This window comes from Poecilia reticulata, chromosome 14, assembly GCF_904066995.2.
Source record: "Poecilia reticulata chromosome 14, P_reticulata-male-v2, whole genome shotgun sequence".
In the NCBI taxonomy this organism is placed as follows: Eukaryota; Metazoa; Chordata; class Actinopteri; order Cyprinodontiformes; family Poeciliidae; genus Poecilia; species Poecilia reticulata.
Window position 1 is genome coordinate 28,531,468 of NC_088843.1, and position 117,879 is coordinate 28,649,346.

The 117,879-nt window shown below is 39.0% G+C and overlaps 2 protein-coding genes across 5 annotated transcripts; one reads left to right on the forward strand and one right to left on the reverse strand.

The window, feature by feature from the left end:
- The first annotated feature begins 1,144 nt into the window (after window positions 1-1,144).
- pou2f3 (POU class 2 homeobox 3) lies at window positions 1,145-44,301 on the forward strand. 2 transcript variants are annotated; one of them, XM_008428664.3, is made up of 13 exons: window positions 1,145-2,978; window positions 3,147-3,203; window positions 21,571-21,599; window positions 25,655-25,756; window positions 28,418-28,523; window positions 28,818-28,906; window positions 30,573-30,749; window positions 34,911-35,052; window positions 35,338-35,471; window positions 38,910-39,074; window positions 39,516-39,558; window positions 39,702-39,816; window positions 41,491-44,301. In XM_008428664.3, exons 2-13 carry the CDS (start codon window positions 3,155-3,157, stop codon window positions 41,531-41,533), a joined length of 1,194 nt encoding a protein of 397 aa, XP_008426886.1. In that variant the 5' UTR covers window positions 1,145-2,978; window positions 3,147-3,154; the 3' UTR covers window positions 41,534-44,301. The 2 variants fall into 2 exon arrangements, with proteins under 2 accessions (XP_008426886.1, XP_008426887.1); XM_008428665.3 differs by lacking the exons at window positions 1,145-2,978; window positions 3,147-3,203 and adding an exon at window positions 19,962-20,700.
- A 4,396-nt stretch (window positions 44,302-48,697) lies between these two features.
- On the reverse strand, window positions 48,698-114,756 carry slc37a2 (solute carrier family 37 member 2). 3 transcript variants are annotated; one of them, XM_008428668.3, is made up of 18 exons: window positions 114,281-114,755; window positions 107,767-107,848; window positions 107,116-107,206; window positions 93,255-93,333; window positions 93,035-93,170; window positions 91,191-91,267; window positions 88,303-88,469; window positions 88,176-88,213; window positions 87,348-87,488; window positions 85,065-85,155; window positions 78,339-78,401; window positions 78,151-78,236; window positions 65,136-65,184; window positions 64,620-64,693; window positions 64,437-64,515; window positions 49,638-49,735; window positions 49,423-49,487; window positions 48,698-48,985 (listed from the first exon to the last, which is right to left on the reverse strand). In XM_008428668.3, exons 1-17 carry the CDS (start codon window positions 114,337-114,339, stop codon window positions 49,431-49,433), a joined length of 1,467 nt encoding a protein of 488 aa, XP_008426890.1. In that variant the 5' UTR covers window positions 114,340-114,755; the 3' UTR covers window positions 48,698-48,985; window positions 49,423-49,430. The 3 variants fall into 3 exon arrangements, with proteins under 3 accessions (XP_008426890.1, XP_008426889.1, XP_008426891.1); XM_008428667.3 differs by having other exon boundaries at window positions 48,698-49,487; XM_008428669.3 differs by lacking the exons at window positions 48,698-48,985; window positions 49,423-49,487; window positions 49,638-49,735; ... (1 more) ...; window positions 64,620-64,693; window positions 65,136-65,184 and adding an exon at window positions 68,463-69,958 and having other exon boundaries at window positions 114,281-114,756.
- Between the last annotated feature and the right edge of the window lie 3,123 nt (window positions 114,757-117,879).

The following is a 117,879-nucleotide window of genomic DNA, read 5'->3' on the forward strand; positions in this document are numbered from 1 at the left end:
AGCTGATACAAAGTGCTGTACATTAAAACACAACATAAAAAAAATAAAAAAATAAAAACTCTTACAGTTTAAAAACAAAAACATACACTCTAAAACTAGATCCCGCAGGAGTTAAAAGCCAAGTAAAATAAATGGGTTTTAAGACGAACTTTAAAAGTGGACAGTGAAGGGGCCTCTCTGACCTGCAAAGGCAAGTCATTCCATAACTTAGGACCAATGACAGAGAAGCCCTGTCCCCTCTGAGCTTCCTCCTGGATCTTGGTACCTCCAAGAGCAGCTGATCTGCTGACCTGAGAGACCGATAAGGTACGTAGGGGTGAAGAAGCTCAGAGAGGTAAGCCGGGGCAAGATTATGCAGTGATTTAAAAACAAACAAAAGAATTTTAAAATGAATCCTAAAATATACAGGCAGCCAGTGAAGTGAGGCCAGGACAGGGGTCACATGCTCCCTCTTCCGAGTTCCTGTCAAAAGTCTAGCAGCTGCATTCTGAACCAGCTGCAGACGTGAGAGCAGCGACTGACTGACTCCCAGATAAAGTGCGTTACAGTAATCCAGTCGAGTCGAGATAAAAGCGTGGATCACCGTTTCAAAATGTTGCCTGGAAAGAAAAGATTTCACTGATGCCAATCGCCTTAAATGATAAAAGCTGGACTTAACCACGGCTCTGATTTGGCTGTCCAATTTAAAATCACTGTCCACCTTAAAACCAAGGTCCGTAATAACATGTTTAAAATATACCTCCAAAGGTCCAAGGTCAACAGAGGAGGACTCAGAGGAGCCACTGGGTCCAAACACAATCACCTCTGTTTTGTTTTCATTACAATTTAAAAAGTTCAAGGCCAACCAAGATTTAATATCACCAACACATGCCAGGAGATGTTTGATAGAGTGGACATCCTTCTGCTTCATGGGCAAATAAATCTGACAATCATCAGCATAACAATGAAAAGAAATCCCATGTTTCCTAAGGATAGAACCCAGAGGCAATAAATAAAGAGAGAAAAGCAGTGGCCCCAGAATTGAGCCCTGTGGGACACCATAAGTCATTGAAACAGCAGGTGATTCAGAGTCAAAATACCAAAAGACTATGGAAAATAATAAAATGCTACTGTACATCATTTAAATCAAAGTTGTTTTCTAACTTTAGTCAATATGTTCTTTAATCTATAGACGTCTCTGTCTGCAAAACCTGATACCTCTTTGTTCCTGATGTGATACCTTGCTGAGAAATAAAATAATTTCAAATCAGGAAAATAGCTTTCAATTTTCATTCCTCTGAATCCTTTAGTTTCTTTTTTAAAAGTTCTAAAAGACTCTACAGGGTATCTATGTGCTTTGCAACTCATTTGTGTGACAGATATTTCACTGCTGTCAGAGAACCAGCTTTCATTGTCGCTGCTGTCCGACACCTCCTTCCTCTCTGCTGCCAGCTTGCAGGCCTGCTTGCTGGCCTGTACAGCAGTCACCACATTCCTCCTTTTACTTCGCCTCTTTAACGGGCCTGAAGCCTCCAGCTCCATCGCCTCCTCTGCTTCACCCGTCTCTCCTGCCACTCCAGCTCCAAAAAACAACTCCGCACTGTTCTGTCCCTCCACCTGCACCTCTCCTTTCTCTCCCTGATCTCCACACACTATATGCTCCTCATCACCCCTCACCTCCACCTGCTGCTCTCCCTGCACACTATCCCTCTCTACCACTTCACTTTCACCCTCACCACCACCATTCACCCCATCACCACACAACACTGTGCTCTCATCCTTTCCCACACCTACATTCATTTTCACACTTTTCTCACTTTCCACTACCGACACCTCAACAGTACCTTCCGCCTGCTCCTCTACAGCGGGCTCCCCCGCCACCACCGCAGCCGCCGCGGGGTCCTCCACTGCTCCAGCCTCACCAGGTGGGCCCTCCACCTGCTCAGCAGCATCCACCTGAATAATGTGTAGTTGCGCCACTGCTGACGGCCACACCCGAACCCAAACAAAAACCCCTAAAAACGTGACAAAATTAACATGAAATCACAACTAAACAATTAACATAAACACCAAGTGAAAAAACAGTGAGAAAAAAGTCAAAGATATAGAAATACAATCGCTCTCTCTTTTCGCTCTTCTTCCGCTCTCCACTCACGCTCCTTTCACACGAAGAAGAATTTATAACAGGTGTCCCTGGCATGTTTTATACTTTCTGTTGCCCTTTAAAAATGAAGATGCTCTGTCTTCACTTTCCAATCTCCTCAGTATAAAAACAAATATTGTTCTGTCTTCCACATGCGTCATTTTTTTATTTTTTTTACTAAAGATGTGCTGTGACTGCTGTGAGAAACCTTTATTCTCTTAAAGCATGAATTTTCACTCTTTAGTATATGCTTCCTGATTCTTTTATGTTTTTTGTTGTAAGATTTTGTCATATTTATAACTTTCTATTAAACTCTATATAAATTGTGACTTTTTTTTTTTACTTTCTATTACATTCTGTATATAAAACATTGCATTCTGTTGCCATTTTTACATGTTCAATGTCTGAAGTGTCCAACCTTTTTATTTGGAAAAAGAACTGCATGGAAATCAGCGCTGACAAATTCACAGGGATGAGCTGCTCCACACCATTGCTGATCTATCTCAGTTGGCAGGAATAATACAAACATCACCTTGTTATCCAAAGCACCCTGAGGATGACTCCACTCAGCCCTTTTTTGTATGGATGCACACACATGTGCGCTGTATATTCGCAGTAACCCTATTGTTGTTTTATGCAAACGGTCTGAAGCTGGATAGGACGCACAGAGACACATGCAAATCAGCTTATCAGGCGGCGCAGGCTGCACAGCAGAGATGAACGCTTCTCCACTTAGGAAAATGCTGATGAGCAGCTGTGGATTTCCAAAACTCTTTATCCCAACACCCTTGTCCTCTTGAATAAACCAAGAAAGACAGAAAAACGTGAGAGCAGCTCTAAAACTTTACACCCTAAGGTAAGACACTCTCCGTTTATGAATGTTACAAGTGGGGTTTGTGCAGCGGTTTGGAGGGGAGGGCGAATTAGAATAAGCTCAAGATCATTTTCCTGGGTGGCCTGAGTGCTTCATTGTCCTGGTAAAGTTACAATCCTGTAGGAAAATCAGCTATATTTATCATTACAGATATTAAGATGAGCTCAGACCCAGTGGAGCAGTCGGAGGCTCCGGCTGACCAGAAAGGTAAGGAAATTTCACCCTGAACAGAGCAGAATCTAAATAACAACACACAGATGTGAGTCAGAAAAGCTGCTATGTTTGGTTTGAAACTGCTGGACTTTCTCCACAAATCACTGTTTACAAAACATTAGGAGTGGATTCAATTTCCTGAAATGTAAGGTCATGTTGTTATTTTGAGGCATCAAGACATTTTCTTCATAGACGATCTGTGAGTACATGGCTTTTTCTTTTTTACCTTTTGCTCTTTTAGGGTCTCCTCTGGTGAAATATTTGCACATTCGTTGCTGTATTTAACATGCAAAACCTTGGTTTGTCATAAAAAGCAGAAACCTTAGGTGTTTTGTGTGCAGTCACTTTGGCGGTTGGTTTTTGTTCGAATATGTGCCTCAAGCTATTTTTCTGAGAGACACAGAAAGCCCAGAGGCTGAGGATGCCAGCCAGCCCGCCACACAGAAAAATCAGGAACAAGCTGAATAAAATGTGGAACTTTTATTCAAAACAATGGCCGCATGAGAGAAGTGAATGCCTTTGCTTCATGGAAGTGATAAATGACTCGGTTCTTTGTCCTTTTAGACCTTTTAAAATCTCCAGCGGAGTGTCATCCAAGCAAAAAAAAACTTTGGAGACAATCCAAAACAAACAAAACCACTAACTACAGATGGAGGGGTTTTCTTTATAGTTTGGGTGAGGGTTCACTAAACAGAAAAAGAAACGTTTATCTCAGGTGACTCTCCACCAGCACCTGCTCCCTCTGCCTGCCTCCTAGAAGTTTTGTTTGTACACTGAGCTAATGAAGGGATCTCAAGTGATAATGTGCAAGTAGTTCCCTCTTGGCAAAATGTGTGTAAATCTATATGTAAAGTGCTGTGAAAAAGTATCTGTTCTTAAATGTCTCAGATCTTCAAAACTACTTCAATCTCAAATTTAAAAAAAAGGATAAAAACAGTGTCTTCAGTTGGAGGTTTCTTCAAATAAGCTGTAATACAGACCACTACAGGAGAATCTTCAAGAAGTTTGATTTGATGAGTTACAGCAACATTTATTTTCTCTTTGCGAACAATAAAGTGTTTTTTCATGGTCATATAGTAATATTTCAATCAGAGTCCAGCCTGATCTTTAACTAGGCCATTCCAAAATCAGCATATTTTTTAGCCATTCAGGTGTGGACTTGTTGGTTTGCTTTGGATCATTGCCCTCCTTCCTAACATAAGTGTCATGAAATATGCTTTTTGGTGATGAGGATAGATGCGGAAGACCCAGGTTGAAGTGAGAAAATGATTATTTTAATGATGAAGTGTACAGAAGTCCAGGCAGCACAGGTGAGCAATGAGGCAAGGTACTCAGACACTGGCAACAATTGTAAAATGGCACAAAAAACAGGAACAAGGCAGAAACAGGGACAAGCAACAATAGAAAAGAATCTGGCAGGGAACAAGAGAGACAGATGGATTTAAATACACAGAGGGTAATCGGGGATAACGAAGGACAGCTGGAAACAATCAAGGGGTACACCCACAACACAGGTACTCAATTACCTGGAAAAAACACACACACAATCCAAATCCTTACAAGTTTACTTAAGTTTAAGGTCACGAACTAGCTGTGTTTCCATCTTTTTTTTAAAACGTTTTTTTGGCTTTACTTGAAGGTGCTTTGACAGGAAGGTATGGTAATGAGAAAGAGGAAAGACATGCAGCAAAGGTCACCAGGCCAGAAATCAAACCTGCAACAGCCGTGTCAAGGATTAAGGCTGTGCTTGACCCCTGTGCCACCACAGCACACCTGTGTTTCCATTGACCATAAAATTACACAAATTTAAATAACAGTCAATTTGTTTAATGGAAACATGATCATTTTGAAAAAATATGTTCTCTGATAAACAGTTTTTGCTCTAAAATGAGGTGGCTTTTCAAAATTTCTGTATTTCGCAAAACGGCAACAAAGACACTTTTTTCATATTACGCCAGTTTGTAAACAGCAGTAAAGTGCAGCTGACTCTACCAGAGCTCTCACAGCATTGCAAAGTTCATAAAAAGTTGCGTGTTATTCGAAAGTGTTGAATCCATTAAAGTGAAGGTTGTGTTTGGCTGGAACAAGTCTCTGTGGAGAAATGCACAGTTAGATCTGCAAGACAACTTTGCTGTAGGATAAATGCTGTAAAACTCAACTTCACCTTTATTATGAAATCTACAAAGGAAGACTGTGTAACTATCACTAAACATTAAAACATGTTTATGATTTTTGTGAAGATCATAAACAAAAACATTAACAATGCTCAAGCTTTATTTGCAACAGCTAACAGGCTCACAAACCCTCCTGTCACTCTACCACCTGAACTGTGATCTAACGCAGCCTACAATGAATTTGCCAACTTTTTTGCCAAGAAACTTCAAAAAATTTGAGGATTAATCTAGACATCCACACTAAATCCAGTACCAATGCTATACCCAAACATAAAAAATGCAGAAAACATGACTCAATTTCAACTACTTAGCTATAAAAGCCTAGAAAAAAATCATAAATCAATTAAGCTCAAGTTCCTGCTTTCTTGGCAGAACATTTCTTTAAAAAAGTTCTGCCTGTTGTTGCTAATGATCTGATCCAAATAGTAAACTCATCACTCTCTTCAAGTGTTTTCCACCAGGCTTTGAAAACTGCATTTAGCACACCACTGATAAAAAAGAACAATCTGGACAAATCACTACTGCAGAATTACAGGCTGATCTCCAACCTCCCATTCATCAGCAAAATTATTGAAAAAGCTGTTTAAACAGTTAAATAGCTTCCTAATGATAACCGACCGCTTTGGCATCTTTCAGTCTGGTTTCCATGCTCAGCACAATACTGAGACAACTTTCATCAGTGTTCAGTAACATCCATATAAACACAGATTGTAGAACCACCACAGTGCTGGTTCTGTTGGACCCCAAAAGGACATATTACTGAAACGAGAGGAGTTTTGGATTGGGCTCTCCGATCAAGTACTCAGCTAGTTCAAATCTTACATAAAGACAGGATTTCTTTGTTTCAATTGGTAACTTCTCATCAAAGCAGACATAAGTCACATATGGGGTACCCCAATTCCCAATCCTAGGACCCCTTTTATTCAATATCTATATGCTCCCAGGGGCGGTAAAGGGGTGAAAAGTGATGACAATTATAGGGGCCCTGACCAGCAGGGGGCCATCCACAATTTAATTATTTGTATTTTGTTCATAGAAATAAAATAAAAAATCGGGATCCTGTCAAATACAAAATTAATCATATTGTATTTTCAAAGATTGTTTTTAGCTGTAAAAATTTAATGTTTACCCTCCCAGACCAAAAAACACACATCTGTTTTTGCCCTGAACCCCCTGGATCTGCATTAAATGGTTTGTTCCTGCTTGGAGCGCTTGAAAGTGACGCTGTATGCAGCTGCAGTCAGTAGTAACGAACTTACTATGCTGCTAAGAAAAGTTATAAAATCAGGTTTTCAAAAACAAAATAGAAAGAGGGAGAGAGAGAAGTGTTAATTTATAACCCAGTTTTTCTCCAAGAGAGGTGAGTAGACTGTGTGAGATTATCAACCATTTAGCATAATTATCTTAGCTACAAACTACTGTTTGCCTCCATTTCACTAGCATTTAATGAATTAAGGAAAAAAATTACCAACATATTCATATATTTAACTTGCTCCATGTGCCTTTTACCACTTAACAACAGGTGAGTCAGTCAGCAGCAGCTCTGACCCACGTCCCTCCTGACCCATCCTCTCCTGAGTGAAATTATAGCTGCTGTATGAAACCTTTATATAAATATTTTTTCACATATTTTTTTAAAACTGTCATTATGTTGTGACAGTACGGTATGAGAGATAATGTGAAAAAAAAATATTCCTCTGCTTTTTCCCAGTGCTAAAAACAACCAGTCAGTGGCAGGAAAGTTTTAGTGCTGTCAATCACAATCTCATGTGGTGCTGCTCATCCTTCCTCCCCCTTGATTTGTGCCGTGCTGCAGCTAGCATAGCACAGAACTGTGCAGATTCAAACTGTGAATGCTCAGTTTAGTTAGCATAACTACCAATGATGGCAGATAAACAGTTTCTTGTAAATGATGAGTTGATAGGGTTAGGGTCATTTAGCAGTGAGTGAATGAACAGTGCTAAGAGGGTCCTACTAGTTCTGATTGGTTGTTCTGGTCAGAACGGTGCATTACTTTAACCAGTAATAGTAATTCAGGAAGGAGATGGAGGAGATTGATTGTTTTCACAGATTATCTGTCTCATAACAAACTGCTACGACATCGTGACAGCTTTAACAAATATGGAGAAAACATATTTTTTTTATTAAAGTTATGTACTGCAGCTTGAATAAAATGCAACTACATAGCATTTTTGACAAGTCTGGATTGCTTTATGTGTATGTTGCTTTTGACTGTTGCTCATGAGGAGAGACATTTCACTATCTAAAACTAATAGAAACAATTTAAGCAACATAGTTGCATACTGGATGTGGACTGTTGGATGTAAAATTCATGAGCAGTAAATATTGTGCTACTATCAGTATTGGACCACAGAAAGCAAGGCAGTTGCAAGCCTTTAAAATTGTGATGCTTTTTATGGGTCAAATGCTCAAAAAATTGTAACAGCAGCTGCACAGGTGGGCCCAATCTAATTTTTTGTCAGGGGGCCCAAGATTTCTGGCGGCACCCCTTCTCCCACTAGCTCAGGTAATAATAGAGAAATAAGATTAGCTACCTTAACTGCTTGGATGAAAGACAGCTCTACATTACAATGTCACCAGGTAACTCTGAACCCATCCAATCTCTGAACAGATGCTGAGAACAGATCAATGTGTGGATGTGCCACAACTTTCTCCAGCTGAACAATAACAAAACTGAAGTTATTATCTTTGGACCCAAAGGAACGATCTAGAGTCGTACAGCTTGAATTATTACAGTTGGAAACTAGCGAACAAGGCCAAAATTTAGGTGCGCTGATGGACTCTAACCTGAACCATCAGAGCCACATAAAGACAGTTACAAAACTGACCTGAAGAATATTTCCAGAATTAGAGGTCTAACATCTCCATGCATTTATCTTTAGTTGCTTTGATTACTGCAACAGCGTCTTCACAGGTCTCCCTAAAAAAACATCAGACAGCCGCAACTGATCCAGAATGCTGCTGCTCGTGTTCTCACTAAACCAGGAAGATAGAGCACCACCCTAGTTCTAAAGTCCCTACACTGGCTCCCTATAGCTCAGAGAATGGTCTCAAAGATACTGTTATTAGGTTACATATCACTGAACAGCTTAGCACAACATACATTAAAGATCTGCTGGTGTTGTATCAACCTTACAGACTTCTCAGGTATTCTAGTTCTGCAAATGCTCTGCATCCGCTGTATTTTTTTCTGTGTTTTTATATTACTGAAATGTGCTAAACAAAGACACTTGATTGATCAATACCTCTTCTGTCAAATCACAGAATTTCCCCCCAAATTCCACATATACAGATGCTTCCACACAGCAAATTTGGAAGTGTTCAGTCAACTCATAGAGTTGAATTAACACTTTGAAAGTGTCTATATTGGTCCACTCTGGAAGTTGTAGAAATTACACGTTTGAAAGTGTCATTTGCAATAGTTGAATCAAACACTCACAGTAGTTGAAATTAAACACACATCAGTGTTGACTTAACTTTTGACTAAATACACTAGGTAACACTATGAACGTACTAATCTAACACAAAACAGTAAAGTAAATATTAACATAGAAATCTGAGTTTTAAAATACTACTGGCAGGGTGTGCTGAGGTGGTGCAGGGGTTAAAGCACAACCCACATATGAAGGCTTTAGTTTTTAATGTGGCTGTTGTGAGTTTGCTTCCCAGGCTTCTTTTCTTATTACCCACTTTTTTTTGTTAATTTACTACCAAATAAAAGCCAATAGAGCAATTAAAACCTTTTTCCAGAAACTACTGGCCATCAGTAATCCCCAAATTTATTTTAAAAGACATTAGATGCCACTTGAAAACACCAGCACCATTTGCAGTATATAATTACTTTTATTTCAAAACATCAAGCAGCACTGACAACAATATACAACAAAGGTCATACATTCATGGTACTTTGCACTGAAGGTGAAGTGTGCTTTGAAAGTTCATTGGAAGCAGCCATGGATGGTCTTGTGATCACTGATGGTGAAGTGTCTTTGGTGCTGCTCTTGTTTTCATCAACATGCAGGAGGAAGGGCCGTCCAGGTTCCAAACCAATGAGGAAGGTTTTAACACTGGCTCCCATCTTTGGCAAAATGCTAAAACAAATAATAAAATGTATTAACTATATAGAGCACATCTACATTCAAATAGCAAACGAAGCCAATAAGAAAGTGCTTCTACAAAGACCTAGGATCATTAAAGTATCACATAACTGCACATATCTGACAACATGGTCCACAGTTTGACATGAGCAGTTTTGGCATTTTTCTTGTGGCCTTTCAACGTAGGAAGAAGAACATGAACCAACAGAAGGAGGCCCGTTTTTTCCAGCCTGGAAGGAAAAACAGGAAATATAGCAGAAACATTAGGATTATAAATAAATATATTTTTTAAAAAGTGTGAACAAAACTAATCAGACCCACCTCTGTGTGTGTCACCATCATATTCATTCAAATTACTCTGCCCACCCGGTTTACAAGATAAAGCATATAAAAGAAATAATTACTAAAGAAATTAGTCAGCTTATAGAAACATTTTTGGACAGCATTAAAAAGTCATGCAACTTGTCTGAAGAAATGTGTTGAAGTCATCATAACGGGCTTCAGTCACCAACATGACATACTAATAAAGAAAAAACATTTTGGCAGTTTTTAGATATGCCACAGGTACAAAATACCAGAGTCAAATGGCTTAATTGCCTCCTCATTGTGTAGATACGTTCTCCAGAGTCCTGCTAATCACCTAATTATTCTATTCAGGTGGTGCAGCAGCGGCACATCTAACTGTTGCAGGTCAGTGGTCCTCCAGGACTGGAGTTTGACACCTGAGGCATAGATCAAGCCAACGGTCCAGCACAGCCACTCCCCCGTTTTGCAGTCTACAGCCAAAAACTTAAAGAAAACAACCTCCACAGCTAAATAATGTTAACTCAAATGGCCTCCAGATTTTCCTGGCAGTTTCAATGTTCGGTTAAGATAATAAGCAGTCGAATATACCGTGATATCAAAGCAAATAAATGTACATTAAGCGAACTATGTATATGAAACTCTTGCGTAAACAACGGAAAAATAATGCCTCCATAAAAAATAGTCAAAAACATGATCATTTTAACATGGAACTTACCTTGTTATAATAAGCTCCACACAAGACGTCATACTGCTGCCTCAGCTCCTCAGGCAAACATGTGACGCAGTAGCGGAACAAGACGGCCGGCCAGGGGGCGGGGCTAATGACCGGACCCAAATAATAAAGCTCATGATAATTTTACTTTACAACATAGACAACAGCGGAGCTAACAGGTTTCATCACCAGAGAGAGCGACTAAGTCATTCTGAAATCCATCTGACATGAAGTACAACAAACCAAGAGAAGAACAGAAACATCAGGCTACTGGTCACTAATGATGAAACAACACAAATTCAAAACATGTTAACGTAGTCCGTAGAAATGCTCTAGCTAGTTTGTCACCCCAACGGCTGAATAAGATGCTGATGGTTCCTTTGAGGCTGAATTATAAATATATCTCATGTAACTATTTACATCCGTTGCTGCCATGATTTTTAATAACTGATTGCATGAACAAGCTTATTTAATTGTGATTTTAAATTAGTTTCTTATGGAAACACTGCAATTGTGAAATTTTGATTTTTGCAGAATATAGACAAAAATGTGCATTGGAAATGCAGCTTCTTTTGGCTGATGATGACCACTATGACCATGGTTGAAATATGAATATATGCACTGAAATGATTTTAAACCAAGTCTTTTAGACTATCAGGTGTGAAAACACCCTAATAATGTGTTTTTCCAAGTTTTTCACTTGGAGCTATCTCATTTAAAACCATTTTTTCTGGAATTTCCTCACGTGATCTTTGGTATTAAAAAATAGTTTGATAATTTTAAAAACCTAATGATGATAAAGCTAAAACAGTGAAAATCTTAATGTTGGCTATTTTTTTTTTCATTGTAATTGAGGTCAAGCAGGATTTTTTTTCCACTAAAATTCTTATTTATTTTTTCCTTACAAGTTTGATCTTGCTCTGAGATTGACATGCCTGCTGGAGCTTAAACTGGTAACCTGTCCATCAAAAGGCTGTTTGACTGACGATCCCTCAGGCCAAGCTTGAATCACCAGTAAAGTAAGCGTGTTTCTGAAATGTGGGAGGAAGTAAAACAAACGGAGAAAACCCACATGGCATGAAAACAGCATGCAAGAAAGAAAGGGAAAAAAAGAAAAAGGTGTCCTGTCACGCGAAGCAACAATATGTGTCATTCATACTCTAAAACTAGGCAGCAGTGGCTCGTATCCAGAACCACATGCGAGGCTGGTTTATTCAAATAAAATGACCTGCTCGAGTCTAGACAATTATTCTGGAGAATTTTAACAGCGTGTTTTTCCTGAAATACAAGAATGAATTGAACCACAGCTGTGCAGTTGTGCTTTGGCGTCACATTCAGAGGAAAAATTCAGAGCTCTTTGGAATAAACCTGCAGTTAAAACTTCATTACTTCCCCCTCAATGCACATCATTTTATGAATATTTCATGTTGCACAGTCTTTGTAACATGAAATGAAGTGTCTAATATTTCGCTCAGAAATATTAGAAACTTTTGTGCCATTAGTCCAGATTAAGCCTGATATTGAGAGTTATGCTTGCTTGGCCAACCGGATCAACATGAACAATTTTCCAACCACATTTTAATATTTATAGGCTCGGGCTGAAACAATTAATCAGATTAATCATGATTAATCAATTATTGAAATAGTCATAAACTAATTTAGTAATGGATTAATCATGGACTGGAGTATACCGATTCTAAAAAAGGTACCGTATTTTCTGGACAATAAGGCGCACCTAAAAGCCTTAAATTTTCTCAAAAATCAGCAGTGCGCCTTATAATCCGGTGCGCCGAATTCCAAAATCTGTCCCTGACACAGAGACGTAAAGTGTACAGTATGTACGCCAGCAGCAATAAACCAATCAGAGACTTGTTGTCCGAGTTCTACAGCATACGCCTCGGTAAAAACCAGATAGGTTTTTCCACGCATCACCGTCCCAGTTCATCTGCGACTCCATGCGCGCCCATCTCACTGCACTGTGAAAAAGGAAGTGAAGCAAACTAATTTGGAGTTTGCCGTCATTCCGGGAGGATTAACAAAAGAACTCCAACCGCTGAACATTGGTGTAAACAGGGCGTTCAAAAAGAGGTTGCAGTGGCATGTGAGCGATGGATGACAGACCTAACACACGTTAACTAAGACGGGGCGGCGCCGGGCGAGTTACGCCACCGTGTGTGAATGGACTGTGGATGCCTGGGCTGATGTATCTGCCTTAACTGTTGTCCGAACTTTTGCGAAAGCTGAACAATGATGCCGGCAACGAGACCGACTCCGACAATGATGAGAAGGAACTTGACATGTTTGATGGCGAAATTGCCCAGTTGTTCAATTCAGATGCAGAAGAGGAGGACTTTGATGGATTTGTGAAGAAGAATAAAAAATAACGTGAGTGTATTGTTACATAGTCAAGTAAAGTTAAACTAAACTTACTGTTTTGTTTCCGTTACCTTTTTTTTTGTTGACCGTATGTTTTAGCATGCGTCTTATAATCCGGTGCGCCTTATAGTCGGAAAAATAGGTAATTTGCTCAAAGAACAACATAGTCCGAGCCGTAATTAAGCCAAAATGGTACAAGGATTAAATACATTTTGGACTTAAGATATATTTAAAAAAATCTTTTGTCTGTAAAGATGTGCTATCAAAAACTCCACAAGAGGCCTTTTAGCTTAATCTGGTTAAAATTTTGTAAAAAATAAATAAATAGTAATAATAAAAGGATCTGATTTAGGACCTTTTACTGTCCTATTTTTTTGGATTTCAGTTCATCCAAAGCACACTCAAAGACTCAAACACACACTAAGTTCAATGCTGCGTTTGTATCCTACGTCTGATGTCATAACACAAGTTCCACCAGGTTTGATTCCAGCCAGATGACCTTTCCTGCATGTCTTCCCCCTCTTAATTATTAAGTTAAACCATCCATCCATTTTCTATACAGGTCCTTCTAAAAAAATTAGCATATTGTGATAAAGTTCATTATTTTCCACAATGTAATGATAAAAATTATATTTTAGGTTCATTGCACACCAACTGAAATATTTCAGGTCTTTTATTGTTTTAATACTGATGATTTTGGCATACAGCTCATGAAAATCCAAAATCCCTGTCTCAAAAAATTAGCATATTTTATCCGACCAATAAAAGAAAACTGTTTTAATACCAAAAAAGTTAACCTTCAAATAATTATGTTCAATTATACACTCGATACTTGGTCAGGAATCCTTTTGCAGCCTTCAATGCAGCATGGAGGCAATCAGCCTGTGGCTCTGCTGAGGTGTCATGGAGGCCAGGATGCATCGATAGCCTGAAGCTCATCCAGAGTGTTGGGTCTTGGTCTCTCAACTTTCTCTTCACAATATCCCACAGATTCTCTATGGGGTTCAGTTCAGGAGAGTTGGCAGGCCAATTGATCTGAAATATTTCAGTTGGTGTGCAATGAATCTAAAATATAAAAATTTAATTTTTATCATTACATTATGGAAAATAATTAACTTTATCACAATATGCTAATTTTTTGAGAAGGACCTGTACACCCTGGTCCCTCAGTGGGGTCAGGAGGGTTGCTGGTGTCTATCTCCAGCTAACGTTCCGGGCGAGAGGCGGGGTACAACCTGGACAGGTCACCAGTCTGTCGCAGGGCAACTAAGTTAAACCAACTTAATAAATTAAGTTGGATTTACTTTCTTTTCCTGAAGTTGCTGCCCCCGCTACCCGACCCTGGATAAGCGGACGAAAATGGATGGATGGATGGATAACTTTCTTTTTTTCAGGGTACAGGGTATTTCAAAAACTAAAATAGCATGTTAAAGTTAAACTAAAATAACATCTAAAATAATTTAAATTGTAGCTGTATTTTAACACTCTGAAACACATCTACACATCTACTGCCACAATGTGCTCCGCCATACAGCGCAGCAGCCTGCAGCCTGTACCTGTATAAGTACACTGGCTGACTCTTCCCCGCCGTTCGCTCTGAACCAGCCAGTAGGCAGCAGGAGAAAGACTGCCATGGGCATCGCCCCAGTCTTTTTAAGGATTCTTATTGGTGCCCCAAAAACGATAAAAACTGGGACATTATCATCAATCAATAAAATCCTCCCATACCAAAGTTGAAAATTGAACGTTATGCTGTTAGCAGCATTTATTTATTTGTTGTTTTTAAGAATTTGTCAATAACTCATAGGTGGAAGTCAGAGCGTGGTGCAATTATTTATCGATAGCGTAACATCAAACCGATGTTTGGATATGAATCCTAACATTGATATGATCAATACAATTGGACGTTGCTCATGTAAAAAGATCGATACTCAAGCTATTTTTCTTTCCTGCACGCAGACTGCTGTGCATATGGGTTCATCAAAGTCTACTGTCTGTCTGTAAGAGTACCGCTGCGATGTGTCACACAGCACAGAGCAGCGCACTCTCACCCCTCTCTCGTCTTTAGTTGTGGCACCACCACATGGCTCAGCGGTGCCAGTCAAACAGCCATGCAGGAGGCTCAAGGCTGGCCTGCCCACTCAAGCGCTCTGCTTGGGTCGACACGTCACATTATGAAGAGAGACACCGGAGTATCCAAATGTCTGAGAGAGAAGGTCATTTGGCTTTATTTTAAAATGTAACTACAGCATGGTGAAGCTGTATAGTTTGCAGCAGGGCTGTTAAATACAGTGGAAACACAACAAACCTCTACAAGCACACGAAAAACCATGCAACAGAAAACACAGAGCTGCAGAAACAGGGAAGAGGAGAGACATACCCTGGCTCCGACAGGGAATGGGGGATGTCTGTTTTTCCTAAGAACAATTCCATAAAAAAAATTAAAAAGAAATAGAAAAGATAGTGAAGGGAAAATTTTTCATTTTATTTTTGTATTGTGGTTTCTCCTTTTCTCAGCTAAAGTTAGCTGGAGAGACACCAGCAACCCTCCCGACCCCACTAAGGAACAAGGGTGTAATGAAAAAAACAAAAAGCATTTTCCTAATGTTAAGGGAAACTTTGTTTTGTTACTGTTCAATTGTTTCTAAACATAAATAGTGATTATGATAATAAAGTATTTTGTTGTCACGTACAACGTTTGGTGAAATTCTATCCTAGGTCTTTTGGATCCTTTGGATTTATGAAGCTTAAATCTGAAAAGGTATTGGTATTAGTATTGGTATCGATATCAGCGATTCTGGCCCTGCATTTACTTAGTTTCGGATCAATACCAAAATTCCCAGTATCACCCACTTCTACAAATAATCACCCAGCCGGAACACGGTGCACTAAATAATAAAACATAATTTAACAAAGCTTCAAGGCAGATAATTTTCCTTGAGAAATGTTAATAATCGAGATACTTGAATCATTGAATGAATTGTTCCGAAGCATTAAGTGCATTGTGTGCATTTACATGGCAACATGCTGACTCTGTCGGCGCTGATAAAGTTCACTGGTTAGATGGTGTGTTAGTGGACTGGTGGTTCAGCCCGTGAAGCAGTTTTCGTGCTCACCTCCTTGTCACGCGACACGCGAATCAAACTGTGTCTTCCAAAATGCTTTCAGAGTTGCTGTGCGGGCATTTATCAGTAAAGCTTGTCCCATAAAGCTCAGCCAAAACACGAAATGGAAGAGCTACTAAAGCAACATGAATGAACTCCCCCTTTTGTCCCTTTGTATCCAGCAGAGATGTGCATCGCAGCAGATTGAGCTCATCATACAGGGCCGTTCCAAGATTGTATGAATGGATTCTATGCTGAAACCATTAAATCAAATTTAGCAGCATTGATATTGTCAATAAACAACTGTTAAATTTATATATCTATGGTCTGTGTTAAAATGTTAGCATTTATGGAGCCCCTGAGGAGCCATAGGCAGCTACTTAGCTAATTTAAACCAAACCAAACCAACTTTATTTATAAAGCACTTTAAAACAACCACAGCTGATACAAAGTGCTGTACATTAAAACACAACATAATAAAAAAATAAAATCTTACAGTTTAAAAACAAAAACATACAATTTAAAACTAGATCCCGCTGGTGTTGAAAGCCAAGTAAAATAGATGGTTTTAAGACGAACTTTAAAAGTGGACAGTGAAGGGGCCTCTCTGACCTGCAACGGGAAATCGTTCCATAACTTTGGGCCCATGACAGAGAAGCTCTGTCCCCTCTGAGCTTCCTTCTGGATCTTGATACCTCCAAGAGCAGCTGATCTGCTGACCTGAGTGACCGATAGGGTACGTAGGGGTGAAGAAGCTCAGAGAGGTAAGCCGGGGGAAGATTATGTCGTGATTTAAAAACAAACATAAGAATTTTAAAATGAATCCTAAAATAACAAAGCTTAATTTAAGCCTTGGACCGGTTCTAATTGGGATCAGCATTACATCATGGTTAAATCCACTAACTGCTGACTTAACTTGGATTTAAAAGAAGTGCAAATAATTGATATTTATTTTAATTGCATTTTTTATTTGTTGTTTTTAAGATTCTATAGTTTTAATTTAGGAATTGTTGGCAATGTTTTCCAGTAACATACTTAACATCACTTAATACAAAAATATGGTGAGCCGCCAGAGGACATTTAACCTTTTTGTCATTTTGTACTTTTGGAGTTTTTTTCTTAAAGTTTTATTGACTCTAGACTAGAGTGGTTAGACAAGAAAGTGGGTAAAGAGAGAGGAGGAAGACATACTGCAAAAGTCATCAGGTCAGGACTTGAATCTGTGTCAGCTGCGTCAAGGACGAAGGTCACCATATGTGGGTTGTGCTTTGCCTCTGCAGAATGAACATTCAAGGATTTTTTTAACAAATTGATGACAAAAGTTTACAAATCGTCTCCAGTAAAAAAAAAAAAGTGTGGCTATGTGACTCCATTAAGCAAATATTTATCATCACAAGGTGTCTTGTAGTTATTTTAATTTCACCAAGGATCATAATCCATCATAATGAGTTATTTGCCCAAACCTGGATCAAGCAAAAGAATGGCAAGTGGCTGTAAATTAAAACCTGAACAGAATAATATCAATTCAAATTAAATGTACTGGAATTTTTTTTATTATTAATTTTTATTAAAAATACTTTACTGCAAAGATCGATAAAATGATAAACAATATAAAGTGGTTTATTCACCACTTTATTATTTGCGTAGGATTAGCAATGTGTGGGTACAAAATAGCAAAGGGAGGCATTTACAGTTTTTATTTTGACTTTTGCTACTTTTTCTCATTATTTGTTCATTCCCTTTACTTGAAAATGGCAAATTTAAGAGATATGAATTCAGGGACAAAAGAAGAAGGGTTATGCACAAAAACTACCTGGAAGTTGTCTCATTTAGAAAATTGTCTACCAATAAGTCTTCCATGACTGGTGTGTTGGTGCAAAAATATTTTATGTGTGTTACTAATATTTTTTCAAAGATTCAGAAATCAGAACAATCTATATTCCTGTATATTTGTTAATAAGAAAAGGCCTAAGGTTTAAATTTAAAATGATTTCTTGACAGTTTTACTGTTAAACATGACATGTCACTGGTTCATCGTGTCTGAGTAATCCAAAATGCAGAGGTAAAAATAAAGCTAATGAGAAGAAAAGTGACCAATGTCTATAGCAAAATGAAAAAAATGTCCAAGACATTTTCAAAAGAATACAGAAAATGTTTTTGACACAAAATCTACAGAAAGGCAAGACTCTTTGGGCAATAATTCATATTATTAATGTGTGAAAGTAAAAAATGTGACACTTTCTGTTCCTTTTTTTAACCAGTTTGGGTTTTTTAATGGTTCGCCTAAACCAACAGATTTTTCCTGACAAAACTAAATATTTATTACATTTTCTTAGTGACTTTTTGTGTCTATGCACTGATGTGTAACTATCACGTCGCGTGTGTGTGTGCATGTGTGTACAGAACGAGGCTTCCTGCACTCTGAGCTGATTTGCATGTTCTGGTCATTTCCATACTGGAACCTTGGCTGTGAAACTGGCTGTGCCGCAGGGGGAAAGAAGGGTTGGCTGAGGGTGGTAGGGGGGTTATAAGTGTATTTGCATTTTGTGTTTAAACCTGCCCTCTGCCTCTTTCGTTTGCTCTCTCTGTCTCTCACACACAGCCCAATAGGCCCAATTTGACATTCAAATGATGAAAGCTTATCCAGCGAACCTTTGTACCACTGTACTCTGTCATTTGTCTCTTCACACACATGTAGTTGGGAATCTTCATAAAAGAACTTTTTTATTTATTAATAAAAGTATTTGTTTTCCTTGAACTTTTCCACATTTTGCAATATTAACTTTTCCACATTTTGCACACATCAAAACACATTTTTAACGTGTTTTATTGGAATTTTATGTATATAGCTAACAAAAAATAGTGGAAATTGAAAGGAAATCCAGACATTTTTTTCAGAAATAAAAATATCAAAAGTATGGCAAGCATTTGTTTTAAGGTCCCTTGAGTCAACATGTCCTTTCACTACAGTTACAACTGCGAGTTTTTGAGGTGTATCTCAACAACTCAAGCTCAGTCAGATTCTATGGAGAACATCTGTGATGATCAGTTTTTTTTCTCTTGCCACAGATTTTCAATTAGATTTAGGTCTGGACTTTGAGTAGGCCATTCTAGCACATGAAAATGTTTTAATCTAAATCAGTGCTGTTCAAATGTTTTACCCTGGGGGCGAAAACTGACAAATTTACACCACACGTGGACCACTAAAAACATTAAATTAAAATGCAAAACTTGATTTATTTTTTAATTTTTGCATCTGCTCAACAATAATCAATTTATTAATGAAATCTGTATATCTGTGGGTTTTGGTGATGAGGTAGACGCTGTGGACCCAGGTATTGATGAATGATGGAAGTTTTAATGGTGAACAACAAACAGCACAGAGACGTCCAGGCAGCACAGGTGAGCATGAAGACAAGGAACTCAGACGCTGGTAGCACTGGTAGAAAACAATAACAGACAGTAAAGGCAGCTAGACAAGGATCTGACAACAGGTGGGAATAAATACACTAGGGGTAATCAAGGAACACAAGACACAGCTGGAAGCAATCAAGGGCAGACAAGACATCACAGGAACTAAACTGGCACAGAAAAACCAATCCTCACTTTGCTTTACATAGACCACCACCATTAACCAATATATTACATGTTTTTGTTATATTTATTAACATGTTTAGTAACACATCACATTCTGTGTTATAGTTTAGAAAACAAGAAAAACTTTTTTAATTAGAGTAAAATAATTAACCAGAAAAGAGCTAAAATGATACAATTGATTCACGTTAAAAGTTCTTACTGTGCTTAAGGATTTCTCCATTAACTGTACATACAAGCCTTGCAAAACTATTGATACTTTAAAATATGACATTTTTTCCTACTGCAGCTGCAAACTTAAATAAATTTTGATTAGATTTATGAGTAACATGTTTTTGTATTCATCCTCTTTTAACCTGGTGCCCTTAGTGCATGTAAAACCTTTCAAAGGTGAGCTAAGTAGTTGGTAGAGTTAATATAATGCAATAATATACAATGTACTGAATTCTGTGAAAGCCTCAGGAGTTAAAGAACATTATAGAGCAAACATCTTGATACCCGTCAGGGAGGAAGTTATAAAACAATTTTTACAAGCTTTGAACAGATCTCTGGTAAATCCATCCCGTGAAAATAAAAAGAATATAAGACATCTGGTTGGTTTAGATCAGGAGTGTCCAAACTGTGGCCTGGAGTAATTTGTAGCCCTTGAAATGATCATCTCTGGCCCCTGACCATAAGTCAAGCATGTTAAAAATTTGTCCCAAAAATTTTGAAATTGCCTCTTTTTCTTTTAATAAGGCAACAGTCCAAAGCCTTTTATGTTTATGATTTTTAATGATATTATGAGGATTTGGTTTTTCTGTGTGTCAGTTTAGTTCCTGTGTTGTCTTGTCTGCTCTTGATTGTTCCCAGCTGTGTCTTGTGTTCCCTGCTCCTTGTCTATACTGTCTAGCTGTCTTACGTTGTATTGTTTTCTACCAGTACTACCAGCGTTTGAGTTCCTTGCCTTTATGCTCACCTGTGCTGCCTGGACTTCTCTGTGCTTTTCGTTGTTCAGCATTAAAACTACCATTATTCATCATAACCTGGGTCCACAGAGTCTACCACATCACCAAAACCCACAGAACATCACACAAACAGGATTTGACACCACAAAGCAACTCTGAGGTTTGGATTCAGCTCTATTAAGATCTCTGTTTTATTTTTGTTCTTAATGTTTAATTTGTTAATTTGCTTGTTTAATTTCAGCACCTCAGATTCATTTAACATTTTCCCTAATTTTACCTTGTATTAATCCGATTAAATCTACAAATTGTTAGAATTGGTAGAATAAATAGAAATATGAATTTCTTTCCTTTTCCTATTGGGCAATAAAACTAGTAACTTCCACCATTTTTGTTCTATTAATGGATTAACGTCGATACAATTAGAAATAAAGTTTAGGAATGCATGTTTAATGGATACAGGGGGGATTATCTTTTTCTTTCTTTTCAGCAAGTCGCATATCTCCTTTTTTATGTATCAGTGCAATTAGCAAGTCAAATGGTATCCTTCAAAACAGGCCTAAATCCAGTTTTATACCATATATTCTATGATTTCCTTTTAATTAATGTCTTATCCTAATCTTGTAGTGTTTAAATCTGTATTTTATAATCCTTGTTTGTAGCTGTTTTATATTAATTGTTTTATTGATAGTGGCACTTTGAGATATCTGTAAATGCAAAATGTTATAAATAAAATGTGTTATCAATATAAGACCATAAGAAAACAAGGAATCTATATCAGCCACAAAAATACTGCATCTCTAATTAACATAACACCTCATAACTGGAACTGCACGATTTAAACTTGGTGTCAAAATGAAACCAAAATCAAAGAAGATATATTTCAGAAATACTTAGTTTAAATGTGATTAATGTGTATCTAATCCAACACATCCCATTTAACATTTGTTGTGTCGATTTGTTTTGAATTTTACTTTACGGGAGACAACATTTTAAAATATGTGTTTTGTTCTTCTCCTCTTTCCACATCCAGAGCGAAATGGAATAGACTTTAATCGACAGGTGAGTATGACATCACTTCCAGAGTTTGAATTCTCCTGTATCAGGACTGTGTAAATGACGTCTGTTTTCCTCTGGATGAGTCGGGATGATCTTTTATTGAACATGCCATCCCTTCCTGTTTGCTTGCAGGCAATCTAATGTTTGTTTCCTGAACTGTGGGTGAAACAAATGTGTCTTCGAATTAAATGAACTGCATGCAAACCCATCTACAAGTTTGTCATTCAGCGACTGCATGTTTAGCTTTCAGTCAGAAAAAGTTTATTTGACTCCAGAAAGAGCATTTAGCAAAAGAGACACAATTTGATTTATTTTGCTTCAAGATAATTAGACAAACTTTAATATAAGCCAAAGATGACATAAATCAACACAAGAAGCAAATTTCACATGATAGCTTCATTTATTATTGAAACAAATTGTGCAGATTTGAAACTGGAGAGTTTTCAATTTCAAACAGCCTGTTTGAGGTCATAACACTCAACCAGATTTAAGTCTGAAATTTGATTAGACTACTCAAAACGTTAATCTCAAAGATTTTTTTTAAGAATAACTAAAATATTCGAAAGAATATGTAACATGGGAGTCAAAGATGTGAAAATTCGGCAGCTAAATTGAGACATACCCATTAGGAAGACTAGATCTTATAATAATGCGTATTGGAATACAATTAGAAATGATTAAAAGCAGCCTTTATTGTCCAGAAAAGGGGAAATTCAAATATAACAGCAGTATTGAGTATACAGTAGTTTCACACAAAAAGTTCTTAATGTATTAAACGATATGTTAAAAACAATAAGAATGACATTAATAATAATATGCTGTACAAGCCTATGACAGAAAATACTGTGAAATTATTAGAAATAAAAATATCGGACATATGCTAAGGTATATTTGGTGTTTGTACTACCACCAGATGCAGTGTCTATTTTATATATATTTTCTCTCAGAAGTACAGATGTTAAATGGATGATGCATTTCTTTCAAAATGCATGTTTTTGTTGCTGTGGGAGTTTAGTAAACCAGTTTCCCGTGTAGGTACATGCCCAGATCCACAGGAAAACTATTTGCCCATGCCAGGTATGAAACCACAAACAGCCAAGAACATGATTTTCAGTCAGACATTTAAAAACTGCTAATTAAAATACTCTATTATAGTGCACAAAACATATATGTACCTGTCAAAGATTCAACACTGAATTAGGAACAGCAATGTGTCACTCATTGCCAGAAAAACTTAATGTGCTAGCTTAAATGCTAATTATAAACTATAACTAAGAAAACAACCGTACTGAGAATAAAACAAAACTCTTTCAACATTTTTACACAATGTGATCACAAATCTAATCAAAATCAAAAAACTTTGTTCCATGTTTTAAAAAGGGGCTCAAGAGATGTTTAAACGGTTTTCTTTTTACTTGTAGCTTTTAGTGAGGCTAAAATGCTAATGCTAACTTGAACATAAGCAGGAACAAAAGTGTGAATCAATTTCAGCTTATTTTTTACATGTTCTGTCCTCCTGCAATTTACTCTGTGTATCAAATTGCACAATCAATGCTTGCATGTATCAAATGCCCCAATAACTTCCTGTTCAGCGACTACGGGAAGACCAAAGTATTTTCCTAAAACATTTGATGATAATTTTATTTAATTTTCATCTAGCATTAGTTACTGTTTTTTTTTCTCAGTCACCATCAGTGGGGGCTGTATGTATGGCATAAATTAATGTGGTATTCAGTTTGACTTGATTTTTAAGATGAGAGAAATTTCCTAAAATGTAGGAAAACCGTAGTGATATTTGTGTTGAGTCACAAGTCTAAATGCTGTTGGCAAGACTAAAATTGTAGCCTTTTTGTTGCACAGACTACAAAAAATTACATGTTCACAAATAGTGATTGTTCATCAATATGCTTCCCAAAGACACAGTAAAAACAACAAAAATAGGTCGACAGGAATTTTGCAGTTTCTTGTAATCATGAATTTGAACTTTAAATGACTTGAATGCTGATTTTAGCAGCGTTTTGCTTATGATTAGAAATTAGAAGCTCCATTATGCTGCTAATGATTAGCTAATTTTGTAAGACATAACTGGCTTAAACACAAGGTTGAGTCCTAAATGTCTTTAAAAGGTTGTGGTTGGAGAGTTTTTGTAAAAATGTATATGCGAATTTTGTTGAGAGATACTTGTTTCAAATATAAAAATATTGTCAAATATAATACACAATGCATACAAGTAATTCAGTTCAGTTTAACTTTGCCATACTTTATTATTTGCAGAAGGAAACTAAAATCTATTCAACAACAAAACCAAAACCATATTAGATTTTCCGGAGTTGTATTCTATTGTCGTCATATTTATGAGGAGATGATCGTGAATGAGTGATGGACATTTAAACGTGACCTGCTGCGAGGGACAAATGGAACAATACAAGTTTTAGTAATAAATGCTTTAGCTCACCAAGCTAACAACATTTAGAAACATGAATCAACATAAAGCTAATTAGCAGCCTTTTACACTTTCAGAGACTATACAGTACTATGATTTCTGATGCACAAAATGTCAAAAGTTCAAACAAGCATAACCAGATGTCACTATGTTTTTGCCCCAATAACTTCCTGTTCACCGACTACAGGAAGAAGATTTATATAACTGCATATCAAAGTACAAAAATGGCGTTAACGGATATCAATGCGGCTACTTTAAATTTTTTTGTAAAGATCTTCAGGAGTATTTCTCATATGAATAAATATTGCATCCTCCCTCCTCTGGCCAGCAGAGTTTCACCCAAAGACCTTGTTTTAAGTTACAAAAAGCTGAACCAACACATTGTTATTGTTACTGAGGAGGACAAAGAGGTTGTGTTCTGACCAAGCTAAATCGTGATCTATATGAGGTTCCTAGTGATTGTTTTAACCTTCTAAAAATCCATCTGAAAGTATAGTTAAAAGCTAAAAAAAATATATAAAAACAGGACATAACAGTAGTTCATTACAATTCGTAATGTGAACGGTGGTGGAAAAAATACCTCGACTGCTGTTGATCACTGTATTTAATGTATAACATAGTGAACCACATGTTTTTAGTTTGCAGGGTTGGATCGATGTCATCACAGCATGTGGTTTGAACAAGTGTTCAGTATAAACGTCTATGGGATATAGTCACATGTATTTCTATTAATAAAGATTGATTTTTCCCTTTTTGTACAGCTGGATAAAAAAATATTTGGCTTGATTAATTTGTTTGAACCAAAATGTATGTTAAAAAGTTAACTTCAGTTTCTTTAGTTCCTTAAAAATTAAATTTTTTTGTAGAAATGTGGTTTAAAAGTGACAAGACAACTGACAAAACTAACAAAAAATGTAGCATAAAAATTCTTTTTCAAAAGAATAACTTGAAAAATTGTTTAATTTTCAAATGTTCCAGCTATTATTCATCAATGTAACATGTTTTCCATTTAAGGTGACTTAAACATGTTTTTTCCTGGTAGCAAAACGTCAATTTAACATGATTATTTTGTGGTTTAGGACAACGGTGGTGCTCTTTATGTGAGACAGCCCTTGTTTTAGGGCTGTTGTCACTGTTGGCTTTCAAAAAGAGTAGTTGATGGCGAGAATAAATGTGTGAGAATGAAAGGTTGACAAACTTTTGTCAGTGTGATTTATTGGAAAACTAATTACACGTTGGAAATTTCTTGGGGGTTTTTCTGCCCAAGTTGAACGTTTTTTGTGTCGTTTTTCATTGGGTGCTTATGCTTTGAGGAAGTGTCACAGTTCTCTGGGTAGTAAGTTAGAGATGGGGGGAAGGGATATTTGCATACCAGTTTGCCCAAAGGGGAGGGTGAGCATCTAGCATGCTTTGTAATTTGTTGAGCAACCAAACTGGGAAGGAAGCCTGTGAGGGATTTTGGTCTACCTCTATAAGTAGTGAACATTCATTTATCAATAGGGGTTGCCCTCCACTCTGCTTTGAAAAGTCTAATAAATGATTTTATTAGACTTCATTGTCCAAACAATGAACTTCCAAACAAGGTCATCGTTTGGCATTTGTTTTATGCTTTTAGATTAAAACAGAGGACCTCAACGACTCCCCTCATTCAGCATCCGCAGTGAAGACATGCCACCTCACACAGAGCTCTCCAGTGCATGGGAGTCAGTTGGCTGGGGTAAGACGGAGTCCATTAAATAATGCACTTGAATTTGTTAATATCCTGGAAAAGTCTAAAATCTCTTTTGTTAGCAATGCAAACAAAAGGACGCTTTGAACCACATAAATGTATTAAAGTAACATATCCAGGTTATATGGAAAAGGATTAGGGCAACTGAAGAAAAAAATAATTCTGACTTTTGTTTCTCCAGAATTCTGACTTCTTTAATTTCAGAATTTTTTTTTCCCCCTCAGAATTTTGACTTTAATCTGAGAAATCTGACATTTTCTTTTTTAGAATCCCCCCCCCCCCTTTTCCCCCTCAAAATTTGGACTTTGTAACAATCCTGATTTGAATCTTCTGTGAAAAAGTCAGAATTCTATTTTTATATTTTTTATTGATTCTAATACTCTTCTTTAAGGTTGTTATAACAAACAGCCCATTTTATTATGCTTTTCTCTGAATCATGTCATAGTTTTACTAAATGGACACCACTTGATAATGAGCAAGACTTGAAAAATGACACTGGACAAATGAACTCAGGAAAATGAAGGCAGTAAGGCTGGGGAGGTTTCTTCAAGTTTTTTTAATCTGATCTTCTTTTACAATCAGAGGTGGTGCAAAAGATCACATAACATTTTAGGAAGACAGCAGTTTAAAGCAGCTTCATTTAATCACTCAGAGAATAAATACCGCTGTTAAAAGGAGTCCAAGCTTTATTTTTCAGTAGCTATTTGTTACCACCGCTGATGAGAACTGAGTAAAAAGTCTTAAAAAATTATTCTGTCATTTCAGATGTCTAAAATCACCATTTTCACAACTTTCAGTTCCCCTGACATACATACTTTGTGCAACACTCAGGGGAAAAAGAAGGCTGATTTGTGTACGGTGAACTATTTCTGCAACAGAGTATTAGTGCCAGACAAAGAGATTTTTTTCCAAAATAAATTCATATTAGCAGAATAAAGACACAATATGCTAGAAAAAATATGATATGTAAAATTACTAGAAAAAAATGTCTTAAGGAGATCAAAGTTTTGACATAGTTATCACGATCTGATGTGGCCGGCCAGTCAAATCCATGTGGTTCTTTAACTCAGTAGTTTGTGAAACTCCTTCAAAGTTCTGCTACAGTTTCATACTGATGTTAAAAGACTAAGAATATCTTATTTGTAAAACCAATACCAAATTATAATTTTACAAGATGCTCAACATTCATCATATAATTTTTTGTGTAGGAGTTATAAAAGGGTGCAGTTGGTAGAGCTGTTGCCTTGCAGCAAGAAGGTTCTGGGTTCGATTCCCGGTCTTTCTGCATGGAGTCTCCATGTTCTCCCTGTGCATGGTGGGTTTTCTCCAGGTACTCCGGTTTCCTCCCACAGTCCAAAAACATGACTGTCAGGTTAATTGGCCTCTCCAAATTGTCCCTGTGTGAGTGTGTGTGTGCATGGTTGTTTGTCCTGTGTGTCTCTGTGTTGCCCTGCGACAGACTGGCGACCTGTCCAGGTGACCTGTCCAGGTGACCTGTCCAGGTGACCCCGCCTCTCACCCGGAACGTTAGCTGGAGAGGCACCAGCACCTCCTGACCCCACTGAGGGACAAGGTGTAAAGAAAATGGATGGATTTAGTAATAAAATTTATATTTCATTCTCCTAATATTGTGTTTTTATTCTCGTATTACGACTTTATTCTTGTCATATTATAATTGTATTCTCATAACACCGACTTGTCATTATATTGTTTCTGTTTTAAGCTTTTTAAGGATTGATCTGACTGTACATATAAATGAGTTTAGATGGATACCTATTTTCTTGTATTCACTTTTTGAATGACAATGATCAAATCATATCTGATTGACTTTAAAGACTTCAAATGTATTCTCTTTTATTGTTCCCATTTTGAAGCATAGGGAGTGAAAGTTATGGATTATTAACTCAATGTTAATAATCCATAATAACGTCATAAAGTTTGATCTTAGAAACTTAAAAAGTTCTTAATTTACTTAAATTTTAAAGTTATTTTTGGATGTACCAGTAATTATGCCAGTAAGCTTATTAAAATAAATTATTTCTTAATGAGATTTATTACTCACACTGAATATATATAATATTAAAGTAGGGGTGGAAAATTATGTTTAAAATCCCCAAGCTATCCATATTGGTGGGATGATTGGTTTTTACTATTTTCTCCACTGTTTGTTGAAAGAAAGCATCAATAAATTTGAAAATATGATTAAATATGATTTGTGGTTTAATGACACAAATAACATTACTTTGTATGACTGGTGATCTAAAAAAGTCCATTCTGAATAGGAATGTTTGTGGGGCTTTAATTGCTGTGACACCCAGTCGCAGCCAAACAGTTAACTAAAAAAGAAGTATAAATAGTTCTTGTCACTTTTATCATTATCACTCACAACAGTACCATAAAATACTGTGATAAATGGTGTGTGTGTATATATATATATATATAGATAGATTATTTTGCCATCCCTTACTTGAAGGTTCTATTTTCTCTCATATTTGTATATAAATATTTATAATATAAATATATTCTAGATTTTTAACACTAGTTTTTTTATCTTTTGTTATCATTACTAGAGTGCAGTAACTTATTTTTCAAATTTTTAATCTCTGTTGATTTTCTAAACATTCTCGGTTCTGTTTGTTGGAATTTCAGGAGCTCACCTCCCTCCATCCAATGCAGCAGCTTGTTCTGATGCCGCCCTCTCACTTGTCGACTCCATCCCCCTTCCTCCTCTCCCAGAGTCCCTCCAACCATCAAGGTGGAGTCTCATTTAGTTTTTTCTCTTTCCAGATGTTAACTAAAGCCTGTAAGGCGTAAAAATGGAAAAAATGACATCTGCAATGATATAGTAACAGTTTTGAGAAACAACTTATTATGGGGGACGTACAATGAACAATCAATATTCACCAATCCATTAGTTTTGTATTGTGAAATTAATCTGAACAAAATAAGTAAATAACTGCAGAAATAAATGTAATTTTGCACAGAAATGTATTGTTTCATGTCAATCCAAAGCAATTATTGATTAGCATCTTGCTGTTTTGCTTTGCAGCCCTCCTGCAGCCAAACCTGCTGTCCCTTCCTGGACAGAGTCCACCGGGTCTTCTTCAGCATCAGTCTGGGTTAGCTCTGACTCCCCAGGTGAGTCATGCAACTTGCTTGTTCTCAATTTTAGTGCAGCTAAATACAAAACTGGAAATTGAAAGTAATTTTTTTAGTTTGCTTTCTTTAAAGGAAACTGTGTAATGCAAAATTCACATTTGGCATGTTTTTGTACTTCAATGGGGGTTTCTAGTGCTTCTAAAACGAGCCAAACCATCCATCAATTTTCTTCCACTTCCTCCGGGGTCGGGTCGCGGGGGCAGCAGCTTCAGAAGGGAGGCTCAGACTTCCCTCTCCCCAGCCACTTCTTCAAGCTCCTCCGGGGGAATCCCAAGGCATAAATTGTGCCCTCCAATGTGTCCTGGGTCTTCCCCGAGGCCGCCTCCTGGTGGGACGTGATCAGAACACCTCACCAGGGAGGCGTCCAGGAGGCATCCTGACCTGATGCCCGAGCCTCAACTGGCTCCTCTCGACATGGAGGAGCAGCAGCTCTACTCTGAGTCCCTCCCGGATGACCGAGCTTCTCACCCTATCTCTAAGGGAGAGTCCAGCCACCCTGCGGTGGAAACCCATTTCGGCCGCTTGTATCCGTGATCTCGTTCTTTTGGTCATGACCCAAAGCTCCTGACCATAGATGAGGGTGGGAACGTAGATCGACCGGTAAATCGAGAGCTTTGCTTTTTGACTCAGCTCTCTCTTCACCATGACGGACCGGTACAGCGCCCGCTTCACAGCAGACGCTGCTCCAATCCGCCTGTCGATCTCCCGCTCCGTTCTTCCCTCATTCGTGAACAAGATCCCCAGATACTTAAACTCCTCCACTTGAGGCAGGACGACCCCCCTGACCCGGAGAAGGCACTCTACCCTTTTCCGGCTCAAGACCATGGCCTCGGATTTGGAGGCACTGAGCCTCATCCCGGCCGCTTCACACTCAGCTGTGAACCGCTCCAGCGAGAGCTGCAGATCACGGCTTGATGAAGCCAATAGGACCAACCACTTAATGTTTTATAATGTCTGGAAAATTAGCTATTTCAAAAACCTTATGAACGAAACATCACAAATGAGCAGACACTGACCCTCATGTAGCAACCCCACTGAACTCTGTCCATTATTTAATAACCCCAGGGAATCTCCAGCATGTTTGGTCAGCTATACAATGGCTGCTGGAAAAAAAAAAGTTGATTTACCATCCAAAAATCACTTGCTGCATTCTCGTTGCTTTGCAAAAGGCTCTACTTTTGTTTTTCAAAGATGTATAATTGTATAACTGCTGCATCTCTTTGCAGTCATTTTCACGTGAGAGAATAAACATTGGGTTGGGGGTGTGGCCAGCAGAAGCTTATTTGGACTTAGTTACAAGAGACTGTAAAACGGATGTTCAAAATAGAACTAACCATACTAAAATCTCATCCTCCCAGAATGAACTTGTACAAAAAAAGTATAAAGAACCTGTGTTGGATAGCCCATTGAGCTATCCTTCCCGGTTTAAGGAAGCATACAAGATTATTCACTTAAATCCTTCAGTGATTAGATGGTGCCACCTTTTAAAGCAACTAATTCAAGTCTGTCCGATAACAGCGTAGTAATGCACATCTGAGTAAAGTGAAAGTTGTCAATGGATTAGTTGGTTCATGGTAATGCTGCTCAACTTTGTCACAACTTCCTAAAGCCGAAGATTTGTCCGTGTGATGGGTTTCCAATCCAGGCCATGAGTCGTTCCGGTTTGGCTGGACCGTCCCTCGAGAACCACATGGACATGTCGCACCTGCAGATGCCCAAACACTTGTCTGTGGCACCACAGGAGGAACCCAATGATTTGGAGGAACTGGAGCAGTTTGCCAAAGCATTCAAACAAAGACGCATCAAACTGGGCTTCACTCAGGTATTTAAGAAGAGGAATGTTACAATTTGTAGAGATTGAGAAGGTTCCCAACTACTGAAAGCAAGGTAGGGCTGTACAGTGGCCCAGTTTGGATGGTATCTTTACTGTAGGTTTTTCTCTCTGTGCTCCAGCTTCTTTCAGTCACACAAAAGGTTTCAAATTTGGTTAACTGGTCACTTTAAATTGCTTTTATTTGTGAATGTCTTCATTATTCTTTCTTCATTTTCGTTTCTGTGTTCTGTGATGGGCTGGTGATTGGCCCAAATGTTTTGACTTTATGTCTACACTGCAAAAACAGAAAATCTTACCAAGTATTTTTGGTCTGGTTTCCTTGTAACATGGGGAAAAAATGTCTTGTTTAACTGGCGCATTATTTAACTTATAACAACTATAAAATATATATATATATATATATATATATATATATATATATATATATATATATATATATATATATATATATATATATATATATATATATTAGGGAATTATTTACTTAAAACAAGCTCATAATTCTTGCAGAAAAGGTAATTGTAAATTAGTTTTGTCTTATTTGTAAATGTACCAACCTGCGCTGCTGTGCTTCGAAACATATTATGTACAGAATGTGTGTGCAGGTTAACGGACTCTGTAAACGGCATCATTCACACATTGACCAATCCTGTTCAAAGCTCAGTGAGTCGTCTACTTTAGACTACTAGTTTGCTGCTTGTCTAGCCTTAGTTTACATGGCAGTGGATGATTATTTTAATTTTATTGTGTTTGTTGTTCTGTTTGTTTTTTGTGTTTTATGGACCATATTTGTTTCTGAATAAATAGGATTAATTTATTGATCATTTCAAGTATACTAAAGGTGCTTTTCCACTAACAAGTCACGCACTAACTGGTTAAAGTGTGGTTTGGTTTTACTCCAGGTGAGCGAGCGTTTATATTTTACACTCTGCTCACATCCCACCTACAGTGGGCCTGATGTGAGCACGCAGCATATCCTGGAAACATCTTTCCACTGATGTTTGCTAAGACACTCAGCAATGGAGAACAACAAGGTTCTGATGGACTAAAATAGCGGTTCTCAACGTGGGCGGTACTCTGAACGCCCCCAGGGGGCGTTCAGAGGACGGCAGGGGGCGCTGGCGGACATTTTTACGAAAGGGGGCGCTGGGATTCCTTTGGGGGGCATTTGGTTGAAGGTAAACGTTACACCTTAAATGCACAACAATTCCAGTTTAGACTTTGAGCAACTTGGTAAAACTGTATTGTGTAACATTAAATCATGCTTGGCTGCAACTGTATGGATGGCAGCTCTTCTTCTATTCAGTGTTTGTTAGCTTCTGTTAGCTTCTTGGCACAGCTCCGTTCTCCTGCAGCTAAAATTACGATACCCTCACTTTGTATCCCTCTGAAAAATGAACCCATTTAAATAAAGAAATCCCTCCATGGGTGATACCACGATAGAGAGCGTTCATTTTATAGCGTTAACACGGAGCTGTAAGTGGTCCAGTATGAAACGGGGGTGATAGAACAACACAGCACTTTTAAATTTCAATAATCAGAATTCAGAAATTGTTTCCGTTGTTTTCAAAGGTTTATGTCAGTCTGCCTTTTCCCCATCGATACGCTTCCTAACCGCCCTGCAACATATGCGGTGTAAAAAAAAAAAAAAGAAAAAGAAAAAGACGCGCACATTGCGCAAAACTCTGAAACGGGAGAAGCGGGACATAAAACGGAGCGACGAACTAGATGTTTTTATGGCATAAAAACAGAGAATCCGACGCTGAACAGTGAAAAATCAACACATGACGATTAGGCGGCGCAGCAGGTGATGAGTGAAGATTACTGATGATCAATAAATGATAAAATAAATCTAGAAACTGGCAGAAAAGTAACTAAAGTGGACATAGCAATAAACCAATACTAATGAAATGAAACTAAATGGAAATGAATGAAGAACAAAATGCAAGAATAAACTAAGAACTAAAGTAAACAGAGGAATAAACTGGTATGGCAAGACCTTTCGAGCAATAATTAGTACAGAGACTGTATGACAAGAATAAACAGACACTATTTCCAGATAAAAGGTAAAATAATATTGTTGAAGTGTCATGGGTTTGTTGAGACCATATCTAATACTAAGAATAAATATATCTTACAGACCACAACAGTAAAGAACTGATCACTTATTTATGTTTTTAATTAGATTTGATATATTTATTTATTCAATATTATTTTTCATGTCAGTGTTAATGTCATGAGGCTGATGACTCCATGACACTTTCAATTTGACTCATTAGGATTTGATTAAGAACCAGATTTGTTCTTTGTAATTTCTGTCCAGTAAAACTATTAATCTATAAATTAATAGACAGGTTTATATAAAGATATAATCCATGTTTCTGTCTCATATTTGTATGGCATTAAAAGGATCTGGAACTTTTGTTTTTCCACTGAAAGCTCTGGTTTGCACAATAAATGCCATGTGGGTGAAAATTTATGGATGATACTCTGATGTCCCATTCTCCTGAAGGCAGCACAGAGCTGCACCACCAGAAACTGAAAAACACTGAAGAGAAGAAGAGTTATGATTAATGTAGTTACAGTTCTATCCATGTTTTAATGTTGCACAGCTCAGTCGTTTGCAAATAGATCAAAGTTTAAACTGGCATGTTGAACATCTTTTATCTGGTCATTTTGTGGAATATTTAACAACTAGAAAATGGCACAGAATAAGAATATTGTTCCACTCTGGCTGCTTTTAAGCCTACAAATTTTAACTTGAATGTTCATTGCATTTTTCGTAGACTACTGTATTATTTTTATATTATATGTATTTGATGATACAGAAACAAGCATAAAAATCAAAACGTCTACAATAGTGATAGTAATATTAATGATAAAATAATGGTCAGTGCAAAGTAGCCTACAAATTCTTTGGTGGGGGGTGATGAGGGACCTGGATAAAGGCTGGGGAGGCGCTGGCCCAAAAAAGGTTGAGAAACACTGGACTAAAATGAAACCAGATATTTCATTTTGTCTTATAGAAATCAATTGCTGGCCCAGATAAAGGCTCAGATCAGCTGATTATTTCACTATATATATATATATATAAAACATTCTGGCACTTCATTTTTTTAAAATGTGCAACCTTTTGGATTTAGGTAGTGCAGTCAAAAAGATTTAAACTAGTAGCCACACATAAAGTTTATTCTTATTATTATTGTTTAAATCCAAATGTTAAATGAAATTCACATCACAACTTATTATATAGTTCCTGTTGCTGCTCCTGTTTAAACTCCTCTGTATTCGGCTCCCTGATAGCAGACGGCATGTCTGTGGTCCACAACTAAACTTTAAATACAAAACACTAAATGTTGTTTGCAGTTTTCAGTGAAGTAACTCACGAGCCAATCAGTGAATGTGGTCATCAATAAATAAAATAGTTTCTGTGCTGTACCTGTTGGAGCTGAAATACCATCTAAGGAGTTGTTTTTGCGAAAGGATTCTCGACAGTTCTCCAGTTCAAACTGACCTAAATTCCTTCCCTCCATTATGTGTTGAACTGACGAAACTGATTCCATGGGTGTAATAAATCTCCGGCTCGTCTATGGCCTAGCAGCAAGAACTACGTCTCTGTGTATTATTTTCCTTACTTATATATTTGAGAGTAGCCACCCTTCAATTCCTCAACATAAATGGTGACCCCGACGTGATGGCCAAAATGGGAGGAGTTTGCCATATGTTCGCTAATGAATGCTGTACATATATCCCTATGAATACTTCGCCAAAAGGTACATTTAGAGCGGTAATGACTAGGTTGATGAAATTGAAATCGGAATTCAAGGAAAATGCAGGAAAGAACACCTGGTCATGGAAAAGTCTGGAGGAAATTCTAGGTGAATGGGGAGCCTTAGCAGCCAAAATGGGAATAACTGCTCAGTCCGTCTTGCTAGTACTACCCCTGAAGTAAGTACAAGAGTCTGAGAACAGCCTGACTAAGCTGTGCCGGACCGAGATCGTACCGGTGAGAGGCGGTCTAGTGGAAAAGCGCCTTATGATATTTGCATTAGAAACTAGACCAAAAATACTTTAAGATTTTGTGCTTTTTGCAGTGTAGATAGAGATAAATTCCTTTATTTATTTTGCTATGTTTTTGTCTTGTCACAGGGAGATGTGGGTCTGGCTATGGGAAAACTCTACGGTAATGATTTCAGCCAGACAACAATATCACGATTTGAAGCGCTCAACCTCAGCTTCAAGAATATGTGCAAGCTCAAACCATTGCTGGAGAAGTGGCTGAGTGATGCAGGTATATTGAAATACTTGATGGTATGAGATTATATGTTAAGAGCTGTATGAAATGCATCTTCTTTGAAAAAATCCTAAAATGCAAATATTTGTCAATAAAATGTATTGGTTATTTGAAAAAAAAGAAGTGTTTTTAAGAGGCACTGCAATATGATAAAACACCAAAGAAATTTAAGAAACTACACAAAACAGTGGCAGAATTCTATAACCAAAAATACAATTGAACATGTTTTGTGGGTTATTTCACAGATTTTCAGGTAATAGCAATTTTTATTTTTTATTTTAGAGAACTCACCTTCTGACTCGATGAGCGCTTCGGCCTCTCTGCCGCCACTGATGGAGGGCTATGGACGTAAGCGAAAAAAGAGAACAAGCATAGAAACGAACATCAAGTTGACACTGGAGAAACGTTTTCTTGATGTAAGATCAACAAAAACGAACTTTCAGTTCTGTTTCTTATGTCCAATTGTTGGAGTTCATTCGTCTTTGTCTCTGTGCACCACCCAAGTTTGTTAACCAGTTTCAGGACCTGACCAGAACCCCTCAGTGTAAATTACATTGACAAATAATGAGATTTGGTTATATATAAAAGCAGGGTTTAATGCCCAAAAATGATCAAATCAAAAATTATCAGGCTGCCAGTGACCTGCCACGACCTGCCAGTGACCTGCCACGACCTGCCAGTGACCTGCCACAGACTGCCAGTGACCTGCCACAGACTGCCACGACCTGCCACTGACTGCCACGACCTGCCACTGACCTTCCACAGACTGCCACGACCTGCCACTGACCTTCCACTAGCCTGCCACTGACCTGCCAGTGACCTGCCAGTGACCTGCCACAGACTGCCACTGACCTTCCACAGACTGCCACTGACCTGCCAGTGACCTGCCAGTGACCAGCCACAGACTGCCAGTGAGCTGCCACGACCTGCCAGTGACCTGCCACGACCTGCCAGTGACCTGCCACGACCTGCCAGTGACCTGCCACAGACTGCCAGTGACCTGCCACGACCTGCCACAGACTGCCAGTGACCTGCCACAGACTGCCACGACCTGCCAGTGACCTTCCACAGACTGCCACTGACCTGCCACTGACCTTCCACAGACTGCCACGACCTGCCACTGACCTGCCACTGACCTGCCACTGACCTGCCAGTGACCAGCCACAGACTGCCAGTGAGCTGCCACGACCTGCCAGTGACCTGCCACGACCTGCCAGTGACCTGCCACGACCTGCCAGTGACCTGCCACGACCTGCCAGTGACCTGCCACAGACTGCCAGTGACCTGCCACAGACTGCCACGACCTATCAGTGACCTGCCACAGACTGCCACGACCTACCAGTGACCTGCCACAGCCGGTACAGACTGCCACAACCCGCCAACGTAATAATCATATTGTACGAACGTAATAAATATATTTTAGAAACGTGATGAATATATTGTATAAAAGTGATAATTTCATTTTCAGAAGGTGACAGTAGTATGCTTTCCATGCAGGCATCAAGAGCACTTCACGTTATAAAGTGACAGCGCTCTAATTTTCTTCCCTCCATAGTAGCAATACACTTCCATAATTCATTGCATGTTTGTCTGTCTGTGTAAAGTTGAGATGGAACTGCACATAAAAATGGTCCTTTATTAGCCATTCAATCTAGAATAAGACATAATCAAAACAGTTAGACGAATTATTACCTCATGACAATAAGTCAGAAATAGTCCAAGTAGTTCGAATATATTTTTGCTTTCTTTGCTTCTTATGGAAAATGTATGTTTATATTGGCTGGAAGAGATAGAAAGCCCATGTTTGACATGTTTTGCTTTTGCATTTTGCACATAAGTTTGTGGTGAATTTCAATCCTAAACAAAATTATATAAAACTTCAGGTATCTCAAACAAGATAAAAATATACATGGAAAAATGTTCCAAAAACTTTATATTAAAGTGGCCACCGTAAGAAAGACTTTCAGTATTCAGTTATTCCGCATGAACTGATTAATACGTTATTGCGAAGGAACACAAAAGTTCACAGACATAAACATGCAGTGAATAAATCAATTTTCAATCAGTTTTCTTGCACCAATGAGTTAAGAATGTATAAACACGTTTTCACTGAGGCTCTTTAAATGTCTATAAATGAGAAATTTTAAATTGACATATGTGACTGTATTCAAAAAATTTATGTATTCCGTTCTTTGCACGTATTCCTTTTTTTTTTGTTCAAAATAAAAGAATTCATATTCAGTCTGACACAAAACTATGACATACGTCACAGAAGCTAGAAGCTGCCATTATTCGCAGGTTGTGGCAGCCTGTGGCAGATCTCTGGCAGGTCAGGGCAGCTTATGGCAGCTGTCACCAGAAGTGCTACTATACCCGTCACTGCCATGACTTTAGGTATTATTTATACATTCTAATTCTTAAGAATGCTCAAAACATTATCTTTAAACAACATGACAAACTTGAACAGATTAGTAGTTTGTTATGGTATACTATTATTACATTGCTTTAATAGTAAAAGAAACGTTAGATACTGCAACAATGACAGGAAATATCATCCCCTCAGTTCTGGAGTGCAATGGTAACATTAATTATTATTTTTATATGTTATTAGCAATAGAATTGGAATGCATAAAGCATACGTTATAAATAATTCCTTATGATGACTACCTTACGCATAAACATCTCTTATCAATTATTGGAGGAATAAAAGAAATGAGAAATGAAAAGCAACATGAACAATTATAATAAACGCATAAACTCGACTGAGCAAAAGTTAATAACAGCAATGTCAGAAGTAATAATAAATAATACAACTTTGTGGTCTTCTAATTTAGGGATGAATTTATGTTAGTTGTGTTGCCACCCCCACGCCGCTAGAGGTAGCAGTACACCTGAAAAAATGCAATTAAGGAGCAGATTTAGAAGAACACAGAAAGCTACAAAATTTAAGAACTATGAGCAGAGCTGAAGTACGGTAATTGAGAGAAGTTGTAATACATGCTGAGAGTGAAACTCCTTCATAAAGGTGAAGATATCACAGATTTAAAAAGAAAACAAAAACGGGAGACCACGGATAATATAGGAAATAGCGCCCCTTCATTTTTGGAGTTCTATTGTTCCATTTTCAATTATGGTATTGGTCTGCCACGTGGTCTTTCCCCGCCCCTTACTGTTTGCTGCAGCAAGGTCCTTCTGAAAGTTAAAAAAAAGACATCTAATGAATGCCTGTTAGTTGCTAACATGTAAACAAATGACGGTTCCGATTTGCGGAGGAAGTCGAAACCTACAATTCACGCAAAGCCTCATGGGAGCTAGGAATAAGGTGGATAATCAGTCTAATTCACAACATTTAGCATGCTAGCTTGCTAGAACAAAGTGTAGTGTTGGTGTGCTGATGTTAGCATTTAGCTTACCTTTGAGCTTTAAACTCTGTTTTTAAGTCATGAATTTTGTCCTCCTTTCATATTAGCATACCAGTTATGGCTAAATAGAGCATAATTAATAGGCAATGCTTTTGGGGACATGATCTGTTTAACCTTTTATGTGATAAAATTTTATTTAGTTTACCTCTAAGCCTCATGTTTTTCTGTCAGAGAATTGGTCAACAAAAGAGGAAAATACGACCTGCCACAGACTGCAGGTCACTGGCATAACCCATATTTAGGAAATGACTCTTGGATTACTAAATGTTGCCGATTACTGCTAATTTATTATTCACAAAAATGGACAAATACAATCTATATTGTTCTTATTTCATCCCCCTATCTTGAAAAGTGATTGATCCTGGAATGTCACTGAAAGTACACTTGTCCGGTTTAGATAATTTTCTAAAATCATTGTTTTTTGGTTTTCAGAATCCAAAGCCCAACTCAGAGGAGATAACCCTAATTTCTGAGCAACTTTCCATGGAGAAGGAGGTGGTTCGAGTTTGGTTCTGTAATCGTCGTCAAAAGGAGAAGAGGATCTACTGTCCTGTAGCTACTTTACCAGTCAAATCACACAGCTACAACTCCAGAATGGTTAGTTGTAAAATTTGATAATAAACTCTATTGGGTTCATAGCCACTATTGAGATTGTTTGTTTTTTCATCTAATTTTGAATAATAATTTTGAATAGTGCAAATACTCTTTGAGATTGTCTATTTTGTTACTTTCTTTAGTTTTTCATTTATTTTCATCCTTTAGTAATTTAAACTTAATCTATTTTGTACAAGTTGATTAAAGTACATGTTTATACCTCAATAACAACCTTGTATATTAATAGTCTTGTATTGATTTCAAAAATGTTATCTAAAACCATACAATGATTTTATTTCCACATTTTTCATTCTTATATGTCTTACTCCTCAAACCATGACAAATATAACAAATAAGATCTGGCATTTCAAGTTACACACTTGATCTTTCTATATTTGAATTCCTCATCACACAATCCCAAAATCTGTTTCCAAACTGTTTTAGGCCTCAACTTCAAGGTCCTACAGCCCTTTGGCTTCAGGTGGAGGTAAGAGCTTTTTCATTATGTAGCAGATGCCTTTTCCTGAAAGTCTGGGTAGTTTCTGTCAAAATTCAAATATTAAAACGTTGTCAAACTACTATAATCAAAATCTGTATGATTTTGACTAAGTTTGGACTTTTGCATTTCAGTTTCTTCAAATTCATCCCCGAATAGCACGAGTCGGGAACCGTCTCCCAACAGTCTATCTGCAGCTTCAGTTGCTTTGACCTCTCAGGTCAACCCAGCTTCCTACAGTGCACCGGGGTAAAATTAATACCATTAAAGTTTTCTCATTTTTACTTTGTGAATCCTTAAGCTTTTCTCTTGGTTTCTATAGATTTTACCAACTCAAACTTAAGACTTTTAAAGAACTATATCTCCACAGAAATGTATGAATTTCATCCAGCCAACTGGCGATAAATTGGTACTCATAGCTCATGGCAGAATAATGGTCGCTCACACTATGTCTTCAGAACGATTTTGTGTTGAACACACCAATAAGAGCTATAAAGAAAAACAAAAAGGTTCAGTTTAGAGTGATTTTAGGTCATACTAAACAAATTCAAACATCAAAGTAAATACCAGATTTTATGTCTCTCCTATTTACAGTTTGACATGAATGGATGACAACCAGCTGTTGACATGGCAACTGTAAGTGCCATGCCAATAAATCAATATTTAGTCTTTAACTTGACTTTCATTAATTCTGTACACATCCATAAACACACTAAATGTAGCAAACTAATATACATTGTGTTCATCATCCAGGAGTATAAAATGACTTTAAAACCAGCAGATTTAATGTTTGGCATTTCTTCCTTTCACTGTTTATCCTCATTTTCTACAGAGTTGAATTTACTTCCCCTAAAGGTAAAACTACCAAAACGAGAGCTGAAATTTCTGAATAAAACGCACCTTGATTCAAATTTCAAAGCATGAATCAACCATTTAAATTAATTTGAACATATTATCGGTCCTTTGCGCCCACGGTAGATTTGCAAAAGCTAAATGGTTACCAATGGATGTGGCAGCTAGTTTGAGTCACAGAATGCAATGAAGATCTGAGTGCGACTCAAAGTTCTGCGAGCAAAAAACAAACAGAACATACAGCATTAAACAGTCCTGCCAAAACAAAATTTAGTGCATTTGAGGTCAACTTGCTTTTTAAACATTTATTTGAGACATTTTAAAGCCTTCATTTTTGTTACTTTTTAAGATTTTTAAGGATGCACGGACACCTGTTTCCTGCTGCAAAACGTTCAATTTACTTTTAGGAGTTAGACCAATTGTTCCTAAAATCAGGGACTGGACTTGATTGTGAGATCTTAATCCTCTTTAGAAGATAAAAAAAATATCAAAAATGTTCATTTTAAAGCACATTTCTGCTAGAAATGTTTGAAGAAATAATAATAACAGCATTGATAGAAACATATTGGGTGTAGATGATGTTTATATTATTTTAGCCATGCTGTTAACTGACTCAACTGTTAACTGGTCAGTAGTTTCTTCCAAAATGGAAAACCCTGGTTTAGACAACAATTAAAAGTTGAATTATGAATTGACTGTGTTGTCTGCGATGGAGCATTGGGGACATACTAAGAAAAAAAAGTCATTTTATGAGAATAGATTTGTACGAGATTAAAGTCATTACGAGAATAAAATGTAAATAATACGAGAATAAAGCCGTAGTATTACAATAAAATCACAATATTGCTTTGTCATAGTTATGACTTTAAAGAATAAAGTCAAAATAATATAAGAATCAAGTTATATTTCAAGAACAAAGTCATAATACTACGACTTTATTCTCGTAAAATTATGTCTTTATTCTTGTAATTGTACTTTTTTATTTTCTTATTGTGGCCCTAATACTCAATCATACTTGTCCATTTTATCCAAGGTTATATTTTTTTGATTAATGATGCTTTATGGTTTCAGTTCTTGGTATCGCACTTGGAATCCTGCTGCTTATCATCACTGAGAACCACAAACTGTACATATGAAGCTTTTGACGATTGCTGAAGAATGAAGATTGATTAACACTCTCCCTGCTTTGAGCAGGGTTACAACTCAATGCTATAGCAACAAAACAGATGCATAACACAAACCAGGACTGTAAAGGAGAGGACTTTAATACACACATGTCCTGCCAGTTCATCACTCATGGAAGATCCAAGAAGCCAGGAGCTGTTGGATTAGTGCTTACAGGACTCCTTATTCGACTGAAAAATGAAGGATCAAGAGAAATAATGATCAGAAGTGACAGCAGGAAGTCTCATGTTTGACTCCTCATGCTAAAACCCAAATAATTTATTTAAACGTTGAAGGGCTCATTTGCAGATTCACTGACATTGCAAAAAATAAAAAATTGCATCCTAAGTCATCTTTGACAAAACTGGCAACATGCCTAACAGTGGTCATAACATTAGATGTTGTTTATATAGCCCCAATTCACAAAAATAAACTGCACTGCATTCTTATCACTTTAGAAAAATATTCTTTGGAATATAAAAATGAAATTAACACTAGATCACCTAATAATATTACCAATGCTACTTAAGTAATTTTTCTAATTTTAAGCATGAAATTGGACAAAGTATCTTTTTTTTTCCAAACAAGTCTAGTCTAGAAATATTGAGATATAAACGATCCAAATGTGGTTTGAAATTTACCTCTGATCATCATGAGTATCTTCAGCTTGCATTTATTGTACATTTTAGACATTAGCAAAGTTCTAGCTTTATATGTGACTTCTTTTTCCACCAGGATTAAAATTAAAGTTTTAAGTTTAAGATTTAAGTTGGATGGTTTCCTAGCACAGACATTGCCTGTAAATTTTTAAGGTTTCTCTAAGTCATTGTTATTACAGTAGCTTAATGTTAGTCTGCACTGTTCAGTCCAAAAGCAGTCAAAGTTTTACCTGTTTGACCCAAATTAACTCAGAAAAGGGAAATTGAATTAGGGCTGCAACTAACTAATATTTAAATAACTGATTAATCTATCAACAATTCTGGTGATTAATTGGTTAAAAATGTGTCACATTCTGCAGATTTTTCATTTATACAATACCAGAAATACATTAATAGATAAGAAATGACAAATAATTTAATTTCTTTTTTAAACACAAAAAAAGAGAATAAACAATGATCTAAAATGTAATAACAGTGTTCATTCAGTGAAAGCGTGATTATCTGTAGCATCTGCATCTAAAAAATGCTTCCAACATCAACATGTGAAAAACTCGGCCCTTTCTGCTTGACACGGCAACAATACAGATGGGTTGACCTGTTGATTAATTTTTGAAATAACAAAAATAATAAATGGACAGCAAAAGGTGAAGCTAAAACTATCCCACATATTTATAAAGGATTTAAAGAAAACCTTAAATGCAAAATATGTATATTTTTGTACAGTTTTGTAAGCAAATTGCCTTTTTGCATCCATATACTCAAGTAAGCAATCGATTACTAAATTAATAAATTTTAGTTTAATAATTAATTACTAAATTTCACAATTGATCATTTCAGCCCTGGTTAAAGAATTTTAAACATAAAACATAAAACATAGCTCAAGCTTGCCGAAAACTGGAAACTGCTGGAACCCCAGTGCAACTAGTTTAACATCCCCACAGACAGAGAGAAGGAAGAAAACATGCTTCAAATGACACTTCAGATTTGAACACGGAGAAGCCAAAAGCCCTCTGAAGATTCTGATAGTCAGACCTAAAAACACAGTATTAACTGTGAACATGGTGGTGTCAGTATCATGTTGTTTCACTGCTGTAGTGTTTCACTGAAGTAAAATGAAACAATGATGCAATAATTAAGATGCTTTTGTATGAGAGTGTATGTATATTGTGATGTTGACAAAAAAAGTCCTTCTAAACCAAAGATTAAAGCTCAAAGCTATAACATTAAAGGCTATGATGAGAGTATGAAATTAAAAGGCTTTAACTGGCAGATAACAGCAACTAGACCTGAAATAAGGGGTGAAATTATTGCTTTACAAGCAATCTGTTTTCCAGAAATAAGCTAATTAAAGCTTCCTTCCACAGTTTTAGAAAACATTTTTTTAGTGTAAAAATGATTAAAAGTAACTCTGAAATCTAACTTTTCCATAACCTGCAGAGCCCCCTTTTCAGAGAATGTAATTTAATGTCTCTTATGTTTCACTCACTGTGTTTTTGGTTGAACTTCAAGTGTTTTTACAGCCTAGATGCCATGCAGGCAAAATGAAAGCATGCAAAACTCCTTTTCATTTTTTTATTTTTTTTCAAACGGGTCTATTCTATAGTAGTTAGTATTGGTTTATGGAAAACAATAGATCAGTCTGAATTTAGTTAAAAGCATTTGTAGAAACGGTTGTTTATTTTTAAAGGATCTTTTGGTTTGTATGAAGATAATCTCCATCTTTAAGCTGCATTTTAGAGCTCATGCAAAAGTGCTGCCCTCTGCTGGATGTAAATTAAGCTTCTGGCTACTTTATTTTCCACTTTATGTCCATTTTTCCCCATGAACTGTCTATCAGTTTCTATTTGAAGGTCTGACCAATTCTTTTATTGTGTTCGATAACTATTTTGGTTTGTAATTTCTTTTTTCATTGTTAATTTGATGTTTTATTTGACTGTATGGAAATTACGCTGTGGCATGGAAGTTCATGCATTTGATAAAGCCAATTCATTTACGATCTGTATCGTTACAATAGGTTCTTTCTGACATGACTACAAATAAAATTGTGTTTTCACTAAAATGCAACTGAACTTACAGTAAGTAAAGGAAATCTTCTGATCTGCAGTCACCAGAAAAAGCTTGTAAAACAAAAGATGTGAAATCCTGTTTTGAGACTAAAATGTGTTCTCCTGGATTATGGCAGAACAATTCCCCCATAAGGTAAGGTAATCTTATTTATATAGCACATTTTCAGCAACAAGGCCATTCAAAGTGCTTTACATGAGTTAAAGGGAAATGCAAACAAAATAACAAACCAAAGGAAAGAAAAAAGTGGAAAGAAAACTAATGTTCTAAAGTACACTGCTCAAAAAAATAAAGGGAACACTTAAATAACACAATATAACTCCAAGTAAATCAAACTTCTGTGAAATCAAACTGTCCACTTAGGAAGCAAAACTGATTGACAATCAATTTCCCCTGCTGTTGTGCAAATGGAATAGACAACAGATGGAAATTATTGGCAATTAGCAAGACACACTCAATAAAGGAGAGGTTCTGCAGGTGGGGACCACAGACCACTTCTCAGTACCTATGCTGTCTGGCTGATGTTTTGGTCAGTTTTGAATGTTGGTGGTGCTTTCACACTCGTGGTAGCATGAGACGGACTCTACAACCCACACAAGTGGCTCAGGTAGTGCAGCTCATCCAGGATGGCACATCAATGCGAGCTGTGGCAAGAAGGTTTGCTGTGTCTGTCAGCGTAGTGTCCAGAGGCTGGAGGCGCTACCAGGAGACAGGCCAGTACACCAGGAGACGTGGAGGAGGCCGTAGGAGGGCAACAACCCAGCAGCAGGACCGCTACCTCCGCCTTAGTGCAAGAAGGAACAGGAGGAGCACTGCCAGAGCCCTGCAAAATGACCTCCAGCAGGCCACAAATGTGCATGTGTCTGCACAAACGGTTAGAAACTGACTCCATGAGGATGGTACGAGGACCCGACGTCCACAGATGGTGGTTGTTCTCACAGCCCAATACCGTGCAGGACGCTTGGCATTTGCCAGAGAACACCAGGATTGGCAAATTCGCCACTGGTGCCTTGTGCTCTTCACAGATGAAAGCAGGTTCACACTGAGCACATGTGACAGACGTGACAGAGTCTGGAGACGCCGTGGAGAGCGGTCTGCTGCCTGCAACATCTTTCAGCATGACCGGTTTGGCAGTGGGTCAGTAATGGTGTGGGATGGCATTTCTTTGGAGGGCTGCACAGCCCTCCATGTGCTCACCAGAGGTAGCCTGACTGCCATTAGGTACCGAGATGAGATCCTCAGATCCCTTGTGAGACCATATGCTGGTGCGGTTGGCCCTGGGTTCCTCCTAATGCAGGACAATGCTAGACCTCATGTGGCTGGAGTGTGTCAGCAGTTCCTGCAAGATGAAGGCATTGAAGCTATGGACTGGCCCGCCCGTTCCCCAGACCTGAATCCGATTGAGCACATCTGGGACATCATGTCTCGCTCCATCCACCAACGTCACGTTGCACCACAGACTGTCCAGGAGTTGGCGGATGCTTTAGTCCAGGTCTGGGAGGAGATCCCTCAGGAGACCATCCGCCACCTCATCAGGAGCATGTCCAGGAGTTGTAGGGAGGTCATAGAGGCACATGGAGGCCACACACAATACTGAGCCTCATTTTGACTTGTTTTAAGGACATTACATTAAAGTTGGATCAGCCTGTAGTGTGTTTTTTCACTTTAATTTTGTGTGTGGCTCCAAATCCAGGCCTCCATTGGTTAATAAATTTGATTTCCATTGGTGATTTATGTGTGATTTTGTTGTCGGCACATTCAACTTTGTACAGAATAAAGTATTCAATGAGAATATTTCATTCATTCAGATCTAGGATGTGTTATTTGAGTGTTCCCATTATTTTTTTCAGCAGTGTATATAAACTAAGTGCTCCTGTTCAGGGTTGCTAAGTATCTAATTCCATTTCTAAATGGTGAGTACTCTACGGGTTCTGATAAAATAAGCTAAAGAGTGATCTAATTCCTTTTCTGGGTTAAACGTAATATAAACTAAGCAGTGACTGTTCCTGTCAAGTATTTCTGGATTCCAAGTTCGTAGTTATTCTGATTCCATTTCTGGGCTGTATAATATTGATTGAAATAGTGCATACTCCACAATTTCTGATATTACTAATAAACTAAAATGATCCTTTTCTGGGTTAAATGGGGAGTACTCCACCTAAAACAAAAAAGAGGAAAGGACACATTAGGGAAAATGGCAACATTCAGACAAAACAAAGGGGCAAAACAAAGACGCAAGTGAAGGGCTAAGAAGGATACCCATCAACAGGTTGGAGATGGAATTTTTGGACACTACAGCTGGAAAAGATTATTGACGAGTAGAAAACATTTAAGACAGTAGTTAAATTTCCTAAAAGTACACATTATTCCGAGCAAAATCACCCTAATTTTTGAGGCTCAGACTGATAAAAGAAATTGCAAAAAATAGATCTTTTAGAATTTCAAGACTTGGTTAACATGCTAATGGTGACCTATTATGCTTCCTTGCATAGGAAGTATACAAAACATGTTCATTAAATGTTTTTGCACAAAATCACTCTTGGATAAGGTTTTGGTCTGGTCTGTTCTGCCTATTTTGAGCTCCTTTAAGATTGAGCTATTTTTAGGTCTCTTGCTACTATAAATCCAGATAAACTGCTGCTGGTCACGTGTCCCAACTCAACATTTACACTTGCATGTGAAAATGGTTGCAAACAGATGTGCAATTGCACATCTTTGAAAGCAGAAGTGGAGCCTCCTACACAATCAACAGGAGGCTCTACTTGGAGTCTCCTGTTGATTGTGTAGGAGATTTCTGACTTACTATCCAAAAACCAAGTGGTTTCTAAATAGTAAGTCAACAATAAAGCACTTGTCTTTTCCAGCAGCCAATATATAATGCATACAGCAGTAAAACCAGATGACCAAACGTTCTAGAGCTCAGTTAAGGTTGCTAAGCGATGGGCTGGGCTTGGCTGGGGCTGCTAGGTAACAGAGTGTCTGTTGATGTGACTTTAAAATCAGGAGGTTTTTGAAATGGTCCATGTTCTAGACACCAAAGACCATTAACTTCTTGCCAAAAACCGCTGGGTGTTTTTTTATTTTTAATTGCTTGGCAGTTGTGATTCAAATAGAAGTACAAAAATTTGCAAAATGTTGAATTTTGCATAACAGGCCCCCTTTAAATGAAAATCCAAGGAAGGACAATAAGAAAAAGAGACCAAGTATGGTTTAAGGTTTGCTAGAAAAAAAAGCATCTTTGTTTTCTCTAAATTAATATGGTTGCATGAGTTGCGATTGTGAGCTAGAATAGACATGAAACAGATTTCTGGAATAATGTTTTCTTAGGTGTAGGCTGTGTTGCACATTTATAGGTTTGCAGATACAGAAGACCACAAATTAGCACAAATACCTTAGATGAATTGTCAAGCAAAGAGATGGAGGGTTGATAAAACATGTCTATCTCAATCATGAACTCCTTTGCTTACCACAGTGTTCTGGAGTCAATTTAAGTTTCCATTGTAGCAAAATGATATGTTAATAAATGAGTAGACACTTTATATGAATAGTGTGCAAGAAAATAACATGAAGGAACATGACACCGTGTGTATGATTTCACTGCCACCAGAGGCGGTTTTCTGTGTGCCTTATTTTAGTAAGAAGGAACTGACGCCTCAATTAGATGACATCTTTCAGAATGTTGGCGAAGCAGTAGTCCATAAAAGCTTCAAAAACAGATTGTCCCACTTATGAGGGTACATTCCAGAGAAAAATACAATTTAACCAGACACTTCAAATAGGCTCTGATGCCGGGGGATGATGTAAGAAATTATGTGGATTAAATCATGCTAGAATTGAACATTTTGACTTCTTTACTTGCATCTTCTGCATAACTGAACTTCAACTACAAAATTGCTGCAAGGAAAAAAAATGGTGGATTCACAAAACTGATTAGCCGGAAGATATGACTTTATTTAGAAGTTCCACAGTAAATGTGGTGATGTCATAGACAAGAAAAATATTACAGTGAATAGAGAAAAATGAACAGACTGAAAAATACATCCCAAAAAACAATGTAAAAATAGCTATGCAGTACTACGAGAGAATACATTTTAACTTTTTGAACTCAGACACAAAGAACACAAAAAAATTAAGTGCTAAAAGAGTGAATTTTACATAAAATGTAAATTTTACAGGCTTTAATGGAATCATGCCAGTTTCATAAAAACCCATGTTTTTTTATAAAGGTTTTGCGCTCAGATGAGTTTTTTTTTCAGTCGTATGAAAATTAGTGTATTTCACAAAACTGTACATTTGTAGTGGAAATGCATCTACATACCTGAGATACATATTTCAGCTACAGCTAACATGTGAGCTGTAATGTCTTACAAAAACAGGGACAGAATCTTGCATGATTTTTAACATTATTTATTTGATTGTTTTATACACTGAGCATAAGCAGCATTTTTACAGCACATCTGATTAATGTCAGAGTTTACCAAATTTCCAGTGGAATCACTTGTGAGTAGACAGCAAGTCAAAAACAAGATTAAGACAAACAATAAAAGAACATTAAAACAACTTAGAATAATGTGATTAAAATTTGTCTCTGCAAAGTGACATTTCCTTTGTTGTTTTACAAACAAAAAGCTTCAATCATCAGCTTAGTAACTTGAATCTTCTGGCTTTGCTTTCTTTGGCTATACAGTGAGAAGAGGTCTGGTTTAGTTATAGTTCTGTGACAGTTTGTTTTGATTGTGAGATTAAATTTATTTTAAACTTATAAACAAGAAATAAAAGAAGAAATTACAGTTATGTTGAGAGAATCACTATTTTACTACTTTTATTTACTTTCATTTTGATTTCAGTTGGAAAGGCTTGACTAATGACCAATTGACATGTCATATTTTTGAAATTATTATCATCATGCACTGTAATTGTGCATCCATTTACAGTGCAACTCAAAGTCAGGTATTTTTACTTGAAATATGTTTAAACTTAAAGATTGATGAAGCGTAAGAGATGGGTGGAATGAGTGGAAAAATATTATAGATACAAGGAAAAAAATTCTGTCTTCTCATTATTCTGATTTTTTTTTGTGGCTCCATGTTTAAAACCAGTCACGTTAGTGACTCACCCACTGGCTCAGGGAATCCGTCCACACCAGCCTTTGATTTCCTTAAAGACGAGTCGAGTCAAAAACTGTGAAAAAAAAGAGCCACTATTCAGTTTGTGTGCAGTAAAACGATTACAGGTAGTCACCATAACAACAGACAGAAGCCAGAACAAAGAATTTAAACCACTGATATTAGAGATTTTATATGTTAGCACTACAGTAGCATTATTTCTGACCAGGCAGGCTAAGATGTCAGCAGAGATGAGCATGTAGAAAACATTGTTCCAGCCGGTGGGTGAGATCAAACCAGCCAACAAAGGACCCAACGCTGCACCTGCAAAAATCACATAAAAACATATTTGCTGCTGTCTTCAGTAAGCAGAAATGGTAACACTATTTGACGTGGTGTACATAAGACTGACATGACACTGTCATAAACATCAGTAAGTCTTCATGAATATTTATGACCGTCTTTTAATGGAAAGTTGACATTATTCAAAATGTCTTTGTTATGACAACTGGACATCAACCTAGAATCATCATTACTCATAAATTTGTCATAATAATTAATTATCAATATTATGAATCTGTTTGTTATTACATTATCATTTATTGGTAGTCTTAACTGTGACAGACATGAGGTCATTATAATTGTGTGATTAATATTTTCCCTTAGACATTGGACTTGTTACAGATGTCATTAAGTGTTATTACACTGTCAAAAACTTTAACAAGTCATTAATATTTCCCCCACCTGAAATAAAGTAGAACAAGTAGGATTAATAATAAACATGTCATTAAGTTTTATTGCACTGTCAAATGATTTAATAACAAAGTCATTACATCAAGTAAAATGAAACAAGTAGCAACAGTTATGAACATGTCATTAAGTGTTATTACAGTGTCAAATGCTATGCTAACAGAGTCTTATCACAAGTAAAGTGGAATGCAGTGGATTATTTATAACTACCATCACAGCTGTAGAACAAACCCTTTGTACGTTGGAATAAAACAAAAGATAACTTGTTCTTCAAAATGAGGGTTCAACTTCTGGTCAGTATATTGTAACTCTGAAATACTGATTAAAAAACTAAAACGGAATTATTTATTCTTTAACTTATGAAAAAAGTTTCTTTCAACAGTCCTAACATTTTTTTTGCTAACACTCTGAAAACAGGGAGATCTTCTTCTTGTCTTCATTTCCTGGAAGCAGCTCTTTAAAGGCATCCGAAAATGCTCAAAAATTATAGCTGTTCTTGCAATAGTTGTGGTCAGTGTTAATCATGGTGAAAACCTTTTCATGAATTCTAAATTGGTGAATCTCTTCTGGACATTCTCTTAGTGGGTGATGACTCGATTCATTGTGGTCACCTAAAAAAATGAATAAAAACAAATAAACAAAAAACAATGTGATCTTAATCCAGCATTTATTTAAATATTCAAAAAATGTCCCTTGCTGCACACTGTCAGAATGGTAGAGTGGCAGACAAGTTAACATGACTGGTTGTTATAAAGTGCAATACAATTATTTCTTAATACAAGTAGCATAATAACTGGAGCTGAACAAAATTATTCTGATCAAATATTTGTTTGGCAGAAGTTCATACAGACTGCCACTGTTGTTGTTCAAAATACATCATTTAATGTATAATTTTAGGCACATGAGTATCTATTCACTTAATGAGCATTTGAAAGCATTTCCAATCAGATACTCTGGCTTCTCCATGTTTGCAAGAAGTTAATTAATAAATAGATTGAACACCAGTTTTACATTGGACAACAATAGTTATCTAAACGTAACTTATTAAGTTGCTGAAAATGTGCTATATAAATAAAATTACCTTACCTTACCTTAACTCAGTTGGTGAATGTTGATTCCTGGTCCCCCTTCTGCACTTACTTGTCCCCGCCCACCCCCCTTCATCTGAAGAAAATAGTAACACACAAAAAAAATGACTTACCTAATTTTCCTGGGGAATATTTTATCTGCTTCTTTCTCTGGTGGTTGGTCCTCATCATCATCCTCCACACTCGTAGCATGTCTTCATTTAGCATCCTTTGTCGCCCCCCCAGCCCCTAACCATCATGTGTACTTAGGTTAACATGGGTCTTCATGTGGATAAAGTCAACAAAGCAAAAAACACAAGCACTGTGTCACATCAGCCAAGTTGCTAAATAAGGATAACTTTGACTAACATAGCAGCTCTTAATTTGCTCGATTAAAATTGGACGACGCTGAAGTTGGTTTCCGATTCTAGCTTCCAATTCGGGAAATGGCTAAAGGGCAATTCCACCTAATTTTTCACTACCTTCCGCATCTTTAATTAACTCTATCTTAAAAGCTACAACACCTAGACTCTTCAAACCTGGTCTGGATTATTCTGCTCTAATAGAAGAATATTTATAGCCATGTTAATGATTTGTGAAACCTTTTTCTGATTTGTGAAACTTCTAAAAAGAGCAATTTCACCACTTTTTTGTTTTAACTTGGTCCAGGTTACAGATCCTGATCTATCACATGGAAAGTGTGATCATATCTCAATACAGTAGCTAAAAGTGCAGCACAATATTTTTTTATTCATTGTTAAAGTAAAATTGTGAAGGTAAAAAGAGCAAACCTGAATATTAACAAAATACATTTATTTAGCATAATTTCTTCTGTACCCTTGTTGGCCCCCATCTAGAACCGCCCCTGGGCAGCAGGTCTATCATTAATAATTAATAATACACATCACATCAATACTAAAACCACAATGTGAAACTTAATCAATCATAGCAAAGTGTTCTGTATCATATCAGCCTCAGGAGATGATTGAGGGATGAAGAGATGGTGGTTCTATAGGTTCTGACCGGTAGTGTTCCTCTCCTGATCCATTCATACAGCAGCACACTGCGCCACCAGGGGCGGATCTACTGGGGTGGCATGGTGTGGCAGTTGCCACCCCAAATGAGAGCCTTGCCACTCTTGTTGCCAACCCAGCTGGCGACTATGAATTAAATAAATAGTTATGGGAAATCAGACATTAAGCGCATGAATCTCTTTTTTCCGACAACATTGAATGCAACACAATGTAACCTGACACCTACTGCTGAGTAGCGGGAAGTGCAAGAGGACAGAGCGCGAGGCAGCAGCATTGATAGGATGGAAATAAATTACTGGACTGGACATTACGTGACTTATCGTGCGCCACACATGCGCCATTGCTGTCCATTGAGCCAACATTATGGGTGGTCAGAAAATACCACAGTCATGCAAAGAATCTGAAAAATGGACGCAATATTTAGCGGTTAATTCAACCCTATGAATTAGATAACAAGGGCTTCACATTTAACAGGTGAGGAAAAAGTTTTGACTTAAAGAAAACATTGAACAAGTGAGCAGTGGGTCAGTTATGCTAGCCTAAATGGTGCTAGCCTTCTATTGACTTTGATAACCTTAACATGTGCTTCGCAGTTCGGTGTGTTTTGGTTCCGTTGGCACTAAAACAGGTCAACCCACCCACCAAGTCATCAGTAGAGCAGCTGTTTAAATCAGCTAATCAACCACCGCTGTGCTCAGGCTAAAACTTATTAATAATCACAATATAGACATTAAGCCTGACAGCATAATGTAACAGACTGGATGTTCTGTTTTAGTGTTTTTGCTACTTTTTTGTGTGGGAAATGTTTGCGTTTTTGTGTTGATTCCCCTGATCGGTAATCTCTGCTCTATCTGCTCGTTGAGCTGTTGTCTTTCAGTTGCCGTGGCAACGGGTCCATGTAAAGTCAACACACAGAGTGAGAAAAGGCAGAATAGAAGTGGTGTTTGGTTCTTCACCAGTTTATCAGCTTTATTGTGGCGCATTGCAGCCGCTGCAATTCCTAAAAGTTAAAAAAGCGACAAAAACTGAAGTAATCATCAAACTACGGCTCCTACAGCATATTTAAAATAAAACGATTGACCAATATAAGAGAAATTTGCCCCTTCTTGCATCTTGACAGAACTAACAGAAACAAAACTGTTTATAGATGTGTATCACAGAGAATTTATCAAACATCAGTTTTCTCCTCTTTAATTTAAGTCGTATTTAATAGATATATCTGATAAATGAAGGCGCTACGAATATTTTTGTGACAGATTTCTGCTCGTCCTGCATTGGGATAAAATGGTTTTCTGGACATAACTCAATGAATCACATAGCGACTAATAGGCACTGTCCAATTCAGTAATACATATCAATTAGCGGGAGAATGAAAGACAAAAATAATTAACTACACAATATTAAGAAATTGTATGTAATCCTCAGTGCTTCATGAAGCTCATTTTGAAACAATGCAAGTTAAAAACAGTATTTTGCAACAAGTAAATCAAGTAAATTAAGTCAAATGTTAGGTCTGTGCAAGCTAAATGTGAGAATGAGACGTTTTATATATATACTATATACAGTGGGGCAAAAAAGTATTTAGTCAGCCACCAATTGTGCAAGTTCTCCCACTTAAAAAGATGAGAGAGGCCTGTAATTTTCATCATAGATGTACCTCAACTATGAGAGACAAAAGGAGAAAAAAGAAATCCAGAAAATCACATTTTCTGATTTTTAAAGAATTTATTTGCAAAATATGGTGGGAAATAAGTATTTGGTCAATAACAAAAGTTCATCTCAATACTTTGTTATATACCCTTTGTTGGCACTGACAGAGATCAAACGTTTTCTGCAAGTCTTCACAAGGTTCTCACACACTGTTGCTGGTATTTTGGCCCATTCCTCCATGCAGATCTTCTCTAGAGCTGTGATGTTCTGGGGCTGTCGCTGGACAACACGGACTTTCAACTCCCTCCACAGATTTTCTATGGGGTTGACATCTGGAGACTGGCTCGGCCACTCCAGGACCTTGAAATGCTTCTTACGAAGCCACTCCTTCGTTACCCGGGTGGTGTGTTTGGGATCATCGTCCTGCTGAAAGACCCAGCCACGTTTCACCTTCAATGCCCTTGTTGATGGAAGGAGGTTTTCACTCAAAATGTGACGTTACATGGCCCCATTCATTCTTTCCTTTACACGGATCAGTCGTCCTGGTCCCATAGCAGAAAAACAGCCCTAAAGCATGATGTTTCCACCCCCATGCTTCACAGTAGGCATGGTGTTCTTTGGATGCAACTCAGCATTCATTCTCCTCCAAACACGACGAGTAGAGTTTTGACCAAAAAGTTCTACTTTGGTTTCATATGACCATATGATATTCTCCCAGTCATCTTCTGGATCATCCAAATGCTCTCTAGCAAACTTGAGACGGGCCTTGACATGTACTGGCTTAAGCAGGGGGGCACGTCTGGCACTGCAGGTTTGAGTCCCTGGCGGCGTAGTGTGTTACTGATGGTAGCCTTTGTTACTTTGGTCCCAGCTCTCTGCAGGTCATTCACTAGGTTCCCCCATGTGGTTCTGGATTTTTGCTCACTGTTCTTGTGATCATTTTGACCCCACGGGGTGTGATCTTGCGTGGAGCCCCAGATCGAGGGAGATTATCAGTGGTCTTGTTCCATTTTCTAATAATTGATCCCACAGTTGATTTCTTTACACCAAGCTGTTTACCTATTGCAGATTCAGTATTCCCAGATAGGTGCAGGTTTATCATTTTGTTTCGGGTGTCCTTTGACAGCTCTCTAGTTTTGGCCATTGTGGAGTTTAGAGTGTGACTGTTTGAGGTTGTGGACAGGTGTGTTTTATACTGATAACGAGTTCAAATAGGTGCCATTAATACAGGTAACAAGTGGAGGACAGAGGAGCCTCTTACAGAAGAAGTTACACGGCTGTGAGAGCCTGAAATCTTGCTTGTTTGTAGCTGACCTAATACTTATTTTCCACCATATATTGCCAATAAATTCTTTAAAAATCAGAAAATGTGATTGTCTGGATTTTTTTTCTCCTTTTGTCTCATAGTTGAGGTACATCTATGATGAAAATTACAGGCCTCTCTCATCTTTTTAAATGGGAGAACTTGCACAATTGGTGGCTAACTAAATACTTTTTGCCCCACTGTGTGTGTATATATATATATATATATATATATATATATATATATATATATAAAAAATTCCCTTCTCACCCTCCTCGGGTGGTCTGTTTCATCCTCTGAGCTCGGGTCCTCTACCAGAGGCCTGGGAGCTTGAGGGTTCTGCGCAGTATCTTGGCTGTGCCTAGAACTGCACATTTCTGGACTGAGATGTCTGATGTTGTTCCTGGGATCTGTTGTAGCCACTGCTCCAGTTTGGGGGTGACTGCCCCGAGGGCCCCGATGACCACAGGCACCACTGTGGTCATCACCTTCCAGGTCTTTTCCAGTTCCTCCCTGAGGCCCTGGTATTTCTCCAATTTCTCATGCTCCTTTTTCCTGATGTTGTAATCACTTGGTATTGCTACATCCACCACAACGGCTTTCCTCTGTTCTTTATCCACCACCACAATGTCCGGTTGGTTCGCCATTACCATCTTGTCTGTCTGGATCTGGAAGTCCCACAGGATCTTAGCTCGGTCATTCTCCACCACTTTTGGGGGTGTTCCCCACTTTGATCTCGGGGCTTCCAGTCCATATTCTGCACAGATGTTCCTGTACACTATGCCCGCCACTTGGTTATGTCGTTCCATGTATGCTTTCCCTGCCAGCATCTTGCACCCTGCTATTATGTGCTGGACTGTCTCAGGGGCCTCCTTGCACAACCTACACCTTGGGTCTTGTCTGGTGTGGTAGATCTGAGCCTCTATTGCTCTGGTGTTTAGGGCCTGTTCCTGGGCGGCCAGGATGAGAGCCTCTGTGCTGTCCTTGAGTCCAGCTTTCTCCAGCCATTGGTAGGTTTTCCTGACATCAGCCACTTCAGTTATTTGTCGGTGGTACATCCCATGTAGGGGCTTGTCCTCCCATGATGGTACTTCCAGCACCTTGTCTTCTGTTCCCCATTGCCTGAGACATTCGCTGAGCACATCGTCTGTTGAGGCTTTGTCCTTGATGTATTTATGGATTTTGGATGTTTCATCCTGGACAGTGGCTCTCACACTCACTAGTCCTCTGCCTCCTTCCTTACGGCTCGTGTACAGTCTCAGGGTGCTGGATTTGGGGTGGAACCCTCCATGCATGGTTAGTAGCTTCCTAGTCTTAACATCCGTGGCCTTCATCTCTTCCATTGGCCAGCTAATTATTCCGGCAGGGTATCTGATTACTGGTAAGGCATAGCTGTTTATTGCACGGATCTTGTTCTTGCCATTGAGCTGGCTTCTCAGGACTTGCCTTATTCGTTGGAGGTATTTGGCTGTGGCTCCTTTCCTTGTGACCTCATCGAGGTTGCCATTTGCTTGTGGTATTCCCAGGTACTTGTAGCTGTGCTCTATGTCTGCTATTGTTTCTTCTGGGAGTGAGACCCCTTCTGTGTGGGCGACCTTCCCTCTCTTTGTAACCATCCGACCACACTTCTCTAGTCCGAATGACATCCCAATGTCAGTGCTGTAGATCCTGGTGGTGTGGATCAGTGAGTCGATGTCTCGCTCGCTCTTGGCGTACAGCTTGATGTCATCCATGTAGAGGAGGTGACTGATCGTAGCCCCATTCTTGAGTCGGTATCCGTAGCCAGTCTTGTTGATGATTTGGCTGAGAGGGTTCAGGCCTATGCAGAACAGCAGTGGGGACAGAGCATCTCCTTGGTATATGCCACATTTGATGGACACTTGTGCAAGTGGTTTGCAGTTGGCTTCAAGGGTGGTTTTCCACAGCCCCATCGAGTTTGCAATGAAGGCTCTTAGAGTCCTATTGATGTTGTACATCTCTAAGCATTCAATGATCCAAGTGTGTGGCATTGAGTCATAGGCTTTCTTGTAATCAATCCAAGCGGTACACAGGTTGGTGTGTCGGGTTTTGCAGTCTCGGGCGACTGTGTGGTCTACAAGGAGTTGGTGTTTGGCTCCTCTGCTATTTATGCCAATGCCCTTCTGTGCCTTGCTCATGTATTTATCCATGTGCCCGCTTATCTTAGCCGCTATGATGCCTGACATGAGCTTCCATGTTGTAGAGAGACAGGTTATTGGCCGATAGTTGGATGGGACTGAACCCTTCGAGGGATCCTTCTGTATCAGGATTGTGCGCCCTTCAGTTAACCATTCAGGGTGAGTCCCATTTTGTAGCAGCTGGTTCAGTTGAGCTGCCAGTCGCTCATGGAGGGCAGTGAGTTTCTTAAGCCAGTAGGCATGGATCATGTCAGGTCCTGGTGCTGTCCAGTTTTTCATACCCGAGACTCTGTCTTGGACATCTGCCACAGTGATGGTTACCGGGGCTTGTTCAGGGAGGTTGCTGTGGTCCTCTCGTAGAGAGGTTAGCCACTGTGCATTGCTGTTGTGGGATGCCTCCCTTTCCCATATGCCTTTCCAGTATTGTTCAGTCTCCAGCCTGGGTGGGTCTGCTCTGTTGTTATTACCCTGCCATTGAGAGTACACTTTGGCTGGTTGGGTGGCGAAGAGCCGGTTAATCCTCCTGGCTTCATTCTCTCTCGTGTATCTCTTTAGGCGGCTAGCCTCTATCCGTCTTTTCCATGGTGGGTATTGGGTCTCATGGTTGCTCTTATAACCAAGCATCTCAAGGATCACTGATGCTGAGTTGTATATCATTGGTTTCTGTTATGGTGTTGGTAGGGATCGTTCTCAATGCTGCATTCACATCTTCAATGAGACTTTCTGATGGTACTTCACTGAGCCGTTGTAATTGGCATCGGGGTCGTCTGGTGTTCATTCGGGCCATGATTCTCTCTCTCAGGTCAGTTGCTGCCTCGTTCAGCTCAGATGGTTCATTCATTACTGGGGCTACATCCCCAGTCTCTGGGTGGGGAGTTGTAGTTGACTCCCTTCTGACCTGGCATCCTGGCTCCTTCCCGTAGCACTTGTGTCGTACCTCGTCAATCTCAAGTTGTGACAGCAGTTGCCGTTTGCGGATGTTGGAACACTGAGCTACTAGTTGTTTGGCAGTTAGTGTTAACCATTCCTCCCACAGTCTTTGCATGTAGCCCCTCTGACTAGGATTACTTGAGTAGTAGCATTCCAACAGATCCATGTTTTCACCTCTCGCCCATTTCCGTCTTGTTCCAGTAGCCCACTTTTCATCAGGGTGCTCTGGTTCCCCAGCACCTGACGCAGACCTTGTTTGACCGGGCGACGTCTGAGCCGGCATGTCGTGCTTATTTGTGTCTCTCATGGTATGAGGTAGGCTATATAGCTCCAAGGGTCTTGCCTAAGGACCCACACTGACAGCTCAATGTCACCGTTGTAACTCTTTGCCCCAGCCCCCAGCCTGGCCTCGAACCCGGGTCTCCCGGGTGGAAGACTGGTGACTTACCTATTGAGCTATATATATATATATATATATATATATATATATATATATATATATATATATATATATACTAGAGATGTGCTGATCAGGTTTTTTCTTGCCTATACCGATAGTGATCACCCATGAGGGCCAATCACCGATACCAATACCAATCACATAATTTTTTTATTTATTTATTTCTTATCATAAACGCTACAGGTTACATTATGTGGAAAAAGGAACCATGAATTCACCTTAATTTAGACAAAAACTTGTTTTTAATAACTTTTTCCAAGAAAAAAACTAAACAGGCATTGTGCAAATTGTGCTGCTATCAATAATACTATCTTTAACAGACTGATAACATATGGAGGCTCTGAAGAGGTTAAATAATGCAAAGAGCCAAAATAAAACCTCTCAACATTGCCAAAAAATTCAAGTATAAAACTTAACATTCAAAGGCAAATACAGGATCCATTACAATAAACAATCCAGAGTTACTGAATGAAAACTTCCTGTTAGCATGGCGGCTAGCTGATTACTGCTAGTTCTGAGTGGCTGTTTCTGACTGAGCAGAGTAATTATGCAGAACAGGGAGGAGATTGATTATTTTTTTTAGATTATCTGTCTCATGTTAGGACAGCGAAAGTTTTAATACGTATGTAAAATGTATTTTTAGGTTAGATGCTGCAGCTTTAAACAGAGGTTCGGTGTGAGAGTCACTACCAGGTGGAGCAGAAGCGGCGCTCCGTCTGTGAAATATTACTACCTGTAGCGTAGCAGCGGTTCAACAGCAAGAGCAGAACTAGCGTCTTACATCGCAGCTCCAAGACTTAAATCATTTTGCGGGTTATTTGTTTAGCTTTCTGACCGTCATGCTAATCCGGGTGAGTGTTTGTAGCTGTGCGCTGCTTTACCTGCTATCTGATCCTCCATATGTCTTTTTTACTGCAATGAGTCTCGATGTAGCCAAACTCCGTCAAGTATAACATTGTTTTTATGTCGTATTAGCTTCGTTGTGATGATGCATTTTGACCTGCTTCAATTTTCCGCCGCAACACGCAAACTTCCCCATTCACTCAGTGCGTTATAGTTCCACATCGCTTAAGATTTGTTGCTGCGCGTTTTGTGCAGAGTGAAGGAAAGAGGAGACCAGCTGCACAGGCAGGCTGAGAAATGAGATGCAGGTGATCGGTATCGGCAACAAGAGCCAATGATCGCCGATCACCGATCATGCAGTTTTTCACGAAAATCTGCCTATTATGGTCGGTGACCGATCGATCGGCACACCTCTAATACATAAACACACTGGCATTTGCTGCCACCCCTGGAAAAATCCCTGTCCCCCTCTTGCCACCCCATAAATATTTTTCTAGATCCGCACCTGTGCGCCACAATGGACACATTTGTTTTAATTGCCTGTATTCATCCTCACTAACATTATTAGCCTGGGATTTGCGTCTGTATCTTTACGAGAGGTTTTACTTCAAAGGGCGGTGGAGTATCGGGTTTAAATAGACACTGTTGAAAGCAGCTCACCGCGGCTGCGTAGTATCCGTCTCCAGGCAACCGTGACAACAGCGTTGGTCTGTAGCGTTCTTGGGAGTCCTATTTACATCTCGCCACGACAATTTAGCTGACCTTAATAGATCCTGTGTTTTATTTTGGTGATTATTGTTACACTTAGACACACCTATCACACACATATCAACACAATCAGACATGTATAGAAATACGGAACAAATTGTGACCCTTATTGTTTCAATACGGAACGCAACATTTAACAGCCAAATATGGGACGATTTTGTATTTTAAGGGACGGGTGGCGACCCTAGGTGACACACTTGGGCTTCTTTTTAAACAGGAGGTCTGGCCATTATAATTTGTTTAAGGGAAGATTTCTTCTTCACCAACACACTGCATGCCTGTTCATGCACTGCTGCACTGGTGGATATGGTGTATTACACTACTTACAACAGTCTTAAATAATGTTTTAAATGTAACGTTCATAAGTGCTTTGTAGACATCTTGCTGTAAAACTTTAGGATCAATTAAATAAATGTATAACAAGTGACATAGTAATGTAATAACACACAAAGACACATAACATTTTACATTTTGATAATTAACAACTATTATGATATATTTATTACAGGTGATGATTTTTGGTTAATGTCAACTTAAAAATGTCATTATTTACCAAATGACACTTTATGACAACAGTCATAAATGTTCATGACAGGTGTTATGTCATGTTTATGACAGTGTCATGTCAGTCTTATGCACACCCCGTCAGATAAAGTGTTACCGCACAAACCACTAGGGCTGGGTGGTATGGTTTAAAAATAAAATCTGATTTTTTCATACCAAATCCGATTTTAATAGATTTTTTTTAAAATTTTTGTTTAATTACATAATTAATAGCAAAAGAAAAAACGTCTTAAAATTATGAGAAAAAAACCCTCCTGTTTAGTTACATTAAGATTTGACATAACTGCTCAGCTCAAGTGTTACTTCGAAATGCACATTTTTTTTGCACGATCATTTGAAAGTCCTGCCACTGATAATAATTTAATGTGGATGTATTAAAAGATGAAGCATTTCCATTAGGTATGAAATATTATCTGTGAAACTGATACCAACTTTATAACTTCATAAAATGCTGAGCATACCTCATTTTATTTTTTGGAGGCGGGAGGAGCAAGGGGAGGGGAGGGGTTATGTTCAAGCTCTCATAAAAGAATTACTTCATTCTGGGAAGATTATTAATTTAATCTTGAAGAGTTGATAAAAATTCAAAATTCAAATGAATAGAAGGTCAAACAAGACGGCGGCTGTGAGGCACCATTTTCTTAAATATGGAAACTGTTGAGACGCTTTACCAAGGTCGAGAAAGAGTCACATGCTGTTAAACTAATAGCCCATAGTAAAGAGTTACATTTTTGATTCTGTTAGACACTAAGGCTCATTCCTCAGAGAAACAGAAACTTATCAGGCCACAGAGACATGATGTGATTTCAGGGAGTGTCTTCAGTCCATATAATCAGCTAACCTCCTCCTTCTCCTCAGACGCCGCACAGACTTTTTTTTAGAAACTCTTCTCAAATGTAATGGTAAAAGCGTCTGAATAAAATAAGTAAAGTCTGAATGCTTTTCTTGGCTGATTTTATGCTCCATGCGTCAATACAAATTATGATTCATTGATCAGGATTTTCATTCTCAACAAAACCCAATTTGTTTTAGTTTCCAAACTTAGATTTCACCAAAAGCATTTATACTAGCAGTTCTCAACGTGGGCGGTACCGCCCCCCAGGGGGCGTTCAGAGGACGGCAGGGGCGCTGGCGGACATTTTTACAAAAGGGGGGCGCTGAGATTCCTCTGGGGGGCGTTTGGTCGAAGGTAAACTTTACACCTTAAATGCACCAGTTTAGACTTCGAGCAACTTGGTAAATCTGTATTGTGTTACATTAAAACATGCTTGGCTGCAACGGTATAGATGGCAGCTCTTCTTCTATTCAGTGTTTGTTAGCTTATTGGCGCTACTCCGCTCCTGCTTGTAGCTTCACCGGCGTTACACCAGCTGATGACGTTGCTGAGATTCACTTTGTCTGGTATTTTTGCCAGGTCTGTGATCATGTCAAAGCAGCAACTTATATTAAAAAGTGTTTTATTTCTGTTTAAAGGCTGCACGCATCCATGGAAGAACAACAGAAAATCTCTCTTGTAAACATGTAATTACTAAAATCATTATACTCTCACTTTGTATCCCTCTGAAAAATGAACCCATTTAAATAAAGAAATCCCTCCATGGTGATACCACGATAGAGAGTGTTCATTTTATAGCGTTAACACGGTGCTGTAAGTGGTCCGGTATGAAACGGGGGTGATAGGACAATACAGCACTTTTAAATTTCAATAATCGGAATACTGCAATTGTTTACATTGTTTTAAAAGGTTTATGTCAGTCTGCCTTTTCCCCATCGATAAGCTTCCCGAACGCTGCGCACCTTAGGGGCTGAAAAAAAAAAGACGCACATTGCGCAAAACTCTGAAACAGGAGAAGCGGGACATAAAACGGAGCGAAGAACTAGATGTGAATTATGGCATAAAAACAGAGAATCCGACGCTGAACAGTGAAAAATCAACACATGATGTGAAACACATGACGATTAGGCGGCGCAGCAGGTGATGAGTGAAGATTACTGATGGTCAATAAATGACAAAATAAATCTAGCAACAGGAAAGAAACTAAAGTGGACATAGCAATAAACCAAGAGAGGATAATACTAATTAAAGGAAACTAAATGGAAATGAATGAAGAACAAAATGCAAGAATAAACTAAGAAACTAAAGTAAATACAGAGGAATAAACTGGTATGGCAAGACCTTTAGAGTAATAATTAATACAGAGACTGTATGGCAAGAATAAACAGACACTATTTCCAGATTAAAGATAAAATAATATTGTTGAAGTGTCATGGGTTTGTTGAGACCACATCTAGTACTGAGAATAAATATATCTTACAGACCATAACAGTAAGGAACTGATCACTTATTTATGTTTTTAATTAGATTTGATATATTTATTTCTTCAATATTATTTTTCATGTCAGTGTTAATGTCATGAGGCTGATGACTCCATGACACTTTCAATTTGACTCATTAGGATTTGATTAAGAACCAGATTTGTTCTTTGTAATTTCTGTCCAGTAAAACTATTAATCTATAAATCAATAGACAGGTCTATATAAAGATATAATCCATGTTTCTCTCATATTTGTATGGCATTAAAAGGACCTGGAACTTTAGTTTTTCCACTGAAAGCTCTGGTTTGAACATTAAATGCCATGTGGGTGAAATTTTATGGATGATACTCTGATGTCCCATTCTCCTGAAGGCAGCACAGAGCTGCACCACCAGAAACTGACAGAAACACTGAAGAGATGAAGAGTTATGATTAATGTAGTTACAGTTCTATCCATGTTTTAATGTTGCAGAGCTCAGTCGTTTTGCAAATAGATCAAAGTTTAAACTGGCATGTTGAACATCTTTTATCTGGTCATTTATTTAACAACTAGAAAATGGCACAGAACAAGAATATTTTTGCACTCTGATTGGCTGCTGTTAGGCCTACAAATTTTAACTTGAATGTTCATTGCATTTTTCTTAGACACCTGTGAAAATAATTTCTATTCCCATGACTTTTTTGTTCTCTGGGAAATTATTTTTGATGATAAATGCAGAAACAAGCATAAAAATCAAAACATTTACAATAGTGATAGTTATATTAATAGTAAAATAATAGTCAGTGCAAAGTAGCCTACAAATTCTTTGGTGGGGGCGGTGAGGGACCTGGATAAAAACTGGGGGGGCGCTGGGCTGAAAAATGGTTGAGAAACACTGATTTATACCTTTTGGAATTTACATGCAAACATGGCCACCCTCTAGCTCTGCCCCTGTTTCCTTTTACACCCAGTCATGAGAAAATAATTTAGCTTTGGATTAAAGGGAAATATTTACTGTATTGTCAGTTTTAGGAGGAAGTAACCATTTGTGGTTTGCATTTGGAAAGCTGATATGGACAGGTTTTATGTTCATATAAAATGACTTTGTTTTTCCATCAACTTACTAAAAATGTATTAAAATGACGTTAGAAAAATCTAAGTTTGCATCAACAGATGAGGGGATGTACGGTTTTCACAATGCATACCTATTGATCCAGTGCCGTCAATGATTGCAGTAACAGTTGATAAAGCTCTGGAGTTTCCTCTCAGACTCTCGTGTGTTCCCTGCAATAAAACAGAAATATCATGTCTATCAGGCTTTAAAGTCTAGGCACAGGAATGAGATAAGGAAGCACAGGATCTAATGTTATGATGTTTCGAGATCTTACCAGGTCAGCAGATACAGCCGTGGTGATCAGGGCGTACGGTCCGTTCACAAGGCCTCCACACAGCAGCAGCATACCTATATGTGAAAATGTTAATTTAAATTCTTTCATACATTAAACTCAAAATATTTAAAAATCTAATGGCTTCAAGTGTCTAAATGTTCCATTAATCGACCTCTTTTCATTTATAGATGTTAAAACAAACAAGCTCATCTAGTGTGACATTGCATAATATGCTGCTTCTCTCAGCTGCTGCTTCCTGAAGAAATTTTATTTCAAGCCATGTTTTGCTGCATTGGCCATAAAAGTGTTTATTCTGAAAGCTTTATGTTTATTTAGCCTTAAAAACCAGTCAGAGTTTAGATAAGGCTGGCTAATTACCTTTCACAGGTCTGGGGAAAGTTGTTTGACATCAAAAGTTTAAAGTCTGTGCATGTATTATTTAGGTAAAGTAGATAAAACATCCGTCTGAAAATTTGTGTCGAAATAATATAAAAACCAGAATTAATTGCCTCTTACCAATTGTGATCCCGAGGCTCTTTTGTCCAATGTAATTATAGAGGAAGAGCTGGAAACAAAATGAACAGAAGGTGTAAATAAAATAGAAATGACCACCATCCCACTCCTTCATAAAGTTAACATTACATATGGACTTCTAATATTAAACTAATAAAAAATACCGTCAACAAATTTCCCCTAAGCAAATATGGCTTAGGGTAAAATTTGCACTTTTGGATATTAGGACCTAAATTTTATACCTGTAGACAAACTGATTTCTAACATCCGGTTTCACTCTTTTTCTCCACATAACTCAGTATTCTTAATAATAGGGGTAAAAAATTATGAAGTTTTCAAAACTCTACAGTCATATTTGATAAATTAGAATATGTATTAAGATGTGGCTTGTTAATCAGATTAAAAGTACCTTTTGAAAATGATGGCCTTTAACCAATCGATCAACTTTATTTATACCATTAAGGAAATTTGCTTGCAAGTGAGGTGAGTCGAACAGCAAATCTGACATAAATGCACAATAAATATAAATATTACATAATTAGGGATGTTCCAATCAGCTTTTCTGCTGCCAATTCCGATTCCAATCACCTATGAGGTCCGATTACTGCCAATCACCTGGATTGGCTGTTAACTTTTCGCATTAGGTATAAATGCTACAATGTGATCTGGAAAAATGGAAAAATTATCTGGCAATAAATTCACCAAATTTAGACATAATACATCCAAAATACTTGCAGTTACAATACAGCAGCTATTCAGTCAAAAGGACAACTGAAAAACCTGAAATCAGTAAAATAATATTTAACAGTAAGGTTCTCAGCCTATATCAAATAATGTCAAGAAAAAGTGGAAACATTCATTCAAAGTCAAATGCAGGTTGCATCAAAAGAAACAATCCTGAATTACTGAATTAAAACTTCCTGACAGCATGGCTAGCTGTTCTGAACTGGCTCTGATTGGTTGTTTCTGACCGAGGGAGGAGGCAGAGGAGATCGATTTTTTTTCAGAGATTATCTGTCTTATGTTAGGACATAGCGAAAGTTTTAATACATATGTAAAATCTTTTTGTTTGTTTGCTTAAGTTACATGCTGCAGCTTTAAGCAGACGTTCGGTGTGATAGTTCAGTCTGGTGGAGGTTGAGCGGCGCTCCGTCTGTGAAATATTACTACCAGTAGCGCGTAGCAGCGGTCCAACAGCGAGAGCAGAATCAGCGTCTTACACCACTAGCTCATTGACTTAAATTATTTTCTGGGTTATTTGCTTAGCTTTGTGACCGTCACAAAGGCTAAGCAAATAATCCACGCCCTTCCAGGTGAGTGTTGGTAGTTGTGCGCTGCTTTACCTGCTGCCTGACAGCTTCAGATATCATTTTTTCCTGCATTAAGCCTCAATGTAGCCAAACTCTGTTAATTGTCATGTTGGAGTTTATTCATTTTTGTCTCTGTGCTCCACCAGGTCTGTTAACCAGTTTCAATACACGACCAGAACCCCTCAGTGTAAATTACCTTAAGAAATAATGAGTTTTGGTTAAGTATAAAAACAGGCTGTTGATCAAATGTTACAAGCCATACATGTCATACAAATGGAACAGATACAGAGTACATTCACCGTCCAGCGCTGGACCACACTTGGCACACCTTATGGATGAAACCAATAACCGTACCGCTGTGTGCACCCCCACAAATGTGGTATCAGAACGAGTGGCTCGATGCCGTGAGGGGAGCTATTACTTCTGGTGGGATTCGGAGTTACCATGGCAATGTAAATTGTGAAAAAAGACCTCCAAAAACCCCATTCAAGTCAATGGAGCGAGGCGACGGAAAATCTGAAAAAAAAAAAAAACTATTTTCGAAGGATTTCTGTGTCGTCGTGATTTGACGTAGAAATGCCATTCAAATTTCAGTTTGTAGATACATCCGTGATCTCTTCTAAAGTAAAGACGGTACTTTGATACAAATTACGGTTTCTCCACATTTTGTCTCCAAGCGACCTAAAGTTTTCGATTTTTCGGAAAGTTAGAGTGTGAGTGCCGCTCCACTAGAGTGTGGGTGAGAGTGGATTTCTGACCCCAAAATTATTTTTTACTTGCCCTCACGCCCACAAATATCGCCCGATTTGCCTAAAAGTCGCTCAGGACGTAGATACCCACGATTGCTCCGGTAAAATGTTTTCAAAATTTCCCTAGGGCAGGGGTCACCAACTCCAGTCCTCGAGGGCTACCGTCCTGCAACTTTTAGATGTGTCTCTGCTCAAACACACCTGGATCAAATAAACTGCTCATTTCCAGCCTATTGCAGAGAGGAATGAATGCTGGTGAGGAAATTCAGACATTTTGGAGCACAGGTGAATCTAAAAGTTGCAGGATGGTAGCCCTGGAGGACTGGAGTTGATGACCCCTGCCCTAGGGCTTACCGTTTTCTCTCCAGGTTATTCCGACCGATGTGGCGCGACAGGATAAACTCACGCTCAGACCTGTTTTTCCATATATTTCTGAAAAATGTCAGACCTGAGCGCACATCATCTATCTCTCATCGCTGTTAATACTGTGAGTGAGGTAGAGATATGAAACGCGGGAATATCGGAGAAGACAAATAGCCTTCTCATACGCTTCAAACGGTTTTCGAATACATGGCACGATTCCTGAACGGGAAGGAGTTGTTCGAAGGGCTTTTTTGGTTTCAAAACAGGCTGGTTTGAATAGAATTTTCCCACACTTTGGCTCTCACAGCTGCAGGGGATTGATTAATTACCATAGCAACAGAACACAGAGCAGGGCACAGCAGCTGCTTAGGACTGCAAACATGCCATAACTGTAGTTCTAGCTATGGGCAAGACTCAGTTATAAAAGAGGCCACAGCAACATGTCAGAACTACAACATGGCGGAAATGTCAGCTAAACAGAAGTTACTTTCACCCTGTAGGCCAGTGACAGCTGAAGTTGGCAGGGGATTAATTACACAGAGCAGAGCAGGGCACGCCATGTTCTAACTGTGGCCAACTCTGAGCATTATACAAATGATTTAACACTAACTATTACACATGGGATTAGTTTGGCAAGTTAAAATTAAGCTCACAGAAAATTTCAAAATAAAAGCCTTGAAGATTATTACATCATAGAATTGGTCTTTTGGCCATTAGATAACTGGTTTAACCAAACAACTGTTGCGCATGGCATTAGTGTTGACATTTCAAATGACACTTACTACAAAATTTCAAAATAAAAGCCTCAATAATACTCTCAGGTAAGTGATATTAGCTTTTATGATCTTTTTTCCTCGAGATAGTTATAATATTAGTTCAATCTGGAGAGACTCAGTCGGACAAAAGGGAACAATTAAAAGATTTAATGACAGGAATGAATAACAGTTCTTTGGCGCTCGGGCCCCGGTAGCTGAGTTGAGCTGAGATTTGATGTGAACTCCATGAACATCCCGATAACTGATTAGGGATGCTCTCCCCCGGGGCCCGACACTGGTGGTGGTGGTCGGGAAAGGGTGCCATCCTAGAGCTGAAGGATGTGGGTGGAGAAGGGGAGGTGGTGGGTTGAACGCAGCTGGGAATCAGCTGACGGCTTGGGTGTGGATCCTTTTACGCAGAGCCTGATTGCTGATTGAACGCGCCGGGTGAGGTCCAGCGCTGAGGTCGGAGATGAGCATGATGTCGATGGGCGAACGAAGGGGGTGGAGTCTTCCAGCTTGAACTTTCGCTAAAGCTTCCATATTAGAAGATAATAGAAGATATAATATTAAAATGTTTTCGACATTTTGCTAAGGCTTATATTTTTTTGTCAGCGTCCTTGAGACCGACGCTGAGTGTCTCAAGTATAGAAACTCTGTCTCTGGCTAAGAAAAGTACGGGTTGTAGGCCGAAGGAGTGCAGAAAACTAGAAGACGAGAAGCTGATAGGAGGAAACAAATTTGATTGATAGAGGGGTTTTCATGTTATGATGCTCATCTGGAGAATGAAGGCCTGCTAAGGAAAGAGCTGAAATAATACCGGGCAAGAGAGTGAAGGATAGTTGAAGGCACGGAGCCAGGCAGGAGTTGGGAAGCTAGGTGACACAAATATATCTGGAGAAAGGCTGTAGGGTAGGGTGCCCATGGTAAGGGAGCCACACTGAAAAGTATGAGGGAAAGGAAAAACACTGAGACATGGACCAACAAAGAGAAAGGCTAGGACAAGGGCAGGCTGAAGGGGCAGGCAACGCTGGGACATGGGCGAGCTGCTGGGGCTGAACGACGCTGGGACATGGGCCAGCTGCAGGGGCTGAACGATGCTGGGACATGGGCCAGCTGCAGGGGCTGAACGACGCTGGGACATGGGCCAGCTGCAGGGGCTGAACGACGCTGGGACATGGGCCAGCTGCAGGGACTGAACGACGCTGGGACGTGGGCCAGCTGCAGGGGCTGAACGATGCTGGGACATGGGCCAGCTGCAGGGGCTGAACGACGCTGGGACATGGGCCAGCTGCAGGGGCTGAACGACGCTGGGACATGGGCCAGCTGCAGGGACTGAACGACGCTGGGACGTGGGCCAGCTGCAGGGGCAGACACGCAGGGTTACTGGGATGGCATGGAGTCAGACTGCTAAAGGGCCAGCTGATGGGTTACTGAGATAGCTTCAGGGAAACCGAAAGGTTGGCAATAGAGCTGATTGGTTGAGGGACAAAGAAGCTAGAAGTAGACTTGCCGGTTCAATCTTTGGAGGATGCGAGTGAGTAATAACAGGTTAAACATACAGCAAGGTTACAGCAAGTTTACACTTTGGACAATGTAGACCAACCACCACCAGCGAAATGCGGAGTGCTCGTCTGGTACAGAGTGAGCTATGGACACAGGGAAGAGATGCATAATTATAAGAAGAGAATACTGAAAAAGACAGGAGTGCTGACATAACATCGAGGGAGTGCTCGGAGACAGGTTGAACATAATCTAAAGCTATGGATGAGCATAAAGAGAAACCAAGATTCGAAATGAGAATAAAAGAAACAGGGGACATATAGAAAATAAAATTACAGAGCATGACTGAGATTGAACATGAAATGAGCGATTCCATCTAATAGCTGAACTGAACTGAGCAGAGGTGGAGAGAGACGGCTCATCAACAATAGAGTCAAAATGATCAGGGGTGAAACGAGCAGAGATAAGATTAAAGTTGGTTGATGACATGAAATGGAGTGATGAAGGTTCAGCTTTATGGTAACACACGATTGATGACAGCGACGACTTGGGATTGCTTGCGGAGATAGCCCCTCAGGAAACAGGTTACGGCCAGGGAACAATTTTGTAAAAGCTGGAAACTCGAGCTGTTGAAGGTGAAGCTGAACCAACTATAGGAGGTCCCCCCAAAAAGGGCCATGCCCGACGGGCTGAATTTAAAATGGGAAATAGAAAGGAAATGCCATCTTAGACTCGTCGAAAAGCTTTGACGTGTTGAGACGTGCCATGTGATTGAACTCCACTGGACCCGGCAGTGGGGTTGGGAGTTCAGACTCTAGATGGGGCTGTGAGCTTTAGGATACCTGCAAGTGCTGATTGCCGTAGTGACAGACCCACGAGAATGACTGGTAAGTGTCTAATGTCTATTGGCCTAGAAGCGAGACTGGAATGAGCACATTTGAGTGTGGGACCGGGGTAAGCGAGAGAACTAACTGTGTAACCTGAAAGTGGCAGGATGGCCTGGGAAATAATCTGCTGATTTCAGGAGATCTTGAGATAAGAACTGAGAAGCGACCAATGGGACTTGAACTGAACACATCAGAATATGGGACGGATTGGTTGATAGCGGTGAAGCAAGTAGACCAGGAATATCCTGAAGTTGAAACAACTAAGAAAAATCTAAAACTTAAGCTACGAAAAGAATCACTTGTTGATCACCTGCTGAAATAGCGACTGCCAGACCATTTAAATCCTCTGGATTGTTCTGTACTGTGCTACCTGAATGAAATATGAAACACCGCTATACATTGTGCGTCTGGAAAAGTTCCTATAAATCGGATGCTAAAAACATGTTTTACATTGAGACTAAACCAGTTTCTATTTAAGGTTGCTTTTGATAAGTAGTGAATGGACACTGAGCAATTTTTTTATTTTTTAAAAATTTTTTTTGGAACAATGATTGGACAAAGACCCTCATCAATAGGAATTAAAGGCTGATTAATAATTAGAAAAAGCGCTGGACGGGCTCAACCGAACCAAAGAGGAATTATTAGCCGACTTCATGTTACGTTGGCAAGCCACTCTACTTCACGTATCGCCGTCGCAATGGAGCAAAAGTCCACAATTAGGTAAATGATAATTCATGCCTCAAGCCGCTGATATGTGAAGGCCAGCCGAGACCCGAACCCCTGCTCCGGACGAGATTAACTGATTGAATCGGCTGTTTAGGTCATGATAAGAGATACATTTAAAATATGCTAGTTTTAGAACTTGCCATGTCTTGATTGGAAAGCCCAATTATAGTTTTCAGATTAATAACTTATTCTGCCCTATTAACCTTTATGTTACCAGCAGGTTGTTTGAACTGCCCTTTGTGTGGGAAACCATCAGAAGTTCCAGCTTCACACAAACTGTGAAAAGCCGTGAAACAGCAGGAGTCCTGGCCAGTAGAGAAGTTCTGCTTCCGCTTTAAGATAAAAGTGACAATAGGTGCTTGATCTTGAAAACAAAGTGCAGGGAGTGACTAACTTTAAAGAGGGTCAGAGACAGCTCCTGGATGGATGAGCAAGGATACGCCTTATTTGAAGAAATAGAAGACTAGAATACGCCTTTACTATAAAACCTTGTACACGGGAGTAACTACTCGGATTGGCTCGTGCAATTCTCCAAAGACGTCTAAGCGCATATTTGCCTTCTTCTTCCTTCTTTCCATTCGTCTCAGGTAAATTAATGCACGTCTCTGTTCTGCAGTTTCGGGTATAATTTCATGTCTTCTTTTGGATTAAAGTCAATAATTCTGTGACGTCTACGATCGTTTACTGTGTGGTTTCACTTCGGCCCGCCGGGAGAACCTGGGATCCGTGAGCAGAAGATGGAGCCAGAGATTTTCCAAAAATATATTCCAACCTAGAATCTTCAACAGGCAGAATGAATCTACGTAGCTGAACATACACAACGACAATAGCCACGGGCGTCTTGTTAAGCAATGGTGTGAACGTCTCCGGGCTCACGTTGCGTTTGTAGGCGGTTTGAAAAATAGATACGATGCGTTAACTGCACATAAAACTGTTTTAATTGCGGAACGAGGTTGCAGAGGACACGGTAAGGGAAGTGGAGGAGACTCCAGTGCCAAGTCGGTGCAGGACTATCAAAGAATTGGCCATGTAGGTAAAACACGGGGCTTGCAGACAGCCGGGACACAACTAACTGAAGCCGGCAATGCACCCAGATGTCCGCCCTTGCTGCCGGGCCTGGGTAGCATAAGTTATAATATAGCTCAGATGACAAAGAATAGTGCGCTGACTAGCGACAAATAACTAATGTGAAGCAGATAGATAACTGCGGTGATCTAACGACCCGTTAAAGATGGGCTGCACTGCTCTGCAGTTGAATGCACATGCGTCTGCTATTTATGCAGAAGATATCCCTTCATGTCTGTCTGGATTCTAACATACACCTTGGGGCTCTTATGCAACAGCAGTCACCTACTGAACTAATGTTATGTTTAAAGGCGCCTCGGAGAAAAAAGTGACAATAATTTAACTTGGAGCTGTTGATTGAATTGATTTGAGTTGGTGGTTTGGTCCATGTCAACGCGACATATAGGGGTTGGCTGAATTGGAGTACTGTTCACGATGACGTCCTCTTTAAAGACAGGGAAAAACTGTCCTACTTTCATCACAGGTTGCAACGTAACAGATCCATTAATTGGGTTCAGAAGGAGGACAACAGCAAAACCATTTCTTGCTGTGGATAGAGTACAGGCCACCGAAATGCCAACCAAGTCCAACTGGTAAGGCTCAAGGCAGCCATCATAGACATCAGGAATGTCCACAGTTACTGTCGGAGGTGTTAATGACACTTCACAGTTGACCTCACAATGTGGTGGAACCACTGTACATTCTGTTATACATGCTGTACAGTTTAAGGGAGCCAACAGGGGTTTTCTGAGGAGAGGTATCTGCTCCGTATAAATTGCAGATTCCCCGACCAAAATCCAGAACTGTATTATGGAGTTGTAGAAAGTCCATACCAAGAAGAGTGCTTTCACTAACATTCCTCATCACCTGCACATCATGGTGTAAGGTATGTGAGCCCATCTTCAGAGTCACTTCAATGGTGCCTAACGTGTCTAAAGTGTGGCCCGTCACTGCTTTTGATAAGATAACGTTTTTTTTTCAAGGGTCTTTTAGCCAGTGCAGGAATAGTCATTCGGGTTTTAACACTTATAAATGAAATGTGGGAACCTGATTCCAACATAATATGTGTGTCAGACCCCTCTAAGATCCCATTAATATACGAGGTAAAAGGTGTTTCACTTACTGGTGCCATTATTGTGCTAGGTTCTGGAAGTTCTAGCGTGGTAGGTGGGGAACCACCAGGTGGCAGTGACACACCATTTTCCACCGTCATTTTGGGCCTTACTTGAGTGAGCTGATGAGCGCCCCTCCTCAACAGCTAGTGTTCGTTTCCCTGGTAGTATGAGCCATCAGTTGAGTAAGCTGGATGCTTACGATCGGAATGGTAGTCAGCTGGTTGGTGATGATACATAGGTGGAGGTGCCATGAATTTTTGGTCCTGAAATGAGACATGTTTTCATAGAGGGCTTTGGCTCCTCTGCCTCCATTCATATTGGTGTCTCCCAGATGATTGGCGACGTCCTCTATTGTCCTCATTGTAGAAGCCACTGGGCCGTGAATATTTTCCATTGGTGGCCCTGAAAGAAGGGGAACCAGATCTATACCCCCTGCTGTATAGATTCTCATTTGGACTGCGCCCAGATTGGTGTCCGTACTCAGGGGAAGGCTGGCGAAACTGTCTTGCTGGTGAACGAGAATCTCTGTTATCCAACTTCAACTTTAGTGTCCCTAGTTCTTTACTGAGATCCTTTACAGTACTAGTGAGGTCCTGTATGGCAGTTTTAAGATATGCTTGCTCACTGGAAACAGTATTTACAGAAGATGCATTTACAACTTGTGCTACAGCACCTGGTAATACTGGTGATATTAAACGAGCAGCCTGACGAGCTCGCTCTGCTGGTGCTGCAACCTCAAAAACCTCCTGAAACGTCTTCACCCCACTCTCATGGCACTTGATCTGTAGCTCCTGATCCAAACCAGCAATGAAACGGGAGATTTTCATGTACTCACTCACATTTTTCTCAAAATCAGGGAATGCCTCTTTGACTAGACGACATATATCTGCAGCATAGACTTCCATCGCTTCATTTGGCAGGCGATGAAGTGCATTGGGAAAAGTCTGAAAAGAGGCAATGATATCCTTCTGCCCGAACGCGTCCTGGAGATGCTTTTTGGTAGCCTCAAATGAACTTTGTGTCTCCTTTGGTAAATTGTCCCACACTATAAAAAGTTCATGCGGCAAAAGGGTCTGTAATTCCAGAGCCAGATTAGCGTCCAAATCCACGGTACTGTCTTTATAACGAGCCTGTTGAATAACATCATAACGGCGAGCCCACAGTGTAAATGACTCACGGCCATTGTTGCAGAAGGGCGGAGGGAGTGGGATTCCCCTCATCGAAACAACCGGAAAACGTAGGCTGTCCTCAGCCCCGCGCTGAAGCTCCCGGCTGGATGTGGCTGACCTGTCGTCTTCTGACATGGTGAATGAAACTGTATAATCCGAGCGAAAACGCCTATGTAACACTGCTAGCTAAAAGAAAAACGGAAAGCAACCGTCGATGCTGTACTTAAGTAACGGCTAGCTCACGAAAAAAAAATCAGACAAACCGTGAGAAGAGTCCCAAGTTCGACACCGTTGCCACCAGTGTAAGACTCGTGGGTGTCCACTGTGATTCTCCTTTGCAGAATAATCCACAGAAAATAATTAAGCTCTTTCTCAGTGTCGAACATTTAATTTTTTTTCCCGCTACACCATCAGCTGTCATCGAACTCAGCTGACCAGCCCTCAGCTGTCATCGAACGTTCGCTCTATCTCCTCCATCCGGGGAGCCTTTCACAATAAAACATTTTACATTTCATAACTCCAATTTTCATGCTTACACCAATATTAAGCATCAGAGTGCTTTTCTTACTTATTAGCAATGTTTTGTATACTGAATGGAGTAAGTAATGACAGACAATATGCTAGTGATGCCAAACATGCTACTGATAGCATTCATGCTTTTATTAGCATTTTGGGTAATTTTATCTTATGCAACATACTAAATGGTACAAGTACAGCTTAGTGAACATGCTTCTGACTCCCCACAGGTTATTGACTATATTGCAGCTTTCTTTAGCATTATTGCTAATTTGTAGCATCTGTTACGGCCCTGGGCCTTAAGGGCTGCGCTGCAGGTGTTGCTTTTGTCTGTCCTTGTGCTCCTCCCCTTTACAGGTGCTGCTGATCAGGTTGATTGGGAACGCAGAGTACTTAAACCTGGTCGCCTTCATCTTCTGGGTCGCCTTCGGCGTCCACTCTGCCGCTTGACGCTTATGGTGTTCTGTTGCCAGGCCTCAGCTCCCCTCCTTTTTGCACATTTGCGTTTGTCTTTGTTTTGGCACTTCAACACTTCCATATACACTCATACAACACATCCAAGCATTTGCATCACACCACTTATACTGATATCTACAATCCATTGTTGTTTTTGTTAATAAATATTCATTTTTCTACACTTTAACCCCTGCATGGTCTCCCGTTTTTGTTATGACATTGAGCCAGTCGTAACAGCATCAGAACGCTTTATTAAAAATCCGACGGGCACACTTTGGCAGGCCCCATAAAATTTCTGCAGAAATTTTCTAGTTATTTTTATTATTTGTCTAATATTTTATTTCACACTCCATTTCTAATCATTGTAAATCTGATCCCTGTTTGACTCAACTGACTCATGAAATATTAAGGATTATGATCACTGATCAGCATAAAATAATAATCAATGATCTTCTGATAATACAGATTATTAACTGCTGTCACATAAACACACTTTCTTGGAGTAGACTACAGATAATTGTTGTTCTGGAAGGTATGAGTAACTGTTTCCATCAATGTTTTTTCTGCACATTTTGAATTAGAAAAGGTTGATGGAAATAACTTCCTAAATTTTGCAAAAACGTTTTTATGCTCACTTCAGGTGGATGTTGACTTTTCCAAAAGAGTTGAGGTGCAAAACTCAACTGATGAATAAGTTCTGCCTTAACAGTGGCACAAAACTTTTCTGAGATGTGTGGCACCTGCTAGTTTGCAACCTGTACTTTGTTTATTGCAGCCATACATAGCATTAACAGGCATTTATCACATTGTTTAAATTGAAAAACTTTTCATCAGGAGAAGAAATTTGATAAATTTCAGTTAATGATGTCAAATAAAAACAAAACTGACTGTATTATTGGAATTGTTGTTTTTACCATTTTCTCCATTGTTTGAGCATAAAGATCAGTAAATATGATTGGATGCAGTTACTGTGTGCAGTTTAGTATTATAAATCATACTTCTTTAAGTAAGTATGATCTTTAAGTTCTGAAAAAGCGAATGTCACATGGCATGGGAATGATTTTCAAGAGCAGTATTTGCGTTTGTGGCACTATAAATGCTGTGCCATGTACATATAACATGGTACAGCACGCTATAAATTAGGCAGTCAAACAAATGCCTAGAAAAAGAAGCAATAAGGCTGTAAATATTTTGTTTACATAATTTTTAGCGTTGTTACAATAGTACCACAAAATATCGCAATAAAATTCTAAGTTCATATTGTCCACCCCTAGCTAGGGGCTGGACCAATCCCTTTTTTTTTTTTTTTACTTCTGATTCAATATCTGAGGTTTAGTATTATCTGATCCGATACAGAAAAGCAGTGCAGAATTGACTTAAAATATTTATTTTTCTAAATACAGGAATAAAAGTACAATAAGACAAATTTATTTTATAATTCTGCACCAGTATAGCACACTTAAATACGCCAAAACTTCACAAGCTTGGTCAAACATGCAGAATTGTTTTGCTCAGTATAACATCCACCCATCCACCCATCCATCCATCCATTTTCTTTACACCCTTGTCCCTCAGTGGGGTCAGGAGGGTTGCTGGTGCCTCTCCAGCTAACGTTCCGGGCGAGAGGCGGGGTCACCCTGGACAGGTCTACAGTCTGTCGCAGGGCAACACAGAGACAGACAGACAGAGACACACCACACAGGACAAACAACCATGCACACACACACTCACACCTAGGGACAATTTGGAGAGGCCAATTAACCTGACAGTCATGTTTCTGGACTGTGGGAGGAAACCGGAGTACCTGGAGAAAACCCACCATGCACAGGGAGAACATGGAGACTCCATGCAGAAGGACCGGGAATCGAACCCAGAACCTTCTTGCTGCAAGGCAACAGCTCTACCAACAGTGCAGCCTGTTCAGTATAACAGTCGATGTAAAATAAAAATAAAAAACTGACAAAAAAAAAAAAGCCTTGGTCAAACATGTAAAAATAAAAAATAAACTGCAGCAAATCTTCTTTCAAATGGTTCAGAAAGTGCAATTAGGAATTCTGAATATAATGTAAAACAAATGATAAAAGATGACGTCGCTTACAGCAAAAATCATAGAATTAGATTGAATAGATCTGCCCACATGGATGGGCATATTGTCACTGATTACTGGTCTAGATTTCTTTTCAGTATCAGAACTGATACAGGTAAGATTGGATCAGTGCATCAACATCTGATTGCCTGACTGATTCGCTCCAAACCAGAAGATGGAAACACAGCTAAATTGCATTTTCTTTTTGCAAAATTTTATAAATTTGCTCAAAATTCCCTTTACAATTTGATGGAAACCAAATCAATTCAATTAAGTGTGCTTCTATATCATAAAGTTGCTAGATGAGAGATTTCTCACCATCGGTGCAGCAGCAATCAGCATGACACAGCAGGTTGACGCTCTCCCCCCCGTGAAGTCAGACACCAGGCCGGCCATGATGCCTCCTGTGGACACAAAGGAGGCATTCATTTGACTGTCTTTACATTCTTGCACAGCAAAAAAGTATAATACCAAAAGGTGTTTTTAACTGCCCAATCAAAACCTACCAACAATCCCTCCTACATCAAATAACGTTGACATGTCTCCCGCTTGTTTTGCTTGAAAATGTGCTGAGAAAAAACAAAAAATTCACACATTAAACATGCAGTTGCATATACACTGTATATGAAGACGAGATTTTGCACTGCATGAAAATTGTGCATAATTTTATTCCTTTCTTCTACCAGACTATTTAAATATATAATATTTGGTTTGGTTTGACTTTATTGAACGGAGAGTAATAAAAGAATAAAAGTTGTATACAAACAAATTTAAACAAAAGCAAACAAAAGAAGAACAGTAGCAAAGTATATTTACACATTCAAAGGAGTGGGTAGAAGTATGAACTTGTTTTTTACCCCCTCTTACATTTGTGGTAGAGATATGCTGATCAGGTTTTTTCCTGCCTATACCGATACTGATCACCCATGAGGGCCGATCACCGATACGATCACATAATTTTTTATTTTTTATTTTTTATCATAAACGCTACCGGTTACATTATGTGGAAAAAGGAACCATGAATTCACCTTAATTTAGACAAAAACTTGTTTTTAATAACTTTTTCCAAGAAGAAAACTAAACAAAACAGGCATTGTGCAAATTGTGCTGCTATCAATAATACTATCTTTAACAGACTGATAACATATGGAGGCTCTGAAGAGGTTAAATAATGCAAAGAGCCAAAATAAAACCTCTCAACATTGCCAAAAATAATATAGGTTCCATTACAATAAACAATTCTGAGTTACTGAATGAAAACTTCCTGATAGCATGGCGGCTAGCTGATTACTGCTAGTTCTGAGTGGCTGTTTCTGACTGAGCGGAGTAATTATGCAGAGCAGGGAGGAGATCGATTATTTTTTTAGAGATTATGTGTCTCATGTTAGGACAGTTTTAATACGTATGTAAAATGTATTTTTAGGTTAGATGCTGCAGCTTTAAGCAGAGGTTAGGTGTGAGAGTCACTACCAGGTGGAGCAGAAGCGGCGCTCCGTCTATGAAATATTACTACCTGTAGCGTAGCAGCGGTTCAACAGCGAGAGCAGAACCAGCGTCTTACATCGCAGCTCCAAGACTTAAATCATTTTGCGGGTTATTTGTTTAGCCGTCATGCTAATCCGGGTGAGTGTTTGTAGCTGTGCTGCTTTACCTGCTATCTGATCCTCCATATGTCTTTTTTACTGCAGTGAGCCTCCATGTAGCCAAACTCCGTCAAGTATAACATTGTTTTTATGTCGTATTAGCTTCTTTGTGTTGATGCATTTTGACGTGCTTCAATTTTCCGCCGCAACACGCAAACTTCCCCATTCACTCAGTGCGTTATAGTTCCACATCGCTTAGGATTTGTTACCCAGGGTTTCCCCAAGACAACTTGCTAAGCCTGGTGGTCGGGGCGCCGAGGCAGGCCATCCTGTTTTTACATTAAAAGATGTTAAGATGACAGGAAATTAAAAAATATTACTGGGTAATTATGTTACTGGAATGCATTGCCGACAATACACATAATACCCACAACTATAGAATCTTAAAGACAACAAACAATAAAAAACAACAAAATATATACCAATTACTTCCATTTTTGTTGAACCTTTGAGTTTGAGCTCTGTTTGTTCACAAAAACATCTCAGTAAATTACAAGATGGGCCCCCTAAATCAAATTCTGCTCAAGGCCTCATACAACCTTGGACCAGCCCTGCATGAAAAGCCACTGCACTGTACCTCTCTCTGCTGGATACAGAGGGACAAACTGGGAGATTAAATTTATGTGGCTTTACTACATTTATGTGGCTTTTGAGTTTTTAATAAGTGCTGGTTGCCCAAGCTTTATGGGACGAGTTTTTATGATCTCCACGCACGCAGCAACTCTGCCTGAGTGTAAGTAGGCAAATACTTTTACAGTTTGAAGCATCGTGCCGCCAATGACATGTTGATGAGGTGAGCGTGAAATCTCCTCCACAGACTCAGCCACCTAGTCTGTGTTGTTAGACTAACGCACCGTCTAACAAAGAACATACACATAAACTCAATCAGTGCAGACACGGAGTCACGTGCTGGGCAGCGTGTTGAGATGTAACGCACACGCTGTACATAACTCTTTGTTCAAAAAGATACATCAATCTCACTGCACACTTAAAGCTCACCTACATTTGCGGTTCACATAGAGATGCGGGAGCAAAGCAAATATAGTGGCTTTTAAACTTGACTCATACCTCAGTGAAAAATTCTCCAAAGAAACGAGTTCTCATAAATGTTCATATAGGTGAAAGGTAAGGTAATTTTATTTATATAGCACATTTTCAGCAACAAGGCCATTCAAAGTGCTTTACATGAATTAAAAGGAAATAAAAATTAAAAAAACCAAAGGAAAGAAGAAAAAAAAGAGCAAAAGAAGAAAAATAATCTAATGTTGATCTAAAGTATCTAAACTAGGTGTTCCTGTTCAGGGTTGATAAGTTTCCTCTGGCCTAATTCCATTTCTGGTTTGGGAGAACAGGAGTCTAAGTATTTCGGGATTCTAAGTTCATAGTTATTCTAATTCTAATTCTGATTCCATTTCTGGGCTGTGTAATATTGATCGAAATAGTGGGTACGCCACAATTACTAATAATAATAATACATTTTATTTGTAGGCGCTTTTCTGGACACCCAAGGTCACCTTGACATAAAAACAAGCAAATTATAAAATACATACCGGTAATAAAAAAAAAACCCATAAAAACACAAACAAGATTTAGAAGATAGTACAAAGATAATTAAAGGCTATATGCTAGTTCAAACTAATGGGTTTTGAGTTTGGACTTAAAATATTGCAAAGACTCGATGTTCCAGAGATCAGGTGGGAGTGAGTTCCAGAGTTTGGGAGCAGAGCGGCTGAATGCTCTGCTCCCCATAGTGACAAGACGACCAGGGGGGACGGTGAGATGGACAGAAGAAGAGGATCTGAGGGAACGGGTGGGTGTGGCAATGTGAAGGAGGTCCGAGAGATATGAAGGTGTGAGGTTGTGAACTACTTTAAAAGTTAGAAGTATTTTATAGTTGATGCGATATGTGATTGGAAGCCAATGGAGCTGTTGTAAAATAGGTGTGATGAATTAAAGGGGTCTGTGTAATGATACGAGCAGCTGAATTTTGAACCAATTGTAATTTATGCAGAGTTTTCTGTTGCAGACCAAAAAGTATAGAATTACAATAGTCTAAACGAGATGTGACCAAACTGTGGACCAGAACAGCAGTGGAGTGCGGAGTGAGAGAAGGACGGAGACGGCAAATATTTCGGAGATGAAAATAAACTGACCGAGTGATATTATTGACATGGGAGGCAAAAGAGAGGGTGCTATTGAGGATGACACCCAGACAGAGCCCTGAGGAACACCTGAGGAGACGGGAACTGGGCGAGAGGAAAATGATTTTAACTGAACAAACTGAGAGCAGCCTGACAGATATGAACGAAACCAGCTGAGAGGTGTATTTACAATGCCAAGAGAGGATAATCTGTCAATAAGGATGTTATGTGAAATTGTATCAAAAGCCGCAGTCAGATCAAGTAGAAGGAATATCAATAATAAACCAGAGTCAGCAGCAAGGAGGAGATCATTTGTAATTTTAAGAAGCGCCGTTTCTGTACTGTGGAGTGGACGGAAGCCAGATTGGAATTGTTCATATAAATTATTGCTGGAAAGATGAGAATGGAGTTGAGCAGCAACTGTCTTTTCTAGAAATTTTGAAATAAAAGGAAGATTTGAGATAGGACGGAAATTATTGAGTTCATTGGGATCTAAACCAGGTTTCTTAAGTATTGGGGTTATTGCTGCAGTTTTTAGAGCCAAGGGAACAACAGCAGTAGTAAGGGAAGAATGCATAATGTTAGTGATGAGAGGGGACAGAGAGGGGAGGGTCACTTTAACAAGAACAGTGGGAAGAGGATCTAAATGGCAGATTGAAGATTTAGATTTTTGAATTAATTTGGTGACATCATCAACAAAGGGAAGGCTGAAGACCGAGAATGAATTGGTAGGAACAACTGAAACTGGGACAGGTGATGTTAAGGCGAGACTGGGTATAAGTTTCTGATGGATCATTTCTATCTTAGAAGTAAAAAATGTTACAAAGTGTTACAAAAATCAGAGGTATACAGGTGGGGAGGAAGGGAATCTAGTGGTTTGGTAATGTTTGCAAGTACAAAAAATAAAGTTTTGGAGTTATCCTTGTTAGAATTGATTAAAGTGGAATAATATGTTGATTTGGCTGAAGAAATTGCATCTTTGTATAAAAGAATGTGACTGGAATACATGTCTGTGAACAGTGAGACCAGTTTTTTGGTACAGTCTTTCAAGGCGACGTCCTTTTGTTTTTAACTGTCGAAGAGTGGAATTAAACCAAGGTGCAGTATGAGTAAAAGAAAAAGATCTGGTTTTAAGTGGAGCAAGATTGTTCAGGATGTTGTGAAGACTTTTGTTGTAGTGAGCCAATAGTTCATCTGTGGAAGAAAAATGATCAGCATCGCAGCTCCAAGACTTAAATAATTTTGCGGGTTATTTGTTTAGCTTTCTGACCGTCATGCTAATCCGGGTGAGTGTTTGTAGCTGTGCGCTGCTTTACCTGCTATCTGATCCTCCATATGTCTTTTTTACTGCAGTGAGCCTCGATGTAGCCAAACTCCGTCAAGTATAACATTGTTTTTATGTCGTATTAGCTTCGTTGTGTTGATGCATTTTGACGTGCTTCAATTTTCCGCCGCAACACGCAAACTTCCCCATTCACTCAGTGCGTTATAGTTCCACATCGCTTAGGATTTGTTGCTGCGCGTTTTGTGCAGAGTGAAGGAAAGAGGAGACCAGCTGCACAGGAAGGCTGAGAAATGAGATGCAGGTGATCGGTATCTGCAACAAAAGCCAATGATCGGCGATCACCGATCATGCACTTCTTTACGGAAATTGGCCGATTATGATCGGTGGCCGATCGATCGGCACACCTCTAATGTTTACATATATTCAATGAGATTGGAAATATGTAGCCCTTCCAAAGCCACACGGGGAAAGCCAATTCAGAAGTAGAATGTCTTTGGTCGGGAAGATTATAAATTTCAATCTTCCCTAAAGTCTCTCCGATACATTTCAGTTCCCAATTATCCAAATTAGTTTGGTCGTTCCACTGAATCGAAACCAGCAACTTCTCCAAGATCGATTCCATTCCGTTAGTGAGTTTTAGAGTCCTCAGCTGGGCTGCAAGTCTCACATCCAACTTGCGTCTCTGTCCACACCAACAGCCTGAGTGTTCGCTAGTTCAGCCAAGTTCGTCACAAATGTGTCGATAATCCAGGAATCCACAAGCTCCAAACAGCAGAAATCCTGTTATTATGAATAAATCCAGGGTGAATCCCGCCGGGTATGTCTCCTTGTCGAGAAAATTTGATCAATTGCACCGAGAGGTCGATTGACCAGATAGATAATTTGTAGATTTGGATGATGTGCAAAGAAAGGCTCCAAAAATATAGAAAAAGACAGGACAAAAACAGAGCAAGTAGGGCAGGTACGGGCAGGGAGGGAGCAGAGGAAAAAAGCGTCTGCCTTCATCGAGAGCAAGAGAGAAAGCAGGTGACCGATATGCACCGAGGTAAACTTAAGAGATCCAGCCACGAGGCACCCAGCGGTGAGATTGGCTTCGTGCCTGTATAAACTAACTGATCTTTCAGGAACGATTCTGCTCTGTCAGTGAAATGCTCAACGCAGCAAAGATGCTTGCAGTCACTTGCTTATGTAAAAAAAAAATAATAATAATTTTTTTATAAAAACTGGCAGGGGGCAAATAAAGTCACTGCGGTCTACCAGGCTAATAACACACTGGAGGAAACTCTGCAACCTCTCTGTCGGACATTCAGGCCCAATTTTTCCTGCTTCAAGTCAGTTAGGATTCCTAAAATAAATGTCCAATGTTTATCAGTAAATCTCTTTCCTCAAAATTTGGAAAAAATACCTTTTGATTTGTATTTGTGTCAAACAGTTTGGGTTTCCTTCCACAAGCTTCTCACCACAGTTTGCTGGGGTAGTGTTCCATTAATCTTGACAGAACTGTTGTAACTGAGTCAGATTTGCACATCATATTATTCATGAAAACCTTTTTAATTCTGCACAGATTTGTGATGGCAACTTCTAAACATCTACTTTATTGTAATTGAGACCATTTCTAACTGATTTGGTGCTATGCTTAGAAGTCCCTATCCACTTGAAAGACCTATTTGAACAAAGCTTTAACTTCCTGCATGGTGTCTTGAGATGTCCCTCCTCTATTTTCACACTTTTTTCATCTTACTTCTCCTTTAAATGTAACTATTTTCATATTAGCAAAACTTAAATTTTAGTTTAAGTAAAACACAGGAAAAGACTCCAAAAATGAAGGTCTTTGTCCCTGAATGCATTTGCAAACTGTAATCTGACTTTCTGTGTTGCTTCCAGAGAAACAGTTTCTATCTCATTGAGCAGCTTTTTCACCTGTGTCCATAGAAGCCTTGTTTCACTGTCATCATTTGGGCATCTGAGAGTAAGTAGCCTTCTTAATTTGAAAAAGTACATATAAATGCTAAAATAAATTCCCTCGCTCCTTATTCTGATATTTACGGAACTCCTAAAGGACTTAAGACAGGAAAGTCTGAATTAATTTTGATATTGGTAGGAATAAAGATTTCTAATAAGCAAAGTTTAGGTCAAAATGTAAAATGTGTGAATAATACCGACCAACATTAGAGATGTAGAGGGGAAGCCAGTAGAGGAAGGTGTAGCTGACCAGTTTGGCAAACATGAGGCAAAGAGAAAACTCCACCACTCCCTGTGGACACATAAAGGATCAGATTAAGTATTTTAATGATCCCAATCTGAATTTCCATTAAAATTAGCACAAAACTGTCAATATTTACAAATGTCGAAAAAAGACAATTGCGGTATTTTTATTAAATATGAAACAATTAACATCACACATGAATAAGTTTGTGCATACGATGAATCATTAAAAAGCACAGTGTGTCATGATCCTCCATCTACTTCCTGTTATCCTCGTCTTTGTGGTTTGTGCCAGTGGTAACTTCCGTTGTCGATCATGTGACTCGTGTGATGCAAAAACAGTGTGTCCATTGCAGTTTTGACAAATAATTTTGATGTAGCCAAGAAACCACCTCATCCTAGAGCAAATGCTTAACAAAAATGATCATAAAAACACCAATTTGACAAAAAAAAAAAAGATATGATATGATAACTTTGAAAACTTTGATATGACAAGTAATAAGAAGTCACATTTACCATAATACATAAGAGCAGAGGACTGAGCAAAGCAGCACCTGTTCTCCACTAAAGTTGAGGGAAATTATTTTGGACACCTTGCAATAAGCCAAAATGGGAGACTTGACAAGTATGCACAAAGTCAGTGATTTGGATTGCAAAAAAAAATAAATTACATGAAATCCTGGAGGGACCAGTCACTTCTCAGCTGAATGTGGAAACAAGAAAACAACATGGTAGAGATTCTGTTTTAAACCTCTAATTTATATGAATCTGAGTTTATAACCAGTTCCTTAATTTTGTTGGTTTTCAGATTATTCCTGTGTTGTTTTCATTTAATCCTGTTCTCAGTTTTGCAGATGTTATTGAAGTCACACAATTTTAAACAAAACATTTCCACAGGTGAATAGTATTTTTTTTTTTTATTAAACACACTGAGTCAATGCACTTATCATTGTACTGCTTTCCTGGTTATTGTTGAGTGTTTTTTTTATCCAATTTATGGAAGAAGAATTGGCTTCATCGGAACGTGATCTGCAGCTCTCACTGGAGCGGTTCGCAGCCGAGTGTGAAGCGGCCGGGATGAGGCTCAGTGCCTCCAAATCCGAGGCCATGGTCTTGAGCCGGAAAAGGGTAGAGTGCCTTCTCCGGGTCAGGGGGGTCGTCCTGCCTCAAGTGGAGGAGTTTAAGTATCTGGGGATCTTGTTCACGAATGAGGGAAGAAGGGAGCAGGAGATCGACAGGCGGATTGGGGCAGCATCTGCTGTGAAGCGGGCGCTGTACCCGTCTGTCGTGGTGAAGAGAGAGCTGAGTCAAAAAGCTAAGCTCTCGATTTACCGGTCGATCTACGTTCCCACCCTCATCTATGGTCAGGAGCTTTGGGTCATGACCGAAAGAACGAGATCACGGATACAAGCGGCCGAAATGGGTTTCCTCCGCAGGGTGGCTGGACTCTCCCTTAGAGATAGGGTGAGAAGCTCGGTCATCCGGGAGGGACTCAGAGTAGAGCCGCTGCTCCTCCATGTCGAGAGGAGCCAGTTGAGGCTCGGGCATCTGGTCAGGATGCCTCCTGGACGCCTCCCTGGTGAGGTGTTCTGATCACGTCCCACCGGGAGGAGGCCTCGGGGAAGACCCAGGACATGCTGGAGGGACTTTGTCTCTCGGCTGGCCTGGGAACGCCTTGGGGTTCCCCTGGAGGAGCTGGAAGAAGTGGCTGGGGAGAGGGAAGTCTGGGCCTCCCTTCTGAAGCTGCTGCCCCCGCGACCCGACCCCGGATAAGCGGAAGAAAATGGATGGATGGATGGATTTATGGAAGAATAATCCATCAATCTGAACTGAGTAGAGTGAAAAGCTGATAGAAGCTTGATAGATATAATTAAACCTAAAGTCATTCATACCCTGACAGTTGACCCAGGCTTAATGTAATCTTTTAATTTCAGCAACATATTTTTTCTGACAGGAAGTAACAATGTTCACAACTTGAATTTTATGAAGAATCCATGGAAGAAACTAAATATTTGGGTGATGGCAGGGAGGTCCACCAACCTCAAATAAATAAAACATGATCATGTCAAATGGAAATGGACCTTCTACTATAATTTTAAATGTGCAATTTGTCTTTCAGACCACTATGTGGAGCCAAAGACTATGACTGGAACATGTAAGCGGCACAATAATGTCATTTCTGGAGCAAAATCAGACAAATCTTTTTTTTTCAATCAGTTAAATTCAACTATTTATGCTTACAGGTATACAGAGAGCTCCATAGAAGCTTATGGCCTCAGAGTGTTCCTGTATGATCTTCGGAGTCTCCGTGGAGACGGCACCATTGATGCTCCTGTTCCCGTTTTGCAGTAGAGGCTCGGTCTCACCGTACTCCTGAATGATCTGACATACAAACACACAGCTGTGAGCTCAGAGATGAATGGTTCAGAAAAAAAGGAGAAAGTAGGAATGCAAGTTATTGATTAATGAGTTAATCTAAAGTTGATTGATCTTATTGACTTATTGTAGATTAATTATTTTCTTAAAAGCTCGACTGTCTTTCCATAACATACAAGACTACATTTCTCGTAATAAGCCGAACTGAAAAAAGATATCATAAAATGTTGAAGTTATTTTGTGTCAGATTAATTAGATACCGACTGAATTAACAGAAAACTCAAGTTTTCTCACATTCTTAAACTTAAACATACACATAAAGTGCATTTTCCATCCCACACCAGACTGTGTCTGGACTGTAGATTCCTATGGTAGTTTCTCTTCCCTACCATAGGAATCTACATGGTAGATTCCAGACATTAAAGATGTCTGCAATTAAAGATGCAGACATCTTTAATTCTGTATCAGAGGCTCTGCTTAAGTATGACCACTGGCGCTCTCTACAGCACTAAAAGAAAGTCTGATGCACGTAAATACATTCTGACTCATTTTAATCATTTTAACAATTAACCAGCAATTAATCATAAATTGATTCAGTTTTTGCATCCCTAGTAGATGTACTTAATTCAATTTCAATTCAAAAATACTTTATTGCTCCCAAAGGGAAATTAAATAGTTTAGTTTAAAACTCACATGATGCTGAGGAGAAGAGCAGTTCACATCTTCAGGTTCTGAAGTGAATAGAGTGAAATGATGGTGTCACACTTATAAACAGAAAACCCCCCAAATTGAACCAAAACAACTCTTTGCAGAAACTGACTTTCAACCAGGAAAATGAAGCAGAGGATCCCAGCGGCAGCGATGATGAGTCCTGGGACAATGAAGGACATCCCCCACTCTGAGGAGACAAAAACTCCAGCGATGAGGGAACCTAGGATGTTTCCCACCGAGGTGTGGGAGTTCCAGACGCCCATGATGAACCCACGCCTGACCATTAGAAAGATGAAAACAAGAAACACTGAGCAGTTAGCTGCACAATCCTGCTTCTGGTGTATATTGTACATAATAAACCAGGGTTGTTCAAAGTACAACACACGGCCACTTGTAACCCTTTTAACAAGTTTGTGTAGCTTATGACAGAAATAGAAAAATAGTTTAAATGTGTTCCTCCAGCATCTGGAGTCAATAAACATGTTTGCAATTGTTTTAGGATGAGAATTCAAAGGTATGTTATATTGTAAATTTTAAGTACAACACAAAGAATCACTTTTTTGTCTTTTTTTCTGCTTTTATTTTTATTTTATACAAAGTCATGTCAAAAACATTTAGTGAGGTTTTTTTACACACTTAGGCATCCATTATACTTGGATAAACTCCGCTGAGATTGTAAAAATGAAATTCAAATTTTTATTACTGGAAATAAACTAGAAATATTTTCCTGAAAAACAAGACAAAAAATGATTTACCCAAAAAGTTAAATAACTCTAAACATTAAGGTAAATGTAATAATTTTTAAAAATTACTCATTTTATTGTTGTTTATGTACAGGAGCAAGAATTCACAATAATATTGTCTTTGTGTTTTTGATTGAAGAGAAAAAAGCTCATTTTGACTCCGGGGGACTTTCAACTTTTATTTTCAGACAAATTAATGTTTGGTATTAAAATATTGCAGAAATGTAACGGTAACACTTTATTTGAAGGGGTGTGCATAAGACTGACATGACACTGTCATAAACATGACATAACATCTGTCATGAACATGAAGAAATCTTAATGAATGTTTATGACAGTTGTCATGAAGTGTCATTCGGTAAATAATGACACTTTTAATGTAAAGTTGCTCTAAAAGTTGCATTAAAAGTGCCAACTTTGCATGATTTTGTAAATGATGATAATTTAATGCAAAGTTGGCATTTTTAATGGACTTTCAATACAACTTTTAGAGCAACTTTGCATTAAAAGTGTCATTACTGAATGGCACTTCATGACAATTGTCATAAACATTCATAAAGACTTCTTCATGTTTATGATAGATGTTATGTCAGTCTTATTCACACCTCTTCAAATAAAGTGTTACCAATGTGAATAATAATATTCTATCATTCCAAAATTGTGTAATTTTGATCCACTCTTCTATGCAGAATTGTTTTAATCTACACACAATGAAGGGCTTTCAAGCATGAGGAACCAATTTAAGGTCATGCCATATTATCTAAATAAATCCTAAGCACAGATTTTGACTATGTTCCTGCTAAAACTTTATTTTTCTTTTAAACCACTTCCTGATGGTGCTTTGATTCAGTGTCCTGCTGCATAACAAAAACTGTTCTTGAACAAAATAATAAAAAATTATTTCAAAGGCTGAAATTGGTTTCATGTTATATTTCAGTGCAGATATTCCTGCTGCACTTTATTTTTGCTCTGTTTTGTATGGTTTATGCAAAAAGGGCATTGTAGTATTTTACATTCAATTATTAAGAAAACGCTGTTTATAACAAACAGAATTTAAAATAAATTTGACTTCAAAATCTTATTGTCTTGAAATTGGGGTTCTGTATCTTACTATTTCCAACACTCTGTCTTCAGGAAGTCACCACAGCAGTGCTTCTCATTATGGTTTTTACATCCGTACTTGAGAGTATTAGACTGATAAGCTTAGTAGATGCACAATTCCACCAGGTGTCTGCTAATTGCTGCTGTTGCTAGTCTAGAGGAGCTTTATGTAAATAGGTGTCGCTTTGTGAGAACAAGCATTCTGTAAACATGAATGGTTGCCAAAGGAGATTCAAAGATTTCTCAATCATGTATGAAAAAGCAAGCCAACGCTCCACGTATGTATTGATGAGGGAATAACATCATAACATGATGCTAAGCTCAAGTTAATTTTACAGAGGGCTGGACAATAAGTCAATTCAGCATTTCAGCATTCTGGAGGAAAGGCTTTAGCCACTCAACCTCTCATGACTAGCTAAGCTAGGTTGGTGTACCCAATCTAGCTTAGCTAGGAGTGATTACTCCCTCTTTTGTTACCTAGCAACAGCCTGTTGAGTAACTTGTGCAGCAGCACCAGCCTGGTGCCTTGTAACTGCTTAAAATAAACAACAGTGTGGAGTGAAAACGGAGGATAAACAGGAAAGGTCACACCACCAGTTTTACAGTATTTAAGATAAAACAAAAAACAAATTAATAATTATCAATATTGATTGATATAAAACACTTATACTATTTGGCCATATTACCCAGCCCTAATTCTACACAATAACCACCCTTTGACAGTTAACCCTTATGTGTGGGATTATTGCTTCCTTTAACGTACATTTAGCAGGAAGATGATTTCTGCTCTGAAGTAACAAAAACAGTTAAAACATTTACATTTGAGGATGATCTACTGACTCAGCAGAACTGAAAATCTCAAAATCGGTTTTAAAAAACTCAACTAAGAATTCTTTATATGTTTAGATTTGTTCTCCACTGTTCAATAATTTTGATTCATCTTGAAGCAGAAAACCAACACTGACACCAGGCATTGTCCATGTGAAGCTGTCATGATTTCATGGGTCAGTTGATTTCAAATTTGTCAGTATGAACCATTTAAATGTCGCCTCTGTTGGTCCTTTGTTGCAGTGCTGTTAAAATGTGATAGAGTGTCTGATTTAGTTGACTCCAAAACTCTGCAGAGTCAGCAGAACTGCCTCCCTGTACTCACTTCCCTTTTCCAAACCAGTTGCCGACACAGGCCACCACAGCAGGCCAACCGGTGGTCTGCATGAGCCCGTTCATCACCTGCAGTGTCAAACACAACAGAAGCCCGTTTTCATTAGCTTACAGCTGGAAACTGAACATGAAAAGGTGAATGAGTGGAGAGGGAGAGGGACTGTTATTGTCTCCAAAGCTGCAGAACACGGGCCCAGACATGCATGAGCAGTCATGTGGATCCCTGTGAGTCATGAGAGTGAAGACTCACATCTTTGCATTTTATTTAGGGAAGAGAAAAACTAACCAACAGCTACAACACCTACAATGAAGTAAGCGTCTTATTAATAAGTACATTTATTCTTAATATTGACAACGTCATTAAATTTTGTACTTTTTAAGATGTTTTTGAACAGAGGTTAGGCTTCTAACTCAACTTTTCCCTCTAGGAAGTCGTGTGGGAATGAAGCACAAATGACTCCTCAAAGCTACACTTTAAATACAAACTAAAAACAAAGGATCTTTTTTTCTCCAGTTCAGCAGACTGAATTTCAACACTTCAAGCACACTTTTGAACAAAACCTAACTAAAAAAAAAATGAAAGAAAGCACTTGCCTATTTATGGTTCTCTTCTGCTTTTCCGTCACAATTTGATGTTTCAGATCTCATTTCAACAAACAACTCAATAACAATATTCAGCTTGTTGAGCCATGTTGTAATAGTTGGAAAGTTGAGTTAAAATTTCCATCTAAAAATTTAACTCAAATTTTAACTTTAAATTAGATTTTTTTAGATTAATCAACAATAATTTAAACAGCAAATTCATGACAATACAAAGTCGCATCATGCCAAGATCTGAAGAAATGTACCAAAGGTTGAACAATGAATTTTTAGGTTAAAGGGTGAGTGTTTTTTAGGCTAACAGACAATCACCTGTCTTTTAGGTTAAACCTATATGAGACAGGTTGATCTCTCTATAAGTAGGTAATATATTTACCTACTTTATTTAGATTAATATATAGATAACAGAGCAATCAATCTCACATATAGATAGGTTGATTTGGATACTTTTTTACAGTAAAAAATATAATCAAATGAAAAGGGCATTTTTATATAGTCAGGTTTTCTTTTACAATAAGGAACTGAATTAAGTCAACTGTCAACTGTAAGAAACAATGCTACTGTAAGAAAAGACAACTAACGAAAAAAGAGGAACCCAGGAACCCTGCAAAACTGGTAACCACATTTACAAAAGTACTTTTTGGTTTTACATAAAGCTAAGAATACTATTTTTTTGAAGACTTTAGTTTCTGTTCAGACATGTAAGGAAAAAGACATTGAAAATAAAAACTAGCCTGTGTCTGAATGTTTCTGAGTTGAACAACCGTGACATGAGCTGGATTTGGTTACTAATGGTCGAAGGCAGTTTAAATAGCGAAGTGAAACAGCGATGCCTGACGCCTGACAATGCCTTTTGTTTGCAGCGGTGCTCGGAATGTGTGTCCACAAGGTTTCATTTGCTAAGTGACAAATGAAACCTGGCTGTTGTGCTCTGACCTGACTTTGGTCAGCAAAAAATAGCTTCCAATCCATGTGCTTCTGCTTTCCACTTAGTTTCTGATACACAGTATGAAGACGGAATTCTTAGTAGTAAGATTTAATAATTTAGAATATTAAAAATCTCAGTTTCCAAATGCAGACCAAAGGTTTGCCAAACTGCAGAATAATTAAATCATATAACTCAAACTAAGAAAAGTGTGATATGTCATTATATTTCCAAACAGATCTGATACCATCTGTCAGTCTGAGGTGTGTGTGTGTGTGTGTGTGCGTGTGTGTGCGTGCGTGCGTGCGTACCTGGACGAAGGCGTAGTACCCTAAAGAGTGGATGTTCCAGTAGTAGCCGAGGCCGAACAAACATGTAAACAATCCGCTCATCACCATCCCGAAGCTCAGGTAGTACCGCAGAGGAAGGCGCTCTCCAAAGATCCCACTGGGGAGAGAGAAGAGCCCCCGAGTGAGTCGGTGGAGAAACCCAGGTCTTTAACCTGGAGAGCTAAAGGCAGCAGCTACCAACCTGAAGAACATGCCAATGGCATAGGCGACAAGGAAGGAGTTATCCAGGACACCAAAGAGGGTTTGATAGTTGACTTGATCTGCAGGAAGGCCACAGGTAAACTGTTTTAATCCAGTGACATTAAACAGCATAAGTATGTGGTCAAAACGATAAAATATCTGAACACTGTCAGTTTAATTAGTGGAATAGGTCCCCCTAAAACCTTTTTATGCACCAAAAGAGAACAAATAATTCCCACAAAATTTATTAAGTTTTTAAAAGGAAGCTTGTCAATTAATCTTGAATAAATAAAGGTTTATGTGGAAAATGTTTGATTTAGTCAGTTTTATGATGGTCCTGTTGGTTGGAAAGTCATAACTGGATATAGCGTCACTCGTCATCTGGGTCACAATTAGGGGCAGTAGCCTAGGCCACCAATATTTTGGGGGTCTCAGAGGCTTTGTTTTTCTTTTTTTTAATGAATGTGTATTTTTCAAACATTGTACTTTGCAGAAAAGTCAGCTGATATTGAGTAATTGATATTGCAGGTTGCTTACTTAAGTTTATTTGTAGTGTACAAAAACTCAAAATTAATAAAATATAAAAGTCAGGTGAGTTCCATGAATATTTTGACTCAAGTATTTAAAAAATAATGAAGTTATAGTACATATTTAGGAGAATATTATTGAGCTAATGGCGAGAGGACAAAGTAAACTCATTATGAATTCATTTATACCCACTGATTTATAGTACCACCTACTGTTGTATTGTGATTTACATTTGTACAACTTTTTTCTGTAAGTGAATAGGCCACCAAGCTAGCTCTATCACAGGGCCCCTTATAAACCAAAGTTCCTGCTCTATGGGGAAATTTTACTGCCATAAGTCAAGAGCAAACATTTTCAGTTTGAAAGCAGAATTTCATTTCTTTGTTCTCCAAACTCACAATACTTTGATTTCAAGTAGGATTTAATCTCTTTTATTAAAAAAAACTTGTAATGCTTGCACTCAAAACTTCTGCTATGGTATGGGGGAATTTTTCTGCCGTAATTTCAGAGCACACATTTTCATTTTGAAAGCAGGATTACATGTCTTTCTTCTCAAAACTTTTAATTCTTTTGCTTACATTTTCATGTACTCAAATCTTTCTCCTTGTGCTCTTGCAGAGCTCTCTTCTCGCTTACAAAACATTTTCTGCTTGCTTTAGGAATTGCCTTTTGGCACAATTGCCTGACAACCTCTCAGCCAATAGAATGAAAGTGTTGTACTGGGTGTGTTTGTTTCCTTCTAGGGTGAATGGGTGTGCCTGTGTGGCTACTATCGATTGTAGCAACCTGCGCCACCCGCTTTATGTGGCGCTAAAGGCAGCAGCTACCAACCTGAAGAACATGTCAATGGCATAGGCGACAAGGAAGGAATGGCGCAGGTACATAAACCGAACAACAGGGAGTTGGTTCGGTGAACAAACTCCTGCCTAAGATCAGTAGGCTGTTAACCTGCAGTACACTATGAGGGGCAATTTAGGACATAAACTATGTTTTGTCTCTCACACACTACTAAAGACTCATACACTCACAAAATATAAAAATTGCACATATATACTATTAAAATGTCACACGCGCATACAATTTTCTCTCTCACACGACTAAAATTGCACATATATACTACTACAATATCACACACATGTGCATGCACACACACACACACACACACCCACACCCACGCACACACACACACACACACACACACACACACACACACAAAGCATACAGACATACTATTCTGAGTGATAAGGCGAAAATGTGTGTGTAAAATAACACTAGGCTGAATGGAATGAATGAATGGGGATGAGACTAGTACTTTTCTGTGTGAAAGACAATTTTTTTGCATGTGTGAGAGAAACTCATTTTTTGGTATGTGTGAGAGTTGTCACGGAAGAGGCGGGGCATAATTTGGAGCTCAAATCGTGCATGCGTTGATACCACAGTGAAGTTAGCTTCAAATTGGATATTGACGCTCCCCGGTGTAAGCGGCGTTTAGCTCAAGGTTGATCCAATTTATGAACGCTAATTTCAGCCAGCCGTTCTCTACCGCTCCCTCCTCAAGTGCTTGGAGGTTCACGTACTTAGAGCCTAAGTGAACCTTAGAGCGCTGGAGGGGGATTTTAGTATTCTGTGTATGTGAGAGAGAAAAATTGTATGTGTGTGACATTTTAATAATATGTGCAATTTTTATATTTTGTGAGTGTGTATGAGTCTTAAGTAGTGTTTGAGAGGGAAAACACAGTTTTTGTCCTAAACGGCCCCTTATAGTGTACTGCAGGTCGTTAACAGCCTACTGATCTTAAGCAGGAGTTTGTTCACCCAACCAACTCCCTACATCCAGCGGGTGGCGCAGGTTGCTACAATGAATAGTAGCCACACAGGCACACCCATACACCCTAGAAGGAAACAAACGCACCGAGTACAACATTTTCATTCTATTGATTCTATTGGCTCTGTCCTGAGCGAGCTGCGAGAGCGGCCATTAGCCGCTATTAGCTTCTCCTGCTTACTCAGCACAACAGCCAGTCTGACATAGTTATCCTTTCAACACCATACCTTCACCAAATAGTCAGAGAAGAGCAAACACATTACACTCAGTGTCCACATTGCAATTAAAACAGGCAGACAGGAGAACAAAGGTGGGGAGTGAGAGAGCGCTGAGATTTATATCAGAACCGGGACTGTGATTAAGTTGTACCAAACTATACCACTGAAAATTCAATTGTCAAAAAAATCTAGTTGTGAGATGCTTTTAGGCAAAATAATGCCGAACTAAACGAATTGCACAAACATGTCAAAATGGACACAGAAACATAAAGATAGAACCTGTTGAGGAAAAATGATTATTTTGAGTGTTTATAAAGTTTAATCTTTTTTGAACAAATTTCTTAATTTTGAACAGGTTTCTCTTAGTGGTTTAAAATTAAACTAAAGTATTTAAAATACCAAGGGGAGTACCAAGGAAAACAGAGAGATCTGCAGAGCTTCTGCCCGGACCCCTGTGGTCTTATCACACAAGACAGGAGGCCATAAATTAACATATGCAGGGAGGCAGAGGACAGTATAAATTAAAATTACCTTGGGAAAAAGGAACTTACCTAGTTCACAAGAGATCAGAAGCCTTCCGTGGACATCTGGGATGGTATAAAATGTTTTAAACCACTAACATTTAATTTGTAAGATATTTCTCTTAGTTATTGATAGCATGCTCTGACTGAAATTGTATTATCTAGTTTTAGAATCATTAATTTAGTCGATGATGAATGTATTTGAAATTTTATTATCTCTGACTAAAAATTAGAATCAAATGAAAATGTTTTGTTTGTATTAGAAAATTGCTTAGGTTTATGGTGAATAATTGTCTTACTTTTATTTGAATATTATATTAGGTTAGAAACAGGAATTGTACTCCATTATTTTCTGCTGATTTTATGTATCGCCTTTTGGTTTTATATCAGGACTAAACTTTGGAGATGCTGAGTGCAGAAGAACAAATTGGGGCTCTGGAGAACTTTTCATTGAATTAAATAGAGAATTAAAGGGTTTTGTTCCCACGAGAATCTATCTGCGGGAAGAGAAGGAGGAAGGGATGTCAGGATTTCACAGATACCTGTGAAATTACCTTCCTCTGTTTCTCTTTGCACAGATGGTTCTTGAACCATAGGAGGTCGGATAGCCATTTCATTCCTTTTGTTTAACACGAAGGAGCAAGATGTCTTTGATCTTGGTAATAAAAAAGGGAAGTTCTATGTTTCTCAGACACTCAAAAAATAGCTTCCAGTTGGTCGAGCAGAGATACGCCTTATTTGAATATATTAAAGAGGAAAACACGCCTACAGGTATAAAAGTGCTCAAGGGGAATAATTTAGAAAAAGCTGATTTTAGTTTGCTTCTGCACCAGCTCTTTCTCCAAGGACGCATCTTTGATATCTTTCTCTGTCTTCTTGTCTCAGGTAATCAATGTATGTCTCTGTACTTCTCCAGTTTTCTGTTCTATCTTATACTTTCTTCTGATTCGATTAAAATCCTGCAATTCTGTGACGTCAACACGCATTGTTGTGTTTTGTCCCACACGCGGGTTAAAAGAACCCGGGATCCAAACAGGAGAGCCAGATTCTTTTCTAAATTTAATCACACAAATGATTCTTTCTTTACAAACCCTAAATAACCTTTTAGACAATTTATCAGCAAAAATGTTGATTTGAGGGTTAGTTTCACTTTAAAATGTGAAACTAACTCTTCTGCTCGCACTAAAACAATGTGAGTAGAAAGATCACATTGTTTATCTCTACAACCAGTGGGCAGTGTAGAAAAGAAGGTGCTATCATATGGGTGCTGCTATATTAATAGTGGCCTCACAGACACACCTACTAGAAGGAAACAAATGCACCCTTGGGGAGACTCCCACTGCCCATTATAGCACTTTTATTCTATTGGCTTGAACATTTCCAGGTGACTATCACTGTACGTTTTTGTTTTGAGAGAGAAAAGATAAGAATCTGCAAGCAAGCAGAGAGGTTTGCGAGCAGAGAGTTAATTTGTACCGAGAGAAGTTTTACACAGGAGGAGAAAATTTGAGCATGGGCACATATTTGAATATTTGAAAGAGAGCATAAGTTTTCAGTGCAAGCATTACAAGTTTTGAGAAAAAAAAATAAAATTCTGCTTTCAAACTGAAAACGTGTGCTCTTGACTAGGGCTGGGCGATGTATCGAGTATACTCGATGTACAGCGATATTTTCAATTTATGATAGTTAAAATGGCTATATCGCAACTATCGAGTATAAATTGTTGTTCAAATAAACTTTCGCCATCAAATTCACTGCAAGTATGGTTTATCTGACACCCTATGAATGCATCACTAGCCCCTCGCCCCTCCCAACCTGAACATTTTCTACCAATCACGCAGCACAGAGAAAACAAACAACATGGTGACAGCGAGAGTTTGAGGCGAGCTGAGAATGAGAAGGTAACTGAAGAGGAATAATATTAAGTCGTTTAGTTCCGAAGAGAAACAGCGCTGGATCAATAATTTGGCAGTGGTTTGGATCTTATATGGAGGATGTCAAACAAAATGAGGTAATTTGCAAGACATGTTGTAAAACTATTGCCACAAAAGGTTGTACCACAAATTTCCCCCCCCACCCCAATCAGACTATTCTTTTACATGCCGTTTGTACTGTTATCACTAAATGTTAAATACACTGTGTATGTTAATGTAGATTAAAAGCAAGCCAAACTCAATTCTCATGAGCCAGAAAGCTGAGCGTCTTGCTCCTTTATTACGTCTTCTTACAATTTTCTACAATGGTGTGGAAGCTCAATGAAAGGATGAGTGAAAAGCCATTGTTTTTGGAGGTACAAGAAAGCAATGTGATAACACAGGAGGTGAAGTTTATACATTAACAGGCAGGCTTTCTCTCTGCAAACACGTATTCCTAACTGTAACTGCCTCTGCTACCCACAATGCACTACTATCTCAAAATTCTCCTTCAAAATAAAATACAGATAAATCAATACTGTAGAAGTTTTTAAACTAAATTATTAAGACATTTCCAACTTCCAGCCTTGGGCAGAACACTCCCCGTCTGGCATTACTGATGCCACTACTTTTTATCAGTCACGTCAATCTCTAAGAGCATAACAACATCTGAGATGGGGCACAAATAAGTCTTAGAGACGCCCTGAAATGATGTCCTCACTTCCACCTTTCTGACTTTTCCATCACTTCTTGGAAAGGTGGTTGTGATGATGGCCATTGTCTATTCATTTCTGTGTGCTTGATTTTGCTTCAACAACACAATGTCACCTGGTTGAAGGTCGTGGTGCGATCTATGCCACTTGCGTCTTGATTGAAGGGTGTTGAAATATTCATTCCTCCAGTGACTCCAAAATTCATTGGCAAGTGCCTGCACTTGCTTCCACTGACTTTTGAGCATGTCTTTTCCACAAAAATCTCTTGGTGGAGAAGGAACGTGCTGCTTCTGGGTCACTATCATTGCAGGACATAGTAGGAATGGTGAAGAAGGATCCATCGAGATAGAAACCAAGGGTCTTCCATTGACTGTAGATGATACTTCAGCCATTAGGGTACAAAGCACTTCATGTGTCAGATGGGTGTGTTTGTTCAGCAGGAGCATGAAATCCAGTATTCTGCGAGTTACCCCAATCATCCTTCTCAGACGCCAGACCTGTCATACATGTAAAAAGTATTGCCCACCTCTTACTTTGTGCTGCTCCACCTCGTGTGCATCGAGTGACCACTGACCAGGGACCAAATACATCCAACCCAACACACGAAAATGGAGGGCAAGTATTGAGTCTCTCAGGTGAAAGATCTGCCACCTTTTGAGTCTCTAGTTTTCCCCTGAGTTTCTTGCATATTATGCAAGGGTGGATAACAGATGAGACCAGTCTTTTGCATCTTATAATCCACAGACCAGCTTGCCTAACCGCACTTTCTGTAAACTGCCTTTCTTGATGCACAACCATGGCATGATAGTGCAGGACAAGGAACTTCGACACATGATGTTTGCTTGGGAGAATGATTGGATTCTTGGATGCTGCGTCCAATGAAGCATGTTTGAGGCGGCCCCCAACTTTTATGAAGCCTTCATCCATATAGGGGTCAAGAGTTTTGATGGAGCTTGAGTTGTGGACAGTTTGATTGGCTTGGAGAGAAGTGTATTCGTCAGGAAGAGCATCCTTCTGAACAGACTGGAGAATAAGATTACTGGCAGCATTCAGCTCCTTTGGAGAGGGCAGCTGTCTACACTCATGCCAGCCCCTGCATAAAAGGGTTTGACGCGTTGCTTGATGAGTGAGAACGAGCTTGGTGAATTAAGAAGGCAATGGCACGTACCAGTGATTTCCATTTTCAGAAGCCTTGGAAGCGTTCTGTTGTGAGTCCATTCTCTTGAACCTACGTGGTGAAAGTAGCAACTTGGCAGATTTCAGCATCCACTTCAGGTCAATCAACTCGAACGACTGATGTGTTTCTGGTTCAGGTAGTTTGTAAAGGAAGTCTGGTCCTTTAAACCATATTGTGTCCATGAACTAGGGTGCAGGTACTGACCTGGTAGCTAGATCGGCTGGGTTCTGCCCTGATGTGACATAATGCCACTGCTCAGGGGATGTAGACTGGCGTATTCTGTGTACTCGATTATGTACGTAGACATAAAAGCGTTTGTATTGTTGCACACATACTCAAGAACCACCTTGCTGTCGCAGGAGAATTTAACAGTGTTTGGTTTGTGGCCCCGGGGGTGGATGAGATCCGCCCGGAGCTCCTTAAGGCTCTGCATGTTGTAGGGTTGTGTTGGCTCACGCGACTCTGCAATATCGCATGGACATCGGGGGCAGTTCCCCTGGATTGGCAGACTGGGGTGGTGGTCCCCTTGTTTAAAAAGGGGGACCGGAGGGTGTGCTCCAATTACAGGGGGGTCACACTGTTAAGCCTCCCTGGTAAGGTCTATTCAGGGGTCCTGGAGAGGAGGGTCCGTCGGATAGTCAAACCTCGGATTCAGGAAGAGCAGTGTGGTTTTCGTCCTGGTCGTGGAACACTGGACCAGCTCTACACCCTCAGCAGGGTCCTGGAGGGTGCCTGGGAGTTCGCCCAACCAGTCTACATGTGTTTTGTGGACTTGGAGAAGGCGTTCGACTGTGTCCCTCGGGGGGCCGTGTGGGGGGTTTTCCGGGAGTATGGGGTACCGGGCCCTTTGATATGGGCTTTCAGGTCCCTGTATGACCGGTGTCAGAGTCTGGTCCGCATTGCTGGCAGTAAGTCGGGCTCGCTACTGGTGAGAGTTGGACTCCTCCAAGGCTGCCCTTTGTCACCGATTCTGTTCATTACCTTCATGGACAGAATTTCTAGACGCAGCCGAGGTGTTGAGGGGATCCGTTTTGGTGGCCTTAGGATCGCATCTCTGCTTTTTGCGGATGATGTGGTCCTGTTGGCTTCATCAGATCGTGATCTGCAGCGCTCACTGGAGCGGTTCGCAGTCGAGTGTGAAGCGGCCGGGATGAGGCTCAGTGCCTCCAAATCCGAGGCCATGGTCTTGAGCCGGAAAAGGGCAGAGTCCCTTCTCCGGGTCAGGGGGGTCGTCCTGCCTCAAGTGGAGGAGTTGAAGTATCTGGGGATCTTGTTCACGAATGAGGGAAGAAGGGAACGGGAGATCGACAGGCGGATTGGGGCAGCGTCTGCCGTGAAGCGGGCGCTGTACCGGTCCGTCGTGGTGAAAAGAGAACTGAGTCAAAAAGCGAAGCTCTCGATTTACCGGTCGATCTACGTTCCCACCCTTATCTATGGTCATGAGCTTTGGGTCATGACCGAAAGAACGAGATCACGGATACAAGCGGCCAGAATGGGTTTCCTCCACAGGGTGGCTGGGCTCTCCCTTAGAGATAGGGTGAGAAGCTCGGTCATCCGGGAGGGACTCAGAGTAGAGCCGCTGCTCCTCCATGTGAAGAGGAGCCAGTTGAGGTGGCTCGGGCATCTGGTTAGGATGCCTCCTGAACGCCTCCCTGGTGAGGTGTTCCAGGCACGTCCCACCGGGAGGTGGCCTCGGGGAAGACCCAGGACATGCTGGAGGGACTATGTCTCTTGGCTGGCCTGGGAACGCCTTGGGGTTCCCCCGGAGGAACTAGAAGAAGTGGCTGGGGAGAGGGAAGTCTTGGCCTCCCTTCTGAAGCTGCTGCCCCCGCAACCCGACCCCGGATAAGCGGAAGAAAATGGATGGATGGATGGTTTGTGGTCAAGTTCTTCCAGAATGAGCTCTGCTATCTCCACTCCTAGAACTGCTCCACAGAGTTCCAGACAAGGTATTGTAGGTTCTGGTTGTGGTGAAAGTTTTGCCTTTCCAAGCACAAATCCAACCTCACACTGTCCTTCTGCATTGATTGTTTTCAAGTATGCTACTGCAGCAAAAGCCCAACTAGAAGTGTCACAAAAAACACACAATTCAGTGTAAGTGGACTTGGAAAGGGAGGCTGGCACATAGCAGCGTGGCACTCTGAGGCTGCTCAGATCTTGGAGGGATCATTTCCAAGTTTCCCATGTGTCCATTTTATCTGCAGGGAGAGGAGCATACCAGTTTTCAACTCCATTCGACAGTTCACGTAGCAAAAGTCTGCCTTTTATTGTGACTGGAGATGCAAGTCCCAAGGGGTTGAAGATACTGTTAATTACTGAGAGAACCCCACGGTGGGTGTAGGGTTTGTCATTAACAGCTACCTTGAATGTGAATGAGTCAGTGTTTATGTCCCAGCACCTTCCTAGACTTCTCTGATCTGGTAAAGGGTCATCACCGAGACTCACGTCTTTGATGCCAGAGGTCAGATCTTCTGGTTTAAAGGCTTGCATGACTGAGACACTGTTTGAGGCAATTTTGTGGAGGTTGAGGTTGGACTCAGCCAAAAATTCACATGTTTGCTTGAGTAGATCGATGGCTGCTGATTCAGTGGGAAGCGAAATCAATCCATCATCCACGTAGAAGTGTCTCTCGACAAAGTGTCTCGTATCTGTTCCAAACTTTGTTTCGCCTTTTTGAATGGCTCTTCGTAGGCAATAGATGGCTACTGGCAGTGACAGGCTGTTACCAAAAACATGCACCCGCATACGGTACCCCTGGACCTCCTTTGCCAAGTCATTGTCCTTATGCCACAAAAACATCAAATAATCTCTGTAATCTGGTGAGACTAGAAATTCATAAAACACTTGCTGGATGTCAGCAGTGGCTGCAATGAGCTCTTTCCTAAACCGAATCAGCACACCAAGGAGGGTATTATTGAGATCTGGGCCCGTTAGCAGTACAGAGTTGAGTGACACACCACACTGCTCTGCACTAGAGTCGAAAAATACCCATATCTGACCGGGCTTCTGGGGATGGTATACACCGAAAATGGGCAGGTACCAGCATTGGGTGTTGTCGATGGTGGGTGGAGCGATCTCTGCAAGATGGTTCTCAAACAGCTTGTCCATAAACTCTGAGAACTGTTCTTTTATTTGGGGTTTGTTGTTTAGGTTGCGTCTCAGTGAGTTGAGTCTAGACAGTGTTTGATCCCTGTTACTTGGGAGTGGCAAGCAAGGGGACTTGAACGGTAAATGAGCGACCCAGTTGTTATTTTCATCCTGATGAACTTCCTTTTCCATTATCTTTAGGAACGTCTCATTCTCAAAGAACAGGGCACGCTGGTTGTCATTCTCTGTGCGCTCAAAAACTTTTTCTCCAATCCTTTCTTCTGCTGCATGAAGTTTTGAGCTGTGTTTACCGAAGTTATTCTTGTGCTCCCTGCCGTAGCATGGTTTTTCTTTAAGGCTGATGCTGTTAGGACAAGAAGTGAAGAGAGATGGACGTCCGTTGGAGAGAATGTGCTCTTTGTAGACGTTGACAGTTGGTTTATGAGCGTTGAGGCATACTTCCCCCACAATTACCCAACCCAAATCCAGGCACTGGGCAAAGGGAGCGCTGGGGGGGCCATTTACTTATTTTCATGCTTTGTGGACTTGAATGATGTCTCTGCCCAGTAAAACTGCTATCTCAGCACATCTGGATCATACTTTGGTATGAGAGGAGCAAGATGTTTCAAATGAGCATGGGCCAGAGCAACTTCAGGCGTAGGTATTTCATCTCTATTAAACACTATCTCATCACATTCAATGAGAGGAGGGAGCTCTGGATATGGGCCTCCACCTAATGGCTCTATTTGGAACCCAACTACTTTCCTGCCACACATTTCAGTTAGACCAGCACATGTTCTCAAGTGGTATATCAGATGACTTCCCTTGATGCCAAATAACTCAAAGAATTCGGGACGAGCTAGTGAGCAATTGCTCTGTTCGTCAAGGATCACATACATCTTGACAGAGCGTTCTGGTTGACCTTTAGGGAACACTCGAACTAGGCATACCTTAGAGCAAGAACGTGGGGGACAGCCTTTACCGTAGATCTCAGTGCACAGTGACGTTACCTCAGGTGGTGTGTTGTCTTGGAGCTGAGGCTCTGGTTCAGGTGTGCTTTCTGGCCGGGGTTGTTGAACCACATCAAGGTGCATGGCAGAGCGATGTTTTTCACTTTGGCACTCCTCACAACCGACATTCATATCATAGTCCTTTATTGTGTGCGTAGGAGAACAACAACGAAAACACCGTCTGTGTTCTTTGAGTTTGTTTCGTCTTTCTTGTAGGGAATGCTACTTGATATTTTTTTTGTATTTTGAACCTACTTGAAGCCATTTATCTTGCAAACTTGGAGGTAGCCTTTCCGCTATGGGTTTAATATCTCGTGGTGTGTCAAGGTATGCGAGGTCTGGGAGATAAATTTCATTTTTCGCAACCTGCAGCTCTAGGAGCAAATCTCCTAGTTCCCTGAGTTTTACATTGTCTCTATTTGTAAGGTGAGGGAAACTGTCTAGTTTTTTAAACAAAGCATTTTCTACTACTTCTGGTGTAGTGTAATATTCTTCTAACCTGTCCCATGCTAAATGAAGAGCAGCTTTGGGGTTAGTGGTATAAACAGCTCTGATTCTCTTGACATGCTCTGAGGACTCTTTACCGAGATATTTCACTAGGAGATCCAGCTCTTGACTATATGTGAGGTCTTATGTCTTCAGTTGCATTCGAAAATGATGACTGCCATGCTCTGAAATTTTCAGGGCTGTCGTCGAAATTAAAGAGCCCCGTTGTTATCAACTCCCTACGTGCAAGGAACTTAGCTAAGTTAGTCATAGGTGGGTAATTGTGGTGGGGATCATGGTAACTGTTGGGCCTGACATAGTCTCTTGGTGTGTCAAAAGGTTCATCTTTTACATACATTTTCTTGAGCACTGGTGGAGAGGGAGTTTGATCAGATCTCCTTGGGGAAAATGATGATGCTTTCAATGCTGGTTCGACCTGAGGCATTTCCTCTTTAGGCGAATGTGACCTTAGCTGGGCTTGGTGTTGCACATACTCCTCGGTTCGTTGTCTGATGACTTTTGGTGGGACTGCACTCTTTACACTCTCTTTCTTGTCTTGTTCAGCAGCTGCAGCAGTTTCTAAAACCTCTGCTCTCGCCGTAGCAGCTGCAGCTTCCTTTTCTATCTCCAGCATCTTAAAATCCAGCTCTAGATCTGCTTGTTGCTTTTTAATTTCTAGTTGTTTTTTACTGTAGGAAGCTTTAGCATTTGTGGCTTCGGCAGAGACTTGTGCAAAGATGGCTGCTTCAAATACGCTGGACTTAGAGGACGATTTGTAGGACGAATGTTTAGAGCTAGAGTATTTGGATCTCGAGCTAGCTTTAGATGATGCTTTAGCTTCGGAGTTAGCCATTTCTTCTGCCATTTCCTCATGAGCATTGTCCATCACTGTGCCATGAGTTTTATCTTCCACCATCTGCTGAGAATGGTTTTTCACTGTACTGTTATCACTACGTGTTAAATACACTGTGTATGTTAACGTAGATTAACAGCAAGCCAAACTCAATTCTCATGAGCCAGGAAGCTGAGCGTCTTGCTCCTTTATTACATCTTCTTACAATTTTCTACAATGGTGTGGAAGCTCAATGAAAGGTTGAGTGAAAAGCCATTGAAAAGATTGATGCCACAGGAGGTGAAGTTTATACATTAACAGGCAGGCTTTCTCTCTGCAAACACGTATTCCTAACTGCAACTGCCTCTGCTACCCACAATGCACTACTATCTCAAAATTCTCCTTCAAAATAAAATACCAATAAATCAATACTGTAGAAGTTTTTTAACTAAATAATTAAGACATTTCCAACTTCCAGCCTTGGGCAGAACACCGTTCATAGCCGCGCTGCAATGGTAGAACTAGTACGTTAAAGTGAAAACTGGAGATGTACGTAGGATTCATTTAGTGCTGTGCAATGGGAAAAATAACTCAAAATTACTCATTCTTCTTTTTCTCACTCTGTCGGCTTTACGATACACGTAGACCCGTTGCCATAGCGACTGACAACAACACAACTTTATGTATCAGATTCAGCACTAAAAACACTCTAACATTACCCCACATAGAACAGAACATTCAGTTCGTTACAGTTTTATGCTTTTAGACGTGATGTATATTTTTCTTTTATTAATAAGTGATCACTGTGGTAGATTAGCCACCGCTGCTATTAGCCACGCTAACACAGCGATTGTTGATTAGCTGATGCTGTCAGTTTGTGTGTAGGTCGCCTTTTTTATTTTTAAGTTGAACCGAAATACACCTTATTCCACAACACATCGATATGTTACGTTTGTCAAAGTCAAGCATAACTGACCTACTTCCCCTCTGCCTCCCTATATTTTTTCTTAGTTAAAACTTATTTCTCACTTTGTCATCTAGTTATAGTGTAGACAGTTCAAAACACTGCATCCCTTTTTATATGAGTCTTACGTGGGTGACATCATGCTACAAGGAGTCTAGTTTAAAATAACATTGGAGCTCATTTAAGAATATTGTAATATATATTGTGTATCGTGATATAGCAAAAATATATCAGGATATTAGATTTGCCTCATATCCCCCAACCCTGCTCTTGACTTATTTTGTCCTTAATGTAGTTTGTTTCATATCAGATATCAATAAACAATTCTAGAAAATTGTCTCAATTCATGCCAACAGTTCCCCTGCTTTCCTTCCTGTCTGGTCTACAACCAATCAGATTGCCTTCACAGTTTGCCTGAAGGAAGTAAAGAGGCTTTGCCAAAATATATTACCCACAAATAATGCATTTTAAATAAAGAACAGCAATGAATAATACTCACGTGGAACTGTTTTAAATTATGATTTTGCAGATCTTTCAGCATATTTTAAAATGAAAAACTGCATGAAGATAATTTAGTAAAGGACTTACCAAAAGGCGCCCAGTCACACCAGGTATCATTATCAGTTATGTTGAGGTACGCTGGTCGAATGACTAATGAACAGTTTCTATGCAGTTCACTCTGAATTTCAAACAAAAAGAAGAAAACACAACTAGATGAAACAACTCACATACACAGGAACAGATAAGTCAGATAAAAACCACAGAATGATGTAGCCACCTCTGTACTTCACAGTTGTGAGGGTGATTTAAGGCAAAGTGACCCTTCATTTAACTCAAAATGTTGCAAATTTAGAAAATCAGAAGCTTACAAAACTATGATGTCATCATTTTTGGCATAACTGTTAATTAAATTCTTAGCTAGGGTATATAGATTTGGTTAATTTGTTCCTTTTACAGCAGAAAATGGCCTCAAAAGCTATTGGCCCTATTTAATTCTTTTCTCATCTATTGAGACAATAGCAGAATAACATTTGTATTTATAATTTCCCCAAAAACCTTTAAGACGTTGTATTTAAAGTTTCACAATCCTAAGCCTAACTTTGGAAACCACTACATTCATCTTAAATTGACATGTTGCTTAGATTAACAATATTTTTTCTGCAGCTGAGCTTTGTCAGCTTAAATCAGAGCAATACAAACACAATTTGCTTCACGATTAACAAACGTTTCTCCAGTCACCTTAACAATGCTGATTGGCTTCCTTGAGAGGTGGTAGGCTGTGTAGAAGAGGAATGTGAGGAGGAGAATAAAACCACGATACCTGCAACAGGAACAAATAAAACACAAGCTCATGTAAGTACTGATTATTTAAATGGATTATCCGTTTATACAAGTCTAATAAGTCGTAAAGTAAGACAGACAAAAAAAGAGAACTTGTTTATAAGTTGTATTAATGTTTGAATAAAATAAATTACATTTAGAGGAAATAACACAGACCAATCTGCTGTGAATGATTTTTTTTTCCATATCTGGTCTCCTCTGTCATTAATCCACAACATGAATTTACTGAAGTCATGCAGCAACAAAAACATACACCATGAAACAAATTTCATAAATGAACTGGTACATCTGAAGGATATGGTTAAATTCTTATATCTAAAGTGTTCATGTTTGTTTAATGTCCATGTTTTGGAATGAACAGTGTAAAAATCTACAGTATACTGCTTTCTAAGGAGTAAGTAGGTTACTATCTTTATCACATCACAGGCTGTTTTTCTGCTTCCACTCTTAAAGATTGCTTGACCATGTTGGGCTGAATGTTTAATTCTCTATAAAGTGTTCATATGTGCTCCATTAACTTTTAGTGGAAATTCTCAGGAAATAAAACTTGATTCTTTACAATCAAGGAATCAGTTAGCAAATCTTCATTGGCACAAACAAAGCATCTGCATAGATTACAACATGTTATTATTGGGTAACATTTGAGTAGCACTTAGTCAATTTTGCTCATACCACTAATTTTTCAAAACCAAATATTCCTAAGCAAACATCATGGCACTATGTAGATCTTGCAGTAAAGAAATGCATTGCCATCTTTGTTGAGAGTGGTTAGTGTGGACAAGCTTTACTAATCCTAAAAAATACCTGGAATATACAATCAGTATATTCCAAGTATTTTGGTGCCCAACAAAGCAGCGTAACATCAAAAAGCAGCTTTGGAAAACATGGCGGCGGCAGCAACAGCAGGAGCTTACCATCCTGACAATGCCTCTTCTCATATAAAACCTGAAGTCTATAATACTACCTGCGGTAAAGTGATTGTGGAAGATGAGTTTTTACATTTTATCTCTGCCAAGATAAAAACACTGCCGCACGATGACATTGTTTTGTTGGCTACAAACAATTTTTAATCTGACTGGATTGAAGAGTCCAAACGACTCCTGTATGAACTGTGCCCAACAAAGCAGCGTAACATCAAACATAAGGGCGCACAGAAAGACCTCAAAACGAAGATGGATTTCTTAATAGACTGTCTTTTATGCAAGATAATCCGTCTACTTGCTTTTTTATTGTGGGGGATTTAAATGCAGATGTCACAGATAATCATTCTATATTTGTTAAACATTTAATGCAATTCTGTCACAACAATGGCTTAATTCTTTCTAGTAAGGTGCTTTTGCCTAACGACAGTTATACCTATATTAGTGATGCATGGCATACAACCTCATGGTTAGATCATTGTATCTGTACAGCTGATGCTCATGATTTCATCCAGGGCATTCGTGTCAACTATGAATTTGCCACCAGTGATCATATACCATTTTTCTTATGTGTAAACATGAATTGCATACCTTCTGTGTTGCCTGCAGACTATAATACAAGTATAGGAAAAATAGCATGGGATAACTTGACTGAAAAAGTTCTATCAGATTATTGTTATCGAACGAACAACATGTTTAGCAATATATACTTACCAAAGGGAGCAATCTCGTGCCGTGATATGAATTGTAAAGACCCTCAACATGGTATTGACTTATGTACCTTGTATGAGAATGTTGTGAAGTCCCTCCTTACCTCAAGCAAGCCACTGCATAAAACCAGCTCACATAGCACCAAGCCAGGCTGGAACGACTATGTAAGAGAACATCATGCAGAGGCCAGAAGGGCCCTTAAAGCATGGGTTGATTCAGGTAAACAGAGACATGGCCCCTTGTTTGAATACAAAAAACAAGCAAATGCTAATTTTAAATATGTTTTAAGATTTATAAGGAGAAATGAAAATACTATGAGGTCTGACTCTCTTGCTAGAAAGTTGGGAAATAATAATGTTAAGGACTTTTAGAAAGAAATAAAAAAAGTAAATAACTGCAAAATGGCACTTCCAGCTACTATTGATGGTGCTAGTGGTGTACAAGAAATCACTCATTTATGGAAGGAGCACTACAGTGCACTGTTTAATTGTGTCAAAAGTGACACTTTTGAAATGAGAAGCATTCACAGCAATGTGAATGTGAATGTAACCCCACAAGAAATAGATCATGCAATTATGACACTGAAAGACACCAAGGCCTGTGGGATGGATAACATTTCCACTGAGCATCTGAAAAATGCAAGTAAGAAACTCTGTGCATTACTTTCTATGTGTTTCACTGGCTGTCTAGTACATGGTCTGTTACCTAATTCAATGTTGTCTGTCGTTCTGGTACCAATTATTAAAGACAAAGCGGGTAAGATTAGCTCTTTGGAGAATTACCGACCCATAGCTTTAGCTAGTAGTTTGTCGAAAGTTTTAGAAAGAGTCCTTTTAAATAGGCTGGAAGAGTTTCTCTTTACCTCCGATAATCAATTCGGTTTTAAACCCAAACATGGCACAGACGTGTATTTTTGCACTACAGGAGATTTTAGACTTGTATAATTTGCACAACACTACAGTATTTATGTGTTTTATTGATGCTTCTAAAGCATTTGATCATGTGAATCATCAAAAACTGTTCGGCAAGTTAGAAAGCAGAGGTGGACCCAAATATCTAATTAGAATTCTGGTCTACTGGTATGGTCATCAATCAATGTTTGTCAAATGGGGTAACACAATGTCTGATTCATTTAATGTTGGCAACGGAGTAAGGCAGGGAAGTTTACTGTCCCCTTACCTTTTTAACATCTACATGGATGAACTATCAAAGCGCCTGAATTGTTGTAAAACAGGCTGTGTAGTTGGTGACCACATAATCAATCACATAATGTATGCAGACGATTTAATAATCTTATGCCCATATAGTGCTGGCCTTCAACAACTACTAAGGGTCTGTTCCCAATATGGTTATGACTTTGACATCAAGTATAACGCTAAGAAAAGCAATGTTAGGATTATTAGAAGTAGGGCAGATAAGCATCTGATAACCCCTGACTTCTCTTTATCTGGCATTGTCCTCAATATATGCAATAAAATTAAATATTTGGGACATTACATAACTGATGACCTGTCTGATGATTGTGACATTCGTAGGCAGTATTGTATGATGTATGCACAAGCTAATATTCTGATCAGAAATGTGTTCATCCGCTGTGAAGATAGCTCTTTTTAAAGCTTTTTGCACTTCACTTTACACGGCCCATCTGTGGCGAAGATACAACAAAAGTAGCCTGCAGAAACTTTATGTGGCCTACAATGACGGCATGAGGCTCCTACTCAGAGTGCCTAGATGGAGCAGTGCTGGCCATATGTTTGTACATAATGATGTTCCCACATGTGCAGCTGTGCTCAGGAATCTCATGTATAGATGTATGTGTAGATTTTCTGTGTCATGCAATAATATAATTGCAATTTTAGTAAATCCTGTTTTTAGTACAGTGAGATTTTTCTCAAAATTGTGGAAACATTGGTGTCATCATTTATTTGTGACTCAGTGAATATGTCATGTTTATTTTTATTTTTCTCTTATTTTGTTTTTACCCTTTTTTACTATGGGCCTTTGTGTGTCTGGAATAAAGATTGATTGATTGATTGATTGATTGATTGATTGATTGAATGATTGATTGATTGCTAGTCTGACAAAAATATACTTGGATACGTCAAAACTTTTAAAAGTGGCACAAGCAATTAATACTGTAAAACATCAAAAACTATATAATTACAGTGCATTTCCTGTTGTTGACACACATAAATACTATTTTATTTGTATCTTCTGCTTGTTGAGAAGAAACACTGACATGCATAAAACTAAGCAATCTGGTTGTTGGTATGGTAAATTTTAATTAGGAAATATTTAGTTTTTACTATTTTTATGATTAGCGATACTGAAAGCACTGCAAATCAGAAGTGACAAGGGCTGTTGTGTCAATAAAACATACTACCTGGAAAAATATTTACTTTAGCGGGGGATATTTATGTGTTCAGCTCCTAATCCTTAGTTTCTATGAGGACAGCGAGGCTATTTCCCTGCTGATCATGAAATCCTAGAAAAAGTAATATTGTTCTAATAAATGTGTGAACTTCTTGGTGAAGCAAAGCTGAGGCAGTACTTTTCAGAACAACGTGTTCTCTGCTGGGATATAATTTAACATCATTGTCTCCCAGGATAATTTAGTTGCCTTAGCTCTTGCTTCCTCCACATAATTTCTTTCAGAGATAATGAGGTTGTTCCTGCTTTATATTACAAGCATCGTGCCAAACCTTTTAAACATTAACAACCTGCAAACATGTAAATGTTTACAGCAGTGGTCCCCAAACTACGGCTCGCCTCCACATTTGGTCCGGCCGCCAGAACAATACTAGAGAGCATTTAGATTTTTTTCATATACCGTATTTTCCGGACTATAAGCCGCTACTTTTTTCCTAAGCTTTGAACCTTGCGGCTTAAAGCCCAGTGCAGAGTTTATTAGTAATATCAGAAATTGTGGAGTATGCACTATTTCAATCAATATTATACAGCCCAGAAATGGAATCAGAATTAGAATAACTACGAACTTGGAATCCAGAAATACTTAACAGGAACAGTCACTGCTTAGTTTATAATGCTTTTAACCCAGAAAAGGATTTAGAACAAAACTTAGAATTGTGGAGTACTCACTTTAACCCAGAAAAGGAATTAGATCAGTCACTCTTTAGCTTATTTTATCAGAAACTGTAGAGTACTCACTATTTAGAAATGGAATTAGATACTTAGCAACCGTGAACAGGAGCACTTAGTTTACATACTTCAGAACATTAGTTTTCTTTCCTCTTTTCTCTTTCCTTTGGTTTGTTATTTTGTTTGTATTTCCTTTTAACTCATGTAATGCCTTGTCAATGAATTGCCTGTTTCTTTTTTTTTTGTTGAGAGACGTCGCGTGAAGAACGGCAAGCCAGGATCCAAAAGAGCAGATGTCAAAGAAGAACCTTCTTCTGTTCCACTTGATCGGTGGGATTGCACATATTAACTACCCGGGTAGTTACCATATTAACTACCCGGGTAGTTACCATATTAACTACCCGGGTAGTTACCATATTAACTACCCGGGTAGTTACCATATAACATTCAGATCTGAAAACTGAACTGAAACAAATCAAAGGAAAAGAAACTTTTGAACTTGACTGACTTGATTTAGGACTACTAAAAGAAACACTGACTATTTTGTTCTGTTTTATTATTGTCAAAATGTGTAATAAATATGTGTTTTGTTCAACACGTTGTTTCTCTTGCTCCTCCTGAGTTGAACCTAGTTCTGATGCGCATTTTAATTGTAAAGATTCATAGTCACTGATTCCTTTGTCACAGGTGACTTAACCAGATAAGCACAAAATCTTACAATTAATTTCTAGAAAATACTTTTTCTGATGGAAACGGCAAACTTGATTTTGAAAAATGTTAACAGAAGTTTAACCACTTTCTTTTGTCTATCTAAATGGTAAATTTGAATAAAAGATTACAAATATGTCAATGTTTTCATGACTTATTCACTTTCGGCAGATGATTGGTGAAAATGTATTTTTACACAATTATAAGAAAACCTGTACATTAGTAGAAATTACCATGGTCATTAATATTACTGTTTTTTAAAATTACAAATAAAAATTTAGATGACTCATTTCTTTTTGTTGACAATTGAAAGAATATTTGTAATTTTTATCTATTTATTTTTATGTTGTTACAAAAGATCTAATCTTAAATTCTAACGTTTCATGTTTTGTTTGCAAGTGACTTATAAAATTGGTGCCTTTTTAATTATGTACAGTCCAACAAAGTAGAAGAAAATCCAGGTTCAACTCCTGAGTTTTTTAGATAATTTGTAGAAACTCGTCAGCTATTTATAATTTTTAAGCTTGTTACAAAGTTATAAGAGAATCTAGTTTCTACCTGCTCCCAACTATTCTCTTGTCTTTGTTAAAGTAAAATGTGTAGAAAGGCCGCAGTGGTTTGTTATAATCGCCACCATGCAGCTGCTGTGATCAGCACGAAGTCCGTGAATGTTGACGACAGTATTGACTCATTAAAGTGCAAATCTGAGTCGATAATCAAATGAAGAATTTCGTTTAAAAATGTACTAAATGAAAGAGCTATACTGCCAAATTAAAAGCACGTAATTAAATACTTCTAACTCGCAACGCGTGATAAATATGCAATAAACACTAAAGCGTTGATGTCAACTAATCTACAGAATCCATGTTTATCGATCAGACTGAGTAAATAAAATACAGCAGGGAGATGATGTAGAAGCAGATAAAGCTGCCCTGAAACCAACTTGGCTCTGCAGAAAATAAAGAAAGACTTACCAGCTGTCCCGAGAAAAGGAGGTGATCAGTCGTATCCCGGGAGCCAGAGGAGACCTCATGGTTCAAACTTCTACTCAAACCGTCACCACTTCATCCTGGTTTATAACTAAACACCCGAGAGGAAGCTTCCTGCTATTTGAGTCATCGATGAGGAAAAAAACAAAAAACGGAAGAATGGTAAATGAAGCTAGTGGATAAAAGCAGACGTTAGCTGTTAGAGGAGAAAAACAGCCGTCGTCCGATTTCTAGTGCGGAGACGGAGTCCGTGTTCATGCAGCAGAGCTCCATACTATGATTTAAGTTTATATACAGCAGTGAGAAGAGTCAGCCTTCCTCCCTGAACCTGAAACCTGAAACGTTACGGACAAGAATAAAGAACTACTAATACTCAGAATATGCACAAAATCATGTGGAGTTTCCACAAGATTTTCCAGGAGTAGCCTCCCGACGTCAGAATCGGTCTTTACGTAATCGCGTCACTGTAAATAGAACGTTGTATGGAAAGCTAATTTTACAAATAATCAAGCCACATTCCTAACAATGTTTTAAACCAGTGGTGTACAACATTTTTACTACACCCATCAGGTTGGAAGTAATCGTAGGGCACAAAAATCATATTTTAATTTAAGTTTTTTTTTTAAAGTGTTAACTTTTGTTTTTTTTTACCTATTTACAAATATTTAACTTAGGTTGGCCCTATATGGGGAAAAAAAGAGGGCAGACAATATGGGTCCCAAAAGGGTTTTGTCCGCAGTTTCCATGGTGGCCCTATATGGGGCCACCATGGAAAAAAGAGGGCATATTGTCTGCCCTCTTTTTTTCCCCATATAGGGCCAACCTGGCCATGCTGGCTGGGTATAGTCACCAAAAAGAAAGGGATCTATTATTGTAGATCCAAAACATGACACAGGTTTTGTAAATTTGCCTTATTCAAGGAATCATGCAGTTAAATTACAAATGCCAAAAATTGACAGATTTTTCTTTTTCTTTTTTTTTCAACAAGAACAGAATTTGGTCACTCCTTATTGGATTCAATTAGACTTCGGTTCACCCTGGTCTGATTTAGTAAAAATCTGAGAAAATAGTTCCATTTAATACTAAATTTAAAAAAGAAAGAAGCATGATTAGTAAAAGACTTGCTTATATGTTGTTTATAACATTTAACATTATGATTTTGATATAGTACCCACAATTTTGCATCATTTAAAAAGATAACCACAAATGTTTTATAATACTTTAAAGTATCTTAAAACATATAATACTATTGTACACACTATTGTGGATGTGTGTACAATAGTAAATATATCATTCTTGTGAAAGGAAAAGCTAAAAAAAAGGTTAAATGTTCTTAGTAGTAGCAGCTGGAGAGCTGTGGTCTGTTGGTGGTCCACCATTCTGTCTCAGTTCCTCTTGTCACACACTCAAGGTGTCAAACATTTTTAGAGATTTTGGTGGTTATGGATGTGTTAGTGTTACGTGGTTGTAGAAGATTTGCAGATGGCCACAGCTACTAAATTGGAGATTAGACTTGATAAAGAAAGTATATTGAGATGCTTTGCATGTTGGTGCATTATCCTGCTGGAGTTAGCAATTAGAAGATGGGTAAACTGAGCTCAAAAGGAAGTGAAAAAAATCTGCAAAAATATTCGGTAGCTTTCAACAGATGCTAAAGTAGCACAAGGTGAACTAAAGGTATCCTCCAGACCATTTCACCATCAGCAGCCTGAATCAGTAATGCAAAGCAAGATGGATCTATGACTTCCAGTTGTTCAAGCCAAATTGCAACTGAATATTGCAACTGAAACTGATACTCCAATCTGGTATTACCCTAAGGGTAGAGATGGTGTAAATTGCAGCTGGCACCTGGTGGCACCTGGTGTGGTCATCTGATTCAAGGTTCAGTGTGGGCTTTCACTAACACTGACCCCCATTCTGTAAAAATGACACAAACAAGCAGGATGGAGGGTTTAAGTCAGTGACTCGTCACCTTAATGGTCCTCACATTTGCATTGCTGTTATTTAAAACAGCAATCCAGAAGTGATCAGAAGTGAATAAGCATTTTGTTTGAGAGACTAGTCTTCAGGAAACAAAAGAAGTTACTCAGGAATTTGTACCAACGTTCCTCACACCTTGGTTGCAAAAAGTGGTCATTCAAGCTGTTACCTTTGCATAATTTCGGTTTAATCTGCCTTCTTTCCTTTCACACTAAATAAAAATTATAAATGATTATATGAAACAATTTTACACAATCTATTCGTGGTTACAGCAAAGAAATATGGTAATGTCTCTCTGTTATCATAAACTTATTGCTCTTTTGGTTTGAGCAACACGTCAGATTGTAATACATAAAATAAAGTTAAACTAGACTATAGTTACTATTTTGAAAGCCAAAATTTGTATGAATGAAAAAAGGTATGAGAAACAATTTGATTGGATAGTAAGAACCATTTCCTGACAGTGAAATAGTTAGTTTTGACAAGAACTGAACTGAGAAAATGACAATTCAATTGGCCATTATATGGTAAATCACTTGCCGTACTTAGTTGGGAGCAAACGCTAAATTTGCTAAACTTGGCAAACATTTTCTGCCAAGTTTCTTCCTCAATGTGATGCTAAGATTTTATTATGAGAAACAATTAGATTTTAATAGGGATAAATTAAACCACATGTAAATTAGAGAGACTCCCTGTTTGACGCACCGTGTTATACGATGTGTGTCCGGGGGTTGGGGAGTAGAGACACTCTTAGAGACTTCCTGTTATACTCTTCGACCCCCCAGCATTCATCGTTGTTTTTGGGGGTTTTTTATTCATCCATCAAGCGCCCCACCTGCAATGGTATGGCGCCCCCCCAACCCCCTAGGGGGCGCGCCCCACTGTTTGGGAACCTCTGCTCTATAGCAAGATTCCAGGCTAAGGGTCTTTCTGCATGGAGTCTCCATGTTCTCCCTGTGCATGATGGGTTCTCTCCAGGTACTCTGGCTTCCTCCCACAGACAAAAAGCATGTCTGTTAGGTTGATGGGTCTCTCTAAATTCGTCTTAGGTGTAAGTGTGTGCATGCATGGTTGTTTGTCCTGTCTGTCTCTGTGTTGCCCTGTGATGGACTGGCGACGTGTCCTGGGTCATCCCACCTCTCACCCGTTGACCGCTGGAGATAGGCAGCAGGAATGGACAGATATGTAAAACATTTTGAACCAAGTAACCTGGTAAACCAGTTACGTAGTAACTGGTTTACCTGTCATCAGTAAGATTCTGCCAGATTAGTTTGGTGTGTATTGGCATGGTATAATTACTTTGAGTTTGAACAGGAAAAACAAGCTTCATTATATTAAGAACAAATCACTCTCAAGTTTTCACCTGGATTCTGTCTCGTCCAACCAGCTTTGTTGGAGATTTTTGGAACTAAAACTGTGGATGACATATTTGAAATGATTCACAAACTACATTCAAATTATTCAAATAAAATTGCAAAACCTTGAAAGTCAGTAGCTTTCATATGTAACCAGGATGGATATTTTTGAAGGGCTTTGCTTAAATTGAGTTTTAGTCCTAATTATTTTTTATCTGCTTACTTAGTGCACAAGTTAATGCATCAAAA

What these genes read in the sequence shown, in the direction of transcription:
- slc37a2 (XM_008428668.3), bottom strand. Translation starts at nt 114,339, where the DNA reads ATGAGGTCTCCTCTGGCTCCCGGGATACGACTGATCACCTCCTTTTCT. An exon ending in CCTCTACATCTCTAATGTTG is followed by an intron (nt 78,402 to 85,064) that starts GTCGGTATTATT and finishes GTTTTTTCTCAG; the next exon opens with CACATTTTCAAGCAAAACAA. An exon ending in CGGCTGTATCTGCTGACCTG is followed by an intron (nt 64,516 to 64,619) that starts GTAAGATCTCGA and finishes GTTTTATTGCAG; the next exon opens with GGAACACACGAGAGTCTGAG.
- pou2f3 (XM_008428664.3), top strand. Translation starts at nt 3,155, where the DNA reads ATGAGCTCAGACCCAGTGGAGCAGTCGGAGGCTCCGGCTGACCAGAAA. An exon ending in TCAAACTGGGCTTCACTCAG is followed by an intron (nt 30,750 to 34,910) that starts GTATTTAAGAAG and finishes GTCTTGTCACAG; the next exon opens with GGAGATGTGGGTCTGGCTAT. An exon ending in CCCTTTGGCTTCAGGTGGAG is followed by an intron (nt 39,559 to 39,701) that starts GTAAGAGCTTTT and finishes TTTGCATTTCAG; the next exon opens with TTTCTTCAAATTCATCCCCG.